This window comes from Aythya marila (genome assembly GCF_965140915.1).
Source record: "Aythya marila genome assembly, chromosome: 7".
Classification (NCBI taxonomy): domain Eukaryota; kingdom Metazoa; phylum Chordata; class Aves; order Anseriformes; family Anatidae; genus Aythya; species Aythya marila.
The window spans coordinates 33,092,287-33,210,778 of NC_139048.1; the positions used below are offsets into that span (position 1 = coordinate 33,092,287).

The window sequence follows — 118,492 nt, forward strand, 5'->3', positions numbered from 1 at the left end:
GAAAAACTCCAGCAGTTTAACATCATAACCTAGCACCAAAAAAAGCAAATGGCCAACGTGGAACAAACAAATCCACTCAACACCATTACCTTGCTCTGTCATTGTTAGGAAAAGAACACAGAGAACCAGACTGATAGTAGGCTAGATACTATAGCTTGCAGGATTCCTGAATCACACCTGAAAAGATACCAGTTCTTACATTCGCTGTAGGGTAAATGACCTGAATCTTCCTATCTCTTAGAATCTACTTGTTAAAGGGAACAACACTTGAAAAAACAGCAGATACAAGAAATCAGAAGCGGCATAGAATTGCAGAGTGTAGCAAGATTTCAAAGCAAATCCAGGTTATCAGGTATCTGGAAATACAAAAGCAAAGCTCCTAACCACAGCTGAAACACTACGAAACGTACATCCTTCAGTGTTTGGTGTGTTCCAAAAATCTGAATTTGTATTCCAGATCATAATGTCCCCGTTACGGAGTGGATGAACAAAACATAATTTTGCCTAAAAGTATGTTATATTACTATTAATGTTGTATTAATATTAAATAAACTGCAATTAATTTCTAATGCAACACATCTAATGAGACACAATACACAGAAAGGTGAGTTTGTTGGGAAAACACTGGCAGTTTTGATAGCCAAGTAGAGGCATTTATTATTTATGCTGTTTTTATTGTTGTACTACATGGCAATATACAATTCCAGCTGAATTTCTATTTGAACCACTTCTGCTTTCTGAACGTGCATTGACCGCGCTACCTACACATTTTGCAATCTATCACTGGCCATGAGACTCAGTCACTAAAAATGAAATACTTTATATTTTTAAATATAAACTGCACTGAACAAATGCACTCAAGATTGTTAACCTGACCTGGATACACAAAGATTACAGAAGCAAGAGAAAAAACACATTTTGTGCACATTCCTGATAAAATTATCAGTGAAAGTTAACTGTGTTACATAAATCCAAACAGATACTCAACACAGTACATTATTCAGCAGAAAGATGGACTGAGAGCCATTCTCTTTCCCAAAGCAGTTATTTCAGCCTGAACAATGAACATATATTATGGTCATGGCCTCAGCTTTATAAAGTTACATTCTGAAATGACTCAATTGTAAATGCTGGATGTGCAGAAACCCGTGGTCACCGGACAGCATTCTAACTTCTGCTCCACAGGCCAAGTGAAAGGACGCAGGGAAAACCAAGCAACAATTGGGAAGTGATTCTGCAGCAGCGCCCGGGTGCTACGGCCACGATAGATCAAGCACTGGGTGAGTCAGTAAAACGCGTCTCTGTCATGGTAGAACATGTAGCGGTGCTAGATCCAGCTCCGTTAGCACCCACACAATACTCAGCTCTCCAGAAAGCTTTGGCAAAAATTCTCTATTGGCCTTTTTGCTGCTGTTGCTATGTAGCACTGAAGCTATGCACCTTTACCTTTTGTATTACCAGATCAAACAAAGGGGCATTATTAAAGTCTACTCCAATCTAGATCATGTTGCATGCAGATGTATGGTGTGGAACTGTCTTCCTATGCTTATTCATGGGCATCCACTGGTCTGAGTATCATGCTGTAAAGGTTCAATTCATTAATTTCATCATCCTAGACCAATATAAAAGGGGAAAAAAAGTCTATAAACAGATTTGGTTCTATTTACTCGCTTGTTATAGCAGTGCTTTCTCTACAGAACAAGGCACTCCTAGATTCGCTACTCTGCACAGAGACTCTAAGATGATTTTAAAACTACAAACCAATTGTGTGCTTCAACACTGAGAGAGCTGGCAAGACCTTGCTTCAGCTCTTTTGTCAGCAGCTGATAGCCTGGGAAAGGCATAGCAGTGGAAAGCCCATGACATGTGAAACATGGGCATAAAATGCAAAAACACTGTTCATAAATTAAAACTGATAGAAAATTGCTGATTACTGATACTGTGTTTTTTTTTTTTTTTTTTTTTTGTAAGAACTGCTTGCATTCCTAGAATATTACCAAGAAGCTTTAGCTAATGACCAGAATTGATGCGACATGTATACAGAACTTTGTGCCATTTGATAAAGTGACTTTACATGCTGTGAAGTTGTTCTTCCTCAGATTATTTGTCCTTTGTGAGACTGGTCAAGCCCTGTGTAGGTTGTAAAATTTTTCCTTTTTTTCTTCCCTTTATTTTTTAACCTTTCATTTTCCTTCCAACATAAATGCAGACTGTACATTGTATTTAAAACACTGGTACATCAAAGCAATATAGAGCAAGGTTGCACTAATTCAAGCAATTATTTTTCTTAAATGCTATAAAAGTCCGTATACTAGCACTTATGTCACAGGGCCACTCAACTCGAACACAAGATGAGGCCTGCTTTTGTGACAACTGCTTTCATATCAGCTGTTTAAGGTTTAAAAAAAGAAAAAAAAAAAAAAAAAAACACGAAGAGATTCCAACATAAGTTTCACAGTGAACCTATGAAGTTATCTTGTATTCTAAAATTGATCTCTTGCATGTTTATGTGTACAGCTGAAAATTCTTCATGAAAAAAGTTATTTCAAAGTCAGTCTTTTCCTTACTATTTTAAACGGTGCTCGACATATACATGCTGTCAGTCTGTACAAAGGTAAAGGTGAAAAATATAATTTGATTACAAAAGAATTTCACTTTACACCATCTGTATACCACAGACGATGCTTTTCATAGGATTCATTTATGACCATCCTCACTCACTCTAATGGGATGTTACCTCTTAATTCATAACACATGCAATTTCTGTGTACTTGTATGGAAGAAGTAGTGTTTTTAACTCCTACTTTAGTGTGAACAGTTAGGGTATTACCCAGTGACTCAACTGTGATGAATGAGAGTGAATTTATGCATGTTATTTTAATGAAGAAAGACTTCAGTTGTCTGGCTTCAAAAGAGCCAAGGAAGGAAATGACAGAAGCACCACCTCAGACCCTTGAGCTTTAACGTAGGTTATTCATAGATATTATGGCACTCGGACTCTCTTAACAGGTATTTAGTTACCTAGGACATCTAGGTTAAACAAACAACAAAAAAAAAAGTATTAAAATTAACCATTGCTGTAAGACAAGATTCCTTTCCCAACCTTCAAAACCCTTAATTTTCCTGGAAGTTGCACCAAAATACCATTGTTTGTGCTTCATCTCATGTAAGTATGTTGCCTTTGACAAATGATGTCACATTAAGTTTTAAGCTTAGATCTGTGGTTATCTGTGAACACAAAATAAAGGCAGTCTTAGCCTCTTTCCACAAAAATTGTCCTGTTCCTTCATAATTATAACATGGAATATTGATACTTGTGTATCTATTACTTTGTTGGACTAGAGTATTTGAAGTAATTACACATACTAGGAAAGAAGTCCAAATTTAATTAAAGGTGACTTACAACGGTAGCATTTTGTCCATGTAAGGCATTATTCTGACATCTACTGGCCTGGTATCCAACCATACATATTAATACACTGCACTTGTTAAAAAGGAGCATATATATTAATCCAAAAGGTAAGAACAATTAAGGAAACACAAATGACATACATTTAAAACAGGCCCATATATTTTCATATAAATCTCACAACTCTACCAGTATTGTGGTAGGTTTCTATTGCTTTCTTAACTCATATGCAACTCTGAACTACTGTATCTCAGGAAGCTTTATTACAAGCACTTTTGGAAAATTACAGTTGGAAGGGAAAAGAAAGTTGTGACAAGTAAAAAAAAAAAAAATCCGAGAAGCTTTAAAAAAAATCTTTACTTGCAAAATTAAGCAGCATGCTATTCTGTGATTTATATTTGAATTTAAGAAGACTAATTAGACTGAAATAAAAATAAAAACCTAAAAATGGCAATTCTATAAATAATGAAAATTTTGATTTCACTAGACTTTAATGAAAAACATTTGGTAATTAAATACTTGCTACTGTTCATTACGTTGATGAACTTTATTAGGGTTAAAACTGTAACAAAGTTCATCCTAAAACATTTTGCAATGCAAAATTATTTTCACTCAAGGAGTGTCTCAAATTGAATGCTAAGAATTACAAGCAATTTTCAGAAGCAGACATTCACATTCATAAAACTTTATACATCTTTTGGAACTAAGATATTTATACTACTAAAATCAAACATGCATCACTTCCCATACATTCTGGTATCATGATTTATATTACATTATGTAACACCGTTCTTCTAAACAGCAGCAGTTTTATCATACGTTAGCTCCATTTTCTTTGGATTTCTGATCTCTATCTTCGCTTTTCACAATATCCTTTAAAAGAAGAAAAAGAGAAAAGACTGTGAGTGCTGGAAATTTTATTTCTCATGTGAACTATAAAGTAGTTCAAGACAAAAATACTGCTTGGCTTTCATTTTTAATACCATAGGAACTATAATCTTACTCAGTTTAGTTAAACCAATTCCAGCACCTTCCTGAAAAACTGATGGAGTAGAAATTAAATGTGACGTAAACAACTGTAAAAAGAAGCACAAAACCATCCCCAGAAGCCTCACTTTATAGTCCAGGCTTTTTTTTCTTTTTTTTTTTTTTTTCCCCCTTTTGAAAAAAGCAAATGAAAACAGTTTCTGCAAAATGCATTACATTACGGTAACATGTAACAGCTCTAATATGAAATACTGATACTGGTCAAAGATGTCTGAAAGCACTGGGCACAGGAGACATTTTGAGTTCCAAAGTACTATTCAGAATGAACAAGGATATAACTGGGGCTATTTAAGCGTGATAACAGAATGATGCAGTTCCCAGGGATTAGCAGTCTACAACACATAGTGAAATGCAGGACTGTTTGACGATACGGATGGCAGTTAGATGGCTGCAAGTTATTGCCAGTTTAATGAGCTACAGTGACTTATCACTTGCATCACACAAGAGAAAAGGTCAAACATTTGGCATACTTCTTTGTACATGTGCTTGAGCTTTTGTAAATGTTTTATCACCTTTTCAAAATACACGTAGACAGAAGCAGCAGCAAGACACTCTGATAGTACCAGTTTGCCAATGAGTAGCCTTCATAACCTCCATCTGTTTAGCCTTACTTAAAGGATACTCTCAGCATTCCAAGGGAATATGCAAGTATCTTTCCATACGGGGATAGGGATGCTCTGGAGCATTAGGCAGGTTGCGTAGAAGTCGTTTTACTAGAACACTCCTGATAAATTGAAATAACTACATTCTGCCTTGAATAGTGTATTTGGACAAATGGGGATGGACAAGATCAGGACAGGAAAGCATTAACATGATTTGGGATTTACACTATTTTTTTTTATATATGTACTTTTAAATTTGCGTCAGAAGCTTGTGTTTCAAGCTTAGAAAAAATATAATGTATTTGTTTTCTTTAAATAATCAGTATCTCTTTGAGCCTCTCATACGCACTATTTTGAGTTTTTTTTTTTTTTTAAAAGATATCATTAAGTCTACAGAAAGCTTACAGACGATCAGAAACGAAATAAGGAACATCTAACCTGTTTAAGAACACTCTGTATTTCATCCATAACAGTAGCTAAATTTTTGATTGTCTTATTCAGCTGACCCTCAAATTGCAAATTTTTATCATCCGAGATTTTCAAGTTCTCTTGCAGTTGACCAAGGTCCTTTTTGACTTCTTTGAGCTCCGTAGACAGACTTTTGTTAGAATTCTCCAGATGCAGTATGGTCTTCTCATCCTCATCTTAAAGAAAAGAGATCAGTCACTTCTAACACCATGTACTTTGCATCCTAATATTCCATTACATACTAACACCTAACTATTAATTTTGAAAGAACATTAAAGATTGCATTGCATTACCATTTGATAATACTCAATTTTAACTACATTTGAGTCTTATATTCAATTTGAATGAAAAGTCAGGAGGATTTCAGCATGGTGACAGTGGTATATCAACTACTGTTGGGGTGCAGGTTCAAAGCGTACGGCAAGTAGAAAATGTAAGTTTATAGCATGCAACCATCTAAGCAACCTAGATCACACATTAGCTTATCTACTAAAAGTCTTAGCATCTTGCATCCATGCAAATAGCATCTTCAAAGCAATGTCACACCTGTTTTTTCTTCTAGCAACTGAAGCTTTTGTTCTATCTCTGCCCGCACTCTTTCACTCTTCTCCAGCTTCTGTAAGAGGCTCCCAACATCCACCATAGCGCCGTTGTATACAATAAGGCCAACATTTTCTTCTACAGCTTTTGATTCTTGCTTTATTGTAGGTGATGGCAACAGTAATCTGTTTCCTAAATTAGATTAAGTAGTGTTAGTAAATAATCATTGACATTTTCAGTTGCCTACAGTTCCAGGGACTAATGTTAAAAGCTTCCTACATTAGATTAAAAGCAACACCTAATACTAATTCAAAAGCCACGCCTTTAACATGACAGAATTAAAATCATAATTTGGTCTCTTCATATGTAAGGAAAATAATAAAATTTAGACTCAGTTTGGTTTGTCTACTCCACATTACTCTTCTCCCTCCTTACCCCAATCACAGCCTCCCAAAAGATCATGCTGTTTCATGACATTCCTGTATTCTTCCTTTCTGCAGTAATTTGTATTAGAAAAATCACTCTGTTCTACTACCTACAGCACTGATCCTCCCAACTGCAGAGCTGCTGCGAACAAAAAGAGTTAACATTAACCTCCTCCTTCCTGTTCCAAGACTCATCCTGTAAAAGCAACAAGGTCTGGAAGCCAGAAATACTGAAATTTATGATTTACTGCCCAAGATTTACTTTTCCAAATCGGCAGCTTCTCTGCAGATCTGAACTCGTTACTGTGAGAAAGCAAACATCTCAGGGCTCTCATATCATTCCAGAGAACTGTTTCTGCAATACAAAAAACACTACCTAACATATCTTCCTGTAGCTCTTCCGATTCTTCTTGGTTTTCCTCATCTTTAGAAGTATCTGTTAGTCTTCTGTAGAAGCAGGATTCTCTAAGTACTACTTTATTAAGGAGCTTCTTGACCTAAAACAACCATGGAAAGAAGTATAGTATTACTTAAACACAGAAATTATACTACCTAAGAAGGAATATTTCAACTTGAAAAACTTACTAAAAGAAATTGCACAGATTTTTGGTTTTTAACATACTGGGGATTAAAATTAAAAAAACAGCTAGAAAAAAATAAACTTGAGACAAAAGCTACATATGCAATATGGGCATCTTAAAAGTTAATAATTTTTACCTCTTCATTCTAAAACAGCTTACAAATTATCAAATTAATATTTCATCATAAATACAAAATGGCTGCATAAAAACAGGGATAAAGTATATAAGCAATAGCCTTTAGAAGCTGAACTCCAGTTACTCTATAGCATTCCTGTAATATTGGATAAATACAAAACCTGAGCACGTGATAGGTGTAGTCCAAGAGTGTACAGTATCTCTTCCATGTCCTTCTCCAGAAGGTATCCACAATGACTTTGATCAAAATAAACGAAGGCCATCAGAAGGTCCCTATTAACAGTTACCATTTGTGTCTTGTCCTTCTCCTACAGGAAATTAATTACAGGATCATTAGAAAGGCAAAAATACCACCTTATTTTCCTCTACTAAAAAAAAAGTAAACTTTACAGTTAACCAATGTTTTTTCTCTGTTCATTTTATCATCACCTTCAGTAAAGCCACTAATACATTTACCTATCAAACTCAGATGTAACATTAGCAAGCTATTTAGGACAAATAATCTTTCATTTAAGTAGAAGATTTTGCAGCACAATGCACAGTAACACCTGATAGACAGTTTCCTTTCATTCAAGCTAATACATCAAAAAGTTTGTAAAATAAACTAAATATACAAGTACAATAGGAAAAATTCCTTCTCTCCTCAGTCAAGTATTTTATTGAACAGCTGTTTTCAAAACAAAATCCCCATAAACATATAATTAATGAGCATTCAGCTCTCACAGCTAAAGTAGTTCTGCAGTCTCTGTTTTCCATTATTTCTGTTCCTACATCTCCTAATATTCCTTGGAAAAAAAAAAAAAAAAAAAAAGAATCAGACGCTTGTTTTATTCTAGCATTTATAAAGAAAATTAAAGCACAACAAATCTAACTTATGCTGTTCCTAAATCTGAACTATGAAGGCTAGCTATTGGCCTCATGACATAAAGCATCCATTTTCCTGCAGGGAGATGTAGAAACACAGCTAATGATGGCATCCATTTTCCTGCAGGGAAATGTAAAAAATTTACATAATGATTCCAGGCTTTACAATTTAAAAGCCCATTTATTAATCAAGCTAAGCTTCTGCTTTTGTTATTTATGAATGCAGCTGCTGAAAGCCCTGGATAAAATAATCCAGCTCTTAGGCCTGCATATAGCATTAGTCCTCAGACTTTTCAGACAAATCAGTATCAGGCTGGTATAAGAAAGTTTTTCCAAGAGCTTTTACTTCTCAATCTTTAAAATTAAAATAAAAGTATCTTGTATGCACCTTACCCAAAGCTGACACATGTTCCCTTTTATATATGCATAATGTTTCACTCTAGAGGTGCTGAAGGAAACAAGGAGTGCAAATAGGTCTTACAGTGAAAACAAAGGCAAGCTTTCATTAAGACATCGCTAAGAAAAGGCTCTATGTAGTTGTTAGGAAAGGTATTAATTACTTTATCTTTAGACGACCTCTCTTTGCAATGCCTATTTCCCTCTCTTCTGTCCTCCCGTTTGTTCATTTCCTCTTCATCCCGGTCTATAAAACACAAACAAAATTTAATACATCCACAGCAAATGATTTGAAAAACATTCTCTCAAATATACGTGTTCATTTAGAAGTTCACATAAGCCTTCTAACACCTGAGAATATTTCCCTCAAAAAGAAAGAACAAATGACAATTATATGAGTCCCGTTAAAATTTGTTGTTTCTGTTTTTAATGTAAGACAATTGTCAATTTTATCCTGTAAATTCTTATTTATCTCACACACAGGATAGAAGAGCTCAAAGAAACACTAATAAGGCCAAAATAAGTTGTGCCAACACCACCATCTATTTAAGTGGTATGTCGGAAATTACTACAATTCTTAATTAGGCTTGGCAGTCTGCATTCAGCTGTGGTTATTCCTACGAAAATCAGTACTGTTTGCTCTCAAGTATTTTACAATACATTGTAAAAACTGTGCCAACTATATAACGAAAACTCTGTGTTTATACTCAGAGTGCATGAGTGAGATACATATTACTGGTGATGTGATCCTCTATTTTAGATCAAAGTTATGGTTAATATCACTTGTTAGATATGAAGCACAAAATGCACTTTTTTTTCTTTAAAGATAGACAGTATTGTAAAACTAAAGATAAAAGAGAAAGAGGAATGTGACAACTGCAGAGACATATGGCATGCGGCTCTGTACCTCACGTACAAGTTTTTGGTCACAGAACCATGTGTCGAATTCAGCTTTAAGAAACCGCTCACCTTTCTTGTGAGGAAAGGTTTGAAAAAAACACCTACACATGACAACATTTATCTAAATTTGCCAACACATCTCTGAGAACCACGAGGTTTCTCCTGTACCTCCATGGTACGTTAGATTGTTCTCACCAAACCTGACTGGGAATGGCACAAGGACAGATTATGGGAAGCAGAAGCACTTTACAGAACAGAGAAGTCCAGGGCACAGTCTCCAGGGTCAGGTTATGAGCAATTAAGAGTTATTTTGGAAATAAGATATTAGCACCAAGTTTTTTAAGGCTGGTGCAGTACTCTGACAAAAATACAACTGAAAACACTTCTTAGTGCTGGGACTGCAAGTTCAGAACTACATCTCTAGCAAAAACGCTACCTAAGAGGACAAAACCCCAAAGTACAAACCAGGAAGTGTTCAGGTGCCCTTACACCTTCCCGAATCTCTGAGCCAAGAAAGATTATTGCTGCTCCTAGCAGACAGGAAAGTTAATAGTCCCTTTCCTCACTTACTCAGACAAACAGAACTCCACCCAAAAAGAAATTGAGAGCATCACATAAAGAATCCCATACTACATTGCAGCCTAACAAAAACAGGATGACATTTTAGAACTGATGAATAGGAAAAGTTAGGCACTTAAAAGTGGCTTGGTTTTTCAGAGGTGCCGAATACTCACATCTCCTACTGACTTCAATGGGAGTTGCGAGTGGTCTGCATTCTGAAAAAAATAAAACCACTTCTATATGCATGCCTTACTTGGAGTACCACAGCTACAGTTTATATATAGATGACGTTAATAAAATGCCTAGCAGAAAGACACTTACATTTTAAGTAGATCTGGTCAGAATTACTGAAATAAAGTTAGTGTAACAATGCAATTTTTGATTTTCTAGTTCCAGTGCATCTTCCAGCTTGAAAGAAGCTGGCATATGCAGTGGCAATGAAAAAAGCTTATCTGGAAGTCACAAAATCCCTAATTCAAGATACCTTCATCTTCATCTTCAGCATCTTCTGCCTCCATTGGATCGTATTCTTCTTGATTATTGTCATCTTCTGTCTCTTCTTCATCTTTACAATCATCTTTCCTTTTATCTTCCCTCTGTAAAAGTTCCTAGAAATTAGTCCATTCAGAACTAAAAAACAGGAAAGTAAAGCCATCACACTAACACTCAAAATTTCAGTATGCTTACATTTCATAGGATCACAGGATGATCTGGGTTGGAAGCGATCTTAAAGATCATCTAGTTCCACCCACCTGCCATAGGCAGGGATGCCACTATATTTAGTCACATAAAAACACACACGCAAATTGAAGTGATAAAGATAAATTGGGGAGGGTGTGTGTGCTAAAATAGCACTCAAATACACTCGTCAAATTTTTACATGATTGATTATGATAGAAACGCTAGCTGATATACAAGTTAGCTGCAGACCTTCTTTTCGTCTCTATCTTCTTTTTTATCTTTATCGTCTCCAGATTTTCTCCTCTTAGGTTTTGGTTCATCATTTTCTTCTTCTTTTTCTTCCTTTTTCTCTTTTCGTTCATCTTTTTTGCCTTTTTTGTCTTTTTTGTCCTCCCTCTCTGGGAGAGAAACCAGTGCTTTGTAAATTCTGACACCAAAATCCCTCTGAAGCATTTCATTGAAGAGTTCTGCAAACAATGAAACCTGCACATAAAGAAGAACAAAAAGAGAACTGAAAATGAGTTTTAAAATGAATATTAAGAATTTGTACACTTATGACTAAAAGAACCCATCGGGTGTTATCTTACCAGGCTTTCACCATGGTAGTTTTATGCAGTGTTAGACTTCTTAGCATTTGTTTTGAATTTGCAAACTTTAAAGAACTTTATACATTTTTCTTTCCTGTACTACAGTAGTTTAGGACCTGGACTAAGTTATAAATATATAACCTGGTATAAGTTACAAATTCAGCTACGTATCTGAAAATATATGTATTTCTTCTGGATATCACACAGTGACCACATTACTTTTGTAAACCCTGTACCAAATACTGGACTACTTTTCCTAGATATTGCACAAATAAATTAACTCATTTTCCATTGTTTTCTTGTGTCATGCTATCATAACTTGCAGAATTTAAGAATACTGCAGTTAGCACAGAATTAAAAAGAAACAAGAATGACTAAGTTCACTAACCACAGACTTTTACATTCACTTGCTCAGCATCAGCTTTTTCTTCAATGCTATGTCTCAGTGCAGAAAGCTCACTAGAAAGTAGCTTTAATATGACAGCACCTCAAGTTACCTCAAAGGAATGTTCTTTATTATCCTCTAATCTATAGTCCAGAAGAACACTAAGCGACATAATGCTACAGTCGAACTTCCCACTCTTTGCTGCCCAGTTAGGATGCACAATGATTGCTGGTTCATCAGGCAAGATGTATCGTCTCTCCCGCCGCTGACGTTCCATTTCTTCTTGACGTTTTCTTTCCTCTTCCTAAATAAGGAAAACAAAACAACATGCAGCATATTCCAAAGTTTCAAAATATTCCAAAGTTTCAGCCTATAAGTTAGTTTTTAGGACTCACTGCTTTTAGGAAGTGAAGAATCACAGAATCACAGAATTTCTAGGTTGGAAGAGACCTCAAGATCGAGTCCAACCTCTACCTAACGCTAACAATCCCCACTAAACCATATCCCTATGCTCTACGTCTAAACGTCTTTTAAAGACTTCCAGGGATGGTGACTCCACCACTTCCCTGGGCAGCCTGTTCCAGTGTCTAACAACCCTTTCAGTAAAGAAGTTCTTCCTAACATCTAACCTAAAGAAAAGCCTAAGGCTGCTTAATGCAATGAAGTTGACAGACAGAAATTAAACCAGAATTTACAGAATGCACAATGCACCCACTGCCAACACTCACCTAAGAGTGAAGACTGGAAACTTGAGCAACACAAAGCAGGACATACAGTGTTTAACCACACAGCAATGAGCATCTTCCAACAATTTCATGGTCCTAACTGCAGCATGTTTACTTAACATTGGAAAGAATCCTACTAGTTCACTTCAAGAAAAGGTATACAAGCTAGTAAAGGAGTCAATGCTCTGGAAAAGAATTTTGTCTGTCTGGGTGTTTTTAAAACTGTATGGGGAAGTCCTACTGTAGTTTATTTCCTATATAAAAACAGTCAAGGTTTTTACTGTCATCGTCCCAAAGATAGCCAATACTGCTTCAACAACTGGCAGGTAACTACTCACCCAGAAATTTTGATTACAAGAAATGCAATCTATAGATACAACTGATACAGATTTAAAAAAAAAAAAAAAAAAAAGGGGGGGGGGGGGAAGTGGTGGTGTTAAAGAAAAAAAAAAAAAAAAAAAGGTAAAATACCAAGCAGCACCTTATGAATATGGAAGTCACAGCAGAGATTAAGCTTTCTGAAAAGCAAACACAATCAAACCTGCCTGCTCCTAATCTTAAAAGATAAATTTGGCAAGGAACTTCAAGACAGTTTTCTTCCTCCAAGCTATGTGAGAAGGCAGTGGCTGAAAGAATTAGCAAGCGCATGGCCTCTGCTCCCCCAATAAACAAAACGTTTACACAGACAAAACTGAAATTTCAAAATCATCTCATGCTGGTCTGCAGGTAGGAATACACAAAAAGGCAGCTTTAAAAGCAAGTATGGAGAACGTTTTGTTGTATTTAGGCCCCCCTTTTCTGTTGCTGGGTTTCAGTGTTACTGCACAGATCTTGTTCACCCCCATGAAATATCAGATCAGACTAAATAGTACTGAAACTATCAAGTGCAAAACTGGGAAACCTCAATGCACAAGATTTTTATCCAAATGTGAAAAGTAAGGTTTAATTACACAGAAAAACAGGAACCCAGCAAACCATTAGCCACGTGAAGAAATTAGACCGTTTGAGATACCAAAACATCTACAGATCAAAATAAACATTGCGACACAAATCCCTTAAGGCTTGCACATGAAGCAAAGCTAACAACTAAGCTGCTACTTTTCATATAAGTTTAAGAAGTTAAGATCTTGTTAAATGCGTTCGCCTGTTCACAAATGAGCATAGTTTTGCTGAGGAGTTTGGGATTTTTTTTTCCTTATACTTAAGGTCCAACATGAATTCAAACACGATTAATAGAGCTGCACATTTCAGCTGACTTTGCTGATACAGGAATTCAAGCTTGCCAAGATTTCGTTCCAATTCAGTAGTTCAAGTTACAACAGGAGTTCCCAGTAGTCATCTGAGAACTAAAAAATCTCAGCAAGGCATCACCCTGTACTTTTTAAACTTATATGTTTATTTAAACAAAATTTTATCTATAGTCATTTACGTATTTATGTACACTTAATAAGACTTAAATCAAGCATGTCCAAAACCTAACCTCTTTGTCATCTTCAGATTTCCTATCCTCCTCCTCTTCCTCTTCTTTCTCAGACTTCTCTAGCTCCTTTTGCTCTTCTTTTTGTTCCTCTACTTTCAGCTGCTTTGTCAGTCGAGCTATCAACTGAGATTTCAGTCCTTTAGAGCTAAGGGTTCGACTTTCTAATTCTTTTCGAAGGTCATTTACCTGGTAAATAAAAGCTCTGTAAGTGGCATCAACCAGTGACATTGCAAAACATGATTAGCAGAAAAGGTGAAGTGAAAATTAAAATAAGATCACTGAAAACTCAACTGCATTTTTTGAAGCTGTACTGTACAACGCTAGTATTTACTAGCATAAAACATACTACATTTAAAGTCATGTTCTCCCCAAATAACTCTTTTTTTGAGGGACTTCATAGAGGCAGGGAAAAGATTTGGCAGTATAAGGCTATTAGTTCTTTTGTGGAAACTTTTTATTACATTTTTGTACCATTATTGCCTTTTTAAACTAACATTAAAGTATTTTAGATCCCGCATTTTTAATATACGTAGACATGACCAGATGACCGCAGAACTTTCATTTTCCAGTTAAACAGTATCATATGTGATAGACTTTAATTGTACAAAGTTCAGAAGTTCAGAGTAGTTTCAATTATCTGTATTCATCTATTAAAATCATAAGTCACATTCTCATGCTGTGATGTCATAACATAATACCTACAAAATCAACAAGGAATATAAAACACTACTAAATTTTTTTCCTCAGTTAAGGGAAAGACAGCTGTATTTCAGGTCCTCCTTTAAAAGAGAAAACGTTTGATGGAAACGAGTTTAAAAATGTAGTTACCTTCATTGTTTTGGGATCCAGTTTAGACCAGTGCGTGGGCGTAGAGATCTCTTTAGCTTCTCCATCATCCTTTTCCTCTTCATCCTGGCAAATAAAATTTTAAAATTATCATTCAGAAAGCTTGAAAGCATTTTACTCATTTTTAAAATTCTGTTGCTGATCTGTGCAAGGTCACAACTGTTTCAGACAGTCTTCTCCTAAAGTTATTGTTTAGACAAGTTCACACACACATTCTACCACTTTTTAAATGATCAGTGCCACTCAGCCAATACAAGCCAGATCTGTGGAACACAAAAGGGTGAAAAGCAACACCACAAAGAATATCGGGGTTACAAAGACACTGCTGGTCTCCATTAACCACACAGTGTGTGATCTTCCCCGGATTTTAAATCCCCCAAGTTCCTCTTTGTTCAGTCAGACTTTCCCTTATTCCAAGATGTTGATCAGCCACATGGCCTGAAATTCAGATGTTTCAGACTAGCGTTTGTTCAATTTCAAATCGCACAATCGGAATTGGCCACAAGAGAGAATTTAGAAATTTTAGAAAATGGCAAAATGTTTAAAGACAGCTATTCATAAACTGCATCTCACTCAACAACTGGTCCCAGATTCCAGCAACTATTTCTACGGTAAAAAATTTTCTGCGCATCATAAGCACAATTTTATTCCATTTGTGATATCGGCATACGCATTTAAAGTTAGTAAACTAGCTGAAATAAAAATAAAAAACAACATTCACTACACTGCTGAAAGCTGGTTTACCAGTCATTGTTACCAGTTATGTTCCTCCTATGTATGTATGTTGTGTAGTATGTGATGTGCATTTTGTGCCTGTGTTCCTGTGCCTGTGAGAAGCAGAAATAGAAAAAGGGATTAGCGTTCAGTGCCTGTTCTCCATCAGCCTCCTTGCGTTCACCCTGAAGCTTCTCGACCAGCTGCTGCTTGTATCCTCGGGAGAGGGTTTCCCACTCTGAGCGGGTGGGAAGGCAATGCCAAACATCCGGGAAAAATAAAACCACTGTCTCCACATGAGCTGGAACTGTACGCCCCTTGTGGGTCTCCTCAGGGCGATGGTAGCGAATCTCTGCAAAACGGTACCTGTCGCAAGGGAAGAAGCATGTTGGAAAAAAAATTCTACAATACATTTTAAAGAGCCTAGATCACTTGTAGCACATCAAGTAAAGAAATTTTGCTGCAAGACCTTGAAGTTTATCTAAAGAAAAAAATTATGGAAGCCATATTTTCTCTTTTGGCATATGTGTAAAAACGTATCACAATTGCAAAGGAAAAAGACTACCAAAATCCTGCTTTACAGTACTTAGCGCACAGAGGCTTAATGCACAACGAAGAGGCACTGAAGCACTTGAAATTTAGCTTACAATAGACCCTTCCGGTACTAGTAAAATTGCTCTAAGTGTTAATACAGGACAAAAACTCATCAAGAGAAAATATGGCTATATAACCAACAGCTAATTTATAACGAAAGAACAATGAAATGAAGTTCTCTTGACGATCTTCTCCAGCTATGCACAAAATGAGAAATATTTTCAACACACATTCATTAAAAATTACAGCATAACACGTCAAAATAAGTTCGGAAGCTTTAATTAGTCCTTAACACATTATTCAGCACAGTTGGCACCAATCGAGCTTACTACGAAAACAGAACACCCTTTGAGTAGTTTACCTGTGCTACCAACAGCGGCTGACAAAGAAGAAGAAGTTTCTTTTCTTAATTTTTCACAACAGAAAAGTACTTCTATGGTGTACTTTACGTTGCAGTACAGTACTTACCATTGTGTGCACACACTTAAGTCAATCCCTGTCAGAGCCTTGCAACAACGAATAGCCGTCTTTATCAGCACGGAAGGGTCCTTTTCTGGATCAGGTCCATCCAGTGATGGGGACCAGTGTCCTCCAATAGCCATAGCTTCATCTTTGCCTTTCATACCCACTAAAAACTAGACAAAAAGAGTCTTCTGAATGTTCCCCTGCTAGGGGCAAAAAGTCATCTTCCCAAAGTGTAAAGAATATTTCATAGCACACACACTGAAATCCGTGAGCAAATTGTCACGTTATTTTGAAACCTGAAAATGAAAGTCAGTCAAGAAAGAGTTCAGTTATTTTTTTCCACAGAGTATTTCAGTAATGGAATAGGTTTAAAACATCATCACTCATTCTTGTTTGCAAGACTTTCCATCAAGTTTCTTTATTTGTAGAGGCTCGTTCCTTCGTAATTAAAAGCCTTCTAACACAGAAGATAAACACATACTATTTTAAATGGCATCTTAATTCCAATAAACAACTTTGTAGATATTCCTGCTTAAAAGTGACAAAGGACTGCTACAAAAGATAAGACCACAAGAGCATTGTATCTATAAATTCGAGCACTCCCATTGCCTTTAAGATGATGGAGTTTAATTGAAAGAGAACAAATGTGTTGTCTTGAAACACCACAGCACTTACAGGTTGTTCAACTTAACAGTTAAGTAACTATTGTAATGAAATTTAACAGTTGCTTCATTTGTAATTCTCATCACAGTTGAACCCTTGAAAAGGTTTAAGTGCTTGTAAAAAAGAGACTAACAGTTTACTTAAATAGGTTTCTCCAAATATCTATAGTTTGAGTAAGTGGAAGAAAGCAGTAAATATGAAAGCAACAAAGATAAAGCTCCATTAAATTGAAGAAGTGAAAAACTAAATCTCTGAAGAGCAAAATCAAAGCCATTGCTTAGCTGCCTACAAGCTCTTCCCTTACCAACAAATATTTTAGAGCTCTATAACCAACCTTCATTGCCAAGAGTATCTGGCAGTGAAGCATATTTACCTTTACAAGTCTAGCAGGGTGCTGAAATCCATCGCGAAGTTCTTGGGGATCTTCAGCCAGAGCACACGACTTGTGGTAGAGATCCTCCATGCTAGGGCTAGCCATCAACATCACCTGGTGTGTAAATGAGATGAGTCTTGTGAAGGCCTCCCAGTATAACTGGTAAATAACGACCACAACTTGCACACACATACATACCAATACTTCTCTTAATGTCACAAAAATAATCAGACCAAGCTAAAAGGAAACTGCAGAACTGAGGCTTAACGTGTCTGCCAAGGAGCTCTTTCACTCCCTCACCACTCGATATGCATGCAATGTGCGACCTTACAAAAAGACAAACCAACTGGAAGCATATAAAAGCAACATGCAGAATTGCTGCTCTGCCTCGCATGTTACCGCTAGGTACCAAATAGCCAAGAAGCACACTGAGTACATTTCTGGTTCCCGTAACCGACTTCTTCCATTCTGTCACAATCACAAGAGAGCTGGCCGACACTCATCTGCATCTTCTTAGCATTCCACTGGCCCTGCCAAATCTAACAAGCTTACTTTATAATCTAAACAGTTTAATATTATGAAACCGGATGCTATTTCTTAAGATACTGAATATATTTTAAAGATCAGCTTTCTAAAACAGAGTTCTTGCTCTGCATCAGTAGAATGAAAAAAACACCAACACAGTACATCTGATACTTGAGCCAAGGCTTCAGACTTTTTATAGACAGTAAAGTAACTCTTCCAAAAATACAAGGGTTAAAGGCAGTTTTGTTTCTAAATTTATCTTTAACATTAAACGCTTCTAGAAAAGATTGAATTAGAAATCTCAGACCTATTTTAATGGAAGAGCTAACACACAGAAGGGTTTTAAGAAGATTCTTTTTGACCCTAAGGTCCTTTACATGTCGTTATGGCCCCTTGTGCAACATTTTTTGAGATTCCTATAATCCTGCTCGATCTACTTTCCATCAAATGGTAAAGATTTAAATGAATCTTAAAGGAGTAAGAAAGAAAACATCACTAAGTGGAATAGCACCAACTGCCCAGAAAGGATCCATAAAGGAAAACAAGACTCCATTAACTGTTCAGAGTGAATTGCCTAAGAAATACATTCAGAGATCCTGCAGGAGATGTCTTTCTTTCTTGGGTGCAGAGAATGGAAAATAGATCTCAGTAAAAACAAGACGTAGGACAGCTCTAGCAACAGGAAAAACTGAATTTCCATCATGATTCTACCAAGCTCTACCTACCTGCTCTTTACTCAAAGGGTTAAAATACTGTATTTTGCTCAGATCATTGCAAAACAAAAAAAAAAACAGTTCAGTTATTCTCAACTTTATACTCTATTCGCAAAAAATATCTAATGAAGATCTGTAATAATGGAAACTATACAAACCTTCGCGCTGTACAGATGATCAGCATCAGGTGGATCAAGGACAGCAGCATTTTTATCTATAGGATCTACTTCTCTATGCATTACGTAGAAATTACAGTAGTTTCCCAGCTGAAATGGTCTAGACATAGGGAAAGCATCCACCCATGTAAACTGAGCATCAAAGAAATCACTTGGGATATACAAGTTCTGGTAACGCCGCCTCAGCTCCATCATATCGCAGCTACGACTGAAATAAACAACATTATTTGAAAGATACAGCAATAAAAACAATTAAAAAAAGAACATCATTAAGAGGTATATTCATCAGAACCACCTACTGTATATTTAATACTGTGTATGCACGTGCGTGCACATGTGTATGAATTCAGAGTAATGTATTTGAAAGGTCACGTATTAAGGATTACAAACACGAAGCTACTAAACATTCTTCTAATTAAGGTTTCTACAAATTCAAGAATATTTATTAAACAGGGTTATAAACACATTTTGCAGTAGCACACAAAGCCAACAGAACCTAAGAAGTTTTATGTAAGAGGTTCTCAGCCATTACATTTGAACTTCCTTTGAAGTTATTACCATCATTTAACTTTCACTAAACACGTGTGCAAGCACTGCTCACACTAGTTCACGCACACTATTAAAGTGTCATCTTTAAGTAAAAATTTGGTTCTATAAACATACCAGTCCAATGAAAACTTGGAAAACTGAACTGTGTAACGAGGAACAACACGTCGTGGTCTTCGAGGTGACCTCTCCCTCTCTCGTCGAGGTGATCTCTCTCTGGAGCGTTTTCTCTGGGGTGATCTTTCCCGAGACCTACGTCTCTCTCGTTCTCTTTCACGACTTAAAAAAACATGCAGACAAGATATAAATATTTTTGCATGCTGCTAACACACAAAGCTTTCTAGTACAACAGATGCTAGACTTCTCAGAGATGGCTCACAGAACAGAAAGGAGAAATTCTTCACTGTTTGTTTCAGTACATTCTTTACAGGAGAGACTGACAATGCAATTCTTTCATTTCAGACAGGAAAGAACTTTTCACCAACATCTAATGGTAAAAACACTTGTGCGTGTCACTGACTCAGTCCGGTGCAAGAAGCTCGGCTCTGTTAGACTAGATTGTAATCAACGCAGCCTATGAAGACCTGTTCCCAACAGCATACCTCCTGTCATCTTTTCGATTTGGCATAGGGTCTCCTCCTCTGTCATTCCTCCCAGAAAATCTGGATGGGGGGTCTAGTCTTCGAGCTGGTTGAGGCTGTGAGACTAGACGAACAGGAGGCTGTAACAAACCACCTGAAACAAAAACATACGGCATCAACACGGAACAGTGGGCAACTGCCTACTCTCAGTCACCAAAAACGCCGCTGCTTTACAGCTCTTTCCCTTGTGCACATTTTCTAAAACAATTTGAGTTGGTAAGCCTATTATTAATATCCTCCCCAAGAAACAAGAGACCTATGCTCTTCTTCACTGATACAAACTGAGACTCGACGATTTAAAAAACTGAGATTGGTTTGAAAGCATCTTTTTAACATGGAAGCTAACCCAAATCTAAGCACACAGAAGTTACCTTAGTGAACAACAAAACCCTCTTTTGGAAAAGTAAAGGTTTTAAGATATATGCTACAGGCTCACAGAAATAAAATGTAAAATTTCTTCTTGATTCTATTCACAGGTAAAATAATTAGCTTCTTGTAAAAATTACTCTTATTATCCTGCTGCACTAATTCCCCAAAACATATGTCTGCTCTCTCAAGACAGCACACACTTAAATAACTGTTTGCAAATATGGCAAACACTGCCAAACACTGATCAACACCTAGGACTAAATTAGATTGTAATAAGCATTTATCCAAAACAGTTCTGCTTAGGTGATCTCCCCCTGCTTTTATTGTGGGTGAGAAGACGATACCTTAACTGCATCTTATTATTAAGTCTACTACTGATTTGTCAGCCACACAAAGTTCAAGTGACAGACAACAGCCTTTGTTTCAGATTTGTCACATTCACCAATATTTATTCTTGCAAACGTCAACTTGGCTGACTAAATAATACAAAAACAAATACAGAAATAACAGTTTTAAGAACACCACTACGTAAAACCTAATTTTGTTGAACATTCAAAATTATGAAGAGCTACACTGCAATTATTTCTTTCAACTCTGCAAATTGTCTGTAAAAGCATCCAAATAAAAACTACGTTGAATTTACTTTCAGATTATGAAAACTGAATACGAATGACAAGAGCCCACAGGAACGGCACTAACCAGGTGATTCTTGAGCTAGTGCAGGCCTTACATATACCTAAGAAAAGATGCACGCTAAAACTGAAAAATAATGACCTTGCCCTTCTACAGGATCCTTTCCTTATTAGTTCACCTGTTAATTCAGTCAGACTAGGCACAAAAAGGACTTAGGACACTGAAGGAGCACCTTTCTGCTGTGGCTGCTGCAGCAATGGCTGAGGCTGTGTCTGAAGCAAAGGCGTGATTGAAGCTGCCGATATCTGTGCTTGCAACAAGGACTGTGGCTGCGGCTGGGCCTGAACACCGAACGCTGTCTGCTGAGCAATAGGCTGAAGAACTGCTGGAGGCGTCTTGAGTAGCGGCTGAGCCTGCGTCTGGTTCTAACAGCAGAAAAGAAAAGGAGTTGTACTGACTGCTTCTGGTTTAAGCTCGTTCACAAGCAAGACCGGGTAAACTCCATATACCTGATTTGGAAGCGTCTGGATCCTCTGTGCGTTCCATTTGAATGGCATATTAGGATTGTAAGTAGCTTCTACCAAAACTCTGTCACCCACCTGAGGTGTCTTTCCTTTAACAGCACTGCAAACATTACAAAAAAATGCATTGAGAGAGCTTTATTTAGCTACAGAAGCTATTTTTACATTTGCAAGCTATGTTTAAAGTTGTGGGAAAGTAGACAAAGTTGACTGAAAAAAGCTTCTAGGAAGAGCATCTACCTTTGGTTTGGAACGTAAACTAATTTAATACCTGTCTTGGGCCCTAACACAGAAGTTCCCTAAACGATACTGAAGTAAGATAGGCAGACAGGAAAATGCATGCATTTAAACACCCATAAGTTCAGCCATTTCATATTACAAGGAGCTTACTACCTTCCATATCTCTTAACTTTGGGTTTTGCATTAAGAAAATTCAAAATTCCAGATGAGGAACTCACATCTACTAACTTACCCACCATCTGATTTGCAGTGTTGACAGAGAAAATGTAACTGTGGGAACTACCAGTGGAGTCACAGAACTATAAGGCAGCAATCTAAACTTTTTCTCTAGGGAGGGAATCACAGAACACAACTACAGACAACTCTTTACACCTTACCTAAGTTGAAAAAAGACATCTTCATCCACAAAACCAAAGGTATCATGTAGTTTAGTAACTACCCCAGTGAAGACACGCTGCTTTTGTGGCTGTGTTTGCTGCTGACTTGAGCGGGGTGCTGGATAAGAAACTGTTATCTGGGCTGCTGGTTGAGGAGTAGATAGGCTAAGACTGGTAGGTAGCGCAACAGCTGGCTGTAAGCAAAATAAAACAAACTATAAATCTTATAACCAGCTGACATACCTGCAAGGAACAGAACTTTTACCCATGTAGAGAGGAGCTGATAACATCTCTAAAGCAATTATTCTGAATGGAGATTTTCAGAATGTGGAAGTCTTTTTATTTTTAAAGATGATCTTTCTTTGCTATTTTGAATGAAGACTGGCTTTGTTTATCCTTTTCTTTTTTTAAAAAAAGTCACGTTTCCCCGCATATGCACATTCTCTAGAAGAAAATTAAGACTTCCTTATTGTTTACAGGTAACTGAAACAGTGGGCTGATTCCCAACTCTGCTAGGAATAAGCTTAGAGATTTCTCCATTTGTATCCCAACTGTACTGTTAAATGAGTTAGTAAGGGTTGAGGCAAACAAGAACCCTTCTCTAACTCCAGTTCATCTGCTTGCCTTCTTATTAAATCAGAATAAGGAGGCAAAATATAAGCTTTACAGTAAAATGAAGTCAGCTATTTTACCTCAACTCTTTTCAAAGCATGTTTTTGTAAGTGAACAGTACGAGAGCAGCTTGCAGTGTGTTGAATGGTTTCGTATTTTAGGCTTGTCAAGCTCAGCGAGATTCTTTTTAAACCTCTAAATATCCGTACGGCAGTAGTGTTAGCACAAAGTTAAATTCCTTTTTAAAGGAGAAATTTCTTGTTACTTACTGCAAAACAACTGAACACTTGAAGTTCAAACAAAAAGAAAAGTGCTCAATACACATTTCCTTTAAGATTAAGGAAAAGCGGTTGTCATTCAGTTTTTGAAACCAAGGCTAATCATATTTTAACATCTGGATAAAAGAAACCTGTACCAATAAAACGTCCATTCATATTAGTTCTTTTTACGGATTAAAATGTTCAAGAAGTCACAAATTTGCCCTCTTGCATTATCTGTGTTTGGGGATGAAGACCAAACAATAAAACCAAACTAACCTGCGTTAAAATGGTCTGCTGAGGTTGCTGCAACTTAAAATAAATAAAGTTATAAATTAATTTTATATGGTTCAGGAAATTGTACAATTTTACCTCCTTTTTACAAGTAAGAGTTTTTTTGTTTAATGTGAGTCAGCTAATAGTCCTTTGGGGTTTGGTCATTGCAGTGGTTTGCATATCTATAAAGTTGTGATCATTTGCTTAATTTTAAGATCGTGTAAGCTAGATTTATTCAGTAAGCAGAAATGCTGTTTTCTTGCAACTGAAAGTTAATAGGAATATTAAAAAAAAGGTTTTGGCAGCTGGAGAAGCCTATGCCTCTAATTTCCATGTCCTTTCTCAAAATCCTGTCAATTGAAAGACCATAAAGTATGTAAAAGGGAACTTTTTTTGGACAGTATCTTTCCAGCAGTTAAAATACACGGCCCTGATTAGAGCAAAGTTTAGAAGGAATTGTGCACACATGGAACAGATTTTTGATTTCCTTTCCGCATGAAGGTAGACAGGCTTCCATTCTGGATACATCTCTCCAAGTTTGTAAACTCCAAGCTCTCTTTCACTACAAAAAAGTACTAGTTTAACAACTTCCCATGTAAGGATGACTTTGCAGACAAATCCTACAAGACACATAACCAACAGTATTTTTAAAAATTGTGATGTACGCAGTAAGAATCAGAGACAAACCTGTTGCTGTACACTATAGAGAGTCTGCTGAGGTTGTGAATATTGCTGAAACAGATAAAAGCAAAATATCTCATAAACAGAAAGCATTATTGCCCCAAAAACACCAAATACAAGTTAGCTGCTAAGCATATTCTAGATAAAACATATCCACATCTAACAATACAAAACATAACAGATAGTATCAATATGTACTACTTTTACACCAAATATTCCTCTTTAGATTGGACTCTGAAGCACTCTTGCTAGCTAGAACAGATTTTGTTATGCCTGACACATATAGTATCTAGGGCACAGCATGAAATCATGCAAACGCTATCAAGTTACGTATGGTGACTGGAGATACTTGGAGCTTGGGATAGTCACCTAGGGTGCAGCAAAACTCCTTTTTCCCCAAAGGCTTTCCATAGCAACTCCATAACCATAATTCCCACCTTCACTGATTAATACAGCTAACGAGAGCTGTAGGCCTACAATCCCACTGTTTTTTTAAACAGGTTTATTAAAAAAAACAACAACAAACAACAGTGAGTATTGCCCACTTGCTTTTCTCTTAGACACTTTTGCTTTACAGGGCCACTGTTTTATATTTTGAAAGTTCCTACAGCCAAGAGCAAACGCTCCTTCTCGTTACCTGCTGTAACGCAGCTGCTGCAGCTGCAGCTTGCTGCTGTAAGGCAGCTGTCTGAGTCAGCTGGTAGTTGGTCGGGGTCTGGGTAGTGAGGCCTGCTGCTGCCAGGGCCGTCTGCTGGGTGTATATTGTAGGAGAGGCTCCAAGCAGCGACGGCTGCTGCACGCCAAGAGCAGCTGAAACGAGAACACGCACGTAAGCACAAACGGCAGCGTTAAACAGAGGGGCTTTCTCCCAGTTATCTGGGAGATCTGCCTTCCCTGTCTCCCAACATATACGTTCAAGACAAGATGCAGTGTGCCTATTTCAGGGTTTGGATGAGCCTGATGAAGATCCCAGCTCTGTCCTGTAAATGAATTACCACTGCACTCTGAGCAACCTTCACTCTAGCAGCAGCTACAAAACGGAGGCCTACGGAATGTGTGCTGCTCTGGAAACGCACATGGCTTAGTCTCTCTCAGTACTGTCTTTGTCCCGGAGTGAGCTGGGTTTTGTAGATGTGGGTGCTGGTAGAGGAGGAACAGCCTCGTAACAACGGGGAGTTTAATTAGTCTGCACATATAAAGGGACCAAGTCAAGCTGTCTCCAGCTCTTACTAGGAAGGCTTTATGCTGCACAAGCCCAGACTGCCTGGAAAGAAGAAATAATGTATTTTATTGTCGTATCACTTTCAGTTCACTGCAGAAGGCTAAACATATCATGGGCACCAGCTTTCCACGTGGTTTGCCTCTTATGCATGTGGTGCTTCTGAGCAAAGAATGATTAAGCCTTACTTAGGGAACTCTGAGGGACAGCAAACACTGCACAATGTGAGTCTCAGTAAAGAACTGCAAACCTGCTCCATCTTTGGCAGGGGGCTTTCAAGTAAGTTATTTGCAGCTGCACGATCAAGTATCACTTCGTCAGGCTATCAGTCTACTTCACATGTTCAAATGAAACTAAAAAGAAACTCGGCACAGAAGCACGTTGCCAGCAAAAACAGGCCAGCCAGCCCCCTTCAGAACTGAAGAACAGTCGAGTTGAACAGGGTTCCTTTCTTTTCCAAATTTATTAAAGGCACACAATGAAATTAAGAACAGATTTGCTGTAATCTTCCTGTGCAGTTTGTGCTCCACAGCATGCCTCCTGATCCAAAACGAAGCCGCCAGCCCTGACCCACGGATGCAGTAAGACTGCTTTGTTCTCAGTGAACATCACCAAAAGGCACACAAACTGTAACCAACGCCTTCTGAATGAGGTAACCCCCCCGCCACGCTGCTCTGTGCAGCAGAGTGAAGATCTTTGGAACTAAACAAGTTGATGGCACCCCTCACCTTACAGTTTGGACTGAAACCTGCAAGAACTCTGTAAGCAACGGTGAAAACAACAACCACTGCTATGATCCGGGTCAAATCCTGTCATATTCCAGAAAGTCATACGATTTTAATAGTGAAATCAAGCATCCTACAGTACAGCAGCCTTACAATATTTCCAGTGTCATGGGAGACTTTTTCCCCTGGAAAATTCCAACATTCACTTTGTTTTAGAAGCCAAGCAAGCCAGATCTGAGGCTTCTCCCGTGACAGGCCCTCCATTGCCTTGATCCTCTTGCCCGCTGCTTCTCCAATCTGAGGACGAATTTCTGGCCATCCAGCAGCACTCACCTGGAACCTCACCAGTGCCTTACATAACACACCTCACACAGAGCTTGAAATCCAATCTGAATGCTTTGCTGCTGTATCCTGGGACAGCTTTCACTTTTCCTGGCTGCATTACTTTGCTAGCTCATCCGAGGCAAATAACAAACGCATTAGTCTTTCCTCTCAGCTCCTGATGCTGAACAGAAATTCCTATTAGCGAATTCCACACGCTCACTTCATGCCATTACCTTGGAACCTGTTTGACTACGCTAGTTGCTGTCATTCAGCCTCATGTCCTATTCCACACCAGCACAGAGGCAAAAATTGGCAAGCAAGTGTCATCAGGCAAGTTTCATAAGCCCTCTCCTACTTTTTGTACCAGAATATCCACAAAAAGACCAACATGCTTGCTCCCCAAACCAGATCTTGGCTTACTCCGCTCTTTGGTTTCTATCCTGACAATTTCCCTTCCAGCATAACCAATAATCCTCCCTTTATGCAATTGCCAGCCCACCCTACGGCTCTTATCCCACTTTCTCCACTAAGAAAAAAACATTTTTTCTACCACTACTGCCACTCTATGAGCACTCAGTATCAACTGGGCACCGTGTCACCTACAAGACTGCGGATCAGCTTACTAACAACGGGCAAGAAGAGAAGACTGCTGAGATTCCCTTACAGACCAACATATCCAGTAGCAAGTTTCGCGAAGATGCATCTTGTCCCTACTAATTTGCTATGAAGTGTTCCAGGAGTTTCATCTGACTGCCTTTCACCCCTACGTCCTCACCTTGTTCAAGCAGGCTCTGATCAAATGGATCAAATAGGCAATTGTGGTTGCATTACTACTACAAAACAAAACAAAAAAACTACCACGGGGTGAGGGGAGAGCACAGTCAGAGCCAAAAGCTTACCGAGTGGGGAGCTGCACCTGGCTGCCAGTTATCATTATTATTATTACTGGCAGCACATACCTACAGCAACAACAGCTTCTTAGGATTTACCACGCAGTAAGCACAGTGATGGAGATACCCCCCTTCAAAGGCAGCCTGAACAACTTGCCCCAAATACCGCACATCGGTCTGAAAGGGCTCAGATATAGGCTGGAGTCCTAGGCTGCAGCTCAAGCATCCTTCTAGGTCACAGAAATTTCTGTTGCAGCAGACAAATAATTAAAAAAGGATAATATTTAACAGTTCCTCTTGCTGCTTCTGAATTCCAGAGGCGATTAATACAAATTTACGTATTACAATAAAGGAATAGCCTATCCAGGGCTTTGGATGCCTCTCAAAATTCACAGAGTTTTTTCCTTCAAGCTTAACACCCTTGCAATATAAACTCCACACAACCTGCTCCAAAAAAAAAAAAAAAAAAATCCCTCAACTGGCACACAATAGAAACTGGTCTCGGTGTATTCACCACAAGCCATCTATTTAGAGCAAGCCAGCAAACTGTGCATCAGCTGCTATTTCTTAGTGGCTCCCAGATGCACTGCAGGCTTGTCTTCCTCTTACACGTTTCTCAGGCATCTCCTAGGGGCCACCAGCAACAATAAGCACATAGCTGAGCTGGAGGGACTTTTGTTTTCATCAGCTGCACTGTTCCCCACTGTAATGCAATTAGGGCTGGATATGGCAAAGAAGACAGCGCTCATCAGCCAGAAGGCAGCGCAGCACAGCCAGGACTTCCCCTTGACTACAGCTCCGTGAAAACAGGATTCACACTGCAAGCAGAGATCGCAGTCTTGAAGAGGGCACACGCTAAGCGCTGCGCTACGAACACAACACGTGCTGGGAGGACAGGAAAGTATTTCCCTGCGCAGGCTTTTGAGGAATCTGCACATCATCAAGCCAAGCCAAAAGGATAAAGTGCACTTAAAGAAGCAGTCTGTGCCATCTAGGAATTGCATTTTTTTTTTTTAACGTTCTCACGCTCAAATTTCTGCAGCAGGCATAATCCATACTCGAACTATGCTTAACCAGCATAACAGGGACCTCATTCTTCTTTCAGTCATGTAATGCACCAAACCGTGAGACCACGACTACAGGAATAATTTTGCTCTAATGCAAGCAGGAGTCTCTCCTCATACACAGGTATTTGCTGGCGCCTGGAATTACCTGTTTCTCTTCTACTACCAGAGGCACAGACAGTAATTAGTAAGCAGCCCCAAAACGATGCCAGGAACCCTTCATTACATGGCATGTAACTCTACAACTAACTTAGAGTAAGGCACCTTAATTAACAAAGCTTAAATCACACAGTGACTTCACCAGGAATGGCCAAGACAGCATTAAGTCAGCAATATGATTAAAAAAAACCTGAAATTATCTTTCTGCAGTGATCAAATGGGGCTTTAACATTACATCAGTCATCACTTTTGGCTACAGTTTAGGAAAAAGCTACCTATCACGTTGCTTGTGCTATGAAAATCAAGATCTTCCCCCCATCCATAAGCACCTTGACGCTTCAGAGAAGGAAGAGATAAAACAGCTGGCATGCATAAATGTATTTATACCTTTTGTCAATCCTCTGAAAATACATCACAATTTGGTATATTTTTTAATCTGTTTACGAACACTGAGATTTACAGCCTGCACAACTTCTCGAGCTTAGCCACAGGTGAGCAGTCCTACACAGCCAGCACGCCTCAACACCCACAGCTTCTCTCCCCGTGGGGCAAGCAACCCGGCAGCAGAGTTGTACCCTCCTGCCGAAAGCTGCGTGAGGGAGGACTGACTGCCCAGCTGCAGCTCCCATTCTTCAGCTCTCGGCACACCACGTGTTTTTCAAAGAGGCTTCCTGTGCTCCTTAGTGTAAGGCAGCTCCGCCGATACAGAAAGCAGGGAACCAAGCGTGGATGTGGGGACTGCGACAGGAGCTGGGCAGCACAACCCCTGGGCCTGGCAGAGGCTGCAGGGAAGGGTGTAAGGAGCTAAACGCTTTCAAGTGATTCTGGAGAGAAGAAGGATACTGCAGTGGGAAGATGGACAGCAGGAACAGGAAAACTGGTGTAAATCCTGGGGGAAGAAGGCAAAAGCGCAGAAGTGGCGTGTTTAACAGCTCTTATGTTCCCAGAATAGATGAGCAGCTACGAATCCCTGGAGACACCGTCCTCATTGAGCAGGTGAGCCATCTCCCTGCTGATGCCAACTAGTCCTATCCCAATTAAGTTCTGCGCTTGAGAAGTGGGCTAACCAGAGGCAGGGCTGGAGGGGCAGGAGCAGGGGGCAGACTTTGGGGCGCGCTTCTAGCGCCTCCCCCCCCCCATCCCATCCCATCCACCTCTCTCTCCTCCGGGGCTCCCTCCTGGCCCCTGCTCGGCCTAAGATGGCTGCCAGCTCCTCCCCTTCAGCGGGGGGTTTGCAGCCTTCCCCCCACACCGGGCCGGCCCGGGGGCAGCCCCTCAGAGCGCCCCTGTGCGCCCCAGCCCGGGGCCGCCACCCGGTCGGGCAGCACAGCCGGGTGAGGCTGGTGTCTGCTCGGCAACTTCGTGCAGAAGGAGAAAAAGTGCTGCTGGGGTGGGGGAGGGCGAGATACACAGGGAAACGGGGAAAACTGTGCAGCGGGGGGTAGGCAGAGCGCTGCGGAGAGGCAGCCTGGGAGCGAAATGTGAGGGGAAGAGAAGGAGAAGGCACACCGGGAATGAGTTTTAGGAAACGGGCACACGCCCTCAGACCGTGCCCGTGGGGCAGACAGGAGCTGGAGCAAGTTAGGGGAGGGAAACCGAGCCCGGAGAGCGACCCCGAGAGCAAAATCCCGAGAGAGGCGGCCCGGCAGCCCCCCGCCGCCCCGCACGGCCCCAGCGGAGCTGCCCCGAGCCGGGCAGCCCCGCGCAGCGCCCCCGCCTCCCCCCCAGCCCCGCGGCACCGACCTGGCTGCGACACGGCGGTGGCGGTGAACTGCGTGGCCCAGGGGGGGTTCTTCTGCCCGCCGAACTGCGCCATGGCGGCCGGCACAGCACGGCACAGCGCGGCACGGCGCGGCACAGCGCGGGCTCCGCCTACCTCCTGCGACCTGCGGGGGCAAACGGGCTGCAGCCGGGGGCGCGCACGCCGCCGGGCCGCCCCCCCCGGGCGCCGCGGAGCCCCCCGGGCCGCCCCCCCTCCCCGTCGCGTCCCCTCGCCGCCCCCCGCCCGTACCTGCCCCTGCCCCTGCCCGCCCCGCCGCCATCACGCCCGGCCCTCGCCGCCTCCCTCCCGCCCGCCCCCACTGCGCACGCGCCCCGCGGCCCCGCCGCCGGCGCGCGCTGCTGCCGTCACGGCCCGCGCCCGGCCCGGCCGAGCAGCGCGCACGCGCGGGGCTGGGTGAGGTGGGGGTATGGGGGGGGGGAGGGTTGGGCGCGCGGCCGGCTCGCCGCGTGCCGGGCCGTTAGGCGCGGGTGAGGCGGCCCGCCGCCATCTTGGCCCCGGCGCCATCTTGCGGGAGGGTCGCGGTGGCGCTGCCCCGGCGGCGCTGTCACCTCCCGTTGTGGCCCCGCCGCCGGCTCCCAGCCTTGTCCCTGCCAGGCGGGGCTGTGAGGCCGCCTTCCGCTCCGACAGTGCCTCGTGGGGGGCAGCGGGTGGTCCCCAGCTTGAGACAAAGCCGCGAGGCGGCTGCCAAGGGAGGAGGCAGCGCTCGCTGACGGGACTCGGGTCCCCGGGCACCCAGAAAATAGCGTGGGGCAGCGCCGGGGTGGAGGGGGAGCGGGCTCACCACAGCAGGCGCTCTGAAACAGAAATTGCTGCTAGAAACCGCTGCAGTAAGTAGTTCAAGGGCAGCAGGCATGTCTCACCCGTCTTCATAACGATCCTTCTGCTCCTAAATACCTTCTTTTACCCAAGTTCGCTGTGAGGTGAAAGCACATGCAGGATATTACTCAGTCTTTAAAGTCAGTAGGACACACTCTGTAAATCAAATTGAGATTTTTGAGGTGTTTTTATTTGTTGTCGTTAAGAATAAACTTTAGTGATGGAATAAAACCTACTTTAGAGGCAAAAACATCAAGCAGATACTCCTGTAAGGGCAACTTGCAGTGGGCAACATGACGCTATGAAGGGTAACGAGAAAAAAAGCAGGAAACTGCCACGTGGTGGTAAATTCCTGTCAGCGTTTGGTGTTCCATACCATACAAAGACAGAGCTGCCTTGGCACTTTAAAGCACAGTGCAACTTACGTGAGGGTTTTACACTGATGAGGATATTTCTTCATCTTTTAAATCTCTGCATTTTATATCTTACTCCTGTCTCTTATCTCTCTTATTGGCATAACTACATCAAACTCAAGTTGTTTGACTAAGAATCTGTGCCCTTTCACCTGAAAGGAGGATTTAGAGGCTAAAAAGCTGACAGAGGACTCTCAATGACTGAAATGGAAAGGACAGCGGCAAAAATTTATTCAGGGAGAAAATTGTCAGTAAATGTCAGAATTTTATGAAGTAGCTCAATTCTTCAGTCCTTTGGCCTGGGGCCTTTTTAACCAGATGATGTGTAACTCTTAGTGATGCTCTCAGAAATCATTACAAGTTTGTAGGAAAGCCTGAGGTAGATCATGACTTCATGTACTTCCTCCTTCCCATACATATATTGCTACCGTTAGCAGACAGATGTTGATATCACCCTTTACAGAATACTAATTAGTCCTTTTGATTTCTTTAGGTTTCTCCATCTTCAGGATCAGCCATGCTGTTGTGACATGGACCAATTAAAATGGAAAACAGTGAAAAAATGTAAGCACTTTTTTTTTTTTTTTCCCAAACAAACCAAGAAAACACTGTAGGCTTAAGTGAATGTGCCATGTTCCATCTTCTTTTCCCCAAGCCCTAAATATCTTTCAAGTCCATTGGACAATTTCAGCCAGAATTGATAAAGGGGCAGAATTCTGACAGGTATGACATTTCTACAAGTTAGCTTAAAGTAATTGGGAAAGTTGAGAAAAAGAGAGAAGTTAGAAAGAAAAAAAAAAAAAAAAACACACAAAAACTATAAAGCATATGCAGCCTCTAGCATTCCTGGTGGTAACGGGAATTGTTAAGAACAAGATGGGGATATTGTGGAGAGAAAAGATGACTTGTAAATCTTATAATTAAAGAACTTCATACGTATTTTGGCACAATCAGAACATTTAACAATGATGAATGGGAAAGAACAATAAAAATACCTTTGGTATCAGGAAATGCTACATAGTAAAGTCTCACAGTGCAAATAGTTTTTCAGATCTCTGGCCTTTAGTAATCAGCTGCCTAGCTTTGTCTGGGAAAGCCATGAAGATGGTCTGTGGCACCATCTGTGGTGGTGTACGTGTTCTTTATTATCCAGAGTTTTTTTGGAGTGAAAACTACGTATATATCCCCTTTGAACAGAGGCCTGTTTGATACTTAATGAAACAAATTTCAAAAGTTTTAAAACTTACAGCTTTCCTTTTCAAGGATCTGTGTCTAAAAGAGCTCTCAGAAGCTACTCCTCTTTGTATGTCACAAGACAGTCCATTGAAATAAAGAAATTTACCACCATCACAACAGCAGGCAGCTTTACTGATTCAGCACTACAGAAAGAACAACTAATACACCAAAAAGCATGAATACCGAAGTAGCATGTGGAAGCATGCTGATCTTGGTAGTGAGTGTAACCAGAGTACGGATCTGGGAGTGGATGTCACAGCTCTCTAATGAGTGCTTTGGGTATCTAAAAAGCAAGTGTATGGCTTGCTTTGGGGTAGAGGCTTTCTCCATCGACCCAAGGATTATGTCGTCGTACTGTTGCTGCATATGGTATACATTTTACACCCACACTGATGTTGATATTGATCAACATTTGCCATATTGTATTTGCTGTTTGGTGCAGCATCTCACCTTCAACTGAAAAAGAAGAAAGAAAAGTCCTGTAATTCATTTTAGCGATACAAACATTTGCCCTGAGTGAAGCTGACTAATGACTCCAACTTCAGATCCCCAAGGTGTTGAAGAAGCAGAAAAACAATTACATTTGTCATTAAATAAATCTTTACTGCCTTCAAAGTGCCCCTGAGGTATTTCATAGCAGTGGTTGTATCATAAACTTACCACAGACCAAAGTGTTTGGTGCAAAGGTTTTTCAATCTAGAAGGAACGGCTGGGTATCAACTGCAAATAATTGTCATTACCTTTAGAAGTAAGTTCCGCCTGAAAGCCTTGGAAAAGTAGAAATCCCATTTTTGAAATAAAAAGCAACAAGAAACCCATAACATGTTATCCTTCCTTTGAAAATGTGAGCACGGGTAAGGTTGTTTGTAAGGACATGGTAAAAAAACATGCTTCGGAGGCACCATTGGCAGTACCACAGACCGCTGCAGTACTACTCTGTAATAAATCACTCTACGTTATTGACACTACGCAGAGAGTTCCATGCTATGAACTCCATGATCCTCACGGCTCCTTCCAACTCAGGATATTCTATGATTCTGTAATAAATACAGTAGGGCTGAACAGCTGCTAAATAGCGTCCCTCATACAAAAAATAAGTACTTATCAACCAATTGTCACTATACAGCAGCACCAGGGATCCTGTGATATTTTCCTGCATCATGTAGAACAAAACTAGTTTGAGAGACACCTTAAGTACAGGCTGTGAAAGAATAAGATGGAAGGGAATGTGTAAGGCTTATCTTCGGTTGGAGAAACAAACAAACCAACAAAAACCAACAGAAAGCTTGAACGGAATTCATGGTATGTATTTAGGAGAATTAATTGTGTTGGGGGGGGAAATTATAACCTTCTAATAAACGTAATTTTGACAACCTGTACAGTTGAGAGGACACAGAAATTACCTGTTTCGTACCAAACATGAAGCAAACTAATAATGATAAGTAACAGGTCATACTGTATCTCTCCAGACAAGGTAAGACCTTTGCTGGTTACAGGGAGGTGGTTATTCCCCTCCATTTTGATGATGTAAGAACTCTGACAGTGAAACATCATTATATGATGTTCTTTTCTTCATGTTGGAAATACATTTCTATGTATCCTGCTCAGTCCCTGAATGAACTTTCTGATATATACGTGTTACTTCTGGAACCTGCTCTTTGTACCTCTGGATCACTCTGATTTAAACTTATTTTTACCTTTCCAGATATCCAGAAATACCTGATGATAACAATGGCTAAGATAATGGTTTTTTTTTGATGCTTGAATTACAGGAATCAAATGCAGAATATAACCTTCTGAGCAGAGTAACTACTTTTTCTTGCACAAAAAAAAAAAAGTAGTTTTTCCTTGGGATCTCATATGTACTGACGCTTGACATTTCCCCAAACACATGATATATTCACTACTGTATGTCTATTATATTCTGCTATACAAAGTCTTTGATGAAAGCATTTCTGTACAGGCATTACCCCTCAACAAAAACAAGAAGGGGTATCACGGATTTAAATCAACCTCACTGGGTTTAGCAGATTGCAAATAACAAATTTACTTACTTTATTAAAGTGTCTCAAGGTGAGGAGGAAAAGGCTTTTATGGTCTACTATACTGGGACAAAATAAAATGGGTTGAGAATAGACTTCTGACAAAGTATGAATTTTAGTGTAGATTCTGTAACGTAAATAAGACAAACTTTAATTATTTTGAAGCTAAGATGCCCCAGAAACACAGGGACTATCACAAACAATTTATTTAACTGGTAAAGTTCACTGTCTAAGGGAATGGGTAGTGATTCAATAAAATAACTTAAGATCATGCTTTTGGGGAGCTCACAGGAGATAATCTTACCTCTTGATGAAAGTCATCGAGATTTATTGATATTGCCAAAGTAGTTGGAGATCCAAGTCTGAGACAGGTCCCAGTGCTGGAATGTTTTATGTAAGGACTGTACTGAATGATTTGTTTGTAGATTTTAACCTGAACATTTACCATTTTGAATTATTATTTTTTTTTTAAAGCAGTCTTAAAGTATAGAGGAAGGGCAGCACAATCTGTCCATCCACTAAATACTGATTTGCTACCACATTTCTTGTCTGTAGCATATGGCTGGGAAACTGGATGTACTTGTAACTATTTCCTGAAATGTAATGTACGTGTATTTGAGAAGAGGCTGGTCCTTCTGCAGTTCAAGTTTGGCTCTGTGTACTGGAGAGCCAAGTCCTAGAATATTTCACAGAGCACAACACAGCTGTTTCAGTTGGTATTACATGCAGAGGTTTGGCCCAGTAAAACTATTTGGGGATTGTTCTTGATTCAGCACATTTTTGTACCTTGCCTGTTCACGCCACTGACATCTCCATCTCAAGAATAACGGTTCTTGCATTTTGAAGGACGCGCAGGTGTAATTCCCAGCGCTGTGCAGCACAGCGTAGTGATTCGGAGATTTAACTCACTGTGGCTCATGCAGGCTGCAACTTACAGGAAGAACAGGGAACAGCCTCTGAACTTCTGTGTGCAGTAACAGCCCCAAGGAGCGCCTCCTTCAGTGGAGGGGACAAAGAAGAGAGGCTTAGAGGCTCTAGTCAATACGTATTTGCTCAGAGAGTAGAAATTACATACAAAGGGAATCCTCGCCTGTACTCTTTGGGGTGATCCAGAGCCTCTGACACTCCCAAGGCTTGTTGGTGTGCCCTGTGGGCAGACAAGCAGTCTGCCTTCCACCCCAGCCACACCTCTACCTGAGCCACAGCCCCTGTAGTGGTTAAGCAGTGGCACACCTGAGCCACTGACAGCCTCTTCCCCTCAGAGCAAGGTAATTTGCACCAGTCCAATAGAGCTCACCCTGCAAAATTCATTGCAGCTGTGCCCCACATGGATCCTCACAAGGCTTTCTGCCTTAGTGGAGGTGAGTTAGAGTCCACCACAGAAGTGCTTGCTTGATGAAGCATGGGATTAATGCCTTGTTTTCCTGAAGGGATTCTTCAAGTGGAAGAAGTCAGAGTCATCACTGTGCAAAAAACAAAGTCTCAGTGTAAAGCAAAGCGGTGACAAGCTGAACTGCTGACTTGTTATGCCACAGGAGGAAGCAAAGCTCCCACTGTTTCGTGCTGACAAGCAAGGCGAGGTCATGATGTCCCCTGCAGGAATTCCAGGCTAATTCACAAGAGCTAAGGGAGCAGTGTGGCCCAATTTTGTTACATATGAATAGAGACATACATGGGATATCATGGGGCTTATGAGTTGTTTTTGGCCATGTGGAAGAAGACATTGCCATTTTCAAGAGTTCAGCTGATAAGAATTTTGTATAACTGGGGTACGTTATAAAAGCAAGAGAGAATCCAGAAGTAAACAGACTGGACAGGGAATTAGAGGCCACTTTAAGAGTCGTGCTCCAGCCAATGGTTTTGGAAATAGCTGGGTTTAAATTTCCACATTTTAAACACCATCTCAGTGTGATTTAAATGAAAAACACAGACATGTATCCCTGGTAATTATTTTATTTTAGACAATCTAGGCTATTTCCTGAACTGAAACACTACTTACTGGAGCACTATCTCATTTTCTTTACAATTACTTTTGAATTTGATGCTTATGTTGATATAGAGAATCCACAGTCCGCCCTATATAATGATTAATTCCACTTTTGAAGATATAAAACAACAGTATACAACAGCATATAACAGCAGCAATCAGCATGAGTATTTCCTCGCAGCAATCAGGCCACAATGTAGTGCCCTGCCATTCTGTGGGGTTTATGGGGCACTGGACTATTGCAGAGCAGCGTAACTGTAGTAGGAAAAAAAAAATCTTTAAGTTTAAACTGGTGTTAGCAATTAATACTGTTGTCAATAGGTATTGTAATTTGAGGTCATAATCATAACATCTTTAGAATTAAAACCAACTATACTGTATCAATCTTGTATTACTTGTATAGCTTATATAAGAAATCTAAAATAGGAGAAAGCACTGAAGCCACCTCCAGTCATTGAGCCCTGCAAAATAAAATGATATTCGGCAGCCTTTCTGGGACGCCAGGGCTGGTAACTTTCATTTGGCTTTGTTCCCCCAAGTCCAAGGTGGCTCCGACTGGCAACAGCCTGGGCAGTGGCAATGCCAGGAGGGGACAAGATGCGGTTGGCTGGCAGTACCTGAGAAGTAGCTGGCGAAGTTGCTCCGCATCGATGCCTCTCCGTCAGCAGCGATGTTCTTGGGTCTGCTCCTCAGTCTCTCAGCGTCATTCAAAGCCCACGTGCGTTCCTAGACACCTGTGCTACAGGTTACTAATACCAAACCGTGGGACACGTCCTGCTGGGAGGATTTGTTAGCACTGTTCAGAGCATGCCTGGGGCAGTCTGGGAGATGTGTTGCTATAAAAGGCCATTAATGATCATCCTCTGAAGGAGCAGCAAATTGCATGGCAGGGTGAAGGCCTTCCTGGTGGATTACCACATGCAGCTCCCAGGGACTAGATGCACCGTATTACGGGATGTATTTTATATTGCAAGGGAATTGCTGTAGCCCGCGGAGAGCAGCCTTTTTCTGCTTTCTAGGAGATGCCAGTTAGCTGAAAGATTGTTTTAATAGACACTTCTTGCTATTGCATTTACTAGAGAAGGAAAAGAAGTAAATGCGAACATGCAGAGAGTTTTCTTCCTTTTCTCCAGATTATAAAACCGGGAATTCTTCCTAGTATTGTTGTGCACTCAAATGTCACCTGCATAGTAAAGCAGACTAGGGCCAAGGTTATTTTTGTCTTGAGGAAAATCTGTAAACTCTGAGCTGAAGCAAATACAAACAGGACTCTTTCTACTGGATGGGAATTAAGTCACAGTGAAAGACTCCCATAACCCTTCTCTGCCAGACAAAGCTGGTAGAAGAACAAGGCACTGTACAAATGTTCACAGTCTGTGTTTTCAGTCCAAAGGTGAAGTTTAGAATTTTCCAATAGCTTTTTGAATTGTTTTACTGACTATAGGGTAAACAATATAAACATAGTATACAGAATCTAAAGAATAGTGTATTTTTTAGATTAACTCCTTCCTATTTTCACATCTTTGCTGAGGTTCTTCACAGTCACAGAAAAGCTGCAAGACTAGACTACCTTTAGAAGCATTTTTTTTTTATTGTTGTTGTTTCCCTAAAATGTAAAGCCACGTAATGGTTTTAAATGGTAACTAATAAGGTCTTCTACATTTATGCAATGTTATATTCTGTATTATGAAGGGGGGCCTTAACTTTGCTTTAAGTTTTATTGTATAGGCTCTTCAGGCCTTAATTTTCAATCTTTAGTTACTTCAGTATGACTTTGTCTGGGTACGTATTGGGAAAACAACTTCTTTTTTTCCCCACCTCAAACCATTTTACAAGAAGATTCACGTGAAAAATGCAGGAAAGAAAAATTAGACGACTAAGTGCAAAATAGAAGTATAAAATTTATTTAAAACCACCCACAAAGTTCTGTGTAATCAGGAATGATACAATTTGTAATAGTCTTTTTAAAAACTCATGACAAGATTTAAAATATATTTTCAATTACAGTATTCATTTAGCCTTATTCAGTTAGGACAATAAAAAAATGAAAGTTTACGTTCTAAACAGATGAGACACACAAGAAAAATAGAACAGAACAGACAATTTCCACAACAACAATTTTTACATGTATGTTTCAATACTAGTATCAACATTTCAATGCATCTTGCTACATAAACATGAAATCATGTACAACAACTGCTTGCACCAAAAAACATAGCTTAATTAGATCTTTCAAGTAACATGCAGTCACAACTCACAAGTCTTCAAGTACTGCTGGTAAGGGTTCCCTTGTCTGCAAAGAAGATTTTAAGGTTCAGTTTCTCAGCTAGTCCAACTCCTCACAGCTCCACCAATCTCATGAAGCTATGCTCAGTTATACTAGGAAAGAATCAGGCCCCAAATATTTTTTGAGAAAAAAAGTAATTTTTATACTTTCTCCTGTAAATACTGTGACATAATGAAGTGCTTTTTCTTTCTGATTTTTTTTTTCTCCCTGTACATCATCTTTTTGTTTTTAAAGTTATGTTTCAGATCTAAATACAGTAGGTTGGTAACTGGAAATAATCCAAAACCTCGAAAGTTGAAAAATAAATATCAAATGCATCCCAAAGAAAGAAAGATAAACAAGAAAAGAGATAGGAAGAAAGAGAGAAGGAAAGAAAGAAAATAGCCTTTTTTGGCATACTGTCATTTTTTTTAAAAAGTAGGAAAGAATTCATTAGCTGTATCGTTTTAGTACAGCATGTCCTTAGAATTTGTTGCTTTTACAATAGCAAATTTTGAACAGCATTTATGACCTGGTACAATACTGTCACATTATGAGGAGCTGTCTCGTTTAAACTGAGCAAACTATTTTAGAATAATTAATTGTTAAAGACTGAAATGTCTTTAAGTTTTTGTGTTAGTTAGAACTGGATTTATTTTAGTTGTATTGGGATATTGGATTTGCTTTTCTTGCCTACTGTTATTTTTAATTTTGAGGACAAGAGATTCATGAAGTTCAGACACTGCCTTTTGCGTTGCATGGATTACAGTCTGCAATTCACAACGTTTGTATGAAACCAGTTCTCCTTAGGTTCTGCAGTATCATTGCACTTCAGAAATTTAAGAATGAAAATACAACAATTTTTTTCCTCAAATCTTTTTGAAAGACAAACATTTAACTGCAATGTTGTGAGGGTATGGGGGGTGGCACTTGATGCTTACAAAAAGCTTCCATGGGCAGCGAGGGAAGCTTTGCATGACTCAAGCATGCAGGGCAGTGCCAGCAGTTTCACTGCTGCGTATCACCACGGCCAGGGCAGTCAGAAAATGTTGGCTTTTAGCTTCGTCTCTCAAAACCTGCCCCAGTGTGGCAACACCGAATGGAGTTCAGTAGATTCTCACAACCCCATTTTATGCAATCAAGTAAAAGGGTTCAAGTAATGATAAAAGCAAGGAATTATTTTAAGAAAAAACACCTATGTTTAGAAACGGCATTGCTGACAACTCCATGAGAGATTTCTGGCCAGGTCATTACCTTGAGGTACAAATCTACCACATTCTCCTCGTAGACAAGGTTGGGAAAAGGACAGCCAATAGAAACGAATACTTAAAGCCGGTTACAAAACAAGGTGGAGGAATTTCTTTTCGATCTGTATTTCTAAGCTAAGAACAATCCAGGTGTTACTGGCCAGTATGCGCAAAATAGGGTTATCATGAAATTGATTCCTGATGGCTGTACACATCAGTCCTTTGGTAAGAATTGCAATTTATACTACTGATCTTTCATACCGTTATCAGTATAACGGGATGCCCCAAACGATGTAAGCTCAGTGGGCATCCATTTACCCCTTTATCCTTCTAATGGGATGCAAAGGACATCAGTATAAATGAGAATCAGGGCCTTCATTCTTATTTTAAGAAGATTCCCAAACCCTAGACCCTTTTCCATTACAATATAATAAAAATACAGACATACATGTAAAATATTGATCAGATCACAAAACTTTCCACAACAGCATTAAAATGTTCTGTCGCAACAACTGCAATACCGAACATCAAACTAGCAGTTCCCTTGCTCCACTGCAACAGCACTTCTTTGGAATACGGTTCATCTGCTGTAACTGGCAACTCTCTGTAGGTTAGCTGACAAATCTCTCCTCCTTCTTACACAGTTCTTCGAGGTCTACCACCTGTGTACTCTCATTTTATGAGGAAAGCTGGTAGGGTGTGCGGAGTGTTAAAAACAGCACTGTCACACCAAACAGAGCAAGTCACCTTCGCGTAAGTTATTTAGCACCCCAGTCTTGCATTCGCTGCAAGTACACTGTTGGAAGATTCTAGCATTTTCATGTAACTATGTGTGGAAAATGGCATATATCATGGTCCAGTAGAAAAGAGAGAAGTTGCTGTTGTAGAAGAATTCAGGATACAGCATCAAGAAGCATCTTATATCTTTAAAAGCTGAAGTTACAAGTATGTGGTTAAGCACTGTAAACAATGTTGGGGTGAACTGGGGAACTGGATTGGAAAAAGGATCCTAAAGTCTTTGCGTCTCAGAAAGAGAAAAAACAATGCCAACGCTCCTGTACCCTTTTATAAAAGGCAATTACTATTGTTTTCTGCTCAAGCTCAATCAGTTCCACTTGCTGCTACAGAGGAAGAACCCAAAAAATCCATTGTTCCCACTCTTTTTTTTTTTTTCCAAGCAGTCCTGTCAGTTAAGGCATGAACTTGCACAACACTAAGGTTTCTCACAAGGACGAGAACTATCTCTGCACGGGAATATAACCAGAAGATGTAAAGAAATACTCCTGCTCTTGTAATTATGCAGGGTCTGCAGCACCTGTCATGTCAAAATCTGAGCAGAGCTGGTAGAGTAACTCAAAAGAAGAGAAGGCACTCCACAGAGATGCTAGCAACAGGAGTCTTCAACTGTGAGCAAAGGGTCTTTGTTTAGCTACTTGCAGACAGAAGAACAGAGTGTAACAACTACAGCAAGAGATCTGAGAGTTAACTGGAAAAATATTTAAAAAAAAATAAAAAAAAAAGAAAATACTGATGAAGAAAGATAATGAAATGTCCTTCTTTCTTGAAATGAAAAAATATCCAATATTATAGGTTCCATATGAGAGAACATGAATTCAAAAAAAATAAAGAAAGAATGAAAAAATGAGAACTGCATTATATAGAGTAAGAGGTGACAAAGAAACAGATTTTGGGACAGTCACAAAGAGAATAAATTCATATGATATTCCTGAGATGATGAAGACTGGCTGATCTACATAGAAAGTAGCGACAGCTGTGGGGAGTGTTCACGAGCAGGCTGACATCTCTACTCCTACTGCTGAGCACTGAAGTAGGTCTGCAGAGAGACAGGAAGAACTTCTGGAGCAGTTGTAAGCGTTTAAAGCATTCAGCAGCAGGTGAGAATGCGATCTAGTGCCGAGTGTGAAAACAGCTAACCACAACAGGTGATCCACAAGGAGACTAAGGAATGAGAAAGCTGCCTGTAGTATTTGGTGTCATCTGTATAGAGCAGAAAGCAACACCTACTCATCGACACTACTACAATTTAACGTTCTTCAGAGATGACACAGCAGCATGTTGAGAATTAAGTTGTCTTAATTTAGGAAGCAAATATGTAAAGGACAATATTAAGCAAAAAATTTAGCTCACTCCTCATTTTTGACACGACCAAAAATGTTTTAACAGGGCAATAATAAAATAAATATTAAATCAATTTTCAAACACTTTAGAAAAAATATGTGACCTATATGCATACTGGTGGCTGCCTGATCAGATACTATGATTAGAAATCCTTGCTCTCTGAAAAAACCTCAAGTATAAATCTCTACATTTTTTGCAGCAACATACTGAAGCGCCATTTACACAACTTCTGAAAACTAAGGATCAGGGAAGTTCAGAAGAAACTAGAGCCAGTTTCCGTACTGAGTAGCCACATCCTCAGGAGTTTTGACACTGGCCACTCTATTTAATTAAAGAAGGATAAAAATGTATCATGGACTTCAAGAAGTTTTTGTATTTAAAATTACATACACCAAAAGGTGTCAGTATAAAGAAGCACCCTAGCAACCACAACACACGTACATGAGAAGGCTGTTTCTGAAGTCCACTGTACCTTTCACAGCTTTGCCTCTGACTGTCTACACAGATTAAAGAGAGTGACCGACTCTCTCACCCTTTCTTTTTTTTTTGGTTGTTGTTCCTTAAAAAAACCAATATACTTAGGCAGAGAACGAGGGAAAGATGACTGTCCCCGGAGGAACTGTGGAAACAGCTGAATTTGTACGCGTACCCACAGCTGTGTGACACAACGGCACATCCTTGCTGGTTAGGAACAACGCTGTAACGCAGACATTGCAGTGCAGTCCTGTGGTGTCACAATCATCAATGGAAACTTTCTCTGCAGTTTAATTGTACGGAAAGATATTTCTCTGCACTTTCTCCTGAAAGTCAGATCACCACCTGACAGAAGTAAGAAAGCCAGGCTATATTTCTACATGGGATTGGACTGTTCCTTGTCTCTGACTACTTATTTAAGATCAGATGACAGAAAGTTTCATGGGGCACCGCTGGACAGATGCTTTTTACACGTGAGAAATACACCACCAACAATTTTATGGAAGATACGTCACAAAGACCTTACTTTGAATACAACTGCTCTTATGCACAGGAAGTGTGAAGTAGACATGCAATTTAGCTTTTTGTAGTTTCTCAGGATATGGTTATTTCCTATAGGTTAGAAATGAGGAGACATTTCTTCTCAGAAAGAGCAGTCAGGCATTGGAACAGGTTGCTCAGGAAGCGGTGGCATCACCGTCCCTGGGAGTGTTCGAGGAAAGACTGGACGTGGTGCTTAGGGACATGGTTTGGTGGGTGATACTGGTGGTAGGGGATGGTTGGACCAGATGATCTTAAAGGTCTTTTACAACCTTAATGATTCTGTGAACTTGTATGAACTAAAAGTTACAGGATTTCCATGGAGGAAAAAAAAGGCATAATCACATAGTTATAAGGCTGGTGACTGATTGATAAATGAGCTAATTTCACAGAGAGAAATTTCATCAGAAGTGAAAGGGTGAGATTGAACCTTACATTTTAAATATAAAATCATGAAGATGCAGTTTGTTAGCATGTTTCAATTAAAATTTGTCATTGAACAACCTATCAAATAAGAAAAAAAAAAATCACAAAAAAACCCCACCTGTCAACATAAGCCTGAATCAGGTCTGAAGGAGACCTGCCTGTATGCCTGAAACTCGATGTGAAGGCATTATGCCTCTCTACACACCACTAATCACTTCTTGTGCTACAAACAATGTAACCTCTGCACTTAACCAAAAGTACATCAATCCCAAGTCTTTCTGTGTACGTCCTTGCAAGACTATTAATTGTGGTATTGTTGCAGGGGTCTGAGTCAGCATGGGCTTTGGTCAACTGTATCCATATCCATCCAGTTAAATATGAAAATCACATAAAAGCTTGATAAATGAGCTCATTGCAGTCAACAGGGCTGCAGCAATGTAAACAGGACCCAAATTTCATCCACCAATTTTAGTGTAATACTGCAATGATATTAAAAACATCTTTTTAAAAAAACACAAATGGTTGTATGTTAAAAATAATCGTTAGTACTAACGAATGTGTCATTTACCCATGCTTACAATGAAACATTGCTTAAGATACAATTGTTTCCTGTTCTAAGTGTAGAGAGGTGCTGTCAGGTAAGATAAAGACTTTTAACAGCAGTTATTCCTAAGTAAAAGAGTTAGCTTAGAAAGGTCTTACGAAAAACAGAACTGCATACAACTGTTAGAACTAGGTCACAAGTATTTGTAAGTTCTTTCAAAGCTTTTTGGATCTCGTGACTAAAATATTTCTAGAAATAATTTTTGCTACTTTCTGTAGTACAAGGTAGCCTGTTAGAAACAGTAACATGGAGAAATTCTTTGAGTAAAATTCAGTCTGTAATTGGGCACAGCTGCAGTAACTCCAAGGGGGACTCAGGGACTCAGAACTGGCTCTTGCTGAAGGCACTACATTTTCCCTCTGTGGTGGTGCCGGACCCAGTAGAGAAAGGGGGTGAGAGACATCTCTTCTGCAAAATCGAAGGTGTCCCGTGTTGGGTCATGACAGTTTTTGCTAGAGAACTGGGAAAAAGAGTTAAAAGACAACCATATCCCTCCACCAGCCCATACCTGAATCCTTTTTATTTTATTTTTTTTTTCCCACTGAGTACAATACCAGCTGTTGGAAACCAAATAAAATGCGTGGGTCTGCCCTAGTCAGCTACCTTAACTTTGGATCCAGTTCCTGATCTGGCCATCCCCGAAGGCCTTTGTTAAGGGATAAAAGCAAACTACGCAAGTGGTGGCGTGGGCTGCAAAGGGAAGCAATACACCCACAGATGTACAAATCTTAAGAGACAACTACTGTTATAAAATGATAACCTTACTCAAAACAAAACCACGTAATTTGTGTACAAGACTGATAGATATTCTGAAATGTTACCATAAATAGCACACAGTTGTAAAAACAGTACTAGGCTGTATTTTCTATACCGCAGTACAGCAATAGAAAATATGAGCTTCCCGACTCACAACCTGCCACGTGCCACAGCAGTAACCAGAAGCGGCCAGCCTGTTAGATACACACTGAGAAAGTAGTTATGTTATGAACAGCCAAGGAAAGAGCACCTATTGTACAGACAATATATTTTCTCATATAAGTAATCTTAATAAAGTAGTAGCTCTGAGCTTTAGCACCTATCAGTTAATAGTATTACTCTTATGTTAAGATAAACTTTTCTCTTAAAATTGCCTTTTCAAATAAGGTAGACCTGGACTTGCTGAAAGTCTACTGGTGCAGTCACTGGAGCAGTGACTTGCCAGGGGCTGTGTTTGGAGGTATCATTTCAGATCCACCTTTCAGTTTCTCACTTCTTTGAGGGAAGCTGCTGGTTTTTAAATAGAACATTTTCACCTTGAAGTTTCTAACCACACAGAAGTAAAATCTGGACATTTACAGGGGAAGATTCAAGTGAAACTGATCCACTGTAACGATCTGAACATTCCTAAAGGAAGAGATGGCTCTAACATTACTTTGCGTACAAAACTTGTTACTCCTATGGGAGTGCTGAATGATATTCTGAATTTGTATTACACAACCCAAAGCTATCAGCACCGTCAGTGAAACCAATAAACTCATCTTTTCTGCAAATGATCGATCGTGGTGTTGGACAAGGGTGTTCAGATAGCAAATACATGAATGGAATAGCTAGAGAACGTACAGTACTACTTACTGTATGGACAGCTGGAGTTCTTACTAGTCTTAGGCTCACCAAAAATATACAAGTTTCAAAATGGAAATCTAAGGCACACAAAATACCATAATGATTTGATGTATACTGTATATTACGTAGTCAAGAAGCATAAAACTGCTGGTACAAAATGATGGCATAATATTGTTTCTGTTTTATTATTATTTACAATCCCTTCATATCCTCTATTTGAACTAATATTAAGCTTTGAACTAAGATTTGCAGCATACCCGGTTTTTACAAATTTTACTTAAAATAGGTAAGATACAAAGAATGGGTTCAATTCGGCCATCCTCTGCCATCAACATTTTTGTTAATTTCGACAGGAATCTGTGGAATTGAACCCAGGGTCATTACATAGTGATTGCTACTTCAGACCTTGCTCCCGCAAACACTAGGTGTGTGTCCATTTGTACAGGAGAACAGTCTCATTGATCAACGGCCGTATCGAAGTATTTGTAGCACCAAGGTCCTAACTGGCACTATGTGTTAAAAATACAATTGACGTACTTTTCGTACCAAAACTGTAGATAGAGCATTTACAGTTCAACTTTTCAAGGAAAAAGCACCTTGTCTAGGTTTTAAATAAAGCAGATCTAGATAATTCATATTCCTCTGTTACAGCACCACTACATTATAATATTATCAAGTATATTATTAGTATATTTTCACACTGGAAAACTCTAACCTCGTTATGCCTATGGGTTACCCAGCCGGGGAGGACTCCCGAGGCAGAATTAAGGTACAGCTTCGTCTCTGGGGCCTGATCCTGCAGCTCTCAGTCACGACAGGAGTCCTGGCTTGCGCGGTGCTCCTGGCTCTGACTGGGCAGGTATGGCTACGCAGAACTGTTCTCACGGAGGAAGTTGCAGGATGAGGTCAGTCCTTAGCTAACGTTGTCATTTGGTAATTTGTTTAAATAAATAAGGTTAAAAAGGAAATACATAGGAGAGGAGAATCAGAAAGAAGAGTGGGATGCTACAGCATTTAAAAGCAATGGAGTGTCTGTTTTTCCTCTGGTCCAGCGAATACTCATTTCATGATATGTCACTTTTTCAACAAAAATGGAGAACATAAATTTCATATGTTTGGAAGAAAGAATACAACCCTTTCTACGTGAAATGTAGAAATCACTTAAAAATTCACAAAGCAGTTTTGTAAAAAAACTGAACTTAGCTGGTGAACATTATAGATGGGTTCTTCTTAAGGAAAAATTTGCTGTTAAATATTAGAAATTTCATTCTTTTCCAACACTTCCTTTGTATTTTCTTCAAATTAATATTTTTTGTTTCAGAATAGAATAAGGCAACTCTAGGGGGTATTTTTTATCCCAAAACAATCCTACCCCTGAGGCATTGGGAACATTTGGTTGTCATGTTAACTTATAATGCTCCAAACGAATGAGACTTATGCACTTATTGCTCAAAGAAATCATAACATATGCTGCCTTTAAAAAAAAAAAAAAAAAACAATTAAAAAAAATAATCTTAACTCCCCAATAGCAACGCACATATTGATGTCTCCTAATTTCATGTTTGTACACTCTCTTTCAAATAATGTTTCCGTATTTCATAACTGTTGTTTATATGTAACAAAATCTTCCATGAAAAAGGGCAAGTCTAAAAACAATCACATGCTATTAGCATACATACTGCAGCTGTAACAATATGGAACTCTACACAGCAAGAATAAAATGATTTCTTCTGTAGAGTATGCACAAACCTTAGACAATATGATCCTTATACTATACTATTTCAAGTTAATTTTAAAAATAGAAAGTGCTTTTAAAATATATATTTACAGCTTAAAAACAACTTCCAGCCATCATTGCCAATAACTTCATTTCATACATAATGACAAATCTAGAGAAAAAAAATTCATTGGTTTTCTAAAATATTTATCTGTAATTTGGACTATATAGCAATGGTTGGAAGTTGTTAAAGCAATGGCACCATGAAGTAATAATTCAGCTTATTTATTTTAACTGTTTGATGTGGTTAAGCACCAAGAGCTGTGTAGAGCTATTACTGTAATAACTTGATTTAACACCATAAAATGTGAACCTGTTAAAATCCCTATAAATGATTTCTGTAGTAAACAGACTTGATTTAAAGCACCAAAATATAAATTCCTAAAGGTAATAAACTGAATGATTTCAATCAAGGTTAATAACCTAAACAAAATCTTTTTTAGAATGTATTAAAACTATACAACTTTTTTTTTTCTTTTTTCTTTTTTTTTTTTTGCTTAAAATGTGCTTGAGCACCACCAAATGTTAAAGTCACAGTTTAAGAAGAAATCCCCCCCCCCCTTTTTTTTTTTTTTTTTACCTCAGCCTTAAAATGGTTGAGATGAGCAAATAGTAAACGACACGAGACTTGTTCTTTAACAGCACCTTAAAGAAACACTGCGTAATGCTGCACCAAGAGGAGGCATTTGATACTAAAACCTATGCCCAATGGTTGTAAGGCCCTGCAACTCGTGTAAGGGCATAAGAAGATACTGTTATTACATTATCTTTAGTTACTGTTAATGCTCTGCGTGATGGAATTTGGTTGAACTCATTGTCTTCGTAAAAAATCTCTCTGTTTTCACTTGTTTGCTTTGTTTTCCTGCTGCTAGAGTTCAGTTCAGTATTCTCTGTTCCCAATCGTTCTGCTTCTTTTTCTTTTTCTTTTGCCCTCTCAGCCATCTTTGCTTCCCACATGGCTAACCCATGTTTTGGCTCATTTAAATTTTTGTGTTGGTAGAAAACTAAGGAAATCCGTGTGGGATGATTGCGGTTGGGTTTTTTAATAGGTGTGGTAGCATGGAGTTCACGTCTTGCACATTCAATTAAGATAGAACCATGAGAAGGTGCCACAGCAACACCGCCAATGTCATCATCCAAAAAGTTGTGCTCGCTGTCTGACCACAGTTCCTCAGCTTTTTCTTCAGAATCAGTCGGCTGTCCCAGTGCACTGTTCTGCTTTTCGTCAGCACAGTCAAAATCACACATCTGTTCTCGAAGGGAGCCACCCTTCTCCACTGGGCACCCGTGGGAGCAGTCAGCTTCATTTCCAACTGCGTCCCTTGCTGGAGAGCTCTGTGCTACCGACAGATCGCAAGAGCCGATCATCTGCGAAGAAGGAGAATTGTCCAACTGAGGCTGACAATTCTGCTTGTCTGGCTGATGTTCAAGTATACTGGGCAGGGGGTCTGTATGGGCTGGGGGGCCTGGAGCAGTGACCTCGGGAAGAATTGGTGGCACACCATTCATCTTGTCATTCAGCAAAATTCCAGTATAATCTTTGACCGACACATCAAAGTTCTTGCAATTAATATAAGGTGTCACGTGAGGTTGCTTACTACTGCATTCAAAATACCCGTAGGGAACTGAAAAATCTTGTTGAATATTAGTCACTGCTGTTAGGCCAGGCTTATGTGCTAACGATGAATAGGGATGTAAACTATCCACCTTGAAAGGGGGGGAAGCCGAGTACTGTTTCAATAGGGAGCAATTTTTAGTAGTGTTTGAAGTATGTTTCATGGCATAGAGGTGATCGGAAGTCTCCATTTTTATTCCAGGTTTTAAAGCATCTGTTTTGTTCCCTAAAAAAAATGCACACCAAAGCGTAAGTTACTTTTCCTCAGTTAATAAAACACCTTTTATGGTATTTTCATACGTACTTTCTAATATGAAAGATATCGATGACTACAAATTTTTCAGCGTGGTTATTTTTACCTTTCTAGGAGTATCTGTATGACAAACTACATACATAATTACCTTGCTGAATTACCGCCTTAATCTGTTCCCATCAGACTGCTGGTATATAAAACAGAAAGGTGTTTCACGGAGGGATGAAAAAGCAGATCAAATAAGCACTCAGTTCCGATTCAGACAGCCCAGTTCTATACAAGTGTTTCCCAGCAGCTGCCTAACTGCATGGTCCAGCAGGAAGCACTGCATCAAAGGTTTTTAGGTAACTGCCAAAATTTGGTCTATCTGAAATTAAGCCTGTGAAACAACCAAAATTCTTTATCACCTTACCCCAAATTATGACAGAAGGAAAAAGTGCGTTTACAGATCCTGTCCCTTGCAGAACAAAAGTACAATTTGTGCATTAGCAAGTAACTGCTCAGAGTTAAAAAAGTATCTGGCAACATACTCCAGGTAAATTCAAATGGCTGCATGTGACTCGCTCTGTCTTGCACCTAATTGGCACACACTAGATATTTCAAATCTTTTGGGGAATTACTTGTTCGGTTTATGTCAGCTCCCAATTTCTAGTCCTGGCACACTGCAGTTGTGCTCATTTGTAGAATAAAACTGCTCTCTCCTCAAATGACTTATTCTGGTCACAAATAAGTTTCATCCAGAGTCTGTAAGTGTAATGGTAAATAATTCCGTTGACTTTGATGAACTTTACATCATGCCCTAAAACTGCTTTACATCTGTTAGCTGGCAAACTAGTACAACGCAGAGTTCTTCCACATTCTCACAAAGGACTGTCTCTGTCAGTGTTGTTTCTTTGTTCCATAAATACACAAAATGTCTAACTGCTTTACCGAATATAGAAGAACTATTCTGTCTTCTATTAATTTATAAATAGTGATGGATTAAAAAACATTCTTTCAACATGCTTTCAGGAATGAGGAAAAAAAAGTGGGATAAACTACAGACAATACATTTAGCATACAGATACTGAAACTGAGGGGTGACAGAAGGAAACTGCATATATTCTTTTAAGAACCTTTTTATGAAAACAAACTCAAAGCACTCCATTTAATTAAGAAAAAAAAAAAAACTACTCTGAAATTGTATTTAACAGCAGTTGAAATAAACATTTTCAATATAGGGTCTATACATGTTAGAAAGATATAAAACTGTGTGTCCTGGTAATGTACGGAGGTGCACATTCCTCTGAAATTAATATTGAACAAAAGTCAGGCTCAATGTTTTGGTTAGGAGGAAAACATTACAGATGTTACAAAACAGAATTAAATTCAAATATATGGGTAGAAGGAAATCAGTAATGGTTCAGATAAAGTGCCATCACGTCCTGGGACTTCTACCTCGTGTTCAAACAGAGTGCAGCCCCACTGGGATCTGCTGGCTGCAGTACTACTGTGCTGCGGCCAGCTGAGAGGCTGGCTCCAGGCTGGTGGTTCGTCTCCGCTTCTGTCCAATACAGGCCAAGAGGAATTGCCAGTATTGATGGAGAGAAAAAATAACATTTCCATCTCTAAAGTTTATTGGTCCAGAATAACGGGCTTTATGATGAAACTATATAAAGATGCATTTTTTAAATATATATATATTTTTAATCTTTAATATGTATTTTGTAACAATTTCGGATTTCAATGGCTCTCAGCATTAGCACAAATGTAAAAATTAACATTAATTAACAAAAACTGGCAAGAGGTGTGTGACAAATACACCCTATTTAATATATAGTGTTTCCACAAAACACTTGGCACAATTAGGAACCTAGCCAAGACATCACATATACCTGCTCTACCAAGCAGACCTAAGCTGTCTTCAGCACCATAAAGGTCCTCCTCACCATGATCTCTGCTGCTAGGTAAAAACAGAAGATAGTCCTGTCTTAGCACTGTGTAATTTCCAGCTCTCCATACGATGCAGACATGGCGGGTTAGAGGAGTCTCTCAAGGTTTACGGGCTTTCCAGCTGGGGATACAGTAATGGCTTTGAAATAATGGTCAGAGTCTCTTCCCAAAGAAGATCACGAACAATGGACAATACCCAATAGTCAGCCTTGTGACTCCTTCAGAATCCCCACTCTACTCCAAAGAGTGCTAGCCTCACGTGGCCTAAAACCTGACTGAATATACAATGCTTATCTCATCTAATTGCACATTCTCCATATTCTTTTTAATATTTAAAAAGCAAAACCAATACTCTAAACTCTTGTCCACATTAGTAAATTGAGCACATTACAGACACCATTTATCAATATTTTTTTTTTCCTTTCTGGTACACATAAGCTAGTATTTTATTCTTATATTAGTAGAAAATTTAACAGCCATATCTGACATGCTTAAGGTAGCTGTATAGCAGAACTCTCTTTACTTCTGCTTACCTAAAACTATAGAGTTGGTATTGTTCTTCTCTCCCCCTAGTAAGTTTCTTTGTACTTTGTTTCCATTATCTATTACACAAACCTTTCTGGTTTTTTATGTTTATATAGTATGAGCAGAGCTGATGGCCACTATTAATGTGGAAGGATATCCATTTAAATAATTGTTTCCTCCAGTTTGCAGTCAGGAACGATGGCTACTGGATAGTCTAATTTCAACTCCTCTCTTCCACAAGCCATTTAATTTTGTTCTGATGTTGAAGCTCATAATCTTTGCCAGATTAACATTATTAATTTCTCAGGACTGAAATCATACCTACAACTGGCAAAATTGAAAGAACCAAGGACTGATCCCTTATTACAGCAAAAAGTAGCATGTACAGGTTAATACTATTATTTTCTAAATTCATAATCCATGGAACTTTGTGTTTTTGGCAAGGGGCAGGGCAGAGGCCGTGATGGTGACGTTCAGCCATTGCGCTGTGTGACTACAGGAAACACACACAATGTGCATAAATGCCCTGAGTTACTAATCTTGGCCAGCTGCAGCAATGTGCCGTCTGCAGGTTTGGGCTTACTGTCTTGACAGCTTTTCTGAGTCAGAAAGAACGGCATAAACTCGACATGTTTCACTTGCAGAATCTTGAGGGAATTCCACTATCAGAATCTGCATGATAGAGGCTGAACCTTTACGACAGAAAGAAAATGGTTTTATTCAACTCTTTCCATCTTTGAAAAACTTTCTCACTCTTAAGAGAATTTCTTCATCACTCAGAGTTATTTTTATCAGCAGCTCTTTTAGACTGTATTACCTAATTATTTAAAGTTAAGATCAATTATTTAAGTTGATTCTTGCATGTTTAAGGGATTAACGTTAGTCTTACATTTCCAAAGCACACAGCAAAACTCTGGATAGCATACCATTTATTAAAGGGATGGCTTTCAAATTCAGGAGCCATGCCTGTTTTTAACGACAAGGTCACACTCAGGTAGACAGTTCCGAACTACTTCAGTGTTTCAGCACAACTTTACAGTGAGATCAGACAATTTCAGAATTCCTTCCCAAGCCAGAGTCCTCTAATCCTTCCAGGACTTGCAGTCCACCCGAAGCACGATGGAAGTTATTAATCATTGCTTTGGAGTTATTGTTGGACGTTGTCCTCAGCCTGAGGAGTCCTTTTATATTTGTTTCAGAGCCTGGACTGTCTCCCAAACTTACATGCAGATTAACTCAATGGCTGTCTAATTTCCTAGTAGTGTAATAATTCTTTTCTTATTTCATCCTGCTGTACGCAAAGTTTTATTTGTTGCCCTGTCTCATATGAGAGAAACATGTACTCAGGTTGATGAGTACAAATTACAGATGTGTCATATAGATTCTCATTTGCAGTGTTTTTTTCTTCCCCAGAAGATATCCAGATTTAATTTTTGTTCCTCAAGTGAAATCTATCACGTGTACCTGGATTTCCCTCATGAATTAACATTCAAAATTTCATCAGGTTGGCTAAATTCCCCCTTTTCTTCCCCAGAGCCAGACAGGCTATGCTTTTTATTTGTTTTCTCCCTTCTCATCACAGAATCTGCTCTGTGGCTTCCTCATTTTCCTTCTTTTCTACTTTTCATTTCTGAGAAGTCCCAGAGAAGAGTTTTATTGTCCAAAAATACTTGTTCAAAACCTGACCCCAGTCAGGTAAAATAGCACGAATCAAAAGCATCTCCGCACAGCTCAGTTTAGTAATTACTTCTATGCTGCACAAGCACACATTGCTGCAGAAGACTGAGGCCAGTGCAATCTCCCTGTAACAGAGAAAGCACACCTTGTACTTAGCTGCTGTCAGATCCCATCTCTTACACCCTCACCGACAGCATTTCAAAGAATTTGAGAAGTCCTGTTTTATTTGATAAAACCTTGCCCCCCGCCCCCTTTTTTTTTTTGGCAAGTCTCTTGCTCTGCTGCAGTATCTGTGTCACTAAGTATTAGAAGGAAATTATCATCAACTCAGATTGTCAGAAAGCCAATGTCTCTCATACAAAGTAGGTAATGGTTCTTGTACTTTAAAACGATATAAAATAATGCCCATTGTTTAAATAAACATTCCTACCATTTCAAGATGCTTTTATTACCATTATTTATCAGAATACAGGAACCTGAAAACATTTCATTGGTGCATTAGCATTACTTACGATTATGAAAACACCACCACAAACTTATTTTTGCGTTATCACCTGTCTTCTTCTGTGCCAAGACAGAATGCTGACTACACTGTCTTGTTCATTAGCTCCTAAAACGCAGGGCAGGGGAGTATGTTATAAAAGTGAGTATTAAGGAGCTTTTCTTTCCCCTCAGATGGGTAGGACACAACACAGTGTCAGACAAGACCAGTAGAATTTAATGAGCATCACTCACCTAAACAATGCAACGTGTTGCTCAGATTTTCTGGTGCTTCAGTTTTCAGCTTTACTGGTGTTGAATATTTTTTGTCTATTAATGGCTGCTTTTCAGTTGGGGTCCTCCTTGTGTCAGGTTTCTTTTTCTTTGTAGCTCTGAGAGGCTCAGCTAACATTCGTACTTCTCTGGGAAATGCTGTGAGCACCTGTATGGCTCCGGCTTTTATCTTAGCTTCCAATCCTTCCTCGGTGCCGAATTCATCTGTTTGTGAGATTTTGTAGAGAGGTAACACGTGGAGCTGTTCATCACTTGGAATCACCCCCACTCTCCGGTTATCTTCCTTTGTTAATGTACACACCTGGGAGGAACAGGACCATTTACAAATACAACCAGAACACAAACATTATTTAAACATTTAAGCATTTATCTTGGACTTCATTGTTTTCTTCTATTTTATAGTCTCAGTGCTATAGGTTTTCAAATGTAGACATCTGACATGCAATTTCTTTGATTTATGGTGATGCAGAAAAATTACTGGTACCTGAAGAATAAGGAGAAGGCATGTGTTTTGGACAGGAAAAATTCAGCTTTGGGCCAGCTCACACTATCCAGAAACACATGCCAAACTCATTAAATAGGCTGAGCTGTAAGTATACTGGAAATTCTTAAGTATTTTTTTTTAAACATGTATTTGATGTTCAGGTTCATTTTTAAAGGCTAAATATGAAAAACAAACAAACAAAAAAAAAAAAACACACATGGATTCAACAAGAAGTTTGTAAGACATGGAACTATTTTTTGTTGTTGTCTGGCAAATGAAGTTATCTATATTGCTCTGTATTTTCAGTAAATCTCAGCTATAACTCTCTCTTTCTGAATCTACGTATCTGTACACACACTTTCTTAAATTAACACCCCTCCCCAGCTCTGCCTGCTGTAATGAAGTCATGAGACCTAACAAATATTCGGTTTCTCTCATGCCATTGACCTACTTTCTCTCATTAAATTACGTGTTGCCAAGAGGAGAAGGCTGGCTAGATCCAGTTTGATAAGAAACGTGAATAAATATCCAAAGTTATTGCAATGGTTTTCTTATTAGTTATTCCAAATCATTGCTGAACCTTCGCAGTACTTATGACTTCCAGCATGTCTAGAGTTCCAGCTGTTATTAATATTAAACCTTCACCTTAAAAGAAGAGCTAAAAACACATGCTTGTTTCCTAGGGACAAAAAAAAAACACAACACAGAACAAAACAAAAACCACAGACACACACAAAACATTCTTAAAAACAGAGGAGCAAACCACATCTATCTGGTTTCATTCTGTGCTTCCCAAGGGATGGCGACAGTTTTACACATTGGAGCAAGTGTTCAAATAAACCACACATTAAGTTTCATTCATTAAATTCACAGGAGAATGCTGGTTTTCACAATATACCACATTACTAGAAAGCCATGCATTAATACCATGGCACAGTTCAGCTTCTATTCATGGGGAGCTGCTAACTACACACACAAAGCAATCTGAGCACCATCCGAGGAGGAGATGATACTCCCTAAATGAGGGCATTCTCTTGCCATCACTGTGTAGGTCGAATTTGATGTGTATCACCAGTTAATTCAGTTTTCCAGAATCTTGTCACCATGCCTAACTTTTTGGGGGAGAATAATAATAATAATAATATGATTTAGGAAAAACAAACATTTATTTTGTAGCATAGCCTTCACATAAAAGCGTCACAGATTTATTTCCAGAATAACAGAATTACAGAATCCCAAACTAAAAATCCTAAATAAATAAGGTGGTGGTTAGGGCTTTATAAATAGCCATATGCAAAGCTTGACAGTTGCAGAGCAGCAAGAGGAGAAAACTTGAGGGGCAGAGACAAAGGTGGCATTTTAAAAGGATCAAGAGAAGGGCTCTTCAGAAGAAAAGGTGAAAGGGCAAGTAGAAGCTGACGAGTAGCATTTACTGATGTGCTTGCTCCATGCACACTTACCTCCACTGGGCAGCCTTTGGACTACGAGGAAGATTTAGAAAAAACAAGTTGTTCCGTGAGCAGCAAATGACGCCTGGTTCCCTACGGACTTGTCCATCCCCACGCTCCCACCTGCCCAGTCCCAGCACCATTATCCCTGCCCCCGTCACACCTCGCTGCCACCTCTGCTGGGCACCAGCCCGCAGCAGGTGGGGCTCGGCTGAAGCTCGGCGCCTCCCGCTGTGCGTGGATTAACCAGGAGCTGCAGCTGGAGCTGGCCTGGGTCTGTCTCCCCGCTCAGCAGTGGGCTTTCACCAAGCTTGGAACAAGAGGTTAAAGGCTCCAAGACAAGTTTCTGTGTTCAGTGGAATCTGGCTGAAATGCGCCAGCAGATTCCAAATTGTTCAGGGGAGAGAGGGTAGGACATACAGAGAGCACAATTACATAGGGCTCAGCACATCCTCCCCTTCTAAATTAAAAACAAAAACAGAAATAAAATAAGCACGGAGGCACCTAACTCCCGTTTGTTTTCATTAGACACTGCATGGTTCTCACTAGCTGTTAAAAATATTCTGCCCAACCTCTGTCTGGACCCATACGCTAGTCTGAAAAAAAGGTCTAAATCTTGAAGATCAATCTCCAATCTTGCTATTTTGAAAATCAAAACCCTCACCCAATTTACAGGTCTGCATTTCCAGGCATTTCATCAGATACGTTCATAGAAATCTTATCTTGTACAGTTAGTAGATTTATTCTTTCCCATAAAGAGATTTTCTCTTAAAAATGTATTACTTTTAATCATCTGTTCATCTGACTTATAATTAGGCAAGGATAGATGAGCTCTGTATTTTTGCGATACTTGACCCAGGGGGAAGTATATGAGCAGACAGAAAAAAAATAAAAATAAAAAACTCCTATCAGGTGAAAGAGAGCTTAACTGGAGGCAGAAACGAGTATTTGACAGTATCACAAAAGCAACATCTTCTTTAAAACAAGGAAGTCAAAGAACTCTGGAGGAACTAAAAATAATGGCTGTAAGACTCTGGCAGAACTACGTGGAAGGTATCGTCACCTCCAGTACACAATATATTAAATGAGACAAGAATGAAGAAAATTCTAAATTCTCCAGGGGAAAAAAAACGAAATACCCTTAATACACCTAAAGCCTAAATACCGTAACAGAGAAGTTAATATATATTATTTCTCAGGGTCATTGTTCCCCCATAATATATTATAAAAGGAAGAACCCAACTGCAAGTGGATAACTGAAAAGTTAATGTTACCAGGAAAACAGTTTTAAATTTAGATTTTAAATTTAAATAAATTAAGGTCCTGCAGATTAGCTGGCAATTTACAGCTGAAGCAGAGTAATCCACCAAATGTGAAACATCCATACTAAAAGCCCCTCTAGTACTTAAATTTGTGCAAAATATTCGATGAGGAAACCTACACATAAGCTACAGCTGAGAAGTTAAAAGCAGCATTTCCCATTGGTTGTGATACTGTGTGCAAATGGACCAGAATTAAAACTGAACATGAGAAAAGCATGGACTCTGTTAAACCCCACTTAGGCAGTGAAACCGCATATCCTGCTATGCTCAGTATTTTTTCCAGAACATGCAGCTAAATCATCCAGGATGCCGGAAAGCCAAAAAAAACACTGGCCAGGTGGTTTGTTTAGGTTTCTGTGTGCCTGGTGATCAAAACCATTGCCTATTCTGGGTTTAGTGATGTCATGGTAAAACTTGCATAATCACAAAACATTTCCCCCCCCTTCTTTTCATTGAAATACACCCATGAACTCTGCTGCCCTACACATCTGTAGCCACGCAACTGTGAACGAATTATTCTGGGACACTTTCATCTGCCTTTGGCCTCCTGAACTTCACAAGATGTAGCCTTCTGCACCACAACGTAAGAACAGATGTTTTAAATTCCAGATGCAGCAAAGCAGTCAAACAGCATTTCTAGCCTTCAAGGATGAAATCAGATTTCCTATGCTCATCGTCCCTTTGCAGATGGAACAGAGAGAAGGTGCCACGTGGGACTCAGAGATGCTGTGCCATCACTGTTTAGCATTACAAATACAAACGACTTTGCTTTCTTTTCTCTTGCAGCTGAGAAGCAGTTTGTTTTGTTGGCCCCTTAGATCCTGAATGAGCTTGCAGAAGTCTGGAAGTCCGAGAAGGGAGTCCCAGACACTTCTCCTTTTGACCACTTGAGGCTCTACTAACAGTGCCTTCTGGATACACCCACCTCAGGTGCCGTTTTCATGCCGCATGCTGTAACATGGGTGCACTGCACAAACCACTGTCTGGGAACTCACGCATTACTAGTGAAACTTCTAGCATTTCTCCATTTTCACAATATAAAGAAAGGCAGTTCCGCACCAACATGCGAAAGAACTGCTTCACGGTGAGGGTGACGGAGCACTGGGACAGGCTGCCCAGGGAGGTTGTGGGGTCTCCTCCTCTGGTGATATTCAAGGCCCATCTGGACACCTACCTGGGCAGCCTGCTCAAGGGAACCTGCTTTGGCAGGGGGTTGGACCTGAGGATCTTTCAAGGTCCCTTCCAACCCCTTCAAATTCGTGATTCTGTGATTCCGTTAAGGTGCTGTGGAGTTTATCTTTTCTCTGATTTGCTATAATCTGAACCTCCAACTTAAGCATCTAAGTACTTCTGTAGCTCATAAAGAAGTTGTAGACATAACCTCAAATGCATTCTTCAAGCATTTGCAGACATATTGTGTCATTTATTGCAAAGGTCCGGACATACATATGCCGTGGTAACTTGGTGAGCTGTAACTACAGACACAGAGTAAGTTACAGGAAGAGCAGAGGATCTTTAAAAAAAATTATAAGAAGGAAAAAAATCAGGAACAGTTTGTTGATGGATTGCTTATTGACACTAACTACTTAGTTCTGCTGCCAATAATTTTACATTGCAGCTGCCCTTGAAGCACAGATGTAAGCAGAGATGTATCTTCCTTCCCCTCCTTCTGCAGTGCCTCCTACAGACTGCACGGCCCCGCCACTGCTCTCTCACCTTCCTCCACCCCAGCAAAAAGGGCAACATGCCCCATATGGTGAGCAGCACCCGTATGCATGACACACTGCTAGTAAGGTCATCAAAAACCATTTTGTTCTAGCTGTTGTGAAACCCCTTATTTCAGTGATTTAAATGCATTCACACAGGTATTACGAGTGTGATCCTTTGCAGCTAAGCCATTGAAGAAACAGCAACACTTACATTTCACAGAATCCATTAATAACTATAAAGCCTTTATTTACATGCTGCTCATTTACAGTCTAGCTTCACATCGACAAGGAACACTGCACCCTAACACCGTGTTGAAGCATACAGCAATGGCCTTTAGTACAACATTAAAAGATGACAAAAGAATCTGAGTAAAAATGGATGGCAGGTTTATTGACTTCAAGGTTCTTCAAAAATTCAATCCATAGGCAGAAATTACTTTTGCTTCTTTCAGATAATCATGCTAGTTTACACCTCTGTAGAAATGCCACGTGTTTTCATTCTATTACAGAGACAAATAGGGAACATTCACTTTTGTCTTCAGCTTTTCTATCAAAATGCAGTTCTGCAAAATTTTCAGATTTTGATAGCCAGTAAAGGTTTTCAGCAAATCACATCTCCCATGGTAAATCTTGCTTTTTCTAAGTTAAAATGTACTATTCTACCTTGTACCTACAAAAGATGTTTCCAAAACTTTTTTTCGTCCCCTGCTAACAAAAATGATAGTCATTTATTTTCAGAAATACATACAAGTAATTCACTTCATCATCAAAACACGTATTTCTGGAAAAACACAGGAATGCTTTTCTGAAATCCTGGCAGGGACAGAGAAAGGAAATTGTTCTTCACAGCTGATTAGGTACAATGTTCTTTTAAATATACAGTAAATTCCTTACTTGTCCTTAAGCTCATTTAGTGCTTTGCTGAACTCATATCTGTATCTGATTTAAATCATTTTAAAAAAATCTGGTTTTCCTTTCCTTTCTGTGCACTGTGCAGTATTTCTTTCATATTTGTGGTGAAAGTGATTCACCAACAACTGAAGGGAGAAATGAAAATGTGTCACTCATGCCATAACTAGTGGTGATAGAGCTGGCAGCATTTTATAAATACCATCTTATAAGGTATTTATTTATTTCAACCTTTTTAGTCTAGAGGAACTTCTGATTTTATAAATGAACGTGTTTGTGTCTGGGTAAGAAGGAAGAGAAGCAATCTTACCAACACCAACAACGTGCAAGATGACGAGTACATTCTGTACAAATTTTAAAAGTGTAAGTTGTGATTATCATTAAAAAATCAAATAAAGGAAATGAGAAAAAAAAGTAAATTAACTTGCATGCCTTTCAGATTCAAAAAGCCGGGCAAGTCATCCCCATTCTGCTTATTAGCACGTTATCAGAAAACAATAATCTATATGAAAACTGACAGTCACCTCAGGTAGGTGTAATACTTGCACACGCTGCATTTTGCATACAGAATATGTCAAAGGTAAGATGCAAATATCATTGCCAGCAATCTATTTGAAACTAAGCAGGTAGCTGGAGTAGCTTCTGACACTACATGGGAACACAGGAGGTGTCTAGACAGATGCTAGAGTCACACATGGTAATTTCTTTTTGTTCTTACCACTAGTTTTCCTATTTGTTTACAAGCCAAACTTAACAACCCTAATTTTGATCATCAACAAGCTGAATCTAGATTGAAGAAAGTCCAGCATATCCTATTACCTTGTCTGCAGAACAACAAAACTCTCTGCTTTGGGCTTCCAATGTACATTGCTGTAACTACATATCTAAGCATACTAGACAGCAACTTACGTAAGCCTTCTCACTGTAGAGGTTGTATATAGATCATTAGGTGACTCTGAACTCCATTTCACCTTCTTGTTAACTTTGTTACTTAAATTGAGTGTTAATATTTGCCACCTACTTATACACAGCCCTTTGTTTCAAGCGTATTGGAATAAACAGCTTAAATAAAGAGAATATGAAGTGTGCAACAGGTATTTGTATGAGAGAGCTATGTGATGAAGGTCCTATTTAAAGGTGAACTTCTCAGCACTTGTAGTGATTTTATAATGTTTTGTAAGACTTATAAAATTCATCACCAAAATAACACCAGATTATTATAGATAAATACACATTCATGGAGCTATTCCCTGGTACATTCCTCAAAAAAACACCACCACACACACACACAAAAAAAAAAACAAACAAAAAACCAAATAAGAGTTAATCATCCCTCCAGCCAACTGTTGGCCATACATTTATGACTTTTCCAAGAGGATAACTGTATTCTTTATGGGATCCAATATTGCTGAGTGAGTAGTGGGATCAGTTTCCATTTTGTCTTTACATTAACAGGCAAAGTAGCACTTAAAATATTGTTTTGGGAACACCCAAATTAAGTTTCATTTAAAACTATGTCATGCAGTCTGCCATGAAAAGGAAGTCTCATTTCCAAATTTGAGATCTTTCAAAGGTCTGAATTATCATGCTTCAGAAGCTTTGAAGTGACTGTACATACACATGAGCTTACTCATAGTAGCTCACTAATACTTTGCAAAGTATGCTTTCAGCATTTTCTTATTAAAATATCTGCATATAAGTAGCATTCAGTATTAGGAAGAAAGTGCTAGTCTATTCAGGACTGGCATTCCTGATGAATTCTGAGGCCTGCTTCCATACTTAAGTAACAGATATTTACCCAACCTGCAAGAAGACATTTAACATCAACAACCTTTCCAGTCACTTCTCCTTGATGTTACATACAAACACCAGTAAGTATATACTTAAATTCAATGCTTTATTGAATCACAGCAACATAATAATTGAATTCTCATTTTCAAATCTGAAAAAAATCGGTTTATAAGAGGGCAGAGATTTTAGATGCATTTCCTTTTTCTGTATACACATCCTTTTGATTGAGAAATTATTCTCAAGTGTTACCTTCACCGACGTACAAGAAGTCATCCTAGTTGTTTAGGAAGTATTTACAATGTTCTAACTACTAAAGAAACAAAACTCATATTTACACAAGCATTGTCAGCTTTATTTCATTTTCTTCTGACTGTGTCCCTTTTCATGACTATGGGTCTCAGTTTCTAAAAGACTACTTAATTGAGTAATTCCCAACTGATTTTCTCACTAACAAACCAGCAAGGTATTTACTACAATGATCACATCAAAAAAATAAATAAAATACACACTGATAACTGTGGGTTATCCTTTCATAACGAGATACTCAGATTTAATTTCAAGGACCATAACAGGCACCTGACTCCATCACCTACTCCATGACATCACAGGATGTACTTTCTGACTAGTAACTTTACCAATGTGAAGTTTGGGAAGTGCACAGTGCAAGGAGAAAGTGGATTTGATGGGCTGGGGGAGGTAAATTAATAACGAGTTTATTTGTTTAAGCTTTCCTACAGATGTGTGTGCAACTCCTTGATTAGACCATTATTACCTGACTTTGAGCATCAAGCCTCTACTCAGAATAGCTTCTCCGTCCCATGGACAACCCTGACTAAAAGGCTCATGTGTCTTCAAAGAATTATGGTATTTTGTAGGAAAGGTCACTCACATACCTTTCTTGATTTGCTCTACAAGATGAACTTATGTTCTCTGTAGACTAATAATAAATAGATCCAAATAACATGAGAATTTATAAATGGCAACGTGCAATTCATTTCATAATCGTGTAAAATACTTAACACAAGCGTACCCACTAAATTGAGAAGCATTTTAGGACACAGAGTAATCACAACAGTAAACAGTACAAAAAAAGAAAATCCTATGTACATACCACAGTGCTTCCATTGTGCATGTTATGTGTATCCTTATGGGCATGGGCACAGAAATCTATGCAAGCTGTTACACCAGAGAAAGGCCTACCGTCCTTGGATCCAAGCCGACAGTCTGGGCCCATGTGCTCATTTTCCACCTAAAAAGGAAATAAACTACAGGTACTTAGGACTGCAAGTGTGTGACGTAGAACCCCCTAAGCCACAAATGCATTTGTGACTGAATAAATACAGCCACTAAGTATATCAGAACCTATTTCCCCACAAAACATGCAATACTTCTTACTGGCTATCAACAGGATTATCAGCTCAGCCGGGATCAAACCATCTCTGCAAATAAAGTGTTTTTATTTGTAAGACTTTTAAAAATGTACAGCTGGTGGCGTAACTTAATCAGCAGCTGGAATAAAAAGAATTTAAAACCAACCACATGAAATAACAAATGGAAGTAAGCAGTGGGATTCGTCACATCTGTGAGATCTCCTGCTTCCACCTGTTAACATACTTTTGCGTTGCATCTCGTTTTTAAACAATACTGCCTTGCTGGAGGTACAGCTACACTAGTTGGCTGTCACAGACCTACCTGGTTCTGGAAAGCTTCAGGAGCAAGCTTTTTATAAACCGGAGCCACATCAGTAGCTAAAGTTTGCAAATTATTTTCAAGAAGTTCCTCCTGCAGAGAAAGACAATGTTTAGAGAGCTGCAATTTACTTTAAATGAATCTAATCCAGTTTAGAGATGTCTGACTCAAGTCAGCAAAGCCAATAAGATCCACCTCTACCTTATTTTATTAATCTGACATCTGTACCACTGTCTTTTGTTGCTGGACATAAATAAGGCTATTTTTAATTACTAAAGTACCAAAAGCAATAAATACAAGTCAACCAAATAGCAACAGAGGATGTGTGCTAAGGCAGAGAAACCCAATACACAAGGAATTTATTTTTGTATTATTTTCTCCTTCTCATCCACAGCCAATCAAGGAAAGAGGTATGTTCCACAGAAAATAGAGAAATACCATCCAGAAAAAAAATTATACCACATTCTGGGTGGAGATGGAAACTCACGTCTTCTTTTAGTGTTTTGTTTAAGGGATCTTAAGTCACAATGATAAATTCCTGCTAAAATATAAAGTTTGGAACTTCTTTGTCTTAATCTGATGAGTTACTCCTAACAGTATTTAGCATTGATTTCAGCTCACAGGGGGAGAGGTATGTTTCTAAAACTGCAATAGAAACCTTAGGAAGAGTTGGTATTTTGTTATTTGGGTGTGACAAATTCACAGGACTTCACAGAAATATCTACTAGATTTGGAATTAATATTCAGCTCCCTGGGGAAAGCCATGGACACATGGTGGGCTTCTCTGGCAGTGTGACATTTAAACTTTTATTTAGAGAAACACAATTCCTAAATTCTTGCTTTTCCTGAATTGTTACTTTTCCAGGAAAATCATCAGCAACCTGGGAAAGAAAAGGCGACAGACTCATTCTGGGGTTACATTGTTTTCCTACTTTGTTTTCCTCCAAAGGCCAGGCTTTTGGAGACAACTGCAGCTTCAGTTTTGCACATTGTGTAGTGGAGAAAACAGCAGCTTGCTTCTATTTGTTCTACAAGAAACACTTGTCACCATATATTGTAAACACTTATGCACATAAACATAAGTATACTTCACATTTTTCAATGTGATATTACAAAATGATACTGTATTTTTAACTTGTACTATAACCAGTTTATTAACTGTTGATTGCTACCACATGTCCTTCTGAACTGCACTGAAGGTAACGCATCCTTAATTATCTATCCTATGTACTATTCTTACCTAGGTAAATACACCCTTAACCTCATCTGACTCCATCCAGGGCCTCAAATGATCAACCAATCCAAATCTTTCTGGACTTCGAACTATCTTCTTTTTAATGTGCTATATCTCCTAGCTTTATGTCATCTGCAAAATCATCAATATCCAGTTAGCTAGAAGAAGTATCTGATAGAAAAATAAAAAACCAAATGAAGAGAAAAAATATTCACCAGTAAGTACTCTTTTTTGAGATGTACTGCCAGCCCGCACACACACTGAAGCGCCCAGCCAAGCACCACTGGCACCTCGAGCTGGAGGCTTTTGGACAGCAGCAGCCAAAGGGTGCACACACTTCCCTCACAGACAACCAGCAGAACGGAGTGCCTGTGTGCTCTGCAGCCCTCATCCCCTCCCAGCTGCACTCCCCAAGGAGATTTTAAAACTTCAGCAGAAAAGGGGAAATAAGACTATACTTCAGATCGCACATCTAGAAAACGTCCCATTACTGGCTAAGTAATCTCGCTCAGATAACTGCTAATGTACTGTGGTGGAAAGTATTCTCCTACAAAAACCTGCAGGTTACCTGTTAAATGAACAGGCAACCCAAGACAGCTCTCATTAGTGGGGCACCATTTCTAGATGCCACTACGAACGCCATCGTGCTTGACCGAATGGAGCTCGAGGTGGCCTTTCACAGACACAGGGGAAGCGATGCCACCAACGTAGCCTGCAGACTCATGCAACACGGTGTGATCAGTGGAGAAGAATCTATTTGAGCTGCCTTTTAAGAGATCAGGATGCAGGCTAATATTTCATTAGACGGTGCATATGAAGATTGCCACCTTGCTGATCTCCCAGCTAATGCCATTAAAAGCATTAGAAACCTGCGGAGGAAACGAGCACAGGATGCTCCGTGTGCGACACTGAGCAGGGAAGAACCTAAGACACAGTAACGGAAAACGGAAAGGGACAAAGGGGAACAGGACTACTAAATTGAAGGAACGCCCAAACATACGCAGTTCTCTGTAAATTAAAATTTATAAAACAAACTCCTTCAAGACATTTTAGACAAGCAGAGATAATTTCAGCTTGTACTGCCTGAAGTTAAGTATTCACTGGGAAACAAGGAGAGAGAGGCTATGCACCCTAGACTGCAGAGGCAGAAGTCCTATTAGCACTTTAAGTGCTAATGAAGTTCGTGAATACCCACAATGAGAGCAGACAGCACAAGTCAAAGGAGAATGAGGGTTTTGCATTGTGCACATGAGCATAATATGTGCTTAATCAGGTCTTTTGTGGAAAAAAATAGGACTTGGGAGGAGTATTTAGCTCCAGTGAATAAACTGACATCACTCTTCCCAGAAACATTGTGTGTGCACACATGTGTACACTACACATTAAAAATGCACAACGCTCCTCCTGTCTGGCCTTCAAGCAGTGAGGTCTTTTCTGTATCTGGCAGCAGTGGAGCTCAGGAGCTGAGAAAGACTAATGGCAGGATAACCCAGAAGGAGAACTAGGTAACAGACTGCTCTATATGCGTCTTTTAAAGCATGTCAGATGTGCTAGTGAAGACCTAATTCATTTATCCAGGAGCTCCACAGGGAAAAGGAGTTACACAGTCAGAGCAAAAGGAACTTTTGAGTTAGCCCAAGGAATCTTTTTGCTTTATGTCCCTCAGGCAGTGCTTATCAGTTTATACCACATTTATTCCTTCATCACAAAGTAACTTTGTTTTTTTGAGGTACATTATTTGGCATAATCCATCATCATATTTTCTGCACTGAGCTTTATGTCACCACTAATGCTCTTCATCAGCAATTAGGAGTATCAGTTGGATGCATCATATCTTACTGTAATTCATTCCCTTAAGTGTTTCAAAAACATGTTGTCCGAGGAAATAATTTATTCCCGATGTCAGACAGATACCAGGTTGTCTGCTGGTCAGGGATCAATGCAAAAGGCATGCAATCCAAGGCACAAACATTTCTATAACAGGACAAGAGAACTGAATCTGTTGAGGTGCAGTCTTGATGCTTACAAAAACCCTTTATCTCTATTTTAAAATTACAAAGTATCATCATTTCATATCAATTTACACAGTGGAGCTAAATATGTAATTAAAAAGAAAAGCATTTAAGGATAATTTTAGAGTACTTAAGGAGATAATAAGAGAGCACTTTCATGCGGTGGAAAAGTTATAAATGCTACAGCTACAAAACATTTAGTTGGATACCCATATGATAAGCAATGCATACATATGTGTGGGGAATTATCTGCAGATCCCGTTTCTAGTTCTGAAAATCGTCTGAATAAATAACTGGAGGAAAAAAAAACATACAAAATAAAGTCTTACTTGTTTAGGGTCATCAGTGAGAAGCCTAAATTTCCTGGGGTTTTTGCTTCTTGCAAATTTACATCCATTGAAATACATACTCCATGAACAGCCGAATGAGAATGATGCTCCGCAAGTTTCTGGATCAAGTCCTTGACATGCACAAGTACGGCTACGAACAGAAATAAAGACAAGTCACGTCAGCTAATAATGCAGCTTGTTTGTTTTTTTTTGTGTGTGTTTTTTTTTTTGTGTTTTTTACTTATCAGTGATATTTGCAATTTCTTTTATAATACATAGCAAAATAACACAGTTTAACTAGGTATTTTCTGTTAATTAAATATTTGTGTGTAGAGGATTTTTTTCCCCATGAAGACAGTCCCAACTCCCAAAAGACCCACAAGTTCTACTGCTACAACACTGAGGTGTAAATATATATCCGTGCTTCTTTGATTTTGACTTCTCCAACTGGGTAAAATTTTGTCCCACATAAATACTGTATTACCCATAAACACAGTAAATATCTCATGTGCAACAATGCCATTATCATCAAATTGACCCAACATCTAAAATGGAACAACCCTACTTAGCCTAACCATTTAAGAACATGAGCATGACATTCAGGCCACTGCACAGCTGTTAGATATTGGTTAAATGTAGGCAATGAAAAATCAGCACGAAGAAAGCTCTGCTCCACAGCCTCAGTTTCAATGCGGTTCAATCTCTCATTTATTTAAAAAGATTGAGTATTTTAATTTTACATCTATGTAGAATTACAGCAACGTTAGCTGAAGAACATGAGGCAGCTGACAGTTAGCACTACTACTGCTTCTCTCATTTAATTAATATAATTGAAAACAAAGCACATTTGCAGTTGTCCTGGCCAGACTTGAGATGCTGGGCAATGCATACTGCCAGGAAGAGACATCCTCAGATCTCTCAAAGGCCTCCCTCATGCCGTATACTCATGTGCAGGAGGAAAGGCAGCACGCCTTCCTCTCGTGACCAGCCAGCTTGGCTCATGAGCACAGTACAAGTCACATCCTAGCAGCTCCTTACCATGCCTGCACGTGTAAAGTGTGTGCAAAGACGGGAGAAGTTGCTACCCCCCTCCCTGGGCTTTCCTTGTACAGCTATCCCTTGGAGCCTGGCCTCTAGAAAAAGCCAGGAACTAAATTTTATACTGAAATGACACCTAGTGGTTTGTAACTTTAACACTACCAGTGAATTCTCATGCTGTGTATTACAGAACAACATTCAAAGGGTGACCCAACGATCATTGACAAGTGAAGTGACATACTCTTCGTTTAATGCACATCTGCGGCTTGTGGGACAGCCGTATTTTCTGAGGCTCTGCGTCAGTTCTTTGTACAGCGTGTCAGCCAGGAGATGAGGGATCCCTTCCCAGGCCAGTATGAGAATCACTATGACGGCCGTTTGACAGTGGTGTCCTGCACGCTGACGTACCAAGCACAGCAACTTTTCCTCATCGCTACTTCTTCGTATCACCTGGAAGAATCATTTTGTTTATTCTCAGATAAAAGTAGGAAACACATAACGTGTTGTTCTGTCCTTCTGAGACATGTCAGGCCTGGAAGAGAATGAAAAATCGCTGCCTGAAGTGTCCGTCAGCAAGCAGGAGCAGGAAAGCTGTGGTCTCTGATGTAAAACATGATTTCACATTGCTTCTCTATCTGTAGAAATAGCGTATGTTACAGGAGGAATATCCTAGGTGCTCTACACAAACAATGAAGATGGATTAAGACGAAACTAACCACTAGAAGTAAATAATCATCTTGAAGTAACAGATCCACTGCTAATAGTTACCTTGAAAGTACTACTGAAAACGTACTGCTAAAACCCAAAACGCAGGTACATAAAAGCACACCCCAAAAGCAAACAGCCTCGTGTTAAGATGGTTACCACAGTTACACATCAGCATATAAAGCGGTTTCTATCTTGGAAAAAGAGTATTACAAGAAAGTGATGAAAATAAATGCTGTTCTTAAGTGAAGGAAGCAAAGAGATTTTTCATAACATATCCCTAAATGACCTACATTACAGTACTTAGCAAAGTGCTGATTTTTTTTTTTACTGAATTTATCCATGCAACAACACACCAAAGGCTAACATGATACAGAACACTATAATGGCTTTCAATATACCATGAAATTAAAGTGGAAAAAAATTGATAGTCTAAGTGCTACATATTTTGTTTTTTTTTGGCATAATTTGAAACAAAGCTGCATTGTAAGAGGACCAAAAATGCATTAACACCAGGTACTACTAGAACATAGGCTTTGAAAATATGTTTATCTATTTGTTGAACATGTTTTACCCACCATAGCCTCTATGAGGCTCCAACAACAGTTCCAAGACTTCAGTGTTACGCTTCAACAAAGGTATTGGACCTGGACCTCTCAGGCATTAGAGGCCAAATCTTCCTCCTCGGCTTGGTCATACACAGGATGAAGACAGCTGGGTTGCTCTTCTGTACTCCACGCAGACAGTGAGCCTGTATGCTGTAGATGGGCTCTGCCAGCCCTGCAGCAAACACGCTTGCTCAGGGTGAGCAGCCAGTCATCCTGGCTTTCCACCCAACAACCCCTAGCCATTAGCAGAAACCCCACAGCTAAGTTACTAATCACGGCCTATAAAAGCAGGAAGGCAACAGTTTCACCTATTCTTTGGATACCTCCAAATGGCTGAATTTTCATGCAGATTCCCTATCAGACTGATGTCAAAGCTTCTTTGTTGCCAGACTCGCAGCTAGCTGTCATTAATAATGTGAGCGCTAGCCTGATCAACTGTGAGTATCTAAATTATTTGAATTAATTCAAAGTGGGGACCAAAGTACCCTTGCAATTAATCTGCAAATGAAAGGATCTTCATCAGACTAACAGTTTCAGAGCAAATCTGTTCAGGCTGAGAAGAAAGAAGCCAGCTTCAAGTTAGTTTGTGTCAAGGGAGAAAGCATCACCCTTTTAAAGTTGATTACGCAGCCTTAAAACCAGCCTTAAATTGAGTGAGAAAACAAGTAACTGCATCTGAGGTACCATTTCTCAAAAGGAGTCTTGGTTGTGACTGACCAACCGGTACAGTATTTTCTGTAAAGAAAGAAAAATAATGCAACTCATTTACATTTGAGTGAGCTTTACAGAAAACCTATTAAGGCTGATACACAATACAGGTTATTCATCTTGGTGTGAGTTTTACATTCCTGAGGCAGCACTGTTCCTTCGAGTCAGAAAAAGGAATTTGATTTTGTTACTCAGAATGAAGGGTGATGTTTTTAATCTCTTTTTTCTTTCTTGGTTTTCTAGACTTCCTAACTTCAATGAGAAAATCTGGTATCTCTTAGTTTCTCAGTACAACATCAGGCTGCCCTTTGTGAGCTCTCACAGAGCTCTAAACTGGAAATACAGGGTCCAGGAAAAATGACAAATGGACAGGAAGGTAATTCATAGTTTGCTTTGAACAAACATCACACCACCCTGGAGTTAACCCCAGCTGGAATTTGCTTTATTGTGCAAGCAGCAGATACTGCAATCCTCTTACTGGACCCCAGAATATTTTACAGTCCATTGTCTTTCAGGCCACAAAGGTGGCTAAGGGATTTATTAGTTGCCTGAATTTTATTTCTTATTTATTTTATTTATTTTATTTTACATCATACGCTCACATCTGACTACCGCAGCTGCAGTACTCCTGCCCTTTGGTAACTGGGGATAAGGCACTTTTCTCCCCTGTCTCAGGAGAGCACAACTCACACCGAAGCAATCGCAGTTCCTCCGGGCTCACGGCCAGCAGCAGTGCAGGCAGAGCTGGAGCCGTGCTGCTTTGCCCATGGTAACTGCTGGTGCCCGCTCACACTACAGCTGACTTTCTCAAAGCAGGAATAAGTGGAGACTCTCTTTGCAGTAATAACAAATTCACAGCAACACCACACTCAGCTTTAATTCACAAAAAAGCACATTTGAGGGAGACAACTGAAAAACTGTAGAACAAATCCAGGCAACAGAAACACCATGAAATTCCTGATGATTTAACAGTTTTTCTCATGAGGAAAATCCCCACTACACTCCTTGACTTGGTGACTTATTAGTGACATCAACACTCATCTAATTTCATTAATTTCCAGCTTGCCATTTGTTTTTCAGTACCTGATTACATCCGGTATGTTTCTAAACTCTGTAAGTAGTTACATATTAAGCTAAAGAAAAAATTACCGTACCTGCTTTTCTTCCTGAATTTGTGTTTATCTCAGTAACTGGTAAAGCCCAAAATGCGAATACAAGCTGTGCACTGCTTATCAAGATTTTGTCTGATATGCAAACAGACCAGATTTCTTACTGTTTGTAATGGGCCTCATAAGGTTTTACTTGATTGATCATTTCTTGAATTATTCTTAAATTTAGGTATCTCCAATATGATTTATTTCCATCCCAGTTTCTGCAGCTTGAAGTGACCAGGGATGATTCCAAGACCTCTTAACCTTTGAAGTTCCCCAAACCACAGTGTTTTAACCCACTACTCCCCCCACAAACACACGTTGTGGAAAACATCCCGCTTGTTTTAAATTTGTGCAACAACATTATCTTAAAGTCGTCATGAGAATAGCATGCAAAGCCTCAGCCTACACTCTGAATAACCTTTTGTTCTTTAGGCATGTGCTTGATACAGTGGTCTTTCTCAGTAAGGCAAATTGAATTCATGCACTGTCACAGCCACAGAGAATACGATACTAACATAACTTACGAATCAATTCTTCATGCAATGATTTAAAACATATATGGATGTGTTAGATGTGTTATTGGAAGTTTGTAGACTAATCCCAGTGTACTTACTGTTTCCCTATGACACACTCAGATGCTGAGCATGCAGTTAAATATGCAGCAGAGCAACTCATTTCATGTTTCTCGGACTGTAAACAATGCACAAATCAGCTGGCAAATCTCATCTCCAATAGTTGTTGATACTACCCATGTAGTTGTTAAAAATGGTAAAGTAAGCAATTAAATACTTCAGTTTGGTTAATTTGGGTCCCCAATGCACTTAAAAGGAATGAGAAAATAATCATTTGTTAAGTAGTAAAATTTTAAAGGTAGCTTTTTATGACAGCAAAATAAAAACTTTTCCCTGCAACTGTTTTTCCACACCCAAATCCCCACCACCATTTCTCAGTGACTCACATAGACAAATAGTATAATAACAGAAAAAACAGACCTGTAGTAAGTTTCTAAAGTATTATATAACACTTAAATGTGGTACAATCATCTTTTTTGCAGGTACATAGGCCCAGATTATCCCTGAGCTCATTCTAGCAAGCAGTAACTGTCACCAGTACTAAGCATCCATCAGAAAATTCCTACATTTACAACAAAATCTATTTAGCTGCAACACAGCCCTTCTGGAAAGCCACAGACCTGACAGAGTGTCCTGCAATGCTGGACCTGGGCATGAAGCTCCAGGCAGCCTGCTCCTTCAGCTGGTCACTAACATACACACATCTAGGACAAGAAGAAAAACCGAAGTGGGACAAACACCTCCTGCCCAACAGCTTTCTTATGCACATCTGTATCTGGACACACAGCAACACAACTATCACCCTTGTAGGTTGCCAGTTTGGGCAGAACGTTCATTTGGTTTTGTCTTTTCCCAAACCTCATTTTGTACATTCCTCCTGCGCTGCAGTCTGGCACCCACCACCATCACTTTGTGCACCATGCCTGTTCTGCATTATTACGGCTCTCCATGTGTTCTTGTTTATGCATGCAACTTAAAAAGACAGCAATTCGACTCATTTCTTTTATTAACTAGTCCAGATATTCCGAAGTGGCAGAATCAGCTAATAGCAGTAAGCCTTCAGGGTGAGCCACAAACTGCCAGCTAGGACAGAAACCATCAATGGCACTTCTGGCAACATACCACAGCTAAACCTCTGATTCTACAAGCCACAAAGGTAGAAATTAACCCAATTTTCCTAACAGAAACTATGAGCCCTGAACTAGATTATTACAGAAGTGCCATACACTGCGCAATTCACTCCAGCAGTTTAACAAGATGTTACGGGGCAAATAAGCAGCTTCTCAATCCCTCACATACAAGGATAGCAAAGAGACAGAGGGGGGATAAGAGGACTTCTCAGGATTACTTTACTGCATTCATTTTGCCTCCAACTAAACACTGTGAGAGCAGGACCAAGTCAGAGAAGCTGACTGTCCAGCCTTATCCCAATCCTGGCAGTGACTACCAGCAGTTGCCTAGGGATGAGTAGTAGGAGAGGCACAGAGATGCTTCTCATCAACTGTTGCTTCACAGCATCCATAGGCAAAGCTTAATTCCAGGTCATGTGGAGGAAAAAACAACCCCTTTTCTTTGTGCTGAGCTCATCTTCCCCAAACACTAGTGCTTCTGGTATAGGATGAGACCGGATGATGGATAGCTATCGGTCTCTCCATGCCACAAGGACCAAGAGAAGTGTGCTTTCTCCCTTTCCCACCTGCCAGGCGGAGAAGCCTTCCCTTGTTTTGCTGTGCTTTCCTGAGCTGGGGGACCACAATTGCTGACAGCATTTAAGACTGGCGTGCAGCATGCATTCGCACAGAGGCATAACCATACTTCTTGCTTTCTTTATGCCTTCCCAGCAATTCTCACTGGCTTCTTTTGCTGTTTTCATCACTACTGAACACCAAAGCTGTTGTCTTACGTACTTTTATCCCAAGCAGTAACCCTCAGACTGGGGTCCATCACTGTGTATATAAAACTCCACTCTGCTATTTGCATTGCTTCACATTTAGCACCAGCAAGACTTATCTAACATTTTACTGGCCATTCATTCTGGACACCAAGTTCTGCCTGTAGGTGATGACAGCTGGCCCTCTTTTCTTTGTGGTCCCGAACAACTCTAGTTGGCAACTTGTCACCTCAGTGTTTCCCACTTTTTTTAAATAACTCCTGAATATACTGAACAGCATAGATAAAGTTTACCAACAAAACTTGCTCCAGCTGTCCAAGTGCTTGAGTTCTACTTACTTGAATTATTTCTTTTAGATTGTTGAAGCAACTGTCTCAACCCTTGGCAGGAGCTCTAGAACAAGGAATAATTACACTGTGAATAAAAAATACTTGATGTCCTTAAACATAAGCCAGTCTATCTAAATTAGCACGTACATGACTTATGTAACTTGCTAAGAATCAGACTGCAGAAGCTCAGCACACCAGATGCTGAGTTACCATATGGACGAGAAATTACTTTCATATTTAGGGGAACCAGAATAGTCGTGTGAACTTTGGTACGATATAAACCAGATACTACTAGCAAATAAGTACAAAACTTTAACTGTGGGTTAAATGCAACAAATTACTGGATGAAAACTGAACAGAACTAACAAAAAGGCCCTTTTTAGACTTATTTCATCACCATGTGGTTCCACTGCAATAACTGTCCAGTCCATTCTGAATTTCTTCAGCAAAATAGCCGCGTCTCCTCTGCAGAGCATCAACAGATGATTTTAAAGCAAGAATGCAGCCTAAGTGCTCACAGTAATTTCCTAGGCAACTCATTCAGAACAGCTTGCCTCTACATTTTCTAACCTGTAGATTTTGCCTCCAGGGGAAGTTGACGTATCAGAGTCCCTTCTACATACGATGAAATCTTCTGCTAGGATACAATTCCATAATAGCCTATACCAGAACAAACAGAGTACAATGCTGCTAAAAATCGCTGCTGTTCTAGCAGGTGAGGCTGTCTAACAGAGAAAGCAGGAGAAGTGCTCTTGTTTGCAGCAGAAGAGTGTCTGCCCTCTTTTCCAAATTCACCCCCCATATATACATGCACAATAAATGACGTCAGACTTTTTTCTCACTGCAAAGTGATATACATGTATCCTTTTATTCTCAGTATGAATAAGAGTTATTAAAATGCAAATCAATTCCACTTCCCTAAATTCTCTCTTCTCAATAGTACTAGCAGACTACATCAGGTAAGTTAAAACAGAGCAGTCGCCATCAATAAAGCTATTAAGTTACTTATCTAAATTTAAGTTACTTATCTAAATTTACAGAAATATCACTGAAGTGTTTCACAAGAATTATCAGCCAACACCACTTCCAAATTGATACTAGAAGCAGTCCTGTACACTTAGAAATGAGTAAACAGCAATACAGATGCTGGTTTTCTACAACCACATAGCCAATGCTGCAGAAATGAGGCCAAAATTCATGTCTCAACTCCCAGTGCCCTCTTACCCTCTGCAGTCTCTCAAACTTCCCCTCCTGTTACATCACATCAATGGTAAACAGAGCTTCATATGATACGGATGACAAACGAGAACCTACACCCCCCGTTCGTTCAGATATCGCTGTTTGTTTTGATGTGGTGATAACAGCAACTTAAACGTTTAGTCTTTCATAATACTTAATTTTCTTTATCTTAACGTGGCTTTTTTGATATTTACTCTAATAGTTGAGTTTCACGTTAAAGAAATGAGAACACCTCTGTTTCCTTCAGAAGCCATGTAAAAATTTCTTATCATTTTGAATCTCAAAGCATTGTACCACTTAGAGAACAGCTTGACTTTGGGTATTACGAACATTTTTCATCCAAAATAATCTCCTCTATGTTTAACAGATAAGCATTCCTGCAAACACTAAAACAGTTTCTGTAAAGGGTACCACAGGTATGGAGGTACTAACTTCAATGTGTGTTGACAGATGGCAAGAAAGTCCTGCTCTAACATAATGGTGTCCAAAAACATGACTAAAAACCCCAGCCAACCACCCCACTGTATGCCAAAATTCACTTCCTTCCAGACTTCTATGGAGATCATCATCCAGACTGGAGTAACTTCTCACTTTTCTTGCTTTTTCTATTTCCCATCACTTTCTCAAGCAAAGCTAGCAAAGTGGAAACAAAAATAATCTCTGCATCTGCAGAAGAAATAATTGTTACCAAAACTCATTCAGCACTCAACAAACTGTAGTTTTTAGCACAAATTCCTATCAGGTCAATGATCTATGAGGTCTTGGTTATAACAGTGAATTACCTAAGCATTACTTTTTTCAAACTATCAGGGCTGCCAGTAGGATATCAGAATCTGAAGGGTCCACAGATCATCCAGGTGAAAAATAACAAAGCGCTCAGAGAAAACAAGGCCAGAGATGCAAAAACCGCTTCTGCTGTGTTCACAAAAAGGCGTTTGGGAAGATTCCCACTTCAGAACACTTCTTTGGAGAAACACCCTCAGCTGTGTACCTTATCAAGCTAAAGCTCCCCAAAAAGTGGTTATAGGACAACAGGACCCATTGAAAAACATCACTCACTCTCCTCCCCAAAGACAGAAATGATTTGCCAAGATCAGGTAACATCCACCCCCGACACTCAAGGATGAACAACTGTTAGGCACTGTTTTGGTTTATAATACACCAGTACCAGAAGGCATGAAGATTAACTAAGAGTACGGCAGCTTGTAAAATGGGCCTAGGAGAAATCTGCTAATTTAATGATAACATTGGCTCAGTATCTGTGCAGGGCACGTCTGTAGCTCCGAAGGACAGAAGCAGTGATCACACAGATAACTGTGATGCACAGGGAGAAGTCAAATGTTTATGAAGAGAAGTCACAGCTCGGTCATGCTGCAGGTCCTTCTAGATTCCCAAAAGCCACTCAGTAAGGTCCCTTAAAAAAAACAAACCCCAATGCGTCTTGGGACAAAGCTAAAGACCACCCAGGAATAACTGGTGAGAAGACAAAGGCTGGAATGTCCCTGTTGGGAGCTCTGTAGAACTGCGTTCAAGCCTGTGCTCTCCAGCATGTTTGTCAAGGGTAAATAAAAGGATGACAACAGTTGTGGATGACAGCAAGTAATTCAGAGGAGTGAAGACAAGCACAATCTGCAAACAAATGAAGGAGGAGTTCGTACTGCTGAGTGGGCAGTAAGAGTGGCAGATACAATTCACCATAGCGTGCATACTAAATGCACGTGGATAAAACTAATCTGTTTTGAGACAGAGAGGGACCGACTGCAGGCTGGCCATTACCATGCAGAAATGAGAATCTGGCATAATGATGGAAAGCTCAAAGAAACTGCCAAATCACTGCTCTGCTATGGAGTTAGAAAGGAAAAGCAACTGCTAGGAATTACTGGAGATACAGCACGTGGCTGAAAATATTTTGCTTACCAATTTAATACCAAGCATAAAAGAAGAGGAAGGAAAAGGAGGAATAAAGGCAACATTTTCATGAAAGACAACTGAGCACAAAGACACTGACTCCAGCTTAGGGAACCTCAGAGCTAGGAATTACTGGAAAGTGAGTGAGTCTTCTGGGGCCCCACTGCCCTGCTCTTACACCTTTCTGCTATCAGACAGCGCTGGAGACAGGATATCAGTGAGAAGGACCTCTGCCCCGACCCGGCTGTTCTTATCAGTTCTTATCTCCTGTCTTTATTCAGAGCTGGAGCCTTAGAAATTACATTGCATCTCTGAATGAAGGCAGACAGCAACGATAGCTTAGCTGATCCAAGCCAACGTCCATAGAAACCAGGAGAAGGAACCCAAAGGAAATCGGTGTCATCCAGAAATGTTAAAACCTGAAGCTGCCCTCTGAGGTCAGCGACATCATCTTTGATTTCAGCACAGCAGGATTATGCCAGGAGTGAAGCTACTTACAGGTAACAGCTTTATAAACCATTTCACTTAAATGATGTGTGGTAATCTTTATTTCCCATCAGACATACTGAGAACAGAAAAAAAAGAGACCACATCAAACAAAGCACTGATGCAACAATAGGACTGACATGAATCACTGATCACTGGCTGCTTATGGGGGATGCACTGTAACATGATTACATGAATGGGCTAACCCAGGAAGACACACTGGCAATTCAAGTACTGCAAAGCTTTTCTTTTTTTCTTTTCTTTAACTTGTTACACAGAAACATGAAGAACTTGGACAAAACAAAAATGCCAAAGTGATCAAAACAAAATCAAACAAAAAAGGAAAGAAGAGTACGTGTACCCCAGCACGCATCATGGAATAGTTAAGTTATTTTCTAATCATGCAATTAACACCTACACAGATTTTCCACGTTTATAGTACCCTAAAAAATAAGGAAGAAAAGGTCATCTTGTTTAGGGAAAAGGAGCATTTCTCAGTAAGTGTTTAAAACAACATGCACATGTTTGGAGCAACTTAAGTAAAAACAGTTTTGGAGGACATCAGTATTATGAAACAGTCATTAACAGAAGACTGTATGGACCCAAGTATTTTACAAAGCCTCCTTTGATCCTAAAATGTATCTAAGGAACTGGTAAAGAACAAATTTAACTCGTGGAAATAGGGAAATTAGTTGGGGAAAATAGCTAAATATGATCAATTGATACATTCAGTTTTTTTCTCCTCACATTTGCTTCATCAGAGCTCTGTTGTGGTGCTCTTGCCAGCAAGAGCCCTAAGGGCAATAGCTTGTCCATCTGCAAAGCAGAAATGAGTCTGTCCCAAAGTACAGTGTACATGAGTAAGTGAAAGTCTCTGTGCAGCTGACAGAACCTTGTGACTGCAATTATCAGAGAGCAGAGCAAACTTTTTCCATATGCTTTCAAACAAATTTCACAATTACGCTTCTTTGGTCAGAGCCAAAAGCCAACTATGCTCTGTTCTAAGGATTAAAATTAGTATTGTCAATGAGAAGTTAACTCACACATTATGAATACCAACCAAAAAAAGGGCAAATTTTATACAAGATGAGGCATCCTGTATAAGGAAAAAGATTTCAGTGATTTCCTTCCCTCTCTTGTATTAAGCAGTCACACAGTAACAGCAGACTTGGAAAAGCATTCGCCCTCTTTTTCTCTGAGCTTACACACAGAAAGTCACCACTGCACAAAACAAGTTTGGAATTTAGTTAAATTAACATTAAAGCTTACTCTTGTAAACACTTTACATAAAGAAATGTGACAGTCTAATTGAACAGCAGGTCCACCGTACCTTTACAGAGCCTTTTCTATATGCAGCTGAGTGCTTCCTGGCTATCATATTGTACACACATGTTGGACACCTATGGCCACGCAGACACACAATAAAACCTATCATTCCTGTTTTATATAAAAGGCAGCATGTTGATACTGGCAACAGAAAAATCAATTTTAAGAGTCAGCTTTAAACCTCTTCTTCCTTTCAAGGGCTCACAACTTTTTCTAAGATAAGATTTTTAGCTGTGTTAAAATGGAAGGGTTTTGTTGAGCTGAAATGCTAACAAAAATAATTCCATTCTTTTTGGGTCAGCTGTTTCTGAAATTCATTTGACCATCTCTATTTCTTGGATGCCTATTTGTTATGTATTATCTGAAGCAACACGCACATATGGGAGTCCTTTCTGAATAATAGTTTATGTGCTGAGGATGAAAACCACAATCAGACTGTTCCAAACATGTAAGCAATAAATATACATGCAGTACCGTTCACGTACATTATGTACTATCATCATTTCTGTCATGTAGTTACCAATGCCAGTCTAACAACTGTACAGTTAACTTCATCAGGTTTTCAGTTAAGTCTGAAACTCCTAACAGCAACAATAAAAATGTATTTTAACAAATAAATTCTTTTTATTTCCAAAACTTAGTTTACAAGATTTCCAGTCTACTTTTTACCCCCCTTGGTGGTTTCAGCAAAGATTAAGGACAATCAATTCTTTCCAAGCTCTTTCCTGGAGCTTGTCTGTTACCTCATTTCCTGGCTCCTATGAAGCAATGTGAGACAAGATTTTGGTGACACTATCACTGCCACATTTACATTTCCAAATAGGGAGTTCAGCACCTCAAAGAAAGGAACAAACTCCATGGTATATGAAACTGAATTTCCTTATCCAGCACATTGTCCTTTCTTCAGCTGATCATACAATTAAGAAGAGTTTAAAAAAAAATTACTGTATTGTTTTCCAGCTCTCCCAAGCAATCATCCCTTCTTTTCTTTCAAGCTCCCCAATAGCTTACTTTACACTCCGGCTTCCAGACACTGTCAAGAATTTCTTACCCTTGATTTGGTCATCTCTGCCAGCTCTATTAAGCACTTCTCTTTCAAACTCATGCAAACCACAGTACAGCAAACAGCATCACAGCTTAAAAAGTGTTTTCCTTAGCTTCATCATTCAGGCAGATTTGTAGATAAATTAAATGGAAAAACAGACCTTCATTAAAGACCAGATTATACTTAAGCTCTAAGACTATACACATCATTTGATATTTAAAAGCCACACAAAACAATTTTACTGTTGTAACATAAAAACTTACCCACTTGGCAATCGGACACCCCTGAGAGCTTTTTCCTTCCTTTCCTGTATAAACCACTACCTCTATTCTTACAGCGCTTCCTTTTGCTCCATACCTGCATTAAGAAAGTTCAATGAGTAAATCTAAAGCCTCTGTAGACCACTTCAAAACAGTAAACACTTTCTACAAGAACAAGAACTTTGTTTTTCTTCTATTCTTAGTAAAGCAAAGGAAAAATAAAATATTTAAGATGTCAAAAAATACTTTTAAATTCAACACCCTACTTGCAAAAGTCATTTGGAAATACCTCATATAGGAGTAAGCTTCTGCCAAACATTACTTGGAAAGAAAATGTTATCTGCATGCAAATCCTTGTGCACTTGGTCACTGATGTGACCTTTCTGTCCAACTTGCAGCAGGTTGTTTATATGCACGACACCAGGAAGTGTAATCCTGCCAGCTGGTAATCTTTGTCATCCCTACTGAGTTAACAACACCTAAGAGCATTCCACTCCTGCTGTAATTGAACCCTAAAACTGCAGGAGCTCAGAAAAAAACACACAAATTTGGAACTGGAATGCGAGAGCTTACCTCATGCACAGATGAACAGGAAAAGGCTTTACAAATGAGTAGAGCAAAATTTTGGAAAAAATAAAGCAAAACATAGCATCTGATTTCTCCTAGTTGTTCTTCTTTCCTTTTTAAATAGTCAAAAATATTGGGTTTTGTACATTTTGTACATTTCCTTACCTGTTCTCCATTATTTCTCTCACAGCAGCAACACTTGGTCCTGTCCCGAGGTGGGTGTAATATGGGCCTTCATCTTTCTCAATAATTTGCTCTGTAAGCAGGTTGAGACAATTAAGTTTGCACATCCAAATTTTATTTACACTGCTATAAGTAAGCTTAGAAATGGTTTACAGAAACATCTTCCAAATTACATAGTAAAATCTGCCCCTGAAATGCAATGAATGACTATGACAGATTTTTCTCCTCAGAGAAATTATTTTATACTTGCTTTCTCCTATTAACCTTCCAGTAGATTTTTTTCTTGATACTACAGAGAAATCATAATTATATTTTACATTCTTCAGCAGTTTTCCATTGCAGTACCTGGCACGCATTGACTAAGCAAGTTTCCCAACGCCCTCGTGAGTAGGAAAACATTATTAACTCATATTAGACAACGGAGAAGTGAGACCAAAAAGCATCAACTGAGTCATATACTACAGATCAGAACACATAATCCAGGCCACTTCACCAGCAGTTTGTTGATTCAGAACATTTAAGCAAAGATGAAAAAAGTCTGTGTACAACCTGAAGTCTCTGAGGTGATTTTTTTTCCCCTCCCCATCTGGTGCTTTGATAGCCTGAAACACAGCATGTCCAACATCGGCAGTCAAGCCATATTTGGAAAGTTCTCAGGACTGAGTTTGATGAAACACCCCACACCACAATGCCAGCTACAATATCCGGCTTTGTCGCCTTAACTCCAGCTCACCTCTCATCTCTGAGATGAGACACATCAGAAGCCTTTGACAGGACAGCTCAAGGCAAACTCTCCTCAGAAGCATCAGTGACAGCAACAAAACTGCCCACAACTACATCCTGCTGCTTATCTAATAGCATTCGGGCAACAATAAAAACGTATTGGGAATTTTTGCCCAGCTCACCTCAACCAGAAATTAGTTCTAGACCATAATAATCATGATCTGACATTCTCAGATAAATTTACATGGCATTCAAATCAGGAATGACAAAACAAGTGAAACAATTCCTTTCCCTCAACTTGAATTTTAACTCTGCAGAATTTAAACTGGCCAGTTGCAAGGCCAAAAATACCAAATTTTGCTGGGCTTTGCAGGCCTGAGGAACACCAGGCTAAAGTTACAGAAAGGGAAAAAAATAATTTTCTCTGATTCCCTAATGGCAAAATGCTAATCCTTTTTGAAGGATCAGCATTAAGGGAAGCAACACAAACACACCCGTCCGAAAGGTACTGGCAGAAGTTAGCCAAAGGACTTACCAACACAGTCACAAGTTGGCAATTCAGATTGTCCTTTTTTTGTAGGCGTATCTATTAGATTTTTCGTAGGAGTATCGAGAAACTTCATAGGTGATTCAAGAAAGCTGCTGAGTGTGTTTTTTGCTGGAGAACACCCTGAGTCCCCTGTGTTCGGAGGGTGGTCAGTACCCAAACTCGTTGATGTCAGAACAGTAACTTCACCTGCACACTCCACGGTCCTGAGAGCTTCCGCAGCACCTGGCACCGGAGCCCCGCTGCAGGGACCAGGCAGCACCTGTGGCTTCACATCCCCCTGTTCGGTGGCACCCTGCGGAACATAGGCTCTGTCTTCGCTGCGCGTTTCGGTAGCTCTCAGGTTAGACTGATTAAAGGTCTGAGGCAAAGGATGTGCCTGACTGACATTCACTGCTTGCTGTACCTGAGAATTGCATTTTTCTGTAAACATCTGTACGTTTTCACTTGGTCTGTTCAACGCGGATGCAGTTTTCAGCTGTGAAACAGCCAGAGGATTACGGGAGGGCAGATGCCCGTACTGGTTACACGCAACATCATTTTTCAGCGGATCGACGCCTAGTGGGTCACCGGAGCCTGCAGTTTTGAGTTGCTCATTCATCACTTCAGAGCCAAACAACCTGTCTTTTTTTTTCTCCTGGGGTACCTCAGGTAAGCACCTATGGAATTTTATCTGTGTTTGTGGGAGAAATAACCGAGGTTTTTCCTGTGATGCTAATGTATTTTGATTCAGTGCTTTATGTACTTTGGTTCTCGGAGATTTTTTTTCAGATGGAGCTATTCTGGAGTCCTGTGGCATGGTCTGACCAAGCTTGTGCAGTTTTGATGATATCCACATGTCCTGTAACTCACTATGTTGGCATGACAGCAGCTCTAGCTGGTTTTGATTAATTTGCTGATAGCGTGCTTCTTGAGGCTTTTTTTTGTGTCTTGGTTTCCATGGTACAGCATTGCCTTTTTTATTTGATGATTGTTTTTGCTTTAACAGTAAGGAACTATAATTTTGCCTAAAAAATACAGACTCCTTTCGCTGCAACAGATCCTGGTTATGTTTTGGCTGCCTCTCGTGTGATATTAGGTTAAGTAGTGACGCCTTTATGTCATTCTTCTGCTCTGGATTTGTCCGGTTTGATTCAATTAATGCTGCGAGTTGAGTTAGTTGTGTAGCTACATCCTCTTCATCCTGGCTGTGAATTCCTCCTTCTTTAATTAAAGAACTCGTTTCCAAGCTCAAATCATTACAGGCCGGCTTTTGGTCTAACTGGCCAAGAGCATCCAAGTTGTTACCTGCGTGCTGGACGTTATGCGAAGCGTTGCAATACCGCGCGAGGGTGACCGGATCGTAGTTCTTCTTGGCAGCGTGTGCTGAAAATGATTTTGCATTACATGTTAAATCAGATAAAGTTTTGGTATCTCTTGAGGATAACTGCAATTTATACATCTCACTAGCCAGACTGACGGGTTTATCGCGCAACTCAGAAATTGAACTTTGGCCATTGTATAACACTGCCTTATTAGGGAGCTGCTTCTGTGAGTGAGCACAGTGAGCCAAGAGCTGTTGTTCATTCTGCAAGTAAGTGTCTTTGATTTCTTTTAATGTAGAAGATGTGAAGGAGGATGAAATATCCCTTTTATAACTGTGGAGCAAGTTGGACGTTGTTTCTTCTGTGCGTTCAGTACTTTGAGTTTTAGGTGGTGAAGTTGTTTCCAAAGGGGCTTCAGATAACTGTGTTAAAGCTTCAATAGCTACAACCTGCTCTACGGTTAAATTTCTGTTTTTAATCAGGGACAGGAAAGTTGGCTGGAGTGAAGAGTTCTCATGCTGTGTCTCTGCGTTAGGTACTTTAAAGCCATCCTTCTGTACATGCGCTCCCTCTTCAAGCAGCAGAGGACAGCACGAGCTTTCTCGCAGATCCAAAATGGAACCAGTGGGCAACCCCGATCTGTCAGAGTTCTGGAAGACACCACAAGCGCAGTTTTCCTCTTTCATGAAAAGGTTCCCGTGTTTGTCTGGGTGCACACAGCTAACGCCCGTCGCCAGAGTGTTTACTATGTTATTCAGATTGGTAGCCTTGGTCCATGGGGCATGGGAGTTGCTTGTCAAATCTGTCCTTTCCTCTACAGATGCTTTTTTCAGTGAAGCAACTGCTTCTGGTGGTGAATAATGTAAAGTTTTTATGCCATTTTTGATGGTCTGTGCAAACGATTTTTTTGGCTCAGCTAACTGACTGGGAGAGACTGCTCTTTCACTTCCTTCAGCATTTTTCAAGTGTTCATGGCCTGTCACAGTTCCGTGGATATCTCCGTTGACATGGACACCAAAGGATGGCTTCTCGTTATGTGCCCACTTCTCTGCTTCTAAGCCTGTCATTCTTTCTTTCTCCTTAGACTGTACATTTTCAAAGGGTTGCGTTTGGCTTGTTTTCACCCTGTATTTTTCACCATGACCACATATACTGCATTCCATGAGTTCTGGTCTGCGGCCATTTACTGGTTTGTTTTCTAAATTTGCCTATGAAATAATAATAAAAAATTTGTTGTAACAGCTGCTCAAAAACATTAAAAATAAGCATAAGATTTACAGCAATTAAAGCCTACTTTGACAGATACAAGGAATATCTTAAACCCAGGCACAGATGTTGGGGGGGAAAAGAAAGTGTTAAAGAAAACCTGCAGCCTAAAAATCTTATTCATATTTACAGCAAGGATTGCCTCACCTCAAGTTGGGAGGTACGCAGAGAATCACAGAACAGCTCGGGATGGAAGGGACCTTAAAGATAATCCAGTTTTAATCCCCCTGCCATAGGCAGGGACACCTCCCGCCAGATCAGGCTGGCAGAAACAAAGCATGTGCATTTGGTAGTGTTGGCAAACTAAAGAAATGAATTAACACATAAAGGACTTCACTATTTAGACTCAAATCTAAGGATTTTTTTTTTTAAACTGAATTTGCACAAGCAGATGAAAGTCTCCCTCAAATTCAAAGCAGGACTGAAACCTAATGGCTTGTGCCTCAGAAAGTTTATAATTATGCTCTTTCTAATTATGCTTTCACAGCTACACCACTAAACTGATGCGCACCACCTGGCTGGATGTGTGTAAGAATGGCTGGTTTTCACGTTAGCTGTACCAACTCCTTCAGAAACAACAAAAGCTGAAGTGAAAAGGGTAACAAGCCAACCACTCATCTGAAAGTTACCATGTAAACACTTGGTTGGCTTGTATGTTCAGATGGTAACTTCCAGGTTTCTGAACAGTCCCTGTTGTAATTGAGCTGTCACTAGCACTCTTGCAGTGAACTCTCAATATTTGGTTTGTTGCAGCCACATAGTATCTGTGAAGATGAAGAATGTATCAATGTCAGAATCAAGACAGAGTCAGAATACCCTGTCCTGCAGAGGATACTCATACAGGCTTCATTTAAGACAGTATCATGGCTATGATGTAAGGAGTTATGCAGTTAAAAAAAAAAATTAAGGCAAGAACTCAGGCAGAGACAGCAATAAAGACTGAAATCCAAGTTTTATTACCTTAATTAAATTTTATTTCTATTTATATTCCATTTTCTTTTAAAAATTAAATTTGAAGTCACAATGGACAGTACTGGTGCTTAATCTTATTGTAGTATCTAAGACTTATTTAAATATTCTGTAGCTTTAAGCCCTACTTAGCACAAAAAACAGAACTGCTTTTCAGATTAGACAGAGGCAATGCATCTGGTTCATTAACCATACACAGAAAATCTTAGCAGTTTGCTGAAAATAGCACCCAAATTAAAATATTTAGTTAAATCTAACATGTTTTAGTAGCCACAGCCAAAATGCATGGAGTTCTCTGAGAAATGAAGTAAAAATGGAAAATAGATCTATGATTAATCATAACCATCAAGGCAGTATTGCCAGCAACCCCCAGGCAAAACGAGGCATATGGACCTAACTCCATCTGGAACCCAGTATTCAGCTTAAAACTGACTCTTAATTGATGAGAAACCTAACAGGGAATTCATAGCATGCCTTAAATATTACCTGAAGCATCAAACTCTCCTGGAAATGCTATGTGAAAATATATCCAGCACCTACATATCTAAGCCAAACCTATAGAAATCTCACTAAGAAATAAAGATACCATTTTTAATGTTTTATTATTATTATTTATTATTATTATTACATACAGGTACTGACTAAGGCAGGTAACCTCAGCTCCTCTGGATCCTGGAGGTTTTCCAGGAATGACCCAAAGACCTGGGGGAATCACAAAGTAATTTCTAAAGGCTCCACAAAAGTGGGTAACACAGAAGTGGATAACAATGGCTGGGTTTTCTTCAACAGAAGTATACTCAAGATCTCTATCAGTCCAAACGTCTTGACTACATAAAATTGCTATTCGAAGCTATTTAATTCAGTGATTAGAAAGATGAGGAAATAGAAACAAATGGATTAAAACAGTCTCCCAGCATTTGTAAGTTCTCAACACAACCACATGCTTTCATAATCCCTTCATTTATACAGGGTGTCACTCTTCTGTATTCCTTTCATTTATAAAGGGTGTCACTCTCTACATTAAAAAAAAAAAAGAAAGAAATTAACTCTAAGTCTGGAAATTTGAGAGCAATGAGAGGCAGAGAGAAAGAGGAAGGTTCAACAGTGATCATCAGAGATGAGAGGATCTGACAGAGCCCACTGACAATGCTCAAAGCACAAAAACACCATCATATTTCTCTCTCAAATATGCTGCTCCTCACTGAAGTACTTTTATCCGATCAAAAAGCATCACTGTGCTCAAAAAGACCCAGTATATTCCCCTGTAGAAGAATATAGGTGCAGTGTTGTGTCTACATAAAACCCCAGTGATCTCAGCAGCAAAGTGGAATTATTAATAAAATTATTCACCATACATCATAATTTCCATTAACATTACTGGAAGCTGCCTACATGCAATGAGGAAAAAAAAAATAAGAACCAGATGAATCATATCACTTGCATTATTTGTTTCATGTTTTATTTTTCCATACAAAGAATAGAAATTATCCTAAAATCTTTCTTTAAAAAAAAATAAAAATCAAATTATCTTCTTTTTGAGTAATACATTGCCTTTTCTCTTTTGTTACTGTATTGCAATGGATCCTAAAAAAAAATACCTTTTTACTCCTTTTCCCAGACTTTTCAGTGGCCTTTTCCATTTAATAGGTAAAGCTACTGTTTCCCAGCATAAAAAGAAGCACAGACATAGTAGCAGGGGCAGAGCTCATTTGATTCTTCTCCATCTAAGCCAGGCAGACCAAAAGCAATAGCTCAGCAAAGCCTTTGCAGCAGAACGACCTAGGAGCAATCTATCTTCCAGGCCTGAATCAAAGCACTCCAAGCTACAGGCAAGGATACCACACTTCCAAGCAACAGTCTTAAAATTCATGGAAGCTGAGCACGAAAGCCCAATCTGATTGATTTCTAAAGCTTTTACACAAGTGTAATGAAAAGTGGTAGAATAAACTGGATCAATAAAAGTAATTTCCTCTCTTCTTCATTAAGGGGAGCACAGCCCTAGCTGGGGACATGAAACACTAACAAATCTCATGCTTAGACCCGACAATAGTTAGTACTATTACAAGAGGAGCCGTAGGAATATGGTCTGATGTAGCCATTACTAAATTGCTTCAACTCAAACCAGACATCCTATCTTTTTTGTATTTTTTTTAAATTATAAACACACACACAAAATTCACTCCATGAGGCAATGCTTCCAAGCACACACGAAAAGCCAATCACAGTGAATCACTCCCCAAGAGTCAAAAGGCTGTGTGTAATATTGACTTTTCTTTCAACACAAGATGCCTCCAAAGTAACGCAGAGGTTTCACCAATTCACAATCAAAATACGGTGCCAAGGTGACCCTGAAGACTTTGCCACATTTCCTGTACAACGGCGACCAGAGCACAGGCTTGTCCTCTTTCGTGCCTTTACGGCTGTGGTAACAACCCATTTTGTACCGAAGGACGCAACCAGAAGCAATTTTTGCTGTGAACCAGTAACAACAGATGATGCCCAGATCAGCAACTGATAAAGTGGCTCTCAAGATCCCAAGAGATTAAAAACCAGCTGCACCTGCTAGCTTGTGCCAAAGCCAAGATGACCTGAACAGCAGTTCTTCCAGGGTCACAACGTTCAACATGGCAAAAGGGTGGGTGAGCAAGGCACACCTGCACCCTACACCTCTTCTCCATGGCAGTGCTGTGGATCAGGCCAGACCCTGCTACAGCCCCGCGTGCTCCTTAGGTTGGCACAGAGCCGCTAAGCTCAGAGCTCAAGTGCCTTGAGAGGAACTTCCTTCCAGAAAAATGGTTGGGGGTGAAGTAAAAAAAACAAGAGACAAACAAACTTGATCTAAAAGAGGTTGGCCATATCCCTTTGTCTCCCACACTTCAGGTATTTATAAACATTGCTAAGATCGTCTCCCCTCAGTCTTGTTTTCTAAAGGCTGAACAGCCCCAGGTCTCTCAGCCTTTCCTCATCGGGAGATGCTCCACAGCCCATACCATCTTTGGGGCCCTCCGCTGGGCTCTTTCCAGGAGATCCCTGTCTTTTTTGTACCGGGGAGCCCAGAACAGGACACAGTACTCCAGGAGAGGCCTGACCAGGGCACAGTAGAGGAAGATCACCTCCCTTGACCTGCTGGCCACACTCCTTTTAATGCACCCCAGGATCCCATTCCCCTAACACAGGTACCCCAAAGTGGCTGTGTTACAGAAAGAAAGAAAAACTGTAACAGTACCTTTTCTGCTACAGAAGCCAACGTAAGCTAGGGTCTCGCTTGATTTGTTTGTTTTACTGATGTTTTGATTTATTCTATCATTTATCTTCAACATTGAAATGGAACACTCAAAGAGACACTGACAGCTCTGGAAAATATAGCACTCAATTAACCCACAGGAGAAAAATGATATGATCAGCAGCAACATGTATTCCCTGATATAACCTTCCCCTAATGTGCTTTAACTCAAACGGAGAGATGAAAGAAACTCGGTCTTTGAATTTATCCACCCTAGCTAATGTCTCCTGTGTCTACTCATTTACGAAGCCATCACCATAACATTAACAAAGTCCTGCCTGGCCCGTAACTGTAAATGGGGAGTCATGACAGAGTGCTCGTAATGGGGCCTTTAGGGAACAGATCACAGCCATGTATAACATTCTTAGCAATGACCCGTAAGAAAAGTGAATTTAATACTGATAGAAAAATAGCAAAAAATGAAAAAATCAGACATGATGTTTCCTAACTTGACGGGCAAGGTGGCTGCAAGCAAACCTTTCACTACAGATACTGGTGAAGCTGTGCATCTGACAACAAAGACATCAGACCGTATTTACAAAATGCAGGTTTTAGCTTAGAAAGCAATGACCTTTGGAGGGCCATGACCACGGTCAACAACCAACTGCACAGTAACTAGAGAAACTTCTGTTGCAACTTCATGGCCAGAACAGTTAGTGAGGTTCTCCAGTGCATAAACAACAGTGGAATTAGGAGGACAGGTTATTTTATACCCGGTGTTTGGCACTTTTACACCTGCTAGTGGAACAGAGTGTCCAACCCTGGCATCCCCAATTCAAGCAAGACATTTATATGCTGGACGGGGCTTGGAGGACCATGCAAATGACAAAGGATTGAAGTATCTTGAAGTGAAAGCCAGGAGTCCACTTTCTACAATTTACCAAAGAAAAAGAAAACTGAAAGGCCACCAACTATTGCTAAGTCTATGTGGAAAGAAAAGCCAACAACAGAAGGCTCCTTGTTCTAACAGACAAAAGTATAACAAGACTCAATGACTTTAAGTGAAGGACAGAGAAGTCTGGGCTGCAATTATGGTGCACGTTTTTGCAGAGGGACAGAGAAAGTAAAGTATCTTTTAGGCACCTTGTTAGGCATTTCCACTGCCCTTTTCATCCATGGGAATTCTCAAATTGAAGTTCCTCAAGGTATTTTTAAAACTTGATGCTTTAATCCAAATACATTTATTCAGTTGTACAAGCTCTCAGGTTGCTCAGATCAGAGCAAATGATCACCAAGACCTTGCCCAGCTTTGCCATAAGCAAACCAAACTAACACAACTTAATGATTTTCACTCAGTTCAGATCTTTCACTAAGGATCTGAACAGATAACGTTCCAGTTCCTGTAACCTAACCAGGAACACATTCAGCTCCTTATTTAGGGCTCAGTTTAAGTGCCTAACCACCCGTTGTGCAACAAATTGTATTCACAAGTTGCTACCCACTGGTACAGCAGCTCTTGGACCAGACCTGGTAAGGACACAAGCAGCAAGTTAACAACACTACGGAGCCCTGCTGCTGTCCCTCACTCTGAAATTCAGCCACAGCTCCCAAATAGAGCAACAAGTCATGCACTGAGTTGTTTTCAAATTCAAACATCTGTATTGTAGGAGCATTCCAGCCTTGTTTGGAAGCTTATGAGAGACCATAAGACTAGAAAGAATATCTAACACTTGTTACCAGTGGAAAAGCCACTGTTAGGTAAGTCAGAGAACCAGCTAAAGGCAATTCAGATAGAAAAATGGAAATGGACATGCTGATCATTCAGGCCACCCAACTACAAGCCACGATTCAGGAGTCTGCATCTACGCCTTGTTTATTCCCCTGAGGAAAAAAGCTGGTAGTGGCAGACAACATTTCTCTTACAGCAGCTGGCACACTCGCAGATTTAAATGAAGCTAACATCAGAATTTACGCACACAACTTCCACTTTCTCCTTAGAGGAGTACCAGGCTCACTCATACACTGCAGTAACAGCATCGCTCTGGAGCAGCACTGCAACAACAATGGTGTTTGAGTCACAGAATTCAGGCAGAGATCAGCTGCTACAAAAATAGATGCTTTACGTTTTTAAATACTTGGAAACGTTTCCTCTTATTCACAAGTTCAATAAAAGCTTACTTTACAAAAATGAAACAGAGCCAAATTTTACTAGAGAACACCAATTAAATAATACAACATGGACAACTCCAACAAAACACTGGCAAAGGAATTCCCAACCAAGTGTCAAGGCACAAACCACTCAATTTTAAGTCAGGCTTGGAAAATCCGTATTAAAGGTTTAATGTTAAAGCTGTTAGGACAACAAGATGACAGCCAAACACGTTCTATACAATAATTTTACAGGCGTTAATGAGAAGTGATGACTGATAGGTTACTTATGCAATTCTTTTTTTTTTTTTTTTTTCTTTTTCTTGAGACTGGTTAAGTTTCATACATTTGACATTAAAAAGATACCATCGTTGGAATGTATGGATTCTTTTTACCCTTGCAAATTCAATCTTGCAATTACAAATTTATTATAGTGGGAATTAAAGTCTTTGGTCCCTACAAAGGCAAGGCTCTTACACTAATGCCCATGGAAAAGCCTGTTGCAGTGGTGTCTGCAAGATTCTCTTTTTTTTTTTGCATTTGTATTGCCATATATAAAAACTTAGCATAACACCATAGAGATGAAGCACACAAGTGAAAATCTGGTCCCACTCAAGTGTGCTGAGGACTTCTCACTGGGTTTCCTCCCACAGCAGTTACTGAAAGCAATAAACAAACTTGCTTAGCAATATGGTATAGGATTCTAAACAAGTAGCACCCGCTTTCACAGCATTTGCTAGATACTATTATTATCTACAAATGTATGAGCATCAGATAGCAAACACTGACAACTGATTATTGCAGTCTGCAAAACCATCTCAAACATTTCAGTGCCTACATTACACGCAGCAAGTACAAGTGTTCAGTAAAGCTCTTAATTCAGTAATAAACACAAACAGTAGCAAGAAAACATACCTAGAATATTAATGTGTTTATTCTGTAATGCTAAAACTTCATTAGAAATATCTAAACTTAAGAACAAACCTGTGCATTTGACCTTCATTCATACCTGGATGTGTTTTCCTTCCTTCCCACAAACTATGTTACTTCACTGATTATTTTATAAGGTTTTTGATCAACAGACATTTGCTACTTTTTAAAAAAACTCTTCTCTCCTCTAAATTCAATGCAGTGGAATGCCAAGCACTGCACTAAAACACATAGTGACAAGCAGTATCTACAGTATTAGAGATTCAAAGCATGTGCAACTCCACCCCCTCAAAAACCACCGTAACTGCTAGGATGATTGAGTCTGGCCCTGCTTCATCCTGCCTCTGTCTCCAGGACTCCCTGAGCAAGAAGAGGAGCAGCACAATCCTCACAACCACTCCACCACAGCAGCACATGAGTTAAAACAGAAAGCCCTGGTCCTCCCTCCTTGCCCTTTTCCCAAAAGCGTCCCTTTCTTCCCTGACATCCTGCAGGTTCAGCTGGGTTCTGGGGGCAAAGAGGAGGAGGCTGCTGCTGGGCAATTAGCACAGGGCTCCTCATAAGGAGGCAGGTGGGAGAGGAAGGGGCACTACAGCGGAGGAGCTCTATGGGAACAAGGGAAGAGCAGCACCTCCGCGCCCTACTGAGCACCATCAGCACCACAGGAAAAAGTCCACAAGGGACGGGCTTCAAACCCCTCCCGAAACTGGCTGAATAAAGTTAAGAGTTATAAAATTACTGGAGTGAAGTCTCCAATTTACAAAGGCCTTCTTTGTTAAGACTCCATTCAAAAAACCCATCTACATACAGGTGAAATTTAATGGCAGCGTACAAAGGAAACACAGTTACTCATGTGGAAGTGCTGGAAAGGCTGCACACAGGAAGTCCGGTACAGAATTCCAGCCTTACAGAATTACCATGCCTGCTCACTTCAAGTGAGGTGCATGAGGCTGACAAGAGAAAAAAATTAATCCAATTTGGGCACACATTCAGTTCCAAAAAGGTCCTTAATAGAAAGGAACATTTTTGAAGTAAATGCTTTGAACTTTGAATTAAGTTAACTGCAAAGTTACTCCTTTGTTATTTTTAAAATAAGAGTTGGATAATTTGTGTAAGCCACTCTTATGCCAAAAGTAAATGCTCCCTATCAAAAAGAGGAGCAAAAAGACATAGTAGTAGACAGACACTTCCAACTAGTACTCAAAACAATTTTAATTGGTATTTTCTAAATGGGTATGCTCCAAGGTGAAAATGTCCCTTTAAAAAACACAAAGCACAAGACCAGTGCTTTCTGGACAGTGTCCTTTCCAACTCCTATTACACCATCCTGCCTTCTTCCTCTGTAAAATTCCACAGCGCTGCAATTCCATCCATTGACTTCTTGATATCTTCTTTTAAAAATGAAGAAAATAACAAAATTGAATTACTTCCAGCTACATTCTGGCAGACATTTTGCAACAAAGCCCGTATACTTTAAGATAGAATAGATGTTCAAAAATCAGTTAAATTCATGCTCACTTGAAGCATTATCCTGCACATTGCTAGTAGCTTCTAACTCTTGTTAACACACACAAGGTTAAAAGAGTGTATTTTTAATTTTAGCAGCGAAGCAAACCACATTTTGAGAAGGACTAGTAACAGCAGATCTGCCATACTATTTCTGAACTGTTTTTGTTAAGAAACACCATGCTTTCTACACATGGTGGAGAAATATTAACAGAGCGCTCAAGTCTGTATTTGTAGCTTTGATGAAAATGAGACTCCCACTAGTTCCCAACACAATGTTTAGAAATAAATCAAGTTCTAGATACAGAGTCATCTCCGGCTTCTGGCTTGGATTAAACCAAACTGCTTTTAGAGCTTAGCAGACATCTTTCACACTTCTCGGGTACATGGATTACTAGGACAGTGTTTGTGCATAAACATGCAAACAGAATCGGTCAGAGAACGAAGAATGTGCATGCAGTTATAATGCTCACTTAGCACCGCATATATTACTGGGAATCTGTCTCTTCAGTCGCTTTTTTTTTTTTTTTTTAATGTAAAAAACCCAACTCCATGAATGCAGCAAACATCTGCAGCCATCCGAAAAGCGGCCTTGGCTCCATGGAACCTAGCAGGAAGACCATGGAGTCCACTTCTTCAGCAGCTGCACCCTGCCTTGTGGGAGGTTTCTTTACTGGTGTCAGGGCTCAGCGGGACCTCCCTGACAGCACGATGCCAAGTTCAGCTGTCCCGCTCTTCTGAGCTGTGGTTATAAACTTGTGCGTGGCTGCAAACGTTTTGACACCTTTGAGGGGAGAGGTGCGTTGCACTGCACTGCCCAGATTGAGTGAGAACACTGCGAAGTGGCTAAAAGGAGAATGCTAATAACTAAGCGAAGCAGAGCTTACAACACGCCTTTTGAAATGCAAGGAAAATAGTTTTTCAGTATGAATCCCTTCTATCTAGATTTTCCTGCCTAAGTGGGGAACACATACAAGATAATCTGGAAAAAAAAGAACAACAAACAAACAACAAACCAAGACCATTCCTTCTTTAGTATCTATTTCTATGAACTCACACCAACTCTGTTCAAGGAGCATTTGCTCATTAGAAGAGATGAATATTTCAGATGTTCTTTCAAAATAACTATGGAGAACCAAACACAGTAGTTATGGCACAGTGGGATTTCCTAAATGACTCTTAAAATAATGAGAAAGAAGCAGTAAAACACAAACGTGGAAAATGAAAAATATGAAATGAGAAGTACAATGTAAGTCCCTTTTGTTGTGATTTGATAGTTAGCACTATCAATCATTAAAACAAAGGCTGAGGTCGTAACCCAATAGATACAATACCACTTGGCGAGGCAGTCCCACCAATAAGCCAGGTTAGAGAGTCATAGAGTGGAGTATCATATTTCTAAAGTGCCCTTGTGAAGAAGTCTATAAATTATGTAGCTTTTTCTAAGTTTACTGCAGCTGACAGAGATGCAACCTAATTTAAGTTGACCAACCTGCCTCTCTAGAAACAAAGCTAAACCTCACCGACCCCAAGGCAACCACTTCCATGTGATGCCTTCAGGGGTACCATGCTTTACTTGGTGCACACAAGGGAGCAAACTCATCAAATACAATTCAGCACCATGAAACAAAGACAAAATACTGGCAAACTGAAAGAACTTTCCCTAAAACCAAAGGGGAAACACCACAGAATCAATTCAGCAAAGGAAAAGCCAAAGCAGAAATAAAAACAAGCCCAATGACTAACATATGATACTATGCACACACACAAAAACAGACAAGCTTTTTTTCCATTTAAGAGCCAAGAAAAAACTGTTCAGAAGGCTTTTTGGAAAAGAGAAGAATGACAGCATCATATTACATAGCAACCTGCCATGCCATCAAATCAGAAACGGTGGCAAAACCAACTCAGGAGAAAAATCTGAGGACCATCTATGAACCCCTCCTGCAGGCATACAACACGGCTACCTAGGACAAGAAATATTTCTCATAGTTGACAGAACAGGTGTCATACCAGTTACACGTCACAAAACCAAGTGACCCATTTACAAGAAGTCCTTATTTTGCACACCCTCTACTTGACCGCACAAAGAGTACAATGAACAAACGCTCAAGTTTTAACTGCACCTTGCCTTATGCTACAGAAGGGGCAGCAACTAAAATGGGCAATTAAAAGCATATCCACGCCCTAATGAAACACGCTAATTTAGTAGATCAATATAATTAATGGAAGAAGAGGAGTACTTGTTAGTGTTTTAGAAGCACGCACGCTTAGCATTACATAGCTAAGCATGCAAGGAGGTGGTTTGCACAACTACACCCACATGAAAACACACACTTGAGATCAGACATTTGCAAGTCAAGTAAGTTATTTGCTCCTTACTTAATCTTAACTTTTAACTTCACCGTGTCTCAAAAAATTACAACTTATTTCAGCAAGTTTCTGCAATATGTAACAAAGACAAAGCTGCTAAGAAACTGGGATGCTTTCAAATGAGATCACGCTACAGACATTTAGCATTTATCACATCTACCATGTCCCATAACTTCTGAAATTTTTATGTACTGAAACAATGCTAAACTATGTTAAAATCACAATTGGTTGCACTCCATATAAAGAGAAGAGTTCTACAAGTAAGTTTAACAACAGAACATTTTTCTCACTTTATCTTCTTTTTACAGTTGCACCATCCACCCTTCAGCATTTTAGTTTGAAAGACCAGGGTTCAGAACTTCTATTCAAAATACTCTAAAGATGAACTGAAAAATGCAACATGAATTCGCTACCTGTTACTTTTTAAAATTAAAAAACTGGCCATAAACGTAGCAAAACTATACATTGGTAAAAAATGTAGAACAATATAGTTTGAAAAACAAGTCTTTTGTTATCATAAAAGATAGCCATCTTAAAAATCTTGATCTTAAAAATCTTGATGAAACGTTACCACGTGAAACTGAAGGCTTTTCTAAGTTTACAGAATTTTCGGTTTCACTTGAGGCGTTCTAAAGTGTAAAGAAAAAAGGGAATCAAAACTACTGCAATTGAGGTATGAAATTTCCAGTTTCCTTAATTTGGCTTATATTAGAACAATGACTTCTCACGTTAAATTTCAGGTGCTGTAAAAGCCGCATATTGCAAAACCCAGCATACACTCAATGGCTATCTTTGGGAGGAGGCGAAGTAGAAGAAGAGAAAATTGAAGTGAACGTTGGATACAATGGGAAGCAAACTTTGCAGTCTGCAGCGTCCTGCAGGAAGACTCAGCTCTGTATACAGCATGCTGGAAAGCGGAGGGGGGGAGAGAGGAGAGAGGGAGGAAAAAAAAAAAAAGAAAATGTTCTGGGCTTCAAAATTAGCTAATCTGCTGAAGAGCTGGAAAGCGCTGCTGCCCGGGTTAACCCTTCGGCCTCCTGCCCGGCGTGACAAGGAAAGGCTGCTTAGACCGAGGGGAGAAACGGTAAAGCGATCGTCGGTTACCTTAAAAACTCTTTGCTTCCTCCTCTGAGGCCTTTTGTTTTCAGTTAGCACCTAAAAAAACACCAAATCGCACAGTAAGTTGCGGTCACAAAGGCAGCCGGCTCCGCTCTGCCTCCCGAAGTGCACCATGGCGCCAGTACCCCGCACGCCCTCCCCGCGGCACCCCGGAGGGCCGCCGGCGGCTCGACGCGGCCCCGCCGCGGGCCGAGGGGAGAGGCCCCGCCGCCCCCTGGAGCCGGCCTGGCCGCCGCCGCCCCGCATTCCTCACAGCGGCGCCCCCCCGGCGGCCATCTTGCTTCCTGCCGCAGCGCCGCCCTCCCCTCCGGCCGCCGGCGCGGGAGCGAGCGCGGCCCCGTGCGCGCGCCCCCCCCCCCCCCCCCCCTTCTTTCTCCTTTTCCCCCCCTCTCCCGCTCCCGCCGCGCGCGCCCGGCGCAGCCAATGGGGAGGCGGCGGCCGCCCCGCAGCGCCCCCCCCCGGCGCTGCCCGAACAAAGGGGCTCCTGTGCCGGGGCCGCGGCGGCCGCCCGCAAGACGCGGCCCGGAGCCGCCGGGGGGACGCGGAGCCGGAGTCCGGGGGGGGGGGACATGGAAGGGGGAGGGAGCGCGGCGCCCACCCGCGCGGCCTCGTGGCTCGGCGAGGTCAGGCGAGGACACGGCCCGCGGGCACCCGCACGCGCGCGCGCTCACGAGGGAGGGGGGAGCCCACGCGGGGCGGGAGCGCGCGTGGGCAGGGAAATGGCAGCGGCTGAGGGCGGGCGGGACAAAGGGGCGCGGGCAGGCGGCCCCCCCCCGCGCGCAGCCCCCAGAACGCCCCGAGGCTGGGGACCCGGGACCGGGGAGCGGCGGCGCGTTCCCTCGGCAGCGCAGCGAGAGGGGCCGGCTGGCAGCCTGCCCGCCACCTCTAATTGCAGCAGCCTTCTGCAACGCGCCTGGGGTTTCGGCAGCACGTCGGCAAGCCGCAAGCGAGCAGGCCGCGTTGCTGGGCACTATCCCCCCGCTCCTCGCATTACAGCTGTTAAATGAGACGTCCGGAGACACCCCGCGAAGGGCAGCGAGCTCCCGCTCAGCGCTCTCCCCTCGCCTCCAGGCCCCACAGAGCCCCCGCCTCCAACACCCACCCCAAAACAACACCACAGCACGGCCCCCTCCAGCCCTAGGACTGAAAGCAGCCTTTGGAGACACTGTCACATCCGCAGAGCCTGCTCCTGCAAAGCCCTTTTCCCCAGAGAACCTAAATCCAAGGCAGGGATCACCACCTCGCTGCCCCACACGCAACTCTGGAGACCCCCGGGCCCTGCCCCGCAACGCACCAGACAACCTGGCTGTGTGCCGTGACCTGCCAGCAGCCCCACGGGCTGCTTCCCAAAGTGAGGTGGGCTTTAGGAGCCACCAGCTGAGAAACAACCTCCAGCAACTCCTGTGTCAGCCCCGAAAACTGCAGTCTCAGAAAAAGAAGAGAAAATGCCCGAGTTCCCCACCGCCGGGCAGCTGGGCTTGTCCAAACGCTCTTTTCTCTGGGGAATGTCCCTGCAATATTCTGCCGTCCCTCTCTGGATGCGCAACACCAAGCCTTTTTTATTCCCCTGCCTTTCAAAGCTTGCTCACACCTTTTCCGTATCTGGCTGCTCCTTCAGGAACCAGTCAAGGTTTAGGATTTCTTCTTCGCCAGCTCCCGGGCACGCCACCTCAGCGCGGGTCCCTGCCGAGCAGCGCTACCTGTAGCGGCAGTGCCGCGCGGGGGCTGCGAGCGGAGCCCGCAATGCTTTCTCCAGACCTTCTCCTTGTGGCGGCCCTGCAAAACCCATTACCTTCAGCGAGGTAACATACCACGGCGGGTTTATGGGGATGTTATTTTTAAGGGATATTTTTCAAGTCCAATATAGTTTTCAAATCTTTATCTGGATGATGTGTGAATTAATGAAAATAACAGTAACATAACCAATACCAGCTCCAAACATGCAACCGATACTCTCCTGGGGTTGAATGCTTGCGCGCGCACAGCCGTGTGTTGGACTGTGCACTTCCAACTACGTTCACGGATCCTACAAGCCAGGTCTGATCTGACTCGTCTATCCATAAACCAACACAAGACCTTAAGAAAAAAAAACACACTGCATTTTGTGGGTTTGTTTGTGTTTTCTTTTCTTGTTTTGTTTTTTAAACACCAAACCCAGACTTCCAAGCCTTGCACCAGCTCTCCTAGAGCCACCTAACACCAAGCTCTCATCGACTTCCCTCACTTCGGCACTGAGGAGTCAAAGTGCAAAGAAACGATTCCCTTTAAGGCAAAACATCACTGTTTAAACTGTGATTGTGCAGAGAACATCCATCCCTCCACCCTCCTCCCAGTGAATCACCTCCAAAAAATGCTTACATTCCACCACCAGGACAGGCAGAGCCGCGCAGCTCCTCAAACTAGGAACGAACGCACTGAAGCCCGCCTAATTTCTCTTAATTACGTTCACTTTCTATACCATGGACAGAGACCTACAGCTGTTTTTCTCCAGCTGCCCTCTACTCGAAACACATCGCTGGCATGGAAGTCCCCACTGCTGCGGTCCCACCCCTATCACAGTTTGGGAAAACACAGTGGGATTCCCTTCTGGAGTGGGAAAATCTTATCTAAAGGATGGCTGCTACCAGAGATACTGTTACCCGTTCCCCCGATACCTCCCTCTGTATCTCAACATCTTTGAAGAGCTCTCCGAACATATGTACGCTGTGGAAATGCTTTTCTCAGAGCACAGTTTCTAGAGAATACAAGAGACCAGACTTGCTTCTAGGAATATCCGAAAAGGCACCAGGTTTCATTCAAATACCATTTTATGAGAAAATACCCGACATGTTCTTAAATGCCAGGAATACTTCATTTCCTCCATGCAGTACTCAAACTTCATACAAAATTTAACGAGAAATGAAGGAGGCCTCTGGTGCAGCTCTAAATGCATTGTACAAAACACAACCCGTTTAATAAAAATAAAAGCACACAAGCAATAAGCTGCCAAAGAAAGGCATATAAACAAGGAATTCCTCAAAGAAAGCAAAAGGAACGTCGAAAGAGGAAAGGGTGAAGGGGCAAGGCTAATCTGCAAGGAGAAGGTCAGGCTGAGCAACAAGAAAAGATGTATGTTTAGCCTGGAAAACAAAGGTTGACAGAAAAACTGGAGTGCTTCCTTTCACCGACCCTGCCAAACCCCTTTTTAAAACACGGCTTTCAAACTGTTTCCTACCTCATCTCCACCAATGCTCTTCCATGAGCTCCTTCAGTCCCCCTGGCTAAAGAATGAATACAGAAGGACATCGTGGTGCTGCTCTCTTGCTGTAACAAGTCAGGACCAGCCTCTGTCACCTTTATTGCTTTCTTATCTTAAAGTCACGTTTTAATTGTCCCTTGCCTTTTATTAAAAAGGGTATTTGGAAACAGTTGAGACACAAAAGGATTTTGACTCAACTGTAAGCCAAGCTGTTTAAACCTACTTCCCTAAACATTTTAATTTCAAGTACACTTCCCTCGAAGGAGAACATGCCATACCCTCACTGCTATGGGACTTGTCTTTCTCCTTGCCTGCTGTGAAGACAGAGCAGACGTGTCTGCGAAACCTGGCAAGCACAGGGCGGAGCGGTGAAAACAGGAGGTCTCCTGAGATCTCCGCAGCAGCTGGGAATTTCTACCTGCTGCAAGAACACGCTGCTTTAATGAAGCTGCTGTCGAGAGAGGTTTTGCAGGTGCGTTCCCCCCAGCGTGAACTGTTCTGCTCAGAGTGCACGCTGCTGCAGAGACTTGAACCTGAGTTTCCCACATCCCAAGGCAAACGTCCCAGTGACTTAACTACTGGGACGGCATCTCCCCCTCCGCAGCTCAGCCACTATCCAGGCAGACCAACTCCCAGAAGCACACAGAGGCTGGCTCTGCAGCACTGAGGTCAGGGAATTCAGTTGGGATGTGGGAAATCGATGTTCAACTCCCTACTTACCTGAGTTAAAGCCTGATCTTGAACTGAAATCTCTCAGCAGGGCAGTGCTGTTATCACAGGGGCATACAGACTGTCTTTTCCCCTCCTCTTTGTTCCAAAAGTAATGACCTGGGTTATAAAAGGCTGATGGGTCAGAAAAATGAGTAAGAAACACAGGAAAAACAAGTATTTGTGGGGGATATGGTACGAGAGACAAAGGGAGAGTGGCAGGAGAAATGAAATGAAAGAAACAGAAGAATAGACAATTAGAAAGGCAGAGAGATGTGAAAGGGGAAAATGCAGCTACAAATTGCTCCTGAAGATTATCAATTTATTTCTACCAGTTGAGTCATTACAAGCAAATCATCCTAACTCCAACTGAAGAGCACACACAGCCTTCCTTCTTTAACCTGTTAACCTTAGCTATTTTGAAATACAGACCCTTTTCCTAATAATTTACAGTCTCCTACGACTACCCTCATTTCCTCCCTCCCCGCTAGAACACAGAGTTAAACCATGCTCACTGCTGATTTTATGCATTTATGCAGGAGGAACAAGAATAACTCCAGCTCACTTTAATCTACCCTTCTATAGATACCAAGAGAAAGTCATAACGCGACTTGCTAGCTCCAACAGAAACCCTAAGTCCTCTAAAGCTGCACAGTGACCAGCATTTCCCTTTGCAGAATTTTAAAATGTATCTCAGGCCTCAAAAGGGGGGACTTAATTTGAGACTCCTCGGGCTTACCTCAAGAGGTAGTGTGATCGGCGGCGGTGGCTTTTTCAGTTCTTCACATTTTCTCTTTTTACATATCCGGTGACTGGTTTTGCGTTTCCTGCAGCAGCTGCATTCTTCACAATTTGTTTTCCGCAGACAGGGCTCACAGACTCCACAACGCCTTCGTTTCTTTTTCTCTAGCATAGGGAGCAGGGTTGAATAAGGAACAGGGTGATCACCAGCTGGATTTGTACGAGAGGATGGCCCCGAGGCCTCAACTGCTTCAGTGCTGTCGCTCACGCTGTCCTGAACCAAATTCAAGCTTATTCCAACACTTCCCAGCTGTGATGAATAATCATTATGCTGCAGTCTTGAGTCAGCTGGCAAGTCTGCATTTATGGCTTTTTCTGAGGCAAGAGCAGAGATTTCCGTGCTTGAAGGCAACTCTGAAACAAAACCTTCAGAGAATTGTCCAGAGCTTTCAATGGAGATTTTATCAACTGTGCTTTTTTCTAAATCTGACGATAAAGCGGGGACATAACCTGAATTCAAAATTAATGTCTCTGCATCAATACATTTAACAAGTTGTTCAATATCCTCCACTTCAATATTGCTTAAAGAGGTATCGGAAACCGGTTCACATGCTATAAATATGTTTTGTGAGTCAGATTCTGAAATCTCTCTGGTAAAGCTCAAATCTGAATTTGAGTCAAGTTCTTTGTGAATGGGTACAAAATCCACAACTAGCTTCATGGGGGATTCTGCAGGCGAGCTTACACCTTCAAGATGTAAAAGTGAATTTGATTCAGTGGCAGGCAAAGAGTTGGAATTTGAACCGAGGTCTTTATTCTCTGACTCTAAATCCCAGTCTGCCTTTAAGCAGGACTCTGCGAGCAAGCTCGAATCTTCTAAATGTTCTTGTGAGTTAAACTCAGAGGTAACTATGGGTGCAGAACTCGAGTCATGTTCTTCACTAGCTAGCACCAGGTCCGACTCCGTTTCGGTGTGCGGTTCAGCAAGCGGGACCGACTCTTCCAGCGCTGCTGCTGAACTGAGGTCTGAGGTATCGACAGAACCGGAGTCGGGTTCTTGACTGTTAGGCACCAGGTCGAAGGGAACCTCTACATGCTCCTTCGAGTTTGATTCAGAGGCAGTTATGGAATCAGGAGAAGATGGAGGCACAAGCGCGGCACCTTCTACAAACGCTTCAGCTGAACTATCTGCATTGAGATCAGCAGGGGTCTGCTCACAGGGCGGGTCTTCATGCTCAGATCCCACCTCTGACACTTCGGTATCGCCGGCAGTTACCTGGCTGCTTGGAACAGCATCACTTGTTTCAGGTACTTCTACCTCCTCCTCTTGACCGAGGCATGTGGCAGCAGGCTCTTCCTCTGCGCTGCGTGGAGCATCCTCTACAGGCAGAGGAGCTACCTCGTTTTGTGCTGAATCCTGTTCCAATGCTTTTTCGCCCGCTTCTACATTTTTTTCTTCTACTACCGCCAAGGCTTCTTGTTCATGTTTTTCCTTTGTTTCTAGCCTTTTTTGTGCTGCAGCTTTCCTAGGTTTTGTGATTATTGGAGCTTGGGGAAATCTACGGGAGAATGACCGGTTACGAAGAGACATTGTAAAGCCATTGAAGTTGAAAGCATCCTGGTTATGGAAGAGGATATTGTCAGCTTTCTCCAAACTCACCCACGGTGTTCCAGACAAGGTTCTGGTGACACTGCTCCTGAGAAGTCTACCTGAAGAGCTCATGATTGGTTTCTTTTCTTGCTGTTTTTTCTTAACATCTTTTTCTTGTGCCGGCTTTTTGCATTTTCCAGAACTAACAGCTTTTGTGGAAGTCTTTGCAGTCTTCTTTCTCACTTGGCTAGATTTCTTTTTGCCCTGGTTAGTTTTCCTTTTGCCTATCTCTTCCTTTTTGGCTAATCTGGAAGGCCTTGCGTGGTGAGCCATGTCTGCGGAGTAGTAGAAATGTTACGAGGAGAGATGGAAAAAAATCATGAGCTCTTGAGAGAATTTTTCAATAGAAAACTGCACACTCCCATTGCGGCTCTCTGTAGTGATGCAGAGTCAACTCTGAAATAGAAAAAGATACAAAATAATATTAATAGAAGCATAATTAACACAGGAAGCACATATACTAAAATGACCATTCAAAAATACAGAGGTAGAACTAGAAACATTGTTATTGGGTGTGAAGTTCAATCAACACAAAAGCTTTGAAAATATTAGTATATTGCAAAATGGAGAACTTGCCTAAACTCCTAGAACACCAATGAAGAAGCAAGCCAAACTCGAGTGATCATGCAACACCCCGTGTTTACAATTTTACTTCATTTTTAAGAAGACTGAGCTTTCTCAATCTTAATTAACGGTTTATTAGCCACTCCTGCCCTTGGGAAAGAAGAGGTAAAGACGTAAAGATGTTTACATGTTGAACTTAGCGATATGGTTTAGTGGAGGACTTGTTAGTGTTAGGTCAGAGGTTGGACTCCATAATCTTGAGGTCTCTTCCAACCTAGACAATTCTGTGATTCTGTAAAATTTACATCCACAGATACACTGCGGAACATAAAGCTACCATCCTAGGGGCATTCGGGGAAAAGGAACAAAGCCAAGTTTACCTGGTGTATGTGCGCACTCATACACCATCCCCAGGCCATCCTTCACACTCCTACAGGCTGCACACCATGGTACAACCCAGGTATAAAGGGAGAAGGAACTACCTCCCTAAGCACGTCTAGCTTGGAGTGCTGCTCATGGAGGAACTGGACCAGGGAAGAATCTCCTTTCCCAGGGTTATGTCCTGGGATAACATCCTACAACAACGTACTACGCTGCAAGCCTGGGTCCTGCCTAGCTATATCAATGTACTATGCAAGCCATCACCTCTGCTTCGCCAGCAGGACTACCACCATATTTGCCATCAACACAATACCACCAGGTTTATCCTAAGCTTTTGCCCCCAAATATGAGTGCAATGCAAAAGCCCCTGAACTCCCTGAACACAGCCCAGCCATCCCAGAGGATACAACCAACTCTTCTTGCTCCAGAGCAATTTCCTTCAAGGTGGTTTGTGTTTTTTATGGTTTTAAAGTGTAAAGCAATTCTTTTAAGTACACGGTTTTTAAATACATGCTATTTCAAAATATCTGTGGAAGGCTTTAGAAGTTTTATTTAGCTCTTCAAATAGATCAGATAGGTAGACAAGAGCATCCTAAAACTGGGAGCAGGCAAAGCCAGGGCAAGAGACTCTAGTCTCAGGCAGGAGAGTGCCTTCCTTTTGTCACCATTCCTAGGTGACCCGCAGGGCTCTTAGGCAGAGTCCTGCTGGTGCAGCCCAGCCTACTTAATGTGTAACGGTACCATGCTGCCCAGGTTTGCCTGGTGCAGGGCACACAGAAAGGCACAGAGCACATAAAGAGAGCAGGCTCTATGAGAACAGATCCCATGTAAGCATAAAAGGGTGCAAAAAACTCACAGCAGCATTGCACTGTGCCAAGATAAGCTCATCAGCCCACCACGGGGATGGTCTAGCACAGCCAACATGCATGGCCTCTGTGCAGGACCACCGTCTCCTGCTGCCCCCCAAACAGCACGCCAGCAGTAAGCTCATCTGCAGCTCTGCCTCAGCTGGGAGCAGGCTGCCCAGTTAGCACAATACCTGCCAAGGCTACCGCTAACTTTCCCAAACTCTTTTCTATCTAGCAGCTTGCCTAAAGCACTTTGAAGCCCCGTTCCTGTCCATTCAGCAGCAGCAAGCTGAGTGATTCTGTGGACTACAGAACATAAACCTAATGCTTCAAAGGCCATTGCCAAAGACCTAAACAGCTCCTGCAGAGGTGTTCTACAGAAGGTGGGTGAGACACCGGAATAAAATAAATACAAAGCTGAAATTGAGGTAATTTGAGAGATTTCCTCCCATTACCCTTTCCTGGAGAGGCATGGGGGAAGGGGAGCATGGCCGTCACTTGCCACTCCATGAACCCAGAGTCAAAGAGGGCATCAGCAGCACGTCAACAGGTCTACGAAACTGGTTGTTAGCAGCCTGCAAAAAGCTTCCCAATTTTTTTGTGGTTTGATGAGACAGGGCTCCTTGCTCCAAAGGATAGCCTGGAGGGCTGCAAAACCAGCTGCAAACAAGCAGCAGGCAACACATCTGTAGCCATTAGTGGCTGGTGCTACATAACAGTGGTAGGAGAGGAAATGCGAGCTACTTCCAGAGACTATAGCCAGGAGAGCAAGAAAGAAAGCAAACAAGGGCCAGACAGCATGGGAATGTGTGAATCAGGAGGGGAGCAGAAGAGAGGAGATAAAGCTTTTTCTCTTTATCAGTCCTGAAACAGAAGCAGAATGATGAGAAAACAGATCAGGAATGGAAACAGACTGGATTTCTGAAGATACTGAATGTGTGTTAACACTTTGGTCACACTACTTCTCTACATAAACAGCTGCCACTGCTGCTGGGGAAGTTATGGAAGCATGATGTTCAAAATTACCAATTAGAAGCTTCATTTATAACTATCTTGTCAATCTTTATTTTTCTTTAAAATTATATTTGTGTGATATGCTTTTACCTGCCTTTAGAAATTTAAACACTGTTGCTTCAAGACTGAAGAAGTAAGACTACCCTGTTACATTTTGGTTCTGGTTTTTGTTTTTAACAGAAATCCACCTGTCTGGCAAGAACATCGAAAAGTAACAATGTCAGTGTTGCTGCTTTTCAGAGCCAAAATCAGAGGCTCTGAACACAGAGTGGTTGAAGATCTTTTTCTTGGTAAAGAAAGAATGCTGTTATTTGTAGCAAATGGCCTGGCATTTAAATACTGTGTTAGAGAAGATGAGAAAAGCTGTTAGTATTGTCTTGCTCAGAAATGACAATACAGGAACATACAGAAACCAGCAGCAACTGTATCCATTTTGTTTTGATTTTGTCCCTGGAAATATACAGATCTGAGTAATACATCTCTGAACGTCTTACTTTTTCCCTTTTCTTTTAATACTGGACTCCAGTTTTATTTGTCTGGGACTGAGCATCTGACCTCTGAGGTGACTGTAAGCTCCTGGGAGAAATGCCTGTCAGCACAAAATCCTCACTTCCACTTAAAGAAACCCCAGAGTCTCGGTGAGCACTACTCTGCCACAATAATCTGAACTGCTAGATGAAAAATGACATTTTGAAAAGAAAGTTGCTAATAAAACCAAATCACATTGTTACTTCCTTGTTTACATTTCTACATTTAGAACCAAAATATTAGGTAGCTACAAGCTGAGCATTCAAGTTCTGTTTTCTGTTGCACTAAGGAATATTTTACCCTCCCTTTTCCATTTAAAGGGCTGGCAATGACTCTGCGTTGATGCCTGCAGCAGTTGCAAATTGCCTCGCATCACTTCTTAAGGACAGCCAATACCAACACCACACTAGTCACATTTCAAAGCAAGAAGTTTTATTCCAAAATATCTATGTCAACTAAAAAGGATTATCAAATATAAACCTCTCTGTCCGATACAACAGCTTGTCAGTTTTTCACCACCCTGGAGAGAAACAAACTTACTTCAATGCTCTCTTCTCAATGCCACGTCAGATGGGACATCCCATGCCCTCCCTGAGAGAAAGGACGGGCGTCCCTATAAAGTGAACCAGGTAATAAGAGGGTTTGCAGGGAACTGCCCTAGGTAGTAACTGTGCATCCCGAAGCTGCTTGTTACTTGAGCTGACTTATCTCTTTAATTCATGTGCAAAACCGAAAGCTGGTTGTAAGGCCAGTTGCTTAAGTTTTGCTCACAGTAATAAATCTGGAGCAATCCCACTGACTGCTATAATCCTCAACAAATACCACTAAAAAGCTAATCAAGGGCTAAATCTTCTAGTCTCATCTGGGTCAAAATTCCAAACAGCTATAATGAGAATCTCGTCTACAAAGCACTAGGGGGAATTTAACCCTATATTGCTGGAATGCCTCCAGGGAAAAAAAAAAAAAAAAAAAACTTTATTTTGTGTAAAGAAAATGAAAGTAATGTAAAAAAATCCCTTTAGAAGTAGTGTTTATCAAGTTTCTGTTTCATAACTAAGTGGAAATCTGAAAAAAATTAAAAGATATGTTTTCATAAAATGATGGCAGCCTTCTCGTGACATCATGAAAGAGAGTGAGTGACCCCTGAAAAACAAAACAAAACACACAGCTGCATGGGAAATGGGAAAAATCACACAGCTAGGAATAGTCAAGCCTGGTTTCACTACAGCCAGAATTAACTAATCAAATGCATTTTGTTTCAGTGTTTAGGTGTCTTTTTCAAAGTCACTTGAAATCAGCCTGATGGGGAAACAAGACGCAGAAGCTTTCAGAAAAGCCACTTCAGCAATAATGAACAGGTCCCAAGCAATAAGGGTCACCGTTTGACTTGGATGTCACACAATCTCTGATCTACAATTTTGAATTGAGGAGCATCTCCTCGTCCAGCTGCAAGCGCTTTAAAGGATGATGCAAGATACACCAGAAAAGACAGAAATTGGAAAACCTGACCCTCATGCTAGGTACAAAATCTTTTTTCAGCCCATTCAGAATCATCATATCATCTGGACGCTCCTCCCAGCCGCACCAAAGTCAACCTGCTTTTCAATCTTGCTCCATTCTCTGCGTCTCCTGACTGCTCTGTGCAACACTTTGTATATGAAAAGAAGGGAAATGGGTTAAGAGGAGGGAATTAGCTTTAAATCCATCTTCCTCCCCCCCCCCTTTAATCCTTGAGCATCCATTTGGTTTTGGTTGAGAAACAGAAATGAAACTTCTTGCCTGCCTTCTCAGGACCATGAATTATTGTACACAGGCTCTTGTAGAGGCCTCTCCCCTGCCAGCGCAGCCTCCCCACTTCCCTGTCACCCACCACCACGCAGCCTCTCAGACTTCTCCCACAGAACCACCACTTCAGACTGGGCTGCAGCCTCGCAGGCCTTCCAACAGCACTGCTTTCTATTTTTCTACATTGATGTTTGCCACCTTGCTTTCCAGGATTATGCCACTCCTGAGGTAAAGTGGAGTATTTTATCCAGCTATATTAAACTTGGACTTAAGACAACACTTCCCAGTAGTACAACTGGGATGTGGGACAGGCAGTGCAGGATGCTGCCTCAGTTTGAGAGCATAACCCTTCTGCTGATGCTCAGCTGGTCAAGCAGCAAGGCCTACCCCTGATGTTTGTCCCTCCTGGACCCAGAAGCCTGCCTCTGAGCCTGGAGCAGCACAGGACTGCCACCAGGTCCCACTTCCCCCCACTGCACGGGGAGCCAAGGACTGCCCCAAGGCTTGCATTCTCAGTCTCACTGAGTTCAGTAAGAGATGTCAAGACTGCATTTTGTGGCATCATGACTTCAGCATACACTTTGGAGCCTGCACGGTGAAGGAAACTAGCAAAAGCACCACAAAAAAGCCCTCCTAGCTTAGGGAAAGCTCTATTAGAACAATTTAAAAAAAAAAAAAAAAAAAAGAAAGAAAGAAAAAAGGCAAGGAGCCACACATGCTTAAACCACAAAACTCAATTAAACCTCAAACAACTGGCACCAAAAACCCATTGTGAAGGCTCACACCGCATGCGCAAGCATCACCCCTCCGACCCAGGGAGCAACATGCATTTGCTTTCATCTGTTAAGCACAGCCAAACACCGACCTTAACTTGGAGAAGTGCTAAAAAGCAAAAAGATAAGTAATTTCTAAAGGCTCACCAACTGAAAACCTTTTCCGCCACAATACTCCTGGAACTTGGGAATAAAAAAAGCAAACAACCCCCCCCAAACTAATCATATTTCTCCCAATTCTACATTTATGCTGCTTTAAACCATGATTTTCTTTTTGATAGCACTGGACTCCATTCTTTGAAGATTTTACCTTAAGAAAAAAAACAACCACCCTAACTGAATCACCTTATCTCAAACTCAATTAAAAGAAGGGGGAGGTGGAGGGAAGAACCTTCAGGCAAAGATTAAGCCTGGAAAATTTCAGCCTGAAAGGTGTTTTGAAATGTAAGTAACTGAAAACAGAAAGCAGGATGGAAATGCTTAGGCTGACTTTAACGAGCATGGGTAGTGCACCAGCTATAATAAAACATTATCAGTGGGGATTTTGAATTATTATACAATGAAGAATTCAATCCTACAGAAATCACAACTATCAGAAAGTTCCTCAGTCTCGCCTTGAATTCCTCCTTGATTACCTGCCCCGTGTAACCCAGCCCATCCTGCATAACCCAGCCTTCTCCTTCACAGCCAGGGCCAGCCCGGCTACCTGCCCAGACCCAGAACAAATGCTGTTTCCTGGATTCAATCCCTACTCTTAATTTGTGTTGACTGACATTAATGAAAACAAGGTGATTATTGTGTGGAAGAGCCCTCTGCCTCTCCATAAAAGTGCTGGGAAAAGCTACTAGTCAGAAGATTCTTTAAATTATTTTCACAGGTTTCTACGCTGACTGGAAAATTTAAAGAGACACCTTTGCCCTTTAAGCCTGCTTGGTCACACTTTAAGTATCCAGCGCTACAACTGCACGGTTGCTCAGTTTTGCAGTTACAGCGTTGATGCCTCTGGAAGCGGGGCTCTCTGGCCAGGTCTGTGCTGGTCGCTGACTCTGTTGCTCTTTAAAGCTTCCCTGAGGTGCCAGGCCAGCTGGGCACACACGACAGGCAGGACTCCTCAAGCTGCTGCTGTGCCTGGTGCCTTCTGGAGACCCTACATGCTCCTGGGGTGCGCTGAGCTGTACCTTGGCAAGACGAAGCGGTCCTGCCCCCCAGCAGGCCGTCCTGTCCTTTTCCCTCACAGCGAGCCATGCCATCCCCTTCCCTCACCCGTCCCTGCCCCGGGGCTCCATAAAGAGCACGGCGGGGCCGTCCGGCGGCACTGGGGGGTTGAGGCCCCCCTGGGCCGGGCCAGGCTCTGCCTCCTTCAGCGAGAGCAGGCGGGCGGACCCAGGGGGAAGGGAAAGAGGGGAGCAGGGAAGGGAAGGAGGGAAGGGGAGAAGGGAAGGGGCAGGCCCGGCGCTGGGGTAGGCGGCGGCTCCTCGTGGCCCGCCGGCCCCGCGACCCGCCCGGGGGCGGGCGGTCCCCGCGGGGCTGCAGGGGGCAGACAAAGGGGCCGCCCCCCTGCAAAGCCGGGGGGACCGGGCAGGGGGGGAACTCGCCCCGGGGCTGCTCCCCCAGGGCCCAGCGCGGAGCGGCAGCTGCTGGCAGCGCTGCACGGCCCCCGCCCGCAGTCAGGGAGGGGGGGGCTGCCGGGCAGGGTCCCTTGCACAGCTCCGTGCCCCTCCGGGGGGGCCGCAGGCGGTTTCGCTGGCCCGGCGGCTTTCCGCAGGCAGGCCCTGGCCGCGGGGGGCAGCAGGAGCGGGCTCAGTGGCTCTGTCGGCGCTCGATAGCCCCCGGGCTGCCCCACCGCCCCTCCGGGGCCACCCCCTACCCAACTCCTCAGCGGGCCGAGCAAGAGGGGAGAGGAAGAAGAGGGTGGGGGGGTGTTAAAAATTCAAAGCGTGAGGAAGCGGAGCCCCCCCAGCTCTCCCCCACCCCCCCGGTACGTACCAGGGCTGCGGCGCGGCCAGCCCGCGGCTACCGGCGAGGGGCGACGCTGGGCTGGCTCGGCGCCGGCTCGGCGCGGCTGGGTTCATGGCTCCCTCCTCGCTGCCGGTCCCCGCGGCGCGACGAGCCCAGCGCGGCTGGAGGAGCCCCGGCGGCGAAACGTGCGGGCGGCGGCGGCCCCGGCCGGACCCTCCGGGAGGGAGCGGGGAGGGGAGAGGAGGGGACGGGAGGGCAGGGGAGGGGAGGGGAGGGGAGGGGGCGGCTCGGCGGGGAGCTCGCCGCACTCGGCCCTCCCGGCAGGCGGCAAAACGCGCCCTGGATCCCCGCCGCTGGAGCCGGAGCCCCCGGCCGCCCCCCCGCGGCTGGCCCGGCTCGGGGAAGCCAGGGGCCCGGAGCCCGGCCGCTGAGAGGTGACCCCCCGCGGGAGAGAACCGCCCGGCCCCCCCCAGCCACCGCTGCTGCCTCCCGGAGCTGCCTGGTAGTAACCAGGCTGGAGCCGCTCGTCCTACCCCAGTCATCAGCACGGCCCGGAGCAGGCCACCAAGGCTAGCGTCTCCTCGCACTGCAACACCGGTGGTGGAAGGGGGGCCATGGGACTCTGCAGCTCAGAAGTACTTTCTAAAAAAGCTTCGTTATTAAGTCTCTGGCTGTTGCACTAGAAAGCACTTAAAATGTGAAGCAAGACATTCAAACGCAAGTCTGCAGGGAAGCTCCTCTGCTCTACGTGAGAGCAGCAGCACTGCCTGCATCCACTCCTGCAAGGACGTTTTAACAGAGTATTTTGCTACCTATTGTAATTTGCCTGAGAAAGGAGAGGCAGCACAGCCCTGCACGGCTCATTGTTCCTGCCATCTCCTCCTGGCATCAGTTCAGAACCCACGGGTGCCCATCACCAGTTTGTGCCTCCATCCTCTTCTCTCTTCTTCATTTCCTTGCAGCCAAAAAGGAATATGATCTGGGACCCTTAGCCAAGCTCACAGACATCTTGGATATAATACAGCAAACTCAACAGCACATACACCTGAAATTAAAGGATGCGCCTGATCCACTTGCACTGGCTGCTAATTTTAACCCTAGATGGGAGCTCTCCTGTCAGGGTATAGCCATCACCTCTGAAGGTTTGGGTAGATTACTTTGTGCAGGGCAGGATAATGACTTCTGATAATGACCCGCCCAACAAAAAGAGGAGGTAATACAATTTAATTAGGACAGAATACATGATTTGAGAAGAACTATTGCTCTCCAAGTGCTGCACATAGCAGAAGTAGAAGAAAACTGGAAGCTGATGATAAAACCCCACATAGGCTAAGAGCATGGTTCCTGGCAAGATGGGAACACATCGGGAGGGGGGGGGGTTAATAAAACAGGAGAAACACATAACCTGGAGGAAAGCAACACGTGCAAGTGCAAAAGTTCGTGGAATAAGAAGTGTGACAGAATCAAGCAAACACGAACATGTTCAATCACTGCCCCATTAAGAACTCCACTAAAAGCTAAGAAACAAACTCGAGTTAACATTTATTTGCTTTCACGAACACAGACATATGCTTGTGGTCTATTTCAACACTACCAAATAACCTAGAAGGTGAGTAGCACAAGGTGACAATCCTGACTCTGCTAAGATGCTCAGCCTACCAAAACAAAAGCGGAGTGTAAAGGTTTGCAGAAAGAACCCACAGTAACAACTGGCTGGGCAAGAAAGTGGTGGATGAAATTATTGGACTAGAACACAAAGTGAGGCACATGGGGAAAACACAGAAATCACAGCCTCTGAATTAGCTACTATCATTCAGAACAGACACCCTGGTACTGAGACAGGCAGTGCTGTGAAACTCTTCTGTGTGCTCAGTAGTGTCAGGAGCCTTTACAAAAAGGGGAGAAAACAGACCAGGAGACACCACCATTCCATCACTTAGTCCAATCTATCACTTGCTAAGATCTTGACTATAACACACAGTTCTTGTCCCCGCAGCTTAAAGAGTGACAGGCACCACCTAAGAAGGCACAAGGGTGGTAACAGCAGCCAGAAGTACAAGGAACAGCTAAGCACTCCGAGACTTTCACGCTGAAAAATGGCCAGCTAGGTTAAACACCAAATAGTATATTTTAAAAACAACACAAAGTATTAACAGAGAGTGATCACTATTTCAAGCCAATTTATCAAATAAACACATCAGATGACAGCTACTGTCACGGTGTATTGTTAAACCATAGAACTCACTGCCACAAAGCACTGTAGATGCTAAAAGTCTTAACAGGTTAAGTATTCTTAAAAATTCACGGGAGAAAATTGAATCAAAATCTGCTTCATAGAAGAGTGCTATTTCAGCTGTGCATTACTGTAAGGTAAAAGAGTACCTTAAGAAAACGGCCCTGTATGCTACTTTAGCCTTCTTTCAGGGATGTGCTACTAGCAACTGCCAGAGGTAGCTTTCAGCTGGTAGACCTTTGGCCTAATGCAGCACTACCATCCCTGAACCTTTATCCAAATTAATGTTGGAATTGGCACTTACCTGCAGAACAAATAAAACCGGGCAATGAAGTACTGAAGAATATAATGCAGGAACCCAGAAGTAGCTCCACATCTTTGTCACCTCTGGCAAAAGTCAGGTCTGCACTCAGTACCAGGGATCCACGCAGAGCATCTGCTCCCTGAGGAAGAGGGAGCCAAGCACAATAACGTAAGCAGGGGCCAGGAACCATGCTGGCCACTGCCCACCCCACTGCAGCCATGCAAGGAAAACAGAACAGGGCTGGTGACAGCAACCAGGTCCAGCCAAGAGTCCTAGGGAGCACTGCTGTCAGATGATGAGACGTGTCTGAAGATGGACCAAGAAGTCAACATGGAAATCAGGTATAGGGGCACGATAGGAAAATAAGGCTTGACATAATCCAAGTGAATGGGGGACCGAGTTCATGAAAACTAAAGAAAACCACCCTTTTAAAATAATAATAAATATATATATAACCCAGGGCTGAGCTTAAACAGCGGTCCTGTGTCCTAGGGCAGAGCATGCAGGTAGAGGCAGCTGATCAGGGCCATTAAGACCTATTAGTGCATTATATTAGATGCTGGCCCAAAATCAGTCCTGCAGAGTTATCTGGACCAGACTTCTGATCATCTATCATCAGTCCAGGCTAGGGAGGGCTAGAGGTCACCGCTGCCAAGCCTCAATCAAGCCCTTCACAAGCCAAAGCCCCTAGAAATTACGCCACAAAGACATCTAAACTGTTCTGTAAGAGAAAGATTGGATCTGTCCAGACCTATGTAGACTTCTAGTGCCAGGTGCTAGTAATGGAAGTGTGATGCTGAGGCATTAGAGCTGGCTTCTGGTGTGATTACAAACCATGGGTTAAAATACCTACCTTGCAAAGCCTCCCTCCTATTTACTGACTCCAACTCTGGTGAGAAAAAGTGAGGGGCCAGCTCTTGGACCAACCTGGGAAGCTCCATGCTGCACTGCTGCGGGGCTGCGCCTGCGAACCCACCTGAACGCAAGCCAGGCACTGCTGATGTCTTTGTAACACAGGCAATCAGATAAATCACCCGCAGAATTGTCAGTTGGCAGTATCTGAAAGAGAAGCCTTGAATAACATGTGTTTAATGCAGAAACTCTTGGATTCTAATTGTGGTTTTGACAATGACTTCCTCATTTAGTCTTTCTTGGCCCTGGTTCTGGAGATAGTATCTACCTGCCTGATAGGCACTGAAAGTAAGGTAACATCTGGAAGCGTACTGAACACAGACAGTTTAAGTGTTAATACTATTTTATAATACTATAATTTCCTCTTCTGCCCCAGTTTTATACAGGTCCATTGTATTTAATCTAAATATTTTCTATCGGATGTTCTTGACCTGTGGCTGACAGACTACACACAGTGTACGGAACAAATCTTCCAACCATATCCCCAGCTTGCCACCCTCCTTTCAATAGGGCAATTTGAGAGCAGACTGTAAGCCACATGGGGCAGTAGTTTGCCCCTATTTCCCATTTTTGAGGGGAAATCTTGGCCTGTATTTCACTACCTGACTATGCATGAGCAGTATAATGCACGAGGGCAGAATAACTGTGCTGTGCCTGGCCAATAAACGTAGTCCAACAGTAAACACTATGCCTGGGAAGACTCTAGCTAACTTTTCATGCACCAGCCTGGCATTTATGGGTGCTTCAAGTCTGCTGCACTTGTGCAGTAGCCTTATTAAGTAACACTAGAGCTCATGAAGTCTGCACCTCTTCCCTACACTTGAAAGAAAAGTAGAGGCCAGTGTAAAGAAACTTAGCACCACTGTGTTTGCAAGCTTCATGACTTTGGATAATCAAATATTGCTGTTCCTTAAAGACCTCACTGACAAGATACAGGTAGGGACTATAAGGCTCCTGATTGTACCAACAGGATTTAATGGCCCTGACCAGCCTCCCCTGGGCCCTCCCCTGTCCACAGTCCCAGCAGCTCTATTTAAACTCAAGCCTGGACACCTATTCCTTATTTGAGCTACATTATAGGTGTAGCTGCTGCCAGTCCTGGCTCTGGCCTTGTTACTAGATAAATTTTAGACTTGTCTCTAGTCCTGTTTTAGGTTTTAACTCCTGTTGTTCCTGATGTGCTTCTGTGAATGGACCCTAGACCTGCTTTGTCTCCTGATGTGAGCATTAGAGCCCGTTTCTAGCACCTAGCTCTGCTTCTCCTGCTACAGGACTGCACCCTGTTGGTGAGGATGCAGCCTGTGCTGTGGATCAACCTCGGTTCCTGGTTCTGTTCACCTTGGGAAGCAGCATTGGTACCTTTATGTGGTACCAGAGATCTAGATGCAATAGTAGCAAGGTAGGCAAAATAGACAAAGACTTGTCTAGATGTTTTCAGTTTGCAAGCCATGTCTTCACAGGAGAAAGAAAAAATAAAACTTCAAATTCCTGAGTCGTGTGTGGAAGCTTGGGACTTATAGTGGCTTTGGGTATAGGTTAGGGCAAATGAACAGCACAGGTGTCACTAGACCTGAAGTGACAGAATAGGTGTCACTTCAGGTCTATAACCTATAAAGACCAGAAATAAATACAAAGAAGAAAAAAAAAATACCCTAAAGCCTACAGATGTGACACTTGATAAAAACTTGAATGATTGTCTCAAAACAGAGCTAGGCATGCCTGAGCATTTTAAGAGTAATGAAAACAATCTTTTCAGAAACAAGTGCTGTGAGAACAGCTTACTTAATTGTAGTCTTGATAGCTTGTTTAAATTGATAACTGCTTGAAACATCTTAATAAAAACAAGTATCTTTAACAGTGCAACAATGGTCAAAAAATAGAAAGCAATGACATCTATCTACAAAATTACCTGCTACCTGTTTGAGTTTTTCTTCCACTTTGCAGCTATTCTTTTGAGTGTCTTGACTTCCATGTCTTCCCCTGCTGTATGGTCAATGTGCCAGGGAAGGCTGATGGTGTCAGGCAGGAGTATAACTTGAATGACATTAAAAATGCTGATGACTTTTAAGAATGGGTCATAAGAGTCACCAGAAAAATTCTGCGAAGGGCATAAACATTTCAAGGTAAGAAGATGAAGTGATAGTAGTAAGAATGCTAAGACTTGAAGGTGTAAATAGAGTTTAAAAAGGTTTAGGCTAAACACAAATTTCACTGCTGAGTTTCATTGTGGTAGTGTTTCTCTGAGGAGATGTTCTGTTTAATTTTGCAATACCAGTTTCTTCCTGCTTTCCTAAAAAGTACCCAGTCATGGTGCACACTTCCCTAAATTACAAGGTCTGATGAAGTTTCTTCCTGAAATACCTCACCGCTGTCGAAAATAAGCAACAGGACATTTATGTGGTTACCAGATTTTTCGAGCTGTTTGTGAAACTCTATGACTTTCAGCTGTCAGTATCGTTGCAACACTTGGGTGAAAACAGTAGATAGAAGAAATTGTTTACCATTGGGGCTGTCCAAGCAGTGTGATTGATCTGAAGTTCCTGAGCAGAATCCCAAAAGAACACAAACTGACTGTGGAAAACTGTATGAACACTTAATATAAACATGGGTATTCAAATAACTCTTAATAGGCTGGTTGATTTTGCATTGGAAGCTTCAACAGGGTGACCTGAACAAAAACTATGAATTGCTGGTTTATTAAAAGTTAAAAGGCTTGAGTTGGCTGCTGTAAAGGGTGTTTCGTATTCTCCCAGCAAGAGAAGTCTCTGCACATCCTTGCTATGTATTTTATTATTGGAAAAAAATGTGTATTACAATAACCACTCCCCAAATAAGTAATGATCAAGCATGTAACCAACCCAGTACTGAAACAAACTTATTTTTTAAGCAAGGTAGTCTGTTAAAGGAGAAAAAAAAACACAAGTAATGTCTGTTGAATGCAGTTTGACACAAGCTGAAAGCAGAATGTTCTGCACACTTGCACCTCAGCTCAATGCATATGGGGCATAAAGTATAAGAAATGTGAGTAACTGCAGAAAATGTATTGAAAAGCTGACAGTATTAAGTTGCTCGCTAATGTCTGGCTTCAGGTACACTCAATGCCTGTGATGTGCATTGGCATTCATCGCATGTTGAATTCCTGTCCTCCAAATGGTTTCTGGTAAGCCCTGTGCAGTGTATTTATCAGAGACGCTGTGGACAGCCTAACAAGTTGCGCAACGCTCCTGATGGCTACACATACGGTACTGTTTTTGCTCTCTCTGATTGCAAGAAAGATAACTT

The 118,492-nt window shown here is 41.2% G+C and overlaps 2 protein-coding genes across 7 annotated transcripts; both read right to left on the reverse strand.

The window, feature by feature from the left end:
* Positions 1 to 3,365: 3,365 nt before the first annotated feature.
* On the reverse strand, positions 3,366 to 30,293 carry CCAR1 (cell division cycle and apoptosis regulator 1). Of its 4 annotated transcripts, none has more exons than XM_082764763.1 (25): positions 30,133 to 30,292; positions 24,646 to 24,818; positions 24,015 to 24,059; positions 23,331 to 23,357; positions 22,183 to 22,376; positions 21,554 to 21,668; positions 21,277 to 21,469; positions 20,004 to 20,136; positions 19,519 to 19,680; positions 18,838 to 19,063; positions 17,442 to 17,555; positions 16,409 to 16,575; positions 15,502 to 15,712; positions 14,615 to 14,698; positions 13,787 to 13,972; positions 11,694 to 11,885; positions 10,859 to 11,092; positions 10,413 to 10,524; positions 10,102 to 10,143; positions 8,632 to 8,714; positions 7,369 to 7,515; positions 6,868 to 6,988; positions 6,073 to 6,258; positions 5,497 to 5,702; positions 3,366 to 4,282 (listed from the first exon to the last, which is right to left on the reverse strand). In XM_082764763.1, the coding sequence occupies exons 1-25, from the start codon at positions 30,203 to 30,205 to the stop codon at positions 4,223 to 4,225; spliced, it is 3,486 nt and encodes a 1,161-aa protein (XP_082620889.1). In that variant the 5' UTR covers positions 30,206 to 30,292; the 3' UTR covers positions 3,366 to 4,222. The 4 variants fall into 4 exon arrangements, with proteins under 4 accessions (XP_082620889.1, XP_082620888.1, XP_082620891.1 ...); XM_082764762.1 differs by having other exon boundaries at positions 23,331 to 23,363; positions 30,133 to 30,275; XM_082764765.1 differs by lacking the exon at positions 10,102 to 10,143 and having other exon boundaries at positions 23,331 to 23,363; positions 30,133 to 30,293.
* An 8,254-nt stretch (positions 30,294 to 38,547) lies between these two features.
* On the reverse strand, positions 38,548 to 111,962 carry TET1 (tet methylcytosine dioxygenase 1). Of its 3 annotated transcripts, XR_014317971.1 has the most exons (13): positions 111,789 to 111,962; positions 102,257 to 104,305; positions 97,557 to 97,607; positions 82,722 to 85,245; positions 81,446 to 81,536; positions 80,717 to 80,810; positions 68,724 to 68,932; positions 67,445 to 67,595; positions 63,873 to 63,962; positions 63,292 to 63,429; positions 54,479 to 54,818; positions 46,680 to 49,582; positions 38,548 to 46,041 (listed from the first exon to the last, which is right to left on the reverse strand). XR_014317971.1 is itself a non-coding variant. In XM_082765373.1 (12 exons), the coding sequence occupies exons 2-12, from the start codon at positions 104,180 to 104,182 to the stop codon at positions 48,441 to 48,443; spliced, it is 6,756 nt and encodes a 2,251-aa protein (XP_082621499.1). In that variant the 5' UTR covers positions 104,183 to 104,305; positions 111,789 to 111,962; the 3' UTR covers positions 38,548 to 48,440. The 3 variants fall into 3 exon arrangements, 2 of the variants coding, with proteins under 2 accessions (XP_082621499.1, XP_082621500.1); XM_082765373.1 differs by having other exon boundaries at positions 38,548 to 49,582; XM_082765374.1 differs by lacking the exon at positions 97,557 to 97,607 and having other exon boundaries at positions 38,548 to 49,582.
* Positions 111,963 to 118,492: the final 6,530 nt, after the last annotated feature.

Coding starts and splice junctions, on each gene's coding strand:
- TET1 (XM_082765373.1), bottom strand. CDS start 104,182: ATGGCTCACCACGCAAGGCCTTCCAGATTAGCCAAAAAGGAAGAGATA. Junction 85,246..97,556: donor GGAAGCAAAGAGTTTTTAAG/GTAACCGACGAT, acceptor ATTATTTCATAG/GCAAATTTAGAAAACAAACC. Junction 67,596..68,723: donor AGATGTGCATTAAACGAAGA/GTATGTCACTTC, acceptor TTCTGTTCGTAG/CCGTACTTGTGCATGTCAAG.
- CCAR1 (XM_082764762.1), bottom strand. CDS start 30,205: ATGGCGCAGTTCGGCGGGCAGAAGAACCCCCCCTGGGCCACGCAGTTC. Junction 14,699..15,501: donor AGGAGGCTGATGGAGAACAG/GCACTGAACGCT, acceptor TTTATTTGCCAG/GATGAAGAGGAAAAGGATGA. Junction 11,886..13,786: donor AATCTGAAGATGACAAAGAG/GTTAGGTTTTGG, acceptor TTCCTTATTTAG/GAAGAGGAAAGAAAACGTCA.